This window comes from Melospiza georgiana, chromosome 22, assembly GCF_028018845.1.
Source record: "Melospiza georgiana isolate bMelGeo1 chromosome 22, bMelGeo1.pri, whole genome shotgun sequence".
Classification (NCBI taxonomy): Eukaryota; Metazoa; Chordata; class Aves; order Passeriformes; family Passerellidae; genus Melospiza; species Melospiza georgiana.
The window spans coordinates 6,127,504-6,258,566 of record NC_080451.1 but is presented as its reverse complement, the minus strand read 5'-3'; the positions used below and the strand labels follow the sequence as shown (position 1 = coordinate 6,258,566).

At 47.7% G+C, this 131,063-nt stretch overlaps 4 protein-coding genes across 4 annotated transcripts; 1 reads left to right on the top strand and 3 right to left on the bottom strand.

Moving 5' to 3' along the window:
- Nucleotides 1-9,840: 9,840 nt before the first annotated feature.
- CCDC30 (coiled-coil domain containing 30) lies at nt 9,841-47,704 on the bottom strand. The gene is made up of 24 exons (XM_058039153.1): nt 47,681-47,704; nt 47,358-47,525; nt 46,481-46,601; nt 40,219-40,394; nt 37,288-37,429; nt 34,045-34,160; nt 31,562-31,654; nt 30,817-30,923; nt 29,838-30,015; nt 26,994-27,092; nt 26,271-26,408; nt 24,643-24,780; nt 23,708-23,865; nt 22,212-22,443; nt 20,470-20,643; nt 19,579-19,788; nt 18,874-19,031; nt 17,232-17,379; nt 16,939-17,060; nt 16,180-16,321; nt 14,661-14,797; nt 14,295-14,406; nt 13,198-13,259; nt 9,841-11,726 (listed from the first exon to the last, which is right to left on the bottom strand). Exons 1-24 carry the CDS (start codon nt 47,702-47,704, stop codon nt 11,504-11,506), a joined length of 3,378 nt encoding a protein of 1,125 aa, XP_057895136.1. The 3' UTR covers nt 9,841-11,503.
- A 1,106-nt stretch (nt 47,705-48,810) lies between these two features.
- Nucleotides 48,811-52,743, bottom strand: PPCS (phosphopantothenoylcysteine synthetase). The gene is made up of 3 exons (XM_058039381.1): nt 52,208-52,743; nt 51,148-51,251; nt 48,811-49,393 (listed from the first exon to the last, which is right to left on the bottom strand). The coding sequence occupies exons 1-3, from the start codon at nt 52,731-52,733 to the stop codon at nt 49,070-49,072; spliced, it is 954 nt and encodes a 317-aa protein (XP_057895364.1). The 5' UTR covers nt 52,734-52,743; the 3' UTR covers nt 48,811-49,069.
- Nucleotides 52,744-52,882: 139 nt separating this feature from the next.
- Nucleotides 52,883-71,585, top strand: ZMYND12 (zinc finger MYND-type containing 12). Its single transcript, XM_058039421.1, has 8 exons — nt 52,883-52,965; nt 55,291-55,432; nt 62,997-63,168; nt 64,424-64,593; nt 66,657-66,779; nt 68,053-68,173; nt 69,913-70,058; nt 71,360-71,585. Exons 1-8 carry the CDS (start codon nt 52,883-52,885, stop codon nt 71,477-71,479), a joined length of 1,077 nt encoding a protein of 358 aa, XP_057895404.1. The 3' UTR covers nt 71,480-71,585.
- A 3,518-nt stretch (nt 71,586-75,103) lies between these two features.
- SLC2A1 (solute carrier family 2 member 1) lies at nt 75,104-91,072 on the bottom strand. The gene is made up of 10 exons (XM_058039445.1): nt 90,988-91,072; nt 84,019-84,111; nt 78,902-79,062; nt 78,338-78,578; nt 77,880-78,042; nt 77,612-77,799; nt 77,416-77,520; nt 77,215-77,316; nt 76,784-76,987; nt 75,104-75,740 (listed from the first exon to the last, which is right to left on the bottom strand). The coding sequence occupies exons 1-10, from the start codon at nt 91,003-91,005 to the stop codon at nt 75,543-75,545; spliced, it is 1,473 nt and encodes a 490-aa protein (XP_057895428.1). The 5' UTR covers nt 91,006-91,072; the 3' UTR covers nt 75,104-75,542.
- Between the last annotated feature and the right edge of the window lie 39,991 nt (nt 91,073-131,063).

Below are 131,063 nucleotides of genomic sequence, written 5' to 3'. Positions count from 1 at the left end.
GACGGTGGGGAGGGACAGAGACCAGAGATCTCTGCAGCCAGGTCAGGAATTTGGGGTTTATTGCAAAGGGCCTGGGTGCAGGGCCCTGCTGGGAGCTGCCAAACACAGCTCAGAGCAGCAAAGAGAGAAGTAAAGAGAGTGGGAAATAGAGAGAAGGCAAGGGCCTGGTAAAGAGGATGAGAGAGCAAGGAAGAGTAAAAAGAGCAAGGTTCCCATTCCAATACCACAAATCTTCTTCTGTGTTGAATATTCTGATTCTCACTAACCAATCTAGTACAACATACAAATCCTATAGCATTTACATACAGCCTATAAGAATCATTACATGGCCACACTGTGTTACATTTTAAACCCTAAAAACTCCTCTTTGGGCCCCTTCTGCCAAGCTGTAGGGTCTGCTCTGACCCTTGGGCCTGTCTGCAAGCAGAGGGAATTGTTTCATCAAAAGGGGATCACCTTCAGCTGTCCATGCCATTGTTTCCCACTTGTTCAGTATCTAAGGGATCTCAAGGCTTGCTTTCATTTCAATCTCATAGTTTCCATATTCTCAAAATCTTTTTTCAGGCAATCAAATTTATAAGACTTTTCTTTTTCATCTTCCCCAACAAGCTGGGAAAACCTGCAGTCTCAATTCAGGCTGGGAATGAGGGGCTTGGTAGCAAGGCTTGGGGTAGAAGAAAGGCAAGAGTGGTCTTTCTAGGTCTTTATTCCTTTTTCCTTTTTCCATGTGGCTGTCCCCATCTCACAGCTCTTCTGCTGTCTCTTCATCGACACTCAGCTTCTTCGCCAAGCTCAGGTTAGATCCAGAAACTGTTCAGGATTCAGGGGGTACAGGGAGGAGGACAACAGTGACCTTCTGCTCACCAGGGCTGCTTCTGGAGGTTCTGTAGCCTCCCAGACAGCCCTGCCCTGCAGACCCAGCCCCACCAGCCCAAGAGTAGAAGAGCCCCACCGTGTCCCCATGTGCCTCAGGCTGTCACCTGGGGCTGGGACAGCTCCAGGACCCCACACCCAGCTGGTAGCACTGCCAGGGGCTGCTGGCAGGCAGGGGAGGGATGCGGTGCACAGGAAGATCCCCCCATTGCCTGGGGAGGGGATGCTCCCCCTGCTCACCCAGGGATTCGTCCTGGGACCATTTCCGCAGCTGGTTCATCTGAAAGGCCTTCATGCACTGCTCCCTGGACACTTTGTAGGGCTGCAGATTGAGCAGGACCTGCTTGGCTCGTGGGGTCCTGCAAGACAGGGACAGATTCCCCTCTCAGTCCCTGCCTGGAGTCCTGCCTGGCCCAGCCCCAGCTGCTCCTGTGTGCCTTGGACCCCACCACCCCCTTCAGCATGGACACAGGACCAGGGGCCACCCCAGGGCTTGCCCAGGACCATGTCCAGCCCAGAGCTCAGGGCTCCACTTCCTTGATGCTAAAGGGGTCCTTGTCACAGACATCTTTTATGAACAATCCTTTCCTTACAATTTTTTCTCCTGAGAAGCTGGGAGGCCTCAGGAACAAAACGTAAACAATTATTATCTGCTGCTGTGGAATGCAACAGGTGCATCTGTGATTGGTCTCATGTGGTTGTTTGTAATTAATGGCCAATCACAGTCAGCTGGCTCAGAGAGCCCAAGCCAGAAGCCTTTGTTATCATTGCTTTCTATTCTTAGCTTAGCCAGCCTTCTGATGAAACTTTTTCTTCTATTCTTTTAGTATAGTTTTAATGTAATATCTATCAAAAAATAATAAATCAAGCCTTCTGAAACAAGGAGTCAGATCCTCATCTCTTCCTCAACCTGAGACCCCTGTGAACACAGTCCCAGGTCCCTCCTTGTGGATGCCATGGGACAGAGAGAGAGAAACGGCAAGCGTTTCTCACAGCGGCTTGTGAGAAATTTTAGGGAGCTGGAAAGATGTGGTAACTTGTTGGCTATAAACAATTTGCAGGTAGTGTTTTTCTACTTTATATTTCTGTTCCTCTCAAGTGAGTGAGAAAGATGTTTCTGTTAGTTAGCCAACAGAATAGAATCTATTGCACCACTCTGTAAAAACCGCACGGTTCTTTTGAATAAAGCCTTCTCTGCCTTTTCTACAATCCTGCCTCTCACCTGTTCCTCCCCAACCTTGGCACCAGAGTGACACCTCCCACCTGCCCAGTGCCCCCTGCCACACTCCCACCTTAGCTGTGGTGCTCTCCTGAGAGGGGACGGTGCCTTCTCCTGCTTGGTCCCTTCTGGGCACAGAGCAGCAGCCACTCCTGCCACAGCAGCCACTCTCTCCCTCCTCAGCCTCTCAAATCCCCCAGGAGAGAATGCAGCACTCTTCTTCAGACTCCTCTGCTCTCCCAGGGCTGGAAGCTGTGACATGGAGCAAAGGGAAGGCAGCTCAGGCATTCTGGCAATATTAATAGTCCCGTCCTGCAGCCCACGGCCCAAGGGACAGTTTGGATCCCTCCTCTTTCCCACAGAGCTCTTGGCAGTGAAGAAATCTGGACACCACAGAGGTTCTGTTCAGAGAAAGATTCCCTGAAGGATGAAGTTGTTCCCAGGGCTGAATGGAGGACACAAAAGACATCCCAGGATGGGCAGATCCAGAGGGATCCTCTCAGCAGCGTCCCTGCAGTGAGGCAGGGCACGATCCTACATCCATGTAACATACCTGGGTAAATTTTCTCTGCATGAGGGGAGCTGCCAGCCCAGCTTTGGGCTCTTCCAACTCCCTGGTGGCTCTGCCCTTCGTCACAGAGTTGTCAATTGGAGGCAGCAAACTGTAAAGACACCACACAAGTGTTTTGTCTCCAAAACCTCTCCAAAACACTGCTGCCCACTCCCCATGCCATGGGAAGGGCCAAGTGCCCAGATCTGCTCTCCATAAGGACAGGCAGCATGGCCAAAGGTGACACTCCTCACACCAGTCCAGGAGTGTGGAAGCCCAGGGCACTGGGAATATTTCTGTGTCTGCTCTGGGGTGCCCTGACCCTCAGGGCAGCACTGACTCTGACCCTCATTCATGGAGAAAGTTTCCTAAACTCCAGAACAGACTACAATCCACTAGGGTGTGAAATAGATTATAGAGAGCAGTGTAGGTGTATCACTGGCTGAGAAATTGAGGTTTTGGGATTTTTAGTGTGTTGTGGATGGCAGCAAGGTGGAGGGCACAGGGTGTCATCCTGGGTTTCTTCTTCATGCTTCTTCTTCCTCCTTCTCCATGGGTTTGGGTGGCATTTTGTAATTGGGCAGAGAAGTCTGCACTGGGGACTCTTTGGGATCAATTATTGGGTTAAAAGGGAAAATAATCCAGGTGTCAGCTCTTAATTGGACAGTTTAGTCTGAAAAGACCTTGTACCAAGAGATTGTTGGCCATTTTTGTGCTTTTCCATTGTGCTGAGTCTGGTGTGGACAGCGTGCAAAACTTAAGATAACAATAAACAAGAACCTGAAGACCCAAAGAATCCAGTGGGCCTCTCTTTCCTGACACAAAACCACTCCAGGAGGGTCTCCCCTGACAGGGGAGACCCCTGGGAGGCCCCAGCCTGAGGCCCAGCAGTTGGGGAATCAGCAACAGGAGCATGGAATCACCCAAACCAACTCTTCCAGGTCTCACCTCCCTCTCTGCACTCCTCCATCAGCCCTCTTCTTTTCTCTTCCTGTCCCTTTCACATCATTTATCCGATTTGGAGGAAGGTGAGGACGAAGAAGGAGGGTGTTGGGAAGGTTCCCTGAAGAAGAAAAAGAGGAAACTCCTCTCAACAGCATCTCCAGAGTGCTTTGGGCATGAGGGATCTCCCAGCCCATCCCCTTCCCTGAGGGCTCCATGGCCCTGTCCCACTGCTTCCTTGGGTCCCCATTCAGAAGGAGAGGGACCTGCTGGGACAATTTTCTGGCAGGAGGGAGGATTCCCTTGGGCATGGAGGATGTCAGGTCCTAGGAGGGAACGTACCTGGTCTTGTTTGGTGCTTGGTCTTGGTTTTGGTTGCTGTGACAGCGTCTTGTAGCAAAGCACTTAGAGGATGTGGCTCGGACTTCCCATCTGCCTGCACAAAGCTGCAAAGGAGGAGGTCACACCAGTTGAAATAAGGCAGCAGAGTCCATAACAGCCTCTGGGAAGGAGCTGTTCCAGGTTACCAGCTTTCCAAAGGAAACACAACACTGGAGCATGGGTAGGAGAGTCTCCCTCCACAGGGCTCCTCTCGGCCGTGAGATCCCTCTTGTCAGAGAGGTTTTCCAGAGAAAACCAACCCCTGAGAACATCCCACCATCTGGGGCCTGCTGGCTCTCAGTGTTTCTCAAAGGAAAAGGAAGGAGCTGGTGGAGCTCCATGGTCCCCAGCTGTGCCTCCAAGGTCTTTCCTACTGAGGAGGGAAGGTAAAGCAGGCCCTCTACCCAGGGAACCCACCTGAAGAAGCCAGATTGGCCATGGAGAATTTCAATTCACCATGGAATTCAATTCACCATGGAATTCAATTCACCATTGGAATCCACCCAAAGAAGCCAGAATGGCCATGGACCTTGCACAATTTCAATTCCACCTCCGAAATTAAATACATCCAAGGATTCCTCCCACATGGGAGAAGCCAGGACAAAAAGGTGTTACTGTTTATCACCCCACTACGTACAGAAAGCATTGCACTCACTGTGGCAGCACAAAGACACCTCCAGCAGGGATCTGGGACATGTCCTTTTCCAGCTGGGCTATGGACAACAGCTTCAGATCTAGTGACTGCAACAGGGACAGAGACATGGCAGCATCCACAGGGGATTTACCTGCTGTTCACAAGGCACAAAACCCCTCTTCTTCCACTGCCAGCCCCCAGCCCCAGCTCTCTCTCCACCACCCTGTGCCCCTACATTGTCCCAAATCCATGAGTATCTCCATCACCTCAGCATTTTGGCACAACAAGGCCATGCCAGCAGCACCTCCAGGAGCCAAACCCAGGGCTGGATGGCAGGCTCAGCTACCAGGACCACGTAAATCCCCTACATTGTCCCAAGTCCATGAGCATCTCCACCACCTCAGGGTTCTGGGACAAGGCCGCACCAGCAGCGTCTCCACAGGAGCCAAGTCCAGGGGTAATTCATTGGGAGCAGGATGGTAAGTTCAGCTCCCAGGACCATGGAAATCCCCTACATTGTCCCAAATCCATGAGTATCTCCACCACCTCAGTGTTTTGGGACCAGGCCACGCCAGCAGCCCAGAGGAGCCAAGCCCAGGGCTAATTCCTGACATCAGGCTCAGCTCCCAGGAGCATGGAAAGCTGTCCAAGGCCACAGCTGTGTCCCCAGGAGTGTGAAGGCACACAAAACACAAGCCAGACTCACCTGGAGCAGCCCTTCTGCCAGGCCCTGTAACTGAGCCACCTCTTGGACAAGGCCTTCAAAGAACCTCATGACCACGTGTTTCCCGCGGCAGAGCAGGACCCCGATGTCCTTGAACACAAAGTCAAAGTTCTTCCCACTGGACAGGGCCCACTCACAGATCTGCAGAGTGGCCTTGATGCATGTCATGATGGTGGCCTTGGGCTTGTGCAGGTGCTGGGCCACCTCAGCACAGATCAACTCATCATCTCTGGAGATCCCTGTGGAGAAAGCACAAAGTCACTCCCTCAGCCCTTCTGTGGTGCAGGAGCAAGGGGGGTAGGATGGTCAGGATGGATGGAGATGAGAGATCTCTGCAGCCAGATCCTGGAATTTGGGGTTTATTGCAAAGGGCCTGGGTGCAGGGCCTTGCTTGGGGCTGCCAGGCACAGCTCAGAGCAGGCCCAAGAGAAGTAAAGAGAGAGGTAAAGGGAGAGAAGGCAAGAGTGTGGTAAAGAGAGAATGAGAGAGTAAAAGACGATCAGAGGGCGAGGTTCCTGTTACAATACAAAAAATTTTCTTCTGGTCTTGGAACTTGTGTATTATTGCAAAGGTCCTGGGTGCAGGGCCTTGCCAGCCACAGCTCAGAGCAGGCCCAAGAGAAGAGAGGAGTAGAGAGGATGGGAGGGTAAGAGAGTAAAGGGGGTAAGAGGGGCAAGAGCTAAGCAAGGCAAGAGTGCAAGGTTCCCATTACAATACAATAAATCTTTTTCTGTGTCGAATATTCTGATTCTCACTAACCAATCTAGTCCAATATACAAATCCTATAGCATTTCCATACAGCCGGAGGGCTTGGAGACCCTGGCATGCTGCCCAGAACACCTGGGGATTTGATTTTAACCCCTGGAGCAAGTTGCCAGCTTTGTATGAGGACCTGAAAGTCACAGAGCTTTGAATAGTATAATAATAAAATGATCACATGGTGAAAATGAAGATTTTAGGATTTTTGGTACGGGGGTTATGGGGACAAGACGGAGGAACTTGGGCCTGTCCAGCCTTTCTTCTTCTTGCTCTCCATTTTCTGCAGTGATGTTGGCACTTTGGGATTGGTTTAGAGTAGAGGTGCACTGTCTAACATAGGTGATATGTATTGGGAATGAAGTGTAAATATGTTATATGTAGTTTGTAGTATAAAAGGACAACACAAAGAGTGCCTGTGGCTGCCCTGCTGAGCAGAAAGAAAACTTTATAGATGAGAATTAATAAACAACTTCAAGACCGAAAAGTGAAGAGTCCAGACTCGTTCTTCAGAGACATCCTGCACATCTTGGGGCAGCAATTACCAACCAAAACCCGAGACCAGGAGATTCTCAGAAACACCTCCAGGAGCTCTCCAGCACAGTGTGGGCACCCAGAGAGCCCTGGAGGCACCCGTCCATGTCCCAGGGGAGCACAGGGCTGGTCCCACCATCCCATCACATCTTACCAGGCACAGGGCTTTGCCCATGACGGAGATTCTTCCCCACCAGGGGAAGGGGCTTGCTCAGCTCAAACTCCGGCGTGTCTGCCATGAAACCTTCCCCTTCTCCATGCCAGATGGGTTTCTTCATAATGTGGATGGTACCCAGGCCCATCAGCCCAACTCTCTGGAAGCAAAAGCAAGCAATCAGAGGGCAAAGGGTGATCTGTGGCCTTTCCATCCCTCCAGCTCCAAGGGCTGAGATGGAGGCCCCAGGAAAGCTTTGGAGGAGAACCTTTCACTCCAAATGGTTCCTCACTCCCTCCTCTCCAGAGAGCAATACATGTGGGAGAAACTCCCAGAGCCCAAGGAGTACAGGAAGGCCCAGGAGGGCTGGAAAAGAGGGTGTCCCTCCTTCCCAGCCATCCCGGGGAAGACTCCAAAGTGGAAATCCAATGTTCTTCTACTCAAGCACCCCTTGGCTTCTTGCCTGTGCTCACAATGGGTCTGTGACTAAAATGCAGGGTCTGCCTGGGACATTCCTTCTGCCCCCTAGGCTGGTGAGGGCCCCAGAGGATGGGGAAGGAGCAGGAAATGAGGGAGGACCCCGTGGTCTGAGTGAGGACTATGAGGAAGCCAGCCCCACCTTCTTCAGCAGCAGGTCCTGGCGACAGCACTCAGACACACAATCCCAAATTTTAATGATTTCTGTCAGAAGAGAGAAAGAGCCCAGCTGAAGTTATGAAGTTCATCACCCTCCCTTCACTTTCCCAATGTAAGATCCCCTCCTCCAAAGGGACCCTCTCCCTGGGCAGAGCCACCAGCACATTCCCAGCCCCAGGGGCAGGAGGATGCCAGGCCTTACCATCCTTGTGGAAGTACACCAGATCTGGAGACAGAGCGAGGAAGAAGCCGGAGAAAAGCTGCGTCGTGGCTGTGGTTCCTCCTGCCTGGCCTTTTTCTTTCTTCCTCTCCATCCCACCATGGCCTTAGGGTGGGAGGCCTGGTGGGAGAGTGGGGCACCCCAGCTGGGCTGGCCTCTGACCCTCAGGGTGTTCTGGTTCCACGGAGGCAGAATGTCCCATTGTGACCTCACGTGTGTCACCAAGAGCCCTTCCAAGGAGTCTCCCACCAGCCACTGCTGAGGTGGCTGGAACATCTGATGGAAATTGGTTTAGAATGATTTACACAGATCCTGTTACACAGACAACTGCTGTGTGAGTTAGGAATTTGGCAGAAAACAAAGAGAATCACAGAATCCCAGAATAATGAGGTTGGAAGACACCTCTAAGATCACCAAGTCCAACCCATGCCCTAACACCTCAACCAGACTGTAGCACCAAGTGCCATGTTCAGGCTTTGTTTAAACACATCCAGAGATGGTGATTCTACCCCTCCCTGGGAAGAGCATTCCAGTGCTTTATTATTTCTTTTGGTGAAAAATAATAGCTACAGGGGAAGGAGGCTGCACCCCTCATTCTGAGGGGTTGCCCCCACCCAGGCCTTGTTGGAATTCAGGACATCCCTCTGTCTGTCCAGGATGGCCAGGACCCCTGCCAGGGGGCTCAGAGACCTTGGCACAGAGCCCAAGACCCCTGTGGGTTTGATTATGATCCATGGAGCAAATTACCAACCTTAGATGAAGATCTGCAAGTCGCAACAGTTTAGGTAGAATGATAGTGAATTTATCATGGGGTGAAAAAATAGATTTTTGGGGTTTTTAGAATCTGGGTCTCACATTCTCTGAACCTCAGAGAAAGAGAAAACAATTCTTACCTCAGAGAAAGAGAAAACAATTCTTACCTCATTTACTGCTCCTGTGTTGTTCACAAGTGGAATGCATGGTGGAAGATTGTTTACCTGAAGGGAATTGGAATTGATAATTGGATTCTGGTGTGAGTGTTGATTCACTGACCAATTGAATCCAGATGTGTGTGTTGGGACTGTCAGCTGATGGTCATGAGATGCTGTGCAGTGCTTGGCAGATTCAGTTTAGATGTAATGTAATATAGTGTAATATAATATAGAATAATATAGTATAATAAAGTAATTAATTAGCCTTCTGATAAGATGGAGTCCTCCTCATCATTTCTCCCACATGTTGGGCAAAAATATCACCAATACCTTATTAACCATGAGAGGAATAGTGGATTTGTCTTTACAAACCAGCTGTTGTCTCCTGGTAGATAAAACCAGCACTGGGGGATAAAAGAAATAATGGGAAGGATTCCACTGATTGATGAATGGAAAAAGATATTTGCTTTTACAAATAAACTTTAGGTTTGCTGATAAATGAAATTTGACATTGAGAGATGAAAGAAACAATGGGGAAGAAAAACACCTAAATTCAATTAAAAATGAAAAGGGAGGATCATACATTAGAGGGAAATCTTTGGGATCAAGTGTTTTGGGAGGTCTGTACCTCTCAAGTACCTCAAAAATGGGGAAAGAGAGAAGGGAAATGTGGCTGGAAATTGGGATAAAAAGGAGGCTGGGTGCTCCAAAAATTGGAGACCCCAGGTGAATGCCCCATGGCCTCTCCCTTTAATGGAATAAAGTAAAAGGACTCCTCTGTCTCCTTTTTGGACATAAACCTCTGGTGTTTCTGGGTTAATTTTCCTAACAACCACAACTGTGGGCAGGATCATGGTCAAACCTCCTGTTCCCTGTGCTCCCAGCGTCCAGAATATTCCTTGGTGGGAGCTGTTGGTCATCAGGCAGAAGAACAATGCCCTGCTGCATGTTCCTCTCAATTCCCCATCAACAAAAACCTCAGGATTTCCCCCTGGTTCTGTACCTGCACCATGGCCTCTGCCACAGTTGGAATTTTGCATTTTCTCCCCCGTTTTATGCCTCCAGCACTGGGGAGGTCCCACCTCGAGTCCTGTGGCTGTTTTGGGCCCCTGGAGGGTTGTGGAAAATTGCCCACCTTGTTGCTGTGGGGTGAGGGAGAACTGAGGGAGCTCCAAGGCATCTCTGAGGTGGGATAACCCAGGCTCTTGTGTTAATCCATCCCTTGGAGTGGATTAAAGGACATGGAATGATTGGTGTTTGCACACATACACACACACACATATATATTTTTTTTATATATATCACATTTATTTTAACACTTTGTTTGCAATGGAAATCGTCTACGTAGTCATTTTGCTTATTTCCTTTAGAAATACACCAATATAAAAGTATAAAAATAACACTTTAGAAAATACACGAGGGAAAGAAAGAGGAAAAAAAAGAAAGGATCAGGGAAATAAAGAAAAAAAAGAAAGGATCAGAGCAGAGAGTGGAGAGGAGAGGTCTCACCACCCATGGATGCAGTGACAAGACTTGGTTATTGCAATTTCAGTGTCCACAGTCAAAGTGATGGTCACAGTCTGGATCCATCAGGGGTGGAAGCTCCAAAAACTCAAAGTTCAGTGGGATAATACAAGCTCGGGGAACAGCCAGGTACCTTCCCTGGGGTCAGGAGTTTGTAACACTGGGGTCATCCCAGTCCTCAGCAATGAGTCTGTGATCCCTCCAGGCTCTCTGATGGTTTGTGCCCCTTCTAAGACCTGACTCTGCCTCTCCTGAGTGTGGCTGAGCCAGTTCTGCCCCCTCACAGGGGATGAACCCCCCCAGCCCCTCCATGGGAGTGCTCCTGATGCTCCCCTGCGGCCCAGGGCACAGCCAGGGGGATGAGGATGCACAGCTGCCCCAGGCACTGCTCAGGGACACCCCAAATCCCATGGAAAGGTTCTGCGCACCCCAAAAGGCTCTGGGGAGCCCAAACAGGCACAGCCAGGGGTTGGGGGGCACCCAAAGGCAGCACTGGGGTCTGGGAATGGCACAAAACAAACCAAGGGGTGGGGATACCCCCAAAATGGAGACCAGGGCTGGGGATATCCTCTGAGGGACAGCCAGGGTGCAGAGGGGCACACTGAGGGCTCCCTGGAACACACGGGGAGAGCCCAGGGAGCACAGAAAGGCCCATGGAGATGCCCAGCCACGCTCTGCTCCCACCTGGCCTGCACTTCTGACCCTGCTGATCCCTCTTGGCACCCTCAGACGCTCTGCACTCCCTGTTTGGCATGGCCTGGTCCCTCTCACTCTCACCCAAGCATCCTCAGAGACCATCTATTCCAAAAGTATCCCTTTTCCCTTTCCTTTCCTTGAAATTTCCTTTCCTTTCCTTGAAATTTCCTTTCCTTGAAATTCCCTTCCCTTATTCCATTTCCCTTTGTCCTTCCACTCCCTCTCTGTCATTTCTGACCCCTCTGCCCATCACATCCTGCCCCCAGAGCTTCTCCTTCCTCCCATCTTCCTTCCCCACACATTCCCATCCCCTCCCCAGTGCTCAGAGATCCTGCTCACCTCTGCACAGAGCAAAGGGAAAAGGGGAATGACAGTGTGGGGGCAATAGGGTAAAAGGGAAATTCTGCAAGTTTTATTTATAAAATTTATAGATTTGGACTGGATTAGGGGATTAGGGTGGAGGGAAGACACCCTTCACCCCACCCCTCTAGCACTGTACAGAGTTTATTTACAAATTCCAGCCTCCGGTGGATCTGGGATCACACACACACATTTACAGGTGGGCAAGTAAAAAAAAAAAAAAAAAAAAAAAAACAAAAAACTATGGAATCATTTAGTTGGAACACATCCCAGCAATCATGGCACAGTCCATTTGTCCATTTGGCAATTCTCTTTGCAGGCTCTGCTGTCCCATGGCTCCAGGAGCCCAGATCCTGCGGGTGAGGTCAGGCTGCACCAGCATCCCCAGCTCAGAAGCTCTGGGAGCCCAGGCTGTGGCTCTGCTCCTGCAGAGGGGAGGCTGAGGGGGCCGTGCTGTCCCCAGGAGAGGCCACGTTCAGGTACCCAATCTCTGAGGGCTGTGAGGGGGACAGGCAGAAGGAGGAATCCTGGCTCTCAGCCTCTCCCTCAGGCTTTGTGCTCTGCGGGGCCTTCAGGGCGCCCAGGGGCTCTGGGAGATCTCGGGGTGGGAAGCTGGAAACAAATTTACATTTTCTGTCATTCTGTGCAGTCTGAGTGACCCCTACCCAACAGCTCTGAGCAGCACGGAACAATGTGGGTGCTCTGTTCTTGGAGCAATTTTCCTAACAGGTCCAGAACCTGCCTGGACCGTCCTCCACCTCAACAGTGCCTGGGGCTGTCACCAAACCCCCAGAGCTGCATCTCCAGAGCTGAATTGTCCCTCTGCCTTCCCCCCATCTGGTCTGGCAAGGATTGGAATGGAGGAACATCCCACATTTGGCAAGGACTGGAATGGAGGAACACACCCCAGAGCGATGTGGGACACAGCTCTGGCCACACGAGGACTCCCAAGTGTCACCACCTCTTGTATCAAGAGTCCTCCAAAGCCCCTGAGCACCACGATTCCTAAATCCCACAGCGCTCCCCAAAATATTCTGAAAATTGGACTTCTCCATCCCATCATATGACTGGTTTCAATACCATTTTAATACTATTTTCCCTAAAATTGGACTTCTCCATCCCTTCAGCTGATTGGTTTCAATACCATTCTAATGCCATTTTAATACCATTTCAATACCATTCAAATACTATTCAAAATGGCATTCTAATGCCATTTTATTTTTCTTAAAATTTGACTTCTCCATCCATTCAGCTGACTGGTTTCAATACCATTCTAATGCCATTTTAATACCATATCAATACCATTCTAATGCCATTTTATTTTTCCTAAAATTTGCCTTCTCCATCCCATCACCTGACTGGCTTCAATACCATTTTAAATGCCATTTTAATACTATTTTCCCTAAAAGTTGACTTTTCCATCCCATCAGCTGACTGCTTTCAATCCCATTTTAATATTATTTTCCTTAAAATTGGACTTCTCCATCCCATCACCTGACTGGTTTCAATCCCATTCTAATGCCATTTTAATACTATTTCAATACCATTCTAATACCATTTTATTTTCTCTAAATTTTGATTTCTCTATCCCATCACCTGACTGGTTTAAATATCATTCTAATGCTATTTTAGTACTATTTTAAATGGCATTTTAATACTATTTTCCCTAAAATTGGACTTTTCCATCCCATCAGCTGACTGGTTTCAATACCATTTTAAATTCCATTTTAGTACTATTTTTCCTAAAATTTGACTTCTTCATCCCATCAACTCGCTGGTTTCAATACCATTTTAAATGCCATTTTAATGCTGTTTTCCCTAAAATTGGACTTTTCCAACCCATGGTATTGACTGGTTTCAACACCATTCTAATACCATTTTATTTTTCCTAAACTTTGCCTTCTCCATCCCATCACCTGACTGGCTTCAATACCATTTTAAATGCCATTTTAATACTATTTTCCCTAAAATTTGCCCAAAAACTACCAAAAAAAAAGCCCCTGGGAGGTGAAAGCTCAGGGTGGACCAGCCAAAATGCTGCAGTGGCTCCTCCCTGGCTGCCCCTCTGTCCCCCCCACGGTACCTGGCACGAGGAGGTGGCAGCACCTTGCTCTGAGGGTGGCTTCCAGGAGCAAGCTTCAGGTCCTGGAAGGAAGAACAGAGGCTTTGAAAGGAGGAGACACAGGTCAGACCCTCAATTCCAACAATTCCTGGTCTCCCCCAGCTTCACTGAGAGTCCTCTGCACCAAGTGCAGCCCCATGAGGTGCTAATCAGGGGTTTGCTTGTCCTTTGGGTGTAAATTTATTCTAAAAAATACAAACCAAGCCTCACCAAGTGAGCCCCAAACAGCCCTTTCCCCGTCAACAGCTCATTTCCAACCTGCCTGGGTTCTCCCCAAATTAAAAGTCCCAAGAAACTCCTGAATCCACCTGGTTGATCTGAAAACTTTGATTCTCTGGATTTTCTCCGGCCAAAGTTCTTCATTAACAACTTTCCCTCAGCTCAACAATTACTGCTCAGCTTGGCCTGAGGAGGGACCACTCCTCCTGGCAGGAGGAACATCCCCAACCTTCTCCTTTCCTAGAGCAGCTTTGCAACTGAGCTTTGACCAGCTCTGAATGTGCCAGGTGAGATTCCTGTCCCTGAGGAAGGGGATCCAGGGGCAGCAGCTCAGGGAGGAGCACGGGCTGAGGTGAGGGCCTTCAGCTCCTCACAGAGCCTCTCCTCACTACATCTGTATGGAGATTCAGCTCCTCCCCACATTTGTATGGAAATTCAGCTCCTCACCACATCTGTATGAGATTCAGCTCCTCACAGAGCCCCTCCTCACCTGCATGGAGCCCTCAGCTCCTCACAAAGTCCCTCCTCACTACATCTGTATGGAGTCTTCAGCTCCTCACCACATCTGTATGGAGTCTTCAGCTCCTCACATCTGTATGGAGCCTTCAGTTCCCCCCAAAGCCTCTCCTCACCACATCTCTATAGAGATTCAGCTCCTCACCAACCCTCTCCTCACCACATCTGTATGGAGCCCTCAGCTCCTCACAAATCCCCTCCTCACCACATCTGTCACCACCAACTACCCCGGGAGCCCTTTCCATCTCAAGGGATGGACCCAGCTCCCCCTCAGCCCCTTCAGTTCTGTGACTCCTGCTGCTCCCAGCCCTGCTGGGCCTCACCTCAGTGCTGGGAGCAGGGCTGCTCCTGGCCAGGCGCTGCGAGGAGCCCACAAGGCTGGAGAGCTGGAGCTTGTCCTGCAGCCGCGCGTTCTCCTCCTCCAGGGTCTTCCCTCTGAGCATGGCACAAAGCACGGGTTATTCTCCTTCCAGCCATGCCCCATTTCCCAACAGGACTTTTCTTTTCCAGCCTCAGAGCTGTTGCTCTCCACAGCCTCCAGCTCAGTGGTGAGGTTGGATGGGGAAATGGGGTAATTAAATCCCTAATTACAGCCATGATTACAGACAGTGCACCCACAGCCCTGACTTTCTTCTGGAATTCTTAAGAGAAAGAGGCACAAAACCAGGAAAAGGGAGGATGGACATCACCTGCTCTGCAGGGAGGGAATCCCAGAGCGGAGGCTCCACGGGGACTCCTCCTGGTCTGAGATTTTTTGGAGGAGCCGTCGCCTCTCCTGCAGTAATTTCTCGTTCTCAGCAGTGATCTGGGCAATCAGCACCTTCCCCTGAGGGTGGTGGAGAAGGAAAGAACAACCACCAGTTACTCTTGACTCTTCTCTGTCCTCTGCACACCTCAGGGCTTTCCCAAGGGTGCCAGCTCCTACACTTTGGAATCACCACCCCTGGAAGCGCTCAAGAACCACATGGATGTGGCACTTGGGGACATGGTTTAGTGTTGGTTGCACTTGAAGATCCTCACCTTAAAGGTCTTCTCCAACCTCAGTGACTCTGCAATACCCTGTTTGATGTAAAATACCCCAAAAAGAGGCCCTGGGGTCACTTCCCAGCAGGAATTGCTGAGGCAAAGGAACATGGAGCCCAGCCAGTGTCAGACTGGGATTTGAGGATGTGGATTCCCCCAAGGGCAATCCTGAGCCAGGAATTTCCTTTTGGCTTTTTGTTACTATAGGTTGGTGTCCCTGGTGCCTTCCTGCAAGGAGGGAGTTTGGACAAGGCCTGGAGTGCCAGGACAAGGGGAATGGCTCCCATTGCCAGGGGGCAGGGTCAGATGGGGTATGGAGAAGGAATTGTTCCCTGTGAGGGTGGGCAGGCCCTGGCACAGGGTGCCCAGAGCAGCTGTGGCTGCTCCATCCCTGGAAGTGTCCAAGACCAGACTGGACAGGGCTTGGAGCAGCCTGGGATGGTGGAAGGTGTCCCTGCCATGGCAAGGGGTGGAATGGGATGAGCTTTAATGTCCCTTCCAACTCACACCATTCCCTGAGTCCATGATCACTTTCACAGAATCACCAAATCACAGAATGACCAGGTTGGAAGAGACCTTAAAATCATCGAGTCCAACCCAGCCCCAACCCCTCAACTAAACCCTGGCACCCAGTGCCACATCCAGGCTTTGTTAAACACACCCAGGGATGGTGACTCCTCCACCTCCCCAGGCAGCCATTCCAGAACTTTGTCACTCTTTCTGTAAAAAAACTTTTCCTAATATCCAACCTAAATTTCCCTTGGTGCAGCTTGAGGCTGTGTGCTCTGGTTCTGTCTCTGTCTGGAGACAGAGCCCAGCCCCAGCTGAGCACAGGCACCTTTCAGGAGCTGTGCAGAGTGACAAGGTCACCCCTGAGTCTCCTTTTCTCCAGGCTGAGCACCCCCAGCTCCCTCAGTGGTTCCTCACAGGGTTTGTGCTCCCAGCCCCTCTCCAGCCTCGTTGTCTCCTCTGGATGTGCTCAAGCTCTCAATGTCCTTCCCAAACTGAGGGGCCAGACTGGACACAGCACTCAAGGTGCCAAGGGCAGAATGACCTCCCTGCTCCTGCTCCACACCATTCCTGACCCAGCCAGGAGCCATTCTTGGCCACCAGGGAATGCTTTTGGAAGCAGCAATGCCCCTGCAGCCTCCCCTTGCTGGAGAAGCCCTGGATGTGCCCTCTCACCTTTTCCACTTGGAGTTTGGACTCGCTGAGCTCGTTTTCCAGCTGTTTGATCCTGCTGTCCCTCTGTTTCACCTCGTGGATGAAAGTCTCCTTGGCCCTGCGGATCTTGTCCTTGTGTCTGAGCTGCATCTCGTTGTATTTCCTGGGCAAACAGGGACAATCAGGCTGGGAAAGGCACTTTGGCTCGGGGTCACTGTTATGGGAGCTTCTTTGAGCCAGGTCTAACAAGTTCTGAGGTTTATAACACACCTAAGGAGAGCAGAAAGGCTGGGAGAGCTGGGAGTGCTCACCTGGAGGAGAGAAGGCTCCAGGGAGAGTTCAGAGCCTCTTCCAGGGCCTAAAGAGGCTCCAAGAGAGCTGCAAAGGGATTTTGGACAAGGACCTAGAGTGCCAGGACAAGGGGGAATGGTTTCCCACTGCCAGAGAGCAGGGATGGATGGGATATTGGAAGGAAATCCTTCCCTGGCACAGGGTGCCCAGAGCAGCTGTGGCTGCCCCTGGATCCCTGGAAGTGTCCAAGGCCAGGTTGGAAGGGCTTGGAGCACTGTGGGATAGTGGAAGGTGTCCCTGGTGGAACAGGATGGGCTTTAAGGTCCCTTCCCAGCCAAACCTGTGTGGAATTCCCTGACAGCAGACATGGGGGATGAGCTCACTGCACACAGGGCCAGTGGATTTAGTGCTAAAAGCTGAATATTGGACAGGAAAGTCCACAGCAGAGCCAAACGCAAGAGCAGGCCCAGGCAGGTTCGTGGGCATTACCTGACATAGAGATCCTTCTGGTTCAGGAGTCTGACACCCTCTTCATACAGGGCTTTGTTCTCCTCCTTCAGCAGCACCAGCTGCTCCGAGAGCTTCTGGTTCTCCTTCTGGCACTGCACATGCTGGAAAAGGGCTGGGTTTAATATATCTGCCCTCTGAGAACTTGGAGGCAAATTCTCATCTCTCACCTCGTCCTGGGGACCCAACAACACCACAACACCCAGGAGCAGATTGCAGCTCCTGATGGTCCTGTTGGCCCTTGTATGATGAGAAACCCCCTCCCTGTCACTCACCTCACCAGCATCCAGCTTCTTCTCATCCTCCAGGACGTGCAGGGTCTTGGCCTGGAGCTCCACGTGCATCTTGGCCAGCGACGCCTCCGTCTCCCGGGAATGCCGGAGCTGCTGCCTCAGCTCCTCCACCTGCTGCTCCAGGAGCCTCCTGGGAACACCACGGGGACAGTGAGAGCTGCAGGGGTGTCCCAGACTGCAGGGCAAGGTGTGTTCTATTGCCATCTGTATGGCAGCTGTCCTTTGTCAAGTGGGCAGTTTTCCTTTTCTCTCTCTCTGAGTGATCACAATCACTCCTCCCTCTGGGGAGACATCTGCTGATAACAGCCATTGAATGTCACTGCATGGCTGATAAGAGCTGCAGCATCCCATTGGGAGATGTGAGCCCAGAGGGAGGAGCCAAGCATTCCTACCTGGATATAATCTGGAGATTCTGGAACACCAGCACGGCTTCTGCACTGGATTTCCCAGAGGAACAGCAGCTGCCTCTGCCCCTGGATCTTCAGAGGAAGAGACTGCACCTTTCTCCAGGATCCCTGCTCCAGCAGAGCCACCCCTGACACTGCAGGAGGGCTGAGCCACAATTCCAATGGGACTGCTGCCAACAGCCTGACCCACAGGGTGTCAGGTTGGGTTCTGACTCTGCCAGTGTTGTTCTAGTGTACTGCATTGTTTATTTTATCCTTTTATTTCCTTCTCTAGTAAAGAACTGTTATTCCATGCTCCCATAATTTTTGTTGTCTGAGAGCCCCTTAATTTAAAATTTATAGCAATTCAGAGGGGGAGGGAGTTCATTTTCTCCATTTCAGGGGAGGCTCCTGCCTTCCTTAGCAGACACCTGGCTTTCCAAACCAAGACAAGGGGGATGTGCCCCCTGCCCCCACGGTGTCTGTCTGCCACCCAAAACACCCCCCTGCTCCTCTTGCCCCAGCTGACATGGAGGGGAAAAGGAATCAGCACATCCCAGTTTTATCAGTGACACAGAAAGGAGGGATGATACACTGGGATCATTCCCAGCTGCACAGGGAAGAGGGCTTGTCACAGACATCTTTTATGAAAAATCCTTTCCTTAGGATTTTTCCTCCTGAGAAGCTGAGAGGGCTCAAGAACAAAATGTAAACATTGATTATCTGCTGCTGTGGAATGCAACAAGTAGATCTTTGATTGGCCCATGTTGGTTGTTTCTAATTAATGGCCACTCACAGCCCAGCTGGCTCAGACAGAGAGCTGAGCCACAAACCTTTGCTATCATTCTTTGCTATTCTATTCTTAGCCAGCCTTCTGATGAAATCCTGTCTTCTATTCTTTTAGTATAGTTTTAATGTAATATATATCATAAAATAATAAATCAAACCCTCTAAAACATAGAGTCAGATCCTCATCTCTTCCCTCATCCTCAGACTCCTGTGAACACAGTCACAGGGGCTGTTGGCATCCCTGCACTGACAGGAGAGGCCATGGCCCTTCCAAGGCAGATGAAGCCTCCAATAATCTTTTAAATCTCAGGAAGGGGGAATCCCTGGAGAACTCCAGGGATCAGGCAGGTCCAAAGGGAAGACAGGAGGTCAAATCAGTGGTTTGGGTCTCCCTGAACCCTCCCAGGAGCTGCTGGAGGGCTGGCACAGCCCCTGCACAGCACAGAGACCTTTTCAGCTGCTCCTCGTGAAGTTCCTGCTGCACTCGAGCTTCATTCTCCCGAGCTTCCTTCAGCTCCTCTTCCAGAAGCTTCTTGTCAGAAGCACGAGCCTCTGCCAGCAGCAGCTGGTGCTGGGAATCCTTCAGCTTCTGCTGCAGTTTGGAGACCTTGGATTAAAATGGACACAGATTAAACTTTCTGAATGAACAGCCCAATGTCTGAATCAAATCCCCCAGTGGCTGAGGCATGGGAAGGAAAGATTTCCTTGTTTTCACTCCAAGTCCATTAAAAGCAAAAGATTTGCACTGGCTACCTGATTTTGGACCAAACACTATGGCATGAATTCCCAACAATCCTTTTTTCAACCCAATCTGATCCTGCTCACACCAAAAGAGAATCCAATGACTTCTGCAGGAGCATGGCAGAATCAGTGCCATGGAAAACACAAGGTTTGGAATTTCCAGCCAGTGAACAGTAGGAAATTATCTCAGCAAGAACAAGATTAAGGTTTCCTGTGCCTGTCAGCCCCACTATCAGTATTTCAGAGATACTGGGTTATCAGACATGGCTTCTATTGCCTTGATTATGCTCCCACTAATTACAGGCGTTTTTTCCTACAACATTAAGCTGATGGATCACAAAAAGGAATTTGGGGAAGCAAACCTGCTTGCTTTCTGCACTAGAGCTGCACAGAACTGTCAAACTCACACTCACCTTCTTTTGTGCCTCTCCTGCTCTGGATTTCTCCTGGGCCAGCCTCTCCTGGAGGCTGCTCCTGAGCTTATCAGCCTGGGAGCACTTGGAGAGCTCCAGTTCCAGCTCCTTGACCTTCTGCTGGCTCCTGTCCCACTGTGCTGAGAGGGAGGAACATGTTTCTGTGGTCTCTGAGAGTTTGGCCCGGGCCTGCTTCAGCTCAGCTTTGACCTGAGATCCCAGAGAAGAAATCAGATTTATACTTCAGCATAAATCAGCTGGAATGGCTTGGCTAGGGAAGGGGAACAGGATTCCAGAAAGAGGAATCACAGAGGAAGTAAAGCATGTTTTATTTGGATGCAGAGAAATTTGTCACAGAATCCCAGAGCACTTTTGGTAGGAAGGGCCCTTAAGGATCACCTGGTTCCTGTGGGAATCTATAAAATTAGAGGGTTTTGGCAAAGTTGCAAAAAGGCAGGCTTTAGGGACAGTTCCAACCCCCCATCATGGGCAGGGACACCTTCCACTATCCCACAGTGCTCCAAGCCCCATCCAACCTGGCCAGGAACATTTCTGAGGATGAGGCAGGCACAGAAATGTCTCTGGGCACCCTGTGCCAGGGCCTCACCAATCTCATAGGGAATTCTTTCCTCTCAGTAGCCTGTGTAATGCTGCCCTCTGGCAGTGGGAGCCATTCCCTGTGTCCAGTCCCTCCATCCCTTGTCCCCAGTCCCTCTCCAGCTCTCCTGGAGCCCTTTTAGGCTCTGGAAGGGCTCTGATCTCTCCCTGGAGCTTCTCTTCTCCAGGTGAACAACCCCAGCTCTCCCAGCCTGGGGGAAGATGGGCTCCAGCCCTCATGGCCATCATTCCCACGGAGCTGAGGCACTCAGGGGAGCCTGGCTGTGTCCCTACCTTGGTGCATTCCTGCTGGAGCAGCAGATTCTGCCTCTGGAGGTCAGCATTCTTCTCCCTCTCATACCTGAGCTCCCTCTCAGCAGAGCTGCACAGGTTCTGCACGCGCCGCAGGTCCTGGCGCAGCTGCTGCAGCTTCTCCTCCTGCTGCTGGAACCTCTCCTCAGACACACCCTGCAGCAACAGCAAAGTCACACAGAAATTAACTTTAAGGCAGGATAAAGGTGATTCAGGAAGGCAGAAGCAGGATTTCAGGGCATTTGGGCAGGAAGATGTGCAAAACCTGGCATTTCTCTGTCCTGTTTCCTCCCCTGTCCCTGCAGGGCTTTAGGAGCTTTGTGGATGTGGCACTTGGGGACATGGTTTGTGATGAAAATGCATTGCTGGGTTAATAGTTGGACTTGATCTCAGAGGCCTTTTCCACCTTAATGATTCTCTCCATCACCTCAGAGAAGCCAATACAGCTCCTGAGGCTGAGGAGGAAGAGGTGATAACCTGGATGAGGGAACAAGTCCCTGTTGAAACAAATCCATTCTATCAAAGCAAAGCCACCAGGACACTTTGGATTCTTGTACCAGTCTCACTCAGGCATCCAAGCAGGAGTGACACAGCCAGCCCAGCTCCCAGAGGGACAGGAACACAACAGGACAAAGCCTGGGCACTGGGAGGTGTCACCTTGGGAGGTAACTGATCCCCTTAGCTCACTCACCTTTCTATCACAAACACAAAAGCCTGGCGTGGACCAAAGCCTTTCTGTCCTGCATCACTTTCAGCATCCCCATTTTGCATCCTCACCTTCTGCTCTTGGAAGCAGACAGAATTCACTGAAGACCAAATCTGCTTTCTCAGATAATCCCCAGGTAACTTTCCCAAGCTGGAAAAAGTCTGTATCCAGCACTGTGGGATCTGGCAATGTCAGTCATCCTGGAGGTCCATTGGTTCCATTGGTTTTGTGGGGTTTTCCCTAAATTCTTCTATCAGGATCCCTTCCCACATCCACTGCACTCCTTGTGTCCTGCTCTGCTCCTCCCAGATGATTTTCTGCTTCTTGATATAATTAGAATTCCAATCCTCTCCTTCTCATTCCCACCCTGGCCATCCACACCACCCTGTCCTCTTTTCTCTCCCAAATCTTTGCACAGAAGCTGAGCTCCTCCTCAGTCTCCCCATCCTGAGTTCTTCCAGCATTTTCTCCCTTTCTCTTTCAGCTCACAAAGTGAGAAAACTGAACAAATTCCATTTAAATATCTTATTTCTGCCATGTGCAATCAGTTCAGTTTATCCAAATCCCCATCACATCCAAAAGCACAACACAATGAAATCAGCACATCCTTAATTTCCAACCATCACTCACACCACAGGGCTGATGTCACTTTGTTTTTTTAAGATTTTCTAAGCTTTCTGATGTTGACATTCTTGTAACAAACTTTTTTACACGGTTTCTGTAAATAACTCATTGTTTTGCATTCTTTTATAGAGGAAGAAAAAGCTGATAGATGTTAGTCTGTCCAGTGTCATTGGAGAGGTGGCACTGTCACCCTCCAATCCGCTGTCATTCTTAGAAAACTATAAATGTTAGAGTCAGAAAATAAACTTCCCTTTTTCTTCACCTTGAGAACAGCGGTGTGAGCTTGTGTTCTTCCGTGTCCTACAGCAACAGGCTGACTTCCAGCCCACTTTAATTACATTTGCCTGTTAATTAATGACAAAAAGCAGGATTCGGATGGCAAAGCTGCCCATACCTGTTTCAGGCTCCCCTCTAAGCTGCCTGCAGAGCTCTGCCATGGGAGGAACCTGCTCTCCCTCTGCTCCAAGCCTGGGGTGATCCTCCTCATGTCTCCCTGCTCCCAGGCACTGCGGATGTCACATCTGAGCTGGGCAATTTCTTCCAGCAGCAGCCTCTTCTCTTCACTGCTCTCCTTGAGCTGCTTTTCCAGCTCCTCCTTCTTCTTGTTGCTCTCTAGTAACTCAGAACTTGAAGGAGAAATAGTAAAGGAGAGAGGTAACTACACAAATCCACGGAAAACAGCCTTAAAGGGGAAAAACTTGTGCAGTGAAACACTCCAGTGCTTTGGGAGGCTCCAAAGGGGATTCAATCCTGTGTGCAGCAGCTCTGGGCAAGGGTCAGTCTGCCTGGGACACTTCCCACAACACCACGTGTGTCCAAAGGCTCAGCTCTGCCCTGGAAGAGGTCACAGGCTGGCCAAGGAATGCTCACAAAGGCACAGGAGCTGCTCTGGACTCAAAGTCACAGGGAAGCACTGGCTGGTGTCCCAGCCCAGCTGCCTGACTCATCTCCACCCAAACTCCAGCTCCATTTTCTCCATCCAAGATCAAAGCTGTGGCTCCTCCACCCCTGGCAGTGTCCAAGGCCAGGGTGGACAGGGCTTGGAGCAACCTGGGATAGTGGAAGCTGTCCCTGCCCATGGCAGGGGGTGGAATGGGATGAGCTTGAAGATCTCCTCCTCCCCAGAACAGTCTGGAATTCTGTGATTCTATGTCCTGGATGTCCAGGCTGGAATCACCATCCCTGGAAGTGTTCAAACACCTGTGGATGTGGCCCTTGGGCACACGTGTTAAGAGTGAACATGGCAGTGTTGGGATTCAGTTGGACTCAGAGATCTTGGAGGGCTTTTCCAGCCTGAATGATTCCATGGTTCCCCAGCAGCTCCCTCTTGCCTTCTCCTGGCTGTGCTTCATCCCAGTACCAGTAATGGACACTGTAACCACGCTGGATTTAATCCCAGTTTTTATTTACTAAGGACAGATGAGCACCTGAGCCCTGATGCTCCAGCTCCAAATTTTTTCCTGCTCTACTCAAAAAGGGGAGTGGGACCAACAACTGCTGCCCCCTCCCCTCCAAAAACACCCAAATTCCAAGGATTACCCATATCTCCAGTGGGACCAGGACTACCAGCTGGAAACCCTGAGGAGCCCAAACCCACAACAGGAGATTTTTTTGAGATCCTCTTTAGTCCAACTTCAAGGGAAGAATCCTCCTCCCTAAGGACAGCTCCCATTTAGGCTGCTCAGAATCTGGGAGAGCTGCAGAAAAAAATCTTTAATCCTGGCTGATCCTGACTAAGGAAAGTCATCAAGAGATGCTGACCCAAGGAGAACATGAAGATGCCAAGCCCATTTTTGCCAGAAGCAGCCCCATGGGGAGTTGGGAAAGGCTCAAAACTTAATTTAGCAAAGACAAGGAGCAAAAAATACCACAGGTTTTGTTCAGGTTTACCAGAGCACTTCTTGTTCTTCCCTCAGGTTTTTGATCTGTTCTTCCAAAAACACCACTTTAGCCATCTGCTCCTCATAGGTCTTTGCATCTGCACTGGGATCCTCCTGCTTCTGCTCCACTTTGGGGCTCTGTCCTCTGTCTTGCAGGACTTCAGAGGCCTGGAAGGTCAGAAAACACCAGGACTTGGATTTCCTTTGCTCTGATGAAATCTTTGGAGCCATCCAGGGCAATCTGGGGACTCCAGCAAGATATGGCTGGTGATTCTGTGGCTAAATCATTGCAGTTCTTCCCCCTCAAAGACACATGTGAGTCCTTTTTCCTGCATGGAAAGCAGCTGTGTCTCAACTAGCACCAAGCCATGGTTCTTTATTTGATTTCACCCCACTGTGGCACAACTCAGGGATTTACAGCATATGGCAAAGCCCTTTCCAAAAGCAAACCAGGAGGGGAACAAAGTGTGGGTTGAGGTGGCTCTCACAGAGGTGCTCCAACTCTACCCCAAACACCTCCCTAGGGATGGCATCTCCTCTCCCAATGTCACCCAAGCCTGTAACACCAGGTAACAGCACACCCTCAACAGGAGACTGGAGGAGAAGATGCCAAGAAAATTAAATGAGCAGGAAAGAAGGAATTGATCAGGACAGAAGAACTCAGAGCTGAACCACAGCTGGAGTCTGCCCAGTGTCAGATCTGCTGCCCATCTGTGATGGACTCAAATCCTTCAGACACAAACACCATCATCCTCACTAAACACCAACTTTGATTGCTAAAGCTTTTCCATCAACAGCTCCTCCTGAGCTTTCAATCCCAGCTATTTCAATCCCAAGGCATCTTATCTACACCAAGACAAATTTGCTCCTATTTGAGCAACACACCCCAGCAGCTCCTGCCTGCATCAGGAACCACAAGAACTGGGAATTCTTTCCATGTCTCACCTCTGGAATTAGCAAAGCACTGTCTTTGTGTAGCTTCTCATGGGATACATCCACCAGATCCCTGCTGGCTGATGCTCTCTGGACACTTGGGAAGGTGTTTTTGTGGCCTGGGAGCTCTGAGTGGGAGTCAGGCAAACCCTGCAGAGGTAACAACAGAGTCAGTGCATGGAACACACCCCAAATGACAAGCTCAGGAAAAGATTTCTCCTCTTAATTGTCCAAAAATCTCTTAAAAACAAGGAGAGATTTCCAGGTGACAGAACCCAATGATTTCATGCAAATCTTGTTTCCAGCACCATTGGGAAATGATTCATTGCAGAGCAGCAGCTCCATCCAAAGGGAATGAGCCCATGTGGGAGGCCAGGAATTCACCAAAGGTGAATTCATCCAAAGGAATTCATCCACAGGAATTCACCAAAGGTGAATACATCCAAAGCTCTCTACGCTAAAGGCTGCTCCAGTCTAACACAGGGCTCTGGATTCCACCTTCTCCTGAACCCTTTGATAGGAAAACAATCCCTCCTTCAGGAGGAATTCCTTCAGACCTTCAGGGATGGATGATTTGGATTCAAAGATCTCTGGATCACGAGCAGGCTGAACTACCGTGTCCAAAAGGGTTCCAAAAGGACTCTTCCCATTTTGCCCACCATTCCCCAGATCAGACAATTCCTTTCCACGTGTGCATTGACAGACTGACCCAGCCTCTTCCTCCCAAGCTTTGATCCCGAGTTCCAGTGTGGATTTGCTGCAGCAGGACCAAGCCCTGGCCTCTAGATGCCACTGTTCCTCCAGCAGTGCCCGAGTCTGTGCAGCTCTGCCAACAGCTCAGCACTTCCATGGATTTGCACTTGGATTCAAGGAAGCAACAGGACTCAAAAACTTTTTATCACTCTCATAGCGATAAAAAATGGGATTTGTCACGGCTGTGTCCCCCCATTGTCCAGGCTCCTGAATTTTCACCCCAATTTTCAGTGCTTGCCCTGGCAGCCCTTGGACAATTTTGCTGGCACCACTCACTGTCTCTCCTCTGTGGCCCAGCTGGAATACAAGAGTTCCAGCAACATTCCCAGCAGGGAAACCTCCAGGAGCTGATTTAGCACCTAAATTGGTTCAAGCCAAGTGTGCCAAGGCCCTTGGGGAAATCCCAGCAGGATGTTCATTTTTCAATTCATGAAATTATTGCCTGAGTCTAAAAATTCCCACTCTGCCCTCCAGACAATCAGGGTTTGGCTACAAAGTTGGAATTCCTGATTTGTTATCAGATTCACTGAAAGGAAAGTGAGTTCTAGAGTTAGAGATGATGCCATGAGAGCAGCTGGATTGAAAACTCTCCACCACAGGTTTGAAAGTGGCTGGGTTGGAGAAATGCATCAGGAGATGGCAGGCAATGAGTTTGGGGAGCAGCTGGGGATGTTTCATGGAGAAATGCATCAGGGGATGGCAGGCAATGAGTTTGGGGAGCAGCTGGGGATGTTTCATGGAGAAATGCATCAGGGGATGGCAGGCAATGAGTTTGGGGAGCAGCTGGGGATGTTTCATGGAGAAATGCATCAATAGGTGCCAGGCAATGAGTCTGGGGAGCAGCTGGGGATGTTTCATGGAGCTCCCACCACAGGGGCTGCACACACCTGGCTGCCCAGAACCTTCTCAGCCTTCAAATCTTCCCTCAGCAGCTCCAGCTCAGATGCCAGCTGCTTTCTCCTTTCTCTCCTCTCTCCCAGCTGACTTCCCAGCTTGTCTATTGTTTCCTGACAGCTTTCCAACATCTGGAACAAGAAAAGTTCAGGGTCACTGCCACAATATCAGAGAGAAGCAGAGTGCAGGATTTGTGTCTTCTAGGAAACAAGGAGAGGAGAGGAGAGGAACAGTTCTCAAATGTTTCCATTGGAATTCCTACACTCTTATCCAGGGCTCACAGAGCCTCCACTGACCCAAAACACCTTGGGAAGCTCCTCTGCCATCTCTGTCTGGCAGATGCAATTTTTGGGCTGGCAAGGAACAAATGGACAGGAAAGTTAACCCAGAACGTGATGGGGATCAGCTTTAAATGCACCCACACATCCCCTGGTTTCACTAAACCCTCAACAAGAATTGAGCACCTTCACACGGGTGAAAACTTCACACTCATGGGGAGACAACAAACTGCTCAGCTGGCAGAGCTGAGGGCAAGAACTTCCTAAGGGGAGAGTCTTCATGGAGATCACGTTGGCTGCTTTCCTCCAGTGATCCATGAGGGGCTACAGATCCTCAGGAGAGGGTGACAAAGAGCATCCACAGCAAAGAGACACTTCAGATGCTCATGTAAAACATTTCTAAACAGAACAGTTCATTTCCCAAGGGAAAGCTCTCACCTCCTGCATCTCCTGAGCTCCAGACGTCACCTGCTCACTCCCATCCATCTCACTTTTGTTCTTCTGCACCTCAAACAACTCTGTCTCCAAACTGGTGATCTGAACATGGACAAATGCCAAGTTAAAACCACACCAGGACTCACAATTAAATGCACAGCTACTCCTGAAGTGCTCCTTGTGCTGCTGTTATGGGATCAGGCCCATGCTGGAAGCAAGGAACAGGAGGGGATGTGCATGGCCAGCTCCAGCTCATCCCTCATCCTGCTGCTTCCAAGGAGGAAGGAGCCACCTGGTCTCAAGCCAGAAAAAGATGGAATTCTGCTCCACAAAAGCAGTGGAACAACCCAGGCACATGGTGAAAACTCCAAGCTTCCACACATTGTGGTGCTCCCCCAGCATGGAGGAGCCCAAGACACCCCAGTTTAGGTGCTGGGTCATCCCTGTTCCCTGTGCTCAGAGTGCTGATCTCACCCAAGCAGATGTTCAGCCTGGACTTACCCTGGTCCCTTCACTGCTCATAGGAAGTTTTCAGTCACTCCTGAAGGGCTCTAAGGACTTGGGATTTGGGAGAGCAATGCACTGATCTCTGTAAGCACTGACCTCTGTAAGCACTGACTTTTGTTCCTCCTGGCACCTCTGGGCAGGCAGAGTTTGGCCAAGGTCTCACACTGCATTTGGATCATCAAAGTTTTTGGTCCTGAAGTTATAAAGGGCTCAAAGGACTCTGAGCAGCCCAGGTAAGGATCATCCCAGAGGAGCAGCTCAGCTTCTCTTCCCCATTAGGGATCCCAAGATCCCTTTCCACAATCCAATCCTGGCACTGGCAGCCTCCCTGCTCCTCTGCCAGATTCCCTTTCCTTAGGCCTGAGATCCAGTTTGGGCTTATTTCTAAAACCCCTGGCTGGACTGCCTGAGCTTGGCTCTACTGACATGAGCTGGGACACTACAGGGGATGAAATCCAGCCCCACAGAACCCCAGACTGGTTGTGGAGATCCCAGAATCCCAGGATGGGTCAGGTTGGAAGGACCTTAAAGCTCATCCTGTTCCATGGGCAGGGACACCTTCCTCTATCCCAGGTTGCTCTGGACACTTCCAGGGGTGGGGCAGCCACAGATTCTCTGGACAACCTGTGCAGGGCCTCCCCACCCTCACAGACAAGAAATTCTCCCTCATATGTAATCCCAAAGCCAAAGAAGTACCAAATCCCTGCCAATCCCAGTCCATTCCCACAGCAGCACCTCAAAGCCCCTGAGCTTTGCTCTCCCTGAGGAGTTCCTGGCACCAACTGGGTCTGCTGGAGCTCCCAGAAGGGAATGGCCTCTTCCCAAACACACAGGAAAGCTGCTGCAACACTGCTTTTTAAATCAAAGATATGAGCCCATCAATGTGTGAACAGGTATTAAAAGTGGGGTGAAACACCCAGACCTCCCACAGAAGACCTAAAGGACAACAAACCTCTCTCCTGCTGCATGACTGGATGATAATTTGGGGTTCAGCAACACTTTGGAGCTCCAAAAGGGATCTCAAATGCAAAACACACCTCCCCTCCTCACCCCAGTCAGCCTTTGGTCAGAAGTTGATATCCAGCAATGCATTTCTTTGGTCTCCATCCAAGCCATTAACTTTTAAGCACTTCATTTGTGCTCCCAAATCCTGTGCCAGCAGCAGAACAATCCTCACTCTGTGTCCCACTGTCCTGCTCCTGAGTCACAGCCTGACCAGCCAAGGCTTCTGCAGCTGGGCCAGCACCAAAAACCCTCCCAAGCCCTTCCCAGCAGGGCAGGACTGGAAAACACCCAGCAGTTCTGCCCTGCCCAGGGCTCTTTAAGCCCCCTGAGAATGCAGGACACAGCAGATGGATCTATCCATGGGTTAAACCCCACCTCCTCATCCATCCTGACTCTGCTCTGCATCCCCCAAAATGGTTCTTTGTTGTGGTGGTCTCAGTTGTGGGTTTCTCTGGGTCTGGATTGAAGGCACTGAGACAGTAGTTCATGTTCACACTCAGGTGTTTATTATTTCTTATCAGTGAAACAGTCTCACTGCTGTGAGTTCTGCAGCTTTTCATTAGAAGGCACAAAATGCCTAACAATCTCTTGGTACAAGGGCTTTTAAGAATAAACTGTCCAATTAACAACTGACACCTGGATTATTTACCCTTTTAACCCAATAACTGATCCCAATGTGGACTTTGCTGCTCAATTACAAAATGCCACCCAAACCCATGAGGAAGGAGAAGCATGAAGGAGAAACCCAGGACAACACCCTGTGCCCTCCATCCTGCTGCCATCCACAACATACTAAAAATCCCAAAATCTAAACTAGGAAAATGAGGCTGGGGAAGTATCAGTTTCTTTTGGTCTGAATTTAAGGCACTTGAAACAGTAGTTTTATGTTCACACTCAGGTATTTATTATTTCTTATCAGTGAAACAGAATCACTGCTGTGAGTTGGGCAGCTTTTCATAAGAAGGCACAAAATGGCCAACAATCTTGTTATAAGGTCTTTCATCAATTAACAGCAGACAATTTTATCATTTTATCTTTTATCAATTAAGAGCTGACACCTGGATTATTTCCCCTTTTAACCCAATAACTGATCCCACAGAGCTGCAATGGGACTTTTCTGCCCAATTACAAAATGCCAACCCAACCCATGAAGAAGGAGGAAGAAGAAGCACGAAGAAGAAACCCAGGATAAGAGTAGAAATTCTGGCTGGTTTTCCTGTCAAACCAAACACAGCAGAGGGCAGGGCCAGCTCAAACATTCTGTTTTTCCAATCAGAGGGAAAAGTAGATGGAATGAAAGAAACCCAAACCTTGTCTCTCCCATTCCTTACTCACCTTCTGGTGCAGTCCCTCCACTTTGCTTTCCTGCTTGCTTTGGCTCTGTGTCTCTCCCAGGACTGATTCCAGCTTCTCATTGTGCTCAACCAAACCCTCTTGTTCCTGCTCCAGTTTCTGCAGCTTGTGAAGGAGCTGGGAATTCCTGCCCTCAGTGCTCTCCATGGCTTCCCTGCACCTGCAAGCAAAACTCAGCATCACCAGGCTGGAACTGCATCCCAGCTAATCCAGGGAGGAAAAACCAAGGTTTTTCTCACATTCTCTGCTGGTTTGCAGTCTCACATCCAGCATGGCCTTATTTAGATGGGAATTAGGGGTGATGGGGTCTACACAAGGGATGATGGGCAAGAAACAGGTCAGGCATGAGGCTGCCAACAGCAAATTCAGCTGCTTGAGGTGGAGAACAGGCTTGGGAAGCTGAAGGGAAAGGGTCAGAGGGCTTTTGGAAGAGAATCAGCTTCCCTGTCCTCCCTGAACCTGCCAGATGAGATGCAGCATCTCCTGAGCAGGTAACTGGGAGAATAAAGCTTTGAATTCCATTAGAAATCCCTGTTTCCATATTTCTGGTTGAAATATGGAACCATATTTCTGGTTGAAAGGCAGGTGTTTTGGGGCACTCCTGGAGAGCAACCAAATCCAAAGAAAACTTCCCAGCACTAAAACAGGTTTAAAAACAAGGATTTTAAACAACATGATTTTTAAACAATAGGGGTTTTTTTTGTCTGTGGAAAGCCCCAAAAGCCCAACTCTCTTCTTTTAGGAAAGCAACAAACTCCAGGAAGTATCAGCATTAAACTGGAAGAGGTGATTGCTCAGGACTGCATCTCCTCCAAATTTTCCCATTTGGGAGCAGAAGGACAAAGTCCTAAAGAGTATTTAAAATAATTCAATAATCAAATAATCCTGCAAGAGAGAGCAGCAGAGACAGCACCAGGAACCAGTGGAAGTACAAGGGGTGAAGGATTTCTGCACCTCTCACCTTTTGTGCAGAGTTTCCACACCCTGATCTCCATGTTCCTGATATGGGGCAGCTCTGCTGGCACCAGGGTCTCCATCAGCTCCTGCTTCCTCCTGTGTGCCCTGTGCCTGAGAGAAAATCAACATCAGCACAGAACAAGGACTGAGATCCCAGAATCACAGCCTGGATTGTTTTGGAGGGACCTTCAAGCTCATCCTGTTCCACGGGCAGGGACACCTTCCTCTATCCCAGGCTGCTCCAAGCCCCATCCAATCTGGCCTTGGACACTTCCAGGGATGAGGCAGCCACAGCTGCTCTGGGCAAACTGTGCCTCACCACCTCCAGAGCCAGGAATTCCTTCCCAATATCCCATCCAGCCCTGCCCTCTGGCAGTGGGAGCCATTCCCTGTGTCCTGTCCCTCCATCCCTTGTCCCAAGTGCTTCTCCAGCTCTCCTGGAGCCCCTTTAGGCCCTGCAATGGGCTCTGAGCTCTCCCTGCTGCCTTATCCAGGTGAAACCCCCAGCTTTCCCAGCCTGGCTCCAGAGCAGAGGGGCTCCACCCTCAGAGCATCTCCTTGGCCTCCTCATCCAGCTCCAAGAGCTCCACATCTTTCCCCTGCGAGCACAGAGTGACTCCAAAGCCACAGAAATAAAACACACGAGCCACACCAGCTCCATCTCTGGGCCCTAGGAGCCCCCCAGAACATGCAGGTTCTTACAGACAGCTAGGGGACCGTGTTTTTGTGGAATGACAGAGAGGGAACACCTGCAGTGAGGCCACTCCAAGTCCCTCTGGTGCTGGTGGCTCTGGCCTCTCGCTCCGCTGGTACTCACAGATCTCCTCCTTCAGCTGCTCCACCTGCAACACACAACGCCCCTCTGAGCTCTGCTGAACATTCCATTCTCATATTTGTTATTCATGGATTACTATTTCCTACCCTGAGGGATTGGCTGAGATGCTGTGGATGCTCCAGCTGCTGAGTGGCCTCTGTCACAGACATCTTTTTATCAAAATCCTGTCCTTGGGGTTTTTTCCTCCTGAGAAGCTGAGAGGCCTCAGGAACAAAATGTAAACAATTATTATCTGCTGCTGTAAAATGCAACAGGTGCATCTGGGATTGGTCTCATGTGGTTGTTTCTAATTAATGGCCAATCACAGTCAGCTGGCTCGGACAGACAGCCTTTGTTATCATTCCTTTCTATTCTATTCTTAGCCAGCCTTCTGAGATGAAACCTTTTCTTCTATTCTTTTAGTATAGTTTTAATGTAATGTATATCATAAAATAATAAATCAGCCTTCTGAAACATGGAGTCAGATCCTCATCTCTTCCCTCATCCAAGAACCCCTGTGAACACGGTCACAAGGCTCAGGTAAGGAGCAGCAAAAGTGGGAATGCTGCTGCTCCAATCCATTCAAGAATGATTTTCCTGAATTTATTTCACTTCCTGATCTGTCAGATTCCAACTGCTGTTTCTGAGGACACTTTTCAGTGTCTTCCATCCATGGGATCAATGGAATTCCATTTCCTGCAGCAGCTCTTCACAGTCACAGCTCATCCCAGGCCAACTGCCCAGCCTGTTCCTCCCCTACCCTTCATAACCCACAGGCAAGAAAACATGTTTCAGGACACCAAGCTGCTGTAGTTGGCAATAAAGCACATTTTCTACTTCTGTAAATTAAAAATTGGGGGGTTCCCAACTTCTGTGCCAACAGTTAAACCACAATCCTAAGAATAAAGGGAATTTGCTTTTAGCTTAACAAGTGGCTGGAACTGATCTCAATCTGGCCACATTTTTTCCTGTTCAGCGATCAAAATATATTATGTATATTATATGATCAAAATATAATATGTATCTGTATGGTTTTTGTCTATATAGACATATATATATTTATATATGATATAAAATATAATATATATCATCATATATAATATATAATTATATAAAATATATAATTATATTCATTTTATATATAATATATAATATATAATATATAATATATAATATATAATATATAATATATAATATATAATATATAATATATAATATATAATATATATATATTAATATTTTATTTCTACTTCTTTATAAGATATAAATACACTTGTGTATCCAGAATGACTAAGAGGAGCAATGTCCTACAACGAGGAAAATATTTGGAACAAAAATACAAGTAAACAGAGGGATTTGAACTAAGTTATGATTTTCTGCAGCTCCAGAAAGAGACTGCTGTAAATACAAGGCTTGAGGTGACAGACATGGAAAAATCAACAATTTTTTCAAATGCAAGGAATAAAACTATAAAAAAAAAATCTGTGCTATAAAAAATACTGTAAAATTCTGAACACCTCAAATGGGAATAAATCCCATTCAAGATATTATCTGATAAACATTATTTGAAAAGTATCTTCTCAGAGATGCTTGTATTAATTTAGCAACACTCATGTGACATGAGAGAAGTGCAAGGCAGCCAAGAGTTCTCGTGCTGGGATGGCAGAGGCTCTCAAAGGCTGATATAAGGAAATCAGGAGATAAGAACAGCAGTAGATTTTGTGCCCAATTATACATTTTAATAGGAAGCAGACTCTTCTATCCCTTCCCTGTTGGCAACCTCATTAAGGAATTATCTGGTTGACAGTTCCTTAATTGCTCCTTAATTCTAGGTGGCATTTAGAGAATCCTGGCTGTATAACACTAAGCATTTAACTAACAGCAATGTAAGAAGTCATTCCATTAAGAGAACCCACAGAAAATAAACAAATCAATCAATGTGGCTGAGTTAAAAAGCAAAGGGGCTGAGAGGAATCAAAAATGAGCATAAAATTAAAATAGATTTTGAAATTTATGGGGGTTTTAGGCTAGACTTAGGTAAAGTGAACTCTTTAATCCAGTCCAGGGAAAGGCTCATGTGTTCCTTACTCTATTTACACACTTGAGTTGGATTAACCCTGATCAGCACAGAGCTGATCCCTCTCCATCAGCACAGGAAGATGTGTCCCAAAGTCTCCAAGCCACCACCCAGTTAGAATCCCTCAGATTCCTCCTGCATTGAAGGAAGTTGCCAGACCTGCGTTCTGCCTAATTCCCGAATTTTACTGCTCTGTGAACCCTGCCACAGCCAAACTGCAGCTCTGGAAACACTGGGCATGGAACAGCGAGGGGAAAGGGGAAGGCAGGGCAGGTTTGGGAGCAGGGAGGACTTTCAGGGATGACTTTCAGGATTGTTGGCTTGGCTCGGTGGATGCTCACCAGCTCCAGGAATGCTTTCCTCTCCAGGTCGAGGGTCTGCACGCGCGCCCGCAGTGCCAGGATCTCCTTGTCCAGCCGGCTGTTGTGCTCCATGGCCCTCTGGAGCTCAGCCCTGTCTGGAGACAGCAGCACCAGGGAATGAGCTGGGCACTGCCAGGACCTGCCTGCCCCAATCCAAGCACGGATTCCAGGCTGATCCCACACGTGGAAGAGGTGGGAGGCAGCATGGACATGTCCCACATCCACTGGGAGCACATTCTGCATCCACGGAAAATACATCCTGCATCCACTGGGAATACATGGGAATACAGCCTACATCCACTGGGAATCCATCCTGCATCCACTGGGACCACATCCCAAATCCACTGGGAGCACATCCCAAATCCACTGGGAACACATCCCACATCCACTGGGAATATGTAGCCACATTTCTCCTCACAGAGAAAAGCAAGGCACAATTCTTCCCAAGAATATTTCTGGGTTTCACATTCTCTGAACCTCAGAGAAAGAAAACACAATTTTTATCATTTGCTGTGCCTGTGTTTGTGCAAAAGTAGAATGCAAAATGGAGATTGTTTACCCACAGTGATGGTGTTTTGTTTCCTTGGCCTATCAGGGTGTGTGTGTGTGTCAGGACAGTCATGAGATTGAGTGCAGTTAAGTGCTTGGTAGATTCAGTTTAGATGCAATGTAATGTAGTGTAATATAATATAGAATAATATAGTATGATAAAGTAATTAATTAGCCTTCTGATATCAATGGAGTCCTCCTTGTCATTCCTCCCTGCCATAGGGGTTGTCCTGTTTCAATAGGAATACACGGGAACACATCCTGCATCCACTGGGAGCACACCCCACATCCACTGGGAGCACATCCCACATCCACTGGGAGCACATCTTCATGGAACACAGGCACATGGGACACATCCATGTGGGAACACATCCACCCCACATCCACGTGGGAACACACCCCACACCCATGTGGGAACACATCCACCCCACATCCATGTGGGAACACATCCACCCCACAGCCATGTGGGAACACATCCACCCCACACCCATGTGGGAACACATCCACCCCACAGCCATGTGGGAACACATCCACCCCACAGCCATATGGGAACACATCCACCCCACAGCCATGTGGAAATACACCCCAAATCCATGTGGGAACATATCCCACACTCATGTGGGAACACACCTCACATGCATGTGGGAACACATCCACCCCACACCCATGTGGGAACACATCCATCCCACACCCATGTGGGAACACACCCCATATCCATGTGGGAACACATCCACTCCACATCCATGTAGGAACACATCCACCCCACATCCACGTGGGAACACATCCACCCCACATCCATGTGGGAACACATCCACCCCACATCCATGTGGGAACACATCCATCCCACATCCACGTGGGAACACATCCACCCCACATCCATGTGGGAACACATCCACCCCACATCCATGTGGGAACACATCCATCCCACATCCATGTGGGAACACATCCACCCCACATCCATGCTCTCTCCCTCCCACAGCAAAGGTTGATGTCCCTGGAGATCCAGGTTCCACAGCAGCCCCTCCATCATTATTCCAGAGATTCAGTTTACCTCTGGATCACAGAGGTAAACCTCATTTAAATCACTCACTTCATCTAATATGGTTTTTCCGCTTTCTCTTTAGAAAACCTCAACATTTTCACCATAAATCCATCACTGCCACAAGCAGGAATGCAATCCCAGCCAATGTATCCCTGTTGTCTGCACATTGAAATTTAATGGAATGGCCACAACTGGAAAAACCGCCCACCAGTTTTTCTATGGATCAATGGATAAATTAATCCCAACACTAATTAATGCATATTCCCAATACTTGCAGGGCAGAAATAGGAAGATGTGTTTGCATTAGGAGCACGTGTTGAGGACACACTGGTATCCCCCTGTCTTGGGGAGACAATTTTCTTTAGAGAAAAGGGAAGAAACATTATTCCCTTTTCAGCTTAACACTGAGCACAGGAAATTTAAGTTTAAATTTGACTTCTATTCAGGCAAAACAAAATAATCTACTTTTTTGGTTCCACCATAGGAATACATAAAAAAAAAAAAAATCACAAATTGGAAAAAGCAACAAATTCCTTTTTCAAATAAGGATTTTCAGCTGTGTCATTTAAAATAAAAAGCAAAGAACATCTCCAGAGAATGGGTTGGGTTGGAAGGGGACCTTGCAGATTATCTCATTCCAACACCCATATTCCACCAGAATGGAAATTTTACTCAAAAGCCTGTTGACCACTACACAAATTTATTATAAAATTATAATAAAATGATGATTAGAAAGTTGATGGAAGGACAATAAAATTCCAGCTCTGTTCCTCTTGCAAAAATCCCGACCTTCCCAAATCTTCCCATTCCCTCTCCTGTTTTTCCCCCTTCACGGCTGACCACAGGGGTGATTCCACAAGGACAACAGTGTTTGGATGTGGCAGCCAAGTTCTGCTTTGGACAAACCCCACAACATTCCTCAGGCACTTTGTTAAATGCCATTTAAATCCTTTCCTCACCAAAATCCCACTAACTGGGCTCAAACTGGTCAGGAATTCTTCCCTCCAATGCACACACAAGTTATCACTGAACCAAAAAATGCTGTTTAAGGGGGGTTTTACTAAAGATGAATGACCCCAGTCCAGGTTTTTAGGAGCAAATTAATTAATTCCCAGAGTAGAGATGCAGAGATACAGAACCAGGGAAGCCACAGAGACATTGTCACCCTCATTCTGCACACACAGACACAAACCCCAGAGACAAAACAAGCACGAAACCTTTACTCACATTTTGCAAAGCCTTGTGCTCATCCAGCACCTCACCAAGCACAGATTTCCCTGCTGCAATCCATGGGAGCCCCAGGCTGGAGCCTGCCCTGCTCCAGAGTGGAGCTGCCACAGCACTGATCCCATCCCTGGGGGCTGGCATTGATCCCACCCAGCACGGGCAGGGAAGGGCTGGGAATGGAGAGGGGCTGGTGGGGCTGGAGAGGAGCTGCAGCTAAACAGGGAGAAGATGAAGCTTCCCAGCTTCCCTGGAGAGGAAATCCTGGCCAAGGGATTTTTCAGAAAATATCATGGTGACTCTTAATGACTGCATTCCCATCTCCTAGGGAGCAGGCTGGCTCCTGGCACTGATTTTTTCCATGTTCCAAGCAGAGAGGACAGAGCGGCCACCAGAGCAGCACTTACCTGCTCCACTCTGCTCTTTGCTTTGTGCATCCAGGCCTGGGATCTCCTCCTGGGACTCCATCAGCCTCTGTGGGGCCTCATCCAGATCTCCCACATCTCCTGCAGGCAATGCTTGCTGGCCCTCCAGCTCTTCCCTGCAGAACTGAAGCACAAGGGTTAATGTGCCAGTGGAAATGAGGAACCCTCATTTGGTGGTGATGTGACCAAGGCAGAGATGTTCTTCACCCCCTCCACACTGGTCCCACTGGAAAATCTGTATTTCCTCATCTCCAAAATGTGCATTTCCTCATCTCCAGTGCCAGTCCTGGCACAAACCAAGGGCAGGAGATGCCCACCAGGCAGCCCTGCCCCAAAATGTGAAGTGTTCCCCTTATGAAGGGATGATTTCCCACCCAGGCTGGCACAGTGTGACGGTGGGGCTGTGACACTGTTTGAGCTTTGAGTTTTTTACTTTAAACCTGGTAAAAACCCTCCCAATGTGCTTAAGGACAAACCTGAAATTTGGGATGAGAGAGAGCAGAGTAACACTGGGAGATTCACAATCATGGAGTCATAGAAAAGGCTTGGAATGGAAGGGACCTTAAAGCCCACCCTGTCCCACCATGGCAGGGACACTTTCCACTGTCCCAGGCTGCTCCAGCCCTGTCCAGCCTGGCCTTGGGCACTGCCAGGGGTCCAGGGGCAGCCACAGCTGCTCTGGGCACCTGTGCCAGGGCCTGCCCACCCTCACAGCCAATTCCCCTTTGCCCTGGCACTCCAGATCCTTGTCCAAAGTCCCTCTCCAGCTCTCCTGGAGCCCTTTCAGGCACTGGAAGGGGCTTTAGGGTCTCTGCAGAGCCTTCTCCAGGTGGACACCTCCAGTTCTCCTATCTTGGCTCCCAAGGGGCTCAGAGCATCCTTCCCATGCTGGGGATCCTGGGGCTGGAGCAGCAGAGCTGGGGGAGCCTTTTCAGAGAGGAGCAGATGCTGTTTGGCTTTGTGGTGCAAACACACACACTCCTGGCTCATGTGCAGCTTCCAATCCACAAGAACTCCCAAATCCATCCTGCAGAGCTGCCCTCCATGAATTCCTCCCCACCCTGTGCTCATTCTCACACTGCCCTGACCCAGGCACAGGGATTTGAACCCCAGGAGCTTCCCTGGACATCTCCACATCCCTTTTTTAATGGAGTTACACATTCCTGCTCCACTGCATCTGCTCTGAAGGGGTCCCAAGGCTCAGCACGTTGGTTGGTTTGATATTTGGCACTTCAGAGGGTGGGTGAGCAGCACATGCCATGAATCCAGAAGGTATTTCCATATGGATTTCTCAGAGCTGGCCACACAGAGAGGCAGGTTTGTATCCCGCCTTTCTGCTTTCCTGGGGATGCAATAAAACAATCAATTCTGCTTGAGCAGGCTGGTTAAAAGCTGAATTCATCCCTGAAGCAGGCAGGAACGTGTCCAGCCCTTGATTCCAAGAGTGGGACAGGCCAGCTGGGAACAAGCAAGGCCACACATTCCAGTAAACAGAGCAAGAGGAGCAATTAACACCTTAACCTGTAACACTAATGGCTCTGCAAAACAAGCGGGATGCTCCCGGGAACAAAGGAGTGTTTAATCAACAGTTTGTGCTCCGAAGGCACAGACAGCAATGACATCACTGGGGACAGTAATCAGCCCTGTCAGGGAGACTCAGTTTTCCGGGAAAACACATCTCCAATGTGTCCTTCACCTGATTAAACAGAGAGGAACAAGAGAAGGGGCCCTGACCCCTGTTTAAGGTCTTGCTCCCTCCTCATGGTTTGGGACCTCGGGGACAAACAGCACCTCCTGGAATCCCAGAGCATTCCTGGACTCCAGTTCCACAGAGTCATGAGTAGGTGGAAAGTGATGGCCTTGGAACCAAAATCAGAATATCCTGAGCTGAAAGAGACCCACAAGGATCATCCAGTCCAACCCCTGGCCCTGCACAGACACCCCAACAATCCCAGCCTGTACAAACCCTCTGGAGCTCTGGCAGTGCTGGGGACATTCCCTGGGGAGCCTGGGCAGTGCCAGCACCCTCTGGGGGAAAAACCTGATATCCAACCTAAACCTCTCTGGTACAGCTCCAGCTGCTCCCCCAGATGCTGGCCCCGCTCACAAAGAGCAGAGATCAGGAGAAGCTGCAGACCCAGTGAGATCTGCCCTCAGCCTCCTCTGCTCCAGGGCAGAGAACTCATTCTTACCCAGTGAAGATCCTTACACCAAACACATCACAAAAACCTGAGCACAGGACTGCAAATAACTCATTTCACTGTCCCTGTGCAGATGTGGGAGTAAATCAAGTGCAAAGGGTGAGAATGAAGAAAGGCACTGACTTAAAATCCTGGAATCCCAGACTGGTTTGGGGCTGGAAGTGATCTCAAAGCTCATCCCATTCCAAAACCCTACCATGGGCAGGGACACCTTCCTCTATCTCAGGCTGCTCCAAGCCCAACCTGGCCTTGGATGCTTCCAGAGAAGGGGCAGCCACAGCTTCTCTGGGCACCCTGTGCCAGGGCCTCACCACCCTCACAGCCAGGAATTCCTTCCCAATATCCAATCTAGACATATTCTGCCAGTTTGAAACCATTCTGCCAGTTTGAAACCATTCCATTCCATCCTTCTTGTAATCCTTTCAAGCATTGCACACCCAACACTCCACAATGGCCTCAGAGAAAGGAGAAACCATTTTCATTAGAGAAATATCCCCAAAATATTCCTTTCCCACAGCTCCCTCTTGTCCTGGCATTCCAGACTCTCACAAGTACTCTCACTCCTTCTTTCTTGTAATCCTTTCAAGTATTTCAGACCAAACGCTCCGCGGTGGCCTCAGAGAAAGGAGAAACCATTTCCATTACAGAAATATCCCAGAAATATTCCTTTCCCACAGCTCAGAGGCAGGCAGAGCCAGGGAGCAGGAGGTACCTGGAGCCCATCCATGCTGCTGTGGGGTCCCAGCTGCTGGGCTGCCACCTCCAGCCTTGCCAGCAGCGCCGCCCGCTCCACCAGGAGATAGGCAACCTGTTCACTGGCAGCACTGCACGAGATGTGGGACAAACCTTCCTGCTCCAGCATCTCCTCCACCTCCTTCAGCTGGCTTTCTGCAAGGCAAGGCAACACAAGGCTGGTGTAAGTCTCTTGTTGTTGTTGTAAGTTTCTCTCATGTTGTTCTCTTGAACAAAACCTTCTCTGCTCTTTCTACAACACTGCCTCTCACCTGTTCCTGTGTCATCATAAAAACTGTGTGGTTCTCTTGAATAAAACTTTCCTTACTCTTTCTACAATCCTGCCTCTCACCTGTTCCTCTGCCACTATAAAAACTGTGTGGTTCTCTTGTATAAAACCTTCCTTACTCTTTGTACAATCCTGTCTCCTGCCTGTTCCTGTGCCATTATAAAAACTGTGTGGTTCTCTTGAATAAAACCTTCTTTACTCTTTCTACAATCCTGCCTCTCACCTGTTCCTCTGTCACTATAAAAACTGTGTGGTTCTCTTGAATAAACCCTTCTCTGCTCTTTCTACAACACTGCCTGTTCCTGCATCATTATAAGAACTGTGTGGCTCTCTTGTAGAAAACCTTCTACAATCCTGCCTGTTCCTGTGTCATAAAAACTGTGAGTTTCTCTTGAATAAAACCTTCTTTTCTCCTTTTACAATCCTGCCTCTTGCCTGTTCCTGTGTCATGAAAACTGTGCAGCTCTCTTGAATAAAGCCCTCTCTGCTCTTTCTACAATCCTGCCTCTCACCTGTTCCTGTGTCACTATAAAAACTGTGCAGTTCTCTTGTATAAAGCCTTCTTTACTCCTACAATCCTGCCTTTTGGCCTGCTCCCCGTGTCACTATAAAAACCGTGTGGTTCTCTTGAATAAAACCTTCCTTACTCTTTCTACAACCCTGCCTCCCACCTGTTCCCGTGTCACTATAAAAACCGTGCAGTTCCCTTGAATAAAACCTTCTTTTACTCCTTCTATAATGCTGCCTGTTCCTGTGTCATAAAAACCGTGTTGTTCTCTTGTATAAAGCCTTCCTCACTCTTTCTACAATCCTGCCCTCTCAGCTGTTCCTCTGTCACTATAAAAACCGTGTTGTTCTCTTGTATAAAACCTTCTCTGCTCTTTCTACAACACTGCCTCTCACCTGTTCCTGTGTCATCATAAAAACTGTGTGGTTCTCTTGAATAAAACCTTCCTTACTCTTTCTACAACACTGCCTCTCCCCCATTCCTCTGTCACTATAAAAACTGTGCGGTTCTCTTGTATAAAACTTTCCTTACTCTTTGTACAATCCTGTCTCCTGCCTGTTCCTGTGCCATTATAAAAACTGTGTGGTTCTCTTGAATAAAACCTTCTTTACTCTTTCTACAATCCCGCCTCTCGCCTGTTCCTCTGTCACTATAAAAACCATGTTGTTCTCTTGTATAAAACCTTCTTTACTCTTTCTACAATCCTGCCTCTCACCTGTTCCTCTGTCACTATAAAACCCGTGCAGTTCTCTTGAATAAACCCTTCTCTGCTCTTTCTACAGTCCAGCCTGTTCCTGTGCCATTCTCAGTGTCACTCAGGCACTGGTTTAGCCCAGGCCCAGCACAAGCACATCCCCAGGCTCCGATCGATCCCATGTTTCCACTCCGCGCTCGCAGCCGGCTCCATCCAGCCCTGGATGGAAAAACCCCCTGAGGTTCCCCAGGCTCTCCCCCAGGGAGACAGAGCCCAGCCTGCTCAATGCAGGGTCAAACAGGGCTCCCCAGCAGCTTCCTGCTGCAGCAGAGCAAAGCAGGCAGCATGCAGGATCCAAACTGCTCCCCGTGCCTCAGGAAGAGCCCATGCATCACACCGAAATCAACCTGGCAGCTTCCTCCTATGGTTTTGTCAAATCCCAGCTAAAATGAACAGAAATGCTCTGGTTTATGCCCAGGATGGGGCTCCCTGTGCCCTGAACCACCTTCACCTGCCAGTATCCCCCTTGTCCCCAGCCTGCTCAGCTAAACTAAACCCCTGTAGGAGTGATGGGGGTAGGATGGTCAGGGTGGATGGAGATGAGAGATCTCTGCAGCCAGGGCTTGGAACCTGCAGCTTATGGCAAAGGGCCCTGCTGGGAGCTGCCAAACACAGCTCAGAGCTGCCCAAAACAGAGAGAGAGGTAAAGAGAGGGGTAAAGAGAAAGAAGGAAAGGTGTGGTAAAGAGGATGAGAGAGAGTAAAAGAGAGAAGAATAAAAGCAAGAGGGAAGGAGAGCAAAGTTCCCGTCACAATACCATAAATCTTCTTCTGTGCTGAATATTCTGATTCTCACTAACCAATCTAGTACAAGACACAAATCCTATAGCATTTCCATACAGCCTATAAGAATCATTACATGACCACACTGTGTTACATTTTAAACCCTAAAAACTCCTCTTTGGGCCCCTTCTGCCAAGCTGTAGGGTCTGCTCTGACCCTTGGGCCTGTCTGCAAGCAGAGGGAATTGTTTAATTAAATTCAGCCAGCCACACCATTGTTTTCCAGTTGTTCATTAACTAAGGGATCTCAAAGCTTGCTTTCATTTCAAGCTCACTTATAGTTTCCATACTCTCAAAATCTTTTGCCAGGCAATCATATTTATAAGGCCTTCCTCTTTCATCTTTCCCAACAAACCCCAAGCTGCCTGGCAGCTTGGTTTTGCCAAATCCTGGCTAAAATGAACAGAAATTGCCCAGGATGGGACCCCCTGTGCCCTGAACCACCTTCACCTGCCAGTGCCTGTTATAGTAACTTTTTTGAGCTAGGACTAATAAGATTTTGGAGGCCTGTAACACATCCAAGATAGCTCAGCTACCTTTGGAGGCATAAAAATGAGCAAGACGGCTTTTGTTGCAGTGCTGGAAACAAAAAGGCTTCATAAAAGGCAAAATAACAAACAGAGAAAACTAAGCTAAGTGCTAGACATTGTTGCTCTTAGTAAAACACCTTACAGAAGCAGTTTGGTTTTTTGTTCATTCCTTTTTCTAGTTAATTGCTTAAACAAAACTTATTAACATCTAATTGCTTAAACAAAATTTTTAAACTTTCAATTAGCTATCCTTATGTTTAAAGTGGAATCTTCTAAGTCTGTGAAGCAGCTTTTTTTACCTAAATAAAAAAAAAAAAAACCAAAAAGCTTCTAAGCTTCTTTCCTATTTAAGGAGAGAAAAAATAGTTTTGTCAGTCCATCAACAAAAGACACACTCCTGTAAGTGCCCCCCTTGTCCCCAGCCTGCAATGCAGGATGAAGTGGCATCATTTTAGATCCCAGACATATTCCAGAGGCTGGAGAGGAAGAAGGATTTGGACAGGTTACCTATGAGTAAACCCCATGACTCCTTACAAACCCCTTCCTTCCCCATTCAGTGTTTGGGGAAAGGCAACCCCTGCCCCAGGCACTGTCACACAACAGCTCCACTGGCATCTCCCACCTCTGTCCATGCTTGTTTGGAAGCAAATTTTATATAAATATTTGTATTTTCCTACCCTAGGAATACTCAGAGAAACAGCAGCCACCTCACCCCACCACTCCAGCCCTGCTGGGTGTGTTTAACCAGCCCTGCTGTTACCACAAACAAGCTCAGCCCGTGACTGTGCCTCCTTTTTATTCCACTTTTTAAATGAACCCAGGCAGCTCCCCCAGCACTGTTTCAGCGTGTTTCAGTGCTCTGCAGTTGTTTTTCAGGAAGGCTTTTGGGAGCACCATCGATCTGCCCCTCCAACAACACCCGGGCGCGTTCAGCGAGAGCATCACAAAGGGATCAGGAACTGCCTGGAGGGAAGGAAAAATGTCACTCTGGGCAGGGGTATCACATGAGGTGACAGCTCAGCTCAGCTCAGCTCGATGGCCCAGCATCAACCAGCCTTGGCTGCTCCCTGCAGGAACTGTGAGCTCGGGATGGGCAGGAGGCAAATGTGCGAGTGAATATTTGCTTTTTGTCTTCAAAAGCTGCTCAGAGTCAGGCAGCAGCACTGAGCTGTCCTCAGGAGGGCTGGAGAGAGACACAGGGATGCAGCACAGAACCCAGAGAGAGCTGGAGCAGCCCAGCAGAGCCCTTTGGGGCTGTGCAGCATCTCCAGCACAAGAACACCCAGCCACTCCACACTAGAGATGGGCAGGGGAATTGTTTTATGAAAAGGCTGAGCTAGAACCATGGAACCACAGAATATCCTGAGCTCAAAGAGACCCACAGGGATCAAATCCAACCCCTGGCACAGACACCCCAGCAATCCCAGCCTGTACAAATCCTCCTGGAGCTTTGGGGCTGTGCCCATTCCCTGGGGAGCCAGGGCAGTGCCAGCACCCTCTGGGGAAGAATCTTTTCCTGACACCCAACTTAACCCTCTCCTGGCACAGCTCCAGCCCTTCCCTCATGTCCTTTCCCTGGTCCCAGAGGGCAGAAATAAAATCCTCCTCCAGAGGAGCTGCAGCCTGGGATGACCTGTGCCCTCAGCTCACCCTCAGCCTCCTCTGCTCCAGCTGAACAAACCTGGATAAAGGGACTCAATAAAGTGCTCCTCAAGGAACCCAAAACATCTCAGTGCTGGCACCTCTCCCTGCAGGTGACAGCCCAGAGGGGAGCAGGACTTCCAGATTCTTAAATTATCCACACACATTTTTTTAAAACAATGGGAGGGGGGACGGGAATTGTTTGTCCTGATGGTTCAAAACTTGGGTGCCCATTGTCATGGAATTCCAGGGTGGTTTTGGTTGGAAGAGACCTTGAAGCTCATCCAATTTCACCCCCAGCCAAACCCATCCCAGGATAGCAGCCAGCGCCAGCAGCGAGCCAACAACAAATCCTGAACCTCAAAATCTGAGTGATATCCCAAAAAAAAAAAAAAAAAAATCCCTCCAGAAACACCAAAACCACACAACCCCCTCAGGGACAGCAGCCAGCAATGCCTCCTGGATACATGGCAAGGACAGACACATGGACAGGGAACTCACTGCTCCGCAGCCTCAGGAACCCCTGAGGGATGGAGAAGCCCAGAGGAGCAGAGCCAGCAGGAGGAAATGACCACGCTCAGCTCTGGGCACATTCTGTGTCTCTCCTGACACCTCGTGGAAAGGGAGAGGACCAGGAATGGAGTTTTCTGCTACAGCCAAGCTCCCAAGAGCTCATTATTGATTTCACCACAAACCACGGCTTTAAGTGCCCACAAACATCACATTTTTAAGTAAATCCGTCTTTGGAAAGTCACACCACCACATGTGCTCCCTGAAAACCCAACTGATGCTCAAAATTTCCTCCAAACTCCTCTATTTGCTGCCCCAAAGCCTGAATCATGAAGAAACTCTTAAAGTTGTGCCATCACCCCAAATTTTATCTTAGCACCAGGACAATAAAGCTCACAGAAATTGAGTGACATGGGCAATGAGCACCGCTGAAAGTGCAACAGAAGACTGAAGAAAATCGAGAATTAAATCCAGCAAAAGTGACCCTAGAGTTTGAAAGTAAATTATTTCGAGTGAAATAAGTGAGATAATTTGTTTAAACAAAATTACCGAAGCTCTGAGGGGCCTCGAGCAACTTGGTCTAATGGAAGGTCTCCCTGCCCATCCATGGCTGGGGGTGAAATTGGATGAGCTTCAAGGTCTCTTCCAACCAAATTCCATGACAATGAACACCCAAGTTTTGAATAATCACAACAAACAATTCCTGTCCCCATCATTGTTTTAAAAAATGTGGGGTTTGTGTTAACCAAAGCCAAGAGCAAATTCACTGACTTGGTGGGAAAAACAGATAATTTAGAGCACCATCAATTCTGGTCCTCAAAAAGCCTCTGGACCACAGAGCTACATGGAGAACCTGCCAAACTCCCTGAATAAAGGCAGTAAAAGCAGGCAAGAACCTCTAAATTAATTATAAATCTGTTTGAACAGCTCATTAACACTTTAGGAACTTCTCAAGCAACCACTGAGAGCTCCCCAAAAACGCTGCTGGGCTCTCCAAGAAGCTTTCCAGAGCCAAACAGCTGGGAAGGGAAGGGAAGGGAAGGGAAGGGAAGGGAAGGGAAGGGAAGGGAAGGGAAGGGAAGGGAAGGGAAGGGAAGGGAAGGGAAGGGAAGGGAAGGGAAGGGAAGGGAAGGGAAGGGAAGGGAAGGGAAGGGAAGGGAAGGGAAGGGAAGGGAAGGGAAGGGAAGGGAAGGGAAGGGAAGGGAAGGGAAGGGAAGGGAAGGGATTACCCTGCTGCAGCTGTAGCTGGGCCAGCTCCAATCTGAGCTGCTCATTCTCCTTCTCAAACTCAGAGGCAATGGCATCCCTCTCTTCTGTCAGGGCACGGACGTGGCCCACGTAGCTCTCCACCTGGAACAAAGAAAACCCTGTTGTTCCCAGCTCTGCTGGCACTTCCAGTGAGCCAGTAGCACAAAATGTTCCCCACTGTGGCATTCACACCCTCTGGAAAAATCCCTCTGCCCAGGATTTTTCTCCTGGTGTGAAAAATGCGTGTTTTATGATTGGCTCTTCACAAATATTAAAATGAATGTCATATGTGTTGTGTTAGAAAGTTATGCTGTGTTAATTTTCTTAAGTAGTGTGCTGGAGGGGTTTTTGTGGGGATGAGGAATGGGAATTTAAATTCCAAATTCTCAAGGGCAGCAGCGTGGTAATGACTGCACAGAGGGGGGATCAGGGGATACAGGACTGGCTGGGTTAACCTGGGGGTATTCCAGAAGCACTGAGGTTGGAAAAGGCTCCCAAGTGTCCAACGCGTGACAAAACTCTGTCTTGGCACCAGAGCAGAGCTCTTTGGACACCTCCAGGGATGGGCACACCTACCAATGCCTGACAACTTTTTCAGGGAATAAATTCCTCCTGGTGTCCACCCTGAGCCTGCCCTGGCCCAGCCTGAGGCCGCTCCCTCTCTCCTGTCTTTGTTCATTGGAGCAGACCCTGACCCTCCAGGCTGTCCCCTCCGGTCAGGAGCTGTGCAGAGCCACAAGGACCCCCCTGAACCTCCTTTCCTCCAGGCTCAGCCCCTTCCCAGCTCCCTCAGCCCCTCCTGGTTCCCCAGCCCCGTTCCCTGCCCTGCCCCAGCCGGGCCCGCTCTCCGCCCCTTACGTCTCTCATGTCCTGGCTCCGCCGCCGCTCCAGCTCTCCCAGCCGGGTCTCCGCTCGCTGCAGGAGCCGCCAGGCCAGACCCAGCTGCTCCTCTGCCGGGGCGGCGGGATCGGCGCCCTCGGCGCGCAGCCAGCGCCGGATGCTGTCCGCCGGCACCGGGGGCTCCGCCTGCGGGGCAGCCAGAGGGGCCGTGAGACACGGGAGGCCGCGGGTACCCGATCCCCTTGGGGGTACCACCCGAACCCCCTCCCCGGGCCGGCACTGCCAACACCCCGAGCCCCCCTGGGCCGGTCCCGGGGGCACACCCGGTGCGGGGCACCCACCGGGGCCGCGGCGGCCGCGTCCATGCGGCGGGACGGGCCCCCGGCGCCATGGCAACAGGCCACGCCCCCAGCGGCAGTGTAGTGAATGGGCCGCGAGGCCACGCCCCCAGCGCGTCACGTGTGGTGGGGAGGCCACGCCCCCTTCCAGCTCAGTGCCGCCCCCTGGCGGCCGAGAGTGGGCACAGCGCCACAGGGGTCACATCTAGGGAAAAAGGGAAAAAAAGGGAAAAAGGGAGAGGAAATCTTTAGGGAGACCTTAGAAAGGTCTCCAAATTCTTTAGGGAGACCTCAGAGACAATGCCAGTTCCTACAAGTGACTCCAAGAGAGCTGGAGGTGGACATGGCGTGCCAGGACAAGATGGGACGGTTTCCACTGCCAGAGGTAGGGTTAGATGGGATATTGGGAATAAATTCTTCCCTGTGAGGGGGGAAGCCCTGGCATGGGCTGCCCAGAGAAACTGTGGATGCCCCATCCCTGGAAGTGTTCCAGAACAGGTTGGACAGGGCTGGAACAACCTCAGCCAGTGGAAGGTGGAATGAGATGAGCTGTAAAGCCCCTTGAAACCCAAAGGTGACTCCATGAGATGGAGGAACTGAAGAGCTATGTAGGTCCACCTTGCAGAAGCACTCACTGGCTGAAGACACCTCACAAGCGCATGGCAGAGAAAGGAGAAGACCAGGACATGGCAGAGTGCAGGGAGGGCCTTCCCCTGAGCCCTCTGAGATCCTCAGAAAGCAATGGGCAGATCCTGGACTTGCAGGAGCCACTTCTACTTGGGTACCACAGCCAGCAATCCCAAAGTGCTGGTGCCCAAACAGTGCCAGGGTGGAAGCATCCACAGGAACAGGGGCATCCCTGATCCTGTGGGATGGGGCTGGCTGTGTCTGTTTGAGCCCAGGTGGGGCTGGCTGTGCCCCAGTTTGAGCCTGGGGAATGTCCCCACCCAGCACTTCACACAGAGGAGCAGACACAGTGCTGGAAGCCCACACTGTGTTCTCAAATCCAATGAAACCCCAATATTCCCACCTGCCCCAGTGTGCTCCTCACAAAGCTCAGATTATTTCCAGCCACAAAACCAGCAGACCCCCATTCCTTCCTCCTGCCATTCTAAAAGAAAATTCAAAGAGGGAGATTCAAGAAATTCTTTATATACAGAGACCTCGACCATTTCTCGTCCTCCCAGCTCTCCCAGCCCACGGGACAGAAACAAGCTCCTTTCCTCCTCTGGAATGGTTTCACTTCCTTGTATTTCTCTTTTCCAAAGCCACAACAGCTGTGGCCAAGCTGTTTGAAAGTGACAGAGTGTTGGACGGCCCTCCTTGTGCTCCGTGGGGATTGTTTATTCACCTGCACAGGCTCCATCCAGCCTCACTCCCACATTTTCCTCCTCAGCCTTTCCTCTCTATAAAGGCAGTGTGCTGGCCCTGCAGGTAACTCACAATCTTCTCCTCTATTTCCATGCCTTGTGCCAGCTCCTCGTCAGACAGGGATAAGGGAGTCTGTGAGTCCCTGGTGACAATGATGACAGAGGTTCTGCGCGACTCCAGGACGTTGGCCACCACCACCTGGTGCCTGTATTTCTCCAGAGCCTGCTGAGATTTATCCAGCAGGATCTGGGCATCTGTCTCCAGTTTGAAGGAAATCACAAAAGCCTCAGGGGCCCAGTCTCTGACCAGGGGTGAGAGCATTTTTGGCACCATCTTCATTGTGATCTGCAGTGGGGAAAGATAAAGAGAAAAAAATCAGTCAAAACATTGCAGGGATGTCACAGACATGTTTTATGAAAAATCCTTTCCTTAGGATTTTTTTCTCCTGAGAAGCTGAGAGGCCTGAGGAACAAAATGTAAACATTGATTATCTGCTGCTGTGGAATGCAACAGGTAGATCTGTGATTAGTGTTATAGAGTTATTTCTAATTAATAACCAGTCACAGTCAGCTGGCTCAGACTCTGTCTGAGACACAATCTTCTGCTATCATTCTTTCCCTTTCTATTCTGAGCCAGCCTTCTGATGAAATCCTTTCTTCTGTTCTTTTAGTATAGTTTTAATATAATATATATCATGAAACAATAAATCAAGCCTTCTGAAACATGGAGTCAGATCCTCATCTCTTCCCTCATCCTCAGACCCCTGTGAACACCGTCACAGGGGAGTTGTAACAAGAAATGGGATGGGAAAGAGGGAAATTCCAGCTTTGTTTCATATTCCATTTGCACCAAGAAGTTTTTCAAGGCAGCTCTCACCAAACAAGGTTCAAATGACACCAAATTTAAATTAAATGATCCACGTGGTGCTCCCAGTCAGGGGGTTCTGAGGCCAGGCCACAGGAACCCTGCATTCCCAGAGCCAACCACACTGGGGGAATATAAACATGAGGAGATAAGATTTAAAAAAGCATTATAACTGCACAAATCTGGGTTTTCACCTCTCCAGAATTCAGGTAGTTTATCCCATCTCCACCTCATGAAAGTACTAAAGCATGGAGAAAAACAGTGGGAGACTGTTCTCTAGCTTCCCAACCTCTGGATCCATCACTGGCAATCAGGCCAGGTCTCATCTTTCCAATGCTAAGGGTAAAGAATGAAGCCCGGCACCTTCTTAGAATGAAATAAATGTGGTATTTGTTATATAAGGAATTCCAGAGACACCTGCTCTGAGAGGAACCTCAGCAGTGCAGTGCTGTTCTGTCATTCGTACAGGCAAGATGGATCCCAGAGTCATGGAAAGGTTTGGGGTTGGGAGGGACCTTAAATCCCATCCCATTCCACCCCTGCCATGGCAGGGACACCTTCCACTGTCCCAGGCTGCTCCAAGCCCTGCCCAGCCTGGCCTTGGGCACTGCCAGGGATCCTGGGGCAGCCCCAGCTGTGCCAGGGCCTGCCCACCCTCCCAGGGAGGAATTCCTGCCCAATTCCCCATCTAAATCCATTCTGTCAGTTTGAAACCATTCCCCCCAAGCCCCAGCACGCCAGACCCTTCTCCAAAGCCTCTCCAGACAAAAGGCAGCAACTCAAGCACTCCAGGAGCTATTCCTGGAGCACTTCAGCTCCCTGAGACCCACCCTCTCCTCATCTCCATGGAAGCAGGGACAGCTTTAGAGGACAAAGCCACAAAGGCAGGAGGCACCTCAGGGGGCTCTCCTCATGTGCCACACCACAAGTGCAGACGTGTTGAAGCTGCTCCATATCAGACAGAGCAGCACTGACCTCGCTGCAGATAACCCATGGGACCCCTCAGCCCTTCATCCCAGCCTAAAAATAAACCTGGATCAAAGGAGAGCAGGGCTGACCCTGCCCTGCCCTCTTATCTGGGCCCCTCAGTGCAAGATAAAACAATGCAACTCCAGGATTTCCAGAGGGTTCTGTCCCTGTGGGATCTCACCCTCTGACAACACAGCTGTTATCCACAGCCAGCTCTCAGGAGAAGGACCCTGGCAGCAAGGAGGGCATGGCTGAGGGGGTCTCACCTGCAGGGGTCCCTCCGAGGACTGGATCTTGTGCTCTGGCATCTCAGAGACCGGGATGTAGAAATCCGACACGGCGGCTGCCAGGTAGAACATGGCACTGGAACCTGTGGGAGGGACACACAGCTGCTGTCTGTCCCCTGCTGCCACCAGGGGACACCAGGGGGACCCCCCAGCACAACCCCGAGCAGGGCAGCACTGCTGTCCCCACGCTGGGCTCTGTGCTGTGCCCTCCTCCCAAGCCCCAGCAGCCTCCAGGGACAGCCCAGACCCTCATGGAGGGGTGCAGGAGAGCCCAGACCCTCACAGTGGGGTGCAGAAGAGCTCAGACCCTCATGGAGGGGTGCAGGAGAGCCCAGACCCTCATGGAGGGGTGCAGGAGAGCCCAGACCCTCACAGTGGGGTGCAGAAGAGCTCAGACCCTCATGGAGGGGTGCAGGAGCTCTCCAAGCAAGGGGGCCTCCTTGTCACCTCACAGCAGAGCCCCACAGGTCCTGGGATCACCTCATACCTGTGCCCACCGTGAGGGAGTTCTGTCATCTACCCCATGCTGGGGACCCCACAACATCCCCTCGTTCCTGCTCTGCCAGTCCCCTCACACCGAGACACCCACAGGTGTCTCATCCTGACCCTTCACACAGGACCACCCCGTCCCCTCAAACTAAGACATGCTGAGGGGCTCAATCCCCTCTCACCCCAAATTCTTTATGAAGAATTTCTTTATGTACAGAGACCTTCTTCACCCAGGACCACCCTGACCCCTCACACTGAGACACCTCAGGGGGCTCCATCCCCTCTCACCCCGATCCTTCACACAGGACCACCCTGTCCCCTCACACCGAGACACCCACAAGACCCTCATCCTTCCTCATCCCGAACCTTCGCCCAGGACCACCGTGTCCCCTCACACTGAGACACCCCGGGGGACTCCATCCTCTCTCATCCCAAACCCTTCACACAGGACCACCCTGTCCCCTCACCCTCCGGGTTGCTCCATCCTCTCCTGCCGTGTGCCCCACACGCCGGTGCCCGCCCCGTCCCTCACTCCCGTTTCCCCCCGTACCGAGCGGCGCCAGCGCTCTGGCGGCGGCGCGCAGCAGCGCCAGGTACTCCACGAGCCCGGTGAACTCGATGGCGAGCAGCGCTCCCTCCTCGGTGGCGCGCTGGTACTCGCGGAGCGCGGGCAGCAGCGCGGGCAGCGCGGCGGGAGCGGCGGCCACGCCGGGCGGCGGCCCCGGGGTGAGGCGGAGCGCGTCGAGCAGCGCGGGCCCGTGCGGCGGCAGGGCGCGGGCCCAGGGGAAGGCGGAGCGGGCGCGGTGCAGGAAGCAGACGCCGTAGCCGGCCCGCACCAGGCGCTCGGCCGAGGCCGCCCCGCGCCGCCCGCTGCTGAAGTTCTCCAGGAAGCGCACGGCGCGCGCCTCCAGCGGCACCTGCGTCCCGCCCGACGTCACCAGCGCCACGCGCCGCCCGCGCGCCGCCTGCGCCGCCGCCCAAGCGCGCACCCGCTCCTCGGTCTCCGCCGTATCCACGGCGTTGTCCTCCTCATCGTCCTTGTCCTTCTCCTCCTCCTTCACCGCCGCCGCCGCCATGACCGGGACCGGCCCGCCGGAAATCACGTGTGGCGCCTTTCCGCACCGGAAGTGTTGCCTTGACAACAGAACGGCCATTGGTGATGGGTCCCGCCTCACCGGAAGTGTCGCCCCGGCAACCGGGGACGCTCTGAGGGTTCAGGGCCGGCATGGCGGGGCTGCCGCGCTGCGAACTGTGCGGGGCCCGAGGGGCGCCGCTGCGCTGCCCCGGCTGCCGCCTCACCTACTACTGGTGAGACTGCCCGGGGGACAGCGACAGGGCAGGAGGAGGCAGGGATTGGCTCCGGGGAGAGCCTGGAAAGGTTGGGATGAGGATTCAGCGTGAGGGCCAGGAAGGAGGAGGCAGGGATTGGCTCCAGGGTGGGGCTAAGGCACAGGCAGCAAGGTTGGGATGAAGATTCAGCATGAGGCCCAGGAAGGAAGAGGCAGGGATTCCTCCAGGGAGAGCCCGAGGCATAGGCAGAACGCTTGGGATGAGGATTGGCATTCAGGATAATGCAGGGACAGACTCAGGACAGGACGAGAGGCACAAAAAGCTCAGGACACAAAGCACAGGGCATGGGAAGAAGGGCCAGGGTGAGGCATCAACTCTAAGGAATTTAGAGATTTTACAGGAGCTGAGGTTTTGGTTAGAGATAAGCTTTAACGGAGTTAATCAAAATAAATGGGTAGGCCTTGATGAAATTAAGAGTTAGTAATTAACTAATAATTGATTGCTTGTCAACATAATGTTTGGTTAGCTGTGTGTATAATGATTCTTCATTATAGAAACTGATAAATAGCTTTTAGGAACAATTGTTTTTAGGAACATCAGACAATTGTGGCCTCCTCTGCTCTGAAACCAATTGAAGACAGGAATGGGAGTTCTACCACGGGTTCATTTGTCATATTTGCATTGAAAAGGTAGAAAGGTCAGAACGAGGATGACTTCATTTACTTCCTCATTTTGGGACCATTCCCCATGAAAGGGACCACTGACCCATTTCAAGGAACAAACTACTCATGCATAATTAGCTTTTGAACTAATTACCATGCTTAATAGCTTTGGAACTAATTACCTAACGAAGTGAGGAATGGGATGTACCAAAGTTATGAATATGCATTTGTATTTTGGGTATTCAGTATTTGTACAGATGAAAGAACTTTGTAATCACCTTTAAATGAATACTTGTATGGATAAAAGGGCTCTGTAATCACCTGTAAATTGCAGTGTGTATTTGGGAATTATCCTGCAATAAAGATTCCCTTTCTAACTTTAAACTGTTAGAGAATTTTTGGATATCGGTTCTAGATCAATATCCATGTTGGGAATGGGATGTAAAAGTCATGAATATGTATTTTGGGTGTTCAATACTTGTATGGATAAAAGGGCTCTGTAATCACCTGTAAATTGCAGTGTGTATTTGGGAATTATCCTGCAATAAACAAACACTTTTTAACTTTAAACTCTTAGAGAGTTTTTGTCTGTCATAGTTGGATATTGGTACCAGATCAATATCCATATGGGGAATGGGATGTGCCAAAGTCATGAATATGTATTTTGGGTATTCAATACCTGTATAGATAAAAGGACTCTGTAATCACCTGTAAATTGGGGTGTGTGTTTGGGAGCCATCCCACAATAAACACGCACCTTCTAACTTTAAACTGTTAGAGAATTTTTGTCCCTCTCAGTTGGATATCAGTACTAGATCAATATCCACATTTTTAATAAATCAAGGGTGAGGCCCAGGAAGCAGGAACAGCCACAGGAGGAGGCTTGGGACACGTGGACAAGGCCCAGGATGAAATGTAGGAGGCAGGAACAGGACAGAGAAGCAGGGACAAAGCCTGGAGTGTGGTGTGGGACGCAAGGAAGAGGCAGGGATTGTCCCTGGGACACACAGACTCAGGAGGCAGGGATGGGCTCAGCATCCTCCACAGAGCCAGGATGGAGCCTGGAGAGAGCCTGAGGCTCAGGCAGTTCCCACAAGGGTGGCTTGGTTTGATTTTCCAGTGTTGGATTTGTTCAAACTGAGCTGGATCAGGAGTTCAGGGAGTGATTTAAATAAGGATTTTAGCACAGAAAACTGTGGGGATGGGGCAGGAGGGAGCTGTGAAATGGAGAAATTTGGGAATATCATCATTGGGATTTTAGCACAGGGGACTGTGGGGATGGGGCAGGAGGGAGCTGTGAAATGGAGAAATTTGGGAACATCATTATTGGGATTTTAGCACAGGGGACTGTGGGGATGGGGCAGGAGGGAGCTGTGAAATTGAGAAATTTGGGAATATCATAATTGGGATTTTAGCAGAGAGAGCTGTGGGGATGGGGCAGGAGGAAGCTGTGAAATTGAGAAATTTGGGAATATCATAATTGGGATTTTAGCACAGAGAGCTGTGGGGATGGGGCAGGAGGGAGCTGTGAAATTGAGAAATTTGGGAATATCATGTTTTGGGTACCCTGCAGGCAGCTCAGGGTCTCTGAGTGGAGAAATCCTGGAAGACAGCAGGGAATAATCTCACTTTAGATAAAATCCCAGCAAATACCAGTGTCTTTCTCCCCTCCTTTTGCCAGTGATGTCTCCCACCAGAAAACTGACTGGAACAGTGTCCACAGCAAAATCTGCCACCTGCTCAGCCCAGTGCTCAAGCCCCAGCGCTGTTTCCATTCTGCAAAGGACAGAAAAGAAGGCAAGGAGGAACTGCTGAGGAAGCAGGTGGGTGCAGGAGGAACCAGCCCAGCTCCAAAGTGCTCCCAGGGATGGAATCCCAGCTCCTCTCCCCACCCTGGCTGTCCACAGTGGGACACACCATGGAATTTTCATGGGCTCACCTGGAATTTTCAGGCACCCTGGAGTGTCCAAAGCAGCCTTGGGCTGTCACTGCCCAATCCCTGTAAAACAGAAAAGAGTTTCTTGCCTAAAACCAAGCAAGACTTTTGCCCAGAAAGGAATTTCTTGCCTAAAACCAAGCAAGACTTTTGCCTTCACAGGATCTTTTAGAATTCCTCCCTCTGGATGAGGATGGCACCTCCTTGGTTGATTTGGGACTTGGTTGCAGAGGTTTGGGGGTTGTTTTTTTAAACAAAACCTCGAAAATAAGGGGAGTGGGAGCATCCTCTCTGTCATTCCCCGTGGCATTCACATTCTCTGGAAAAATCCCTTCACCCAGGGTTTTTCTCCTGGGAAGCCTCAGAGAAAAATGAAAACAATTCTTATCTCATTTGCTTCTCCTGTGTTTTGCTGCTTTGGAATGTGTTTGGAGATTGTTCACCCACAGGTGATTGTTCCATTGCATTCTGCTGTGAGTTGTTTTCACTCTTTGGTCAATCAGGTCCAAGCTGTGTTGGGACTCTGGAAAGAATCACGAGTTTTCATTATTATCTTTTTAACCTTCTGTCTGTATCCTTTCTGTATTCTTTAGTATAGTTAGTATATCATTCTATAATATAATGTAATATAATATAATATGCCTTCTGAGAACATGGAGTCAGATCCATCATTCCTCCCTGCCACAAAGGAGGAATCCCTACAAACACAACAATTCCTGAGCCTCCAGCCTTTTCCACAGTGTTTATTTCATGTCCTGATCTTCCTGGGGCAGCAGCAATCCTGGATTTCCCACCTTGCCAGGGGTTGCTCCATCACCCCTTATTCTGAGATCCAGCTGAGATTTCTTCCTCCAGGCTGTTTGATGGGAGGGTCTCCCCTTTTCTAGAGTAAAGAAGCCAAATCCCCTCCCTTTGTTTTCCTAACCAGCTTAGAACACCGTTTCCCACTAAATGCAGCCTTTTTTCTCCTCCAGGCCTCAGGGAGCTGCAGATGTGCAGCTCCTTTCCAGCCCCAGTGGTTTTCATCTCCTTCTGTTTGTGTTTATGGAGTGCAGGAGCTGCTGTTCCACACTGTTGTTAAATAACCCACCCAGGAGCATCTGCTGCTGAAAATCCTCCCTGTGGAAATAAATTTTCCCTCTATAAGAAAACTCCCAAACACAGGATAATAGGGCAGCACAAAGTGGATTTGGGACAATCCAGTGGTGCCACTGAGGAGAACATCCCTAATCTTTTGAATTTTATATGAATTATTATTTCATGATTTTTTTTGCATGAATGATTATTTCACAAATTTTACATGAATGATTATTTCATGAATTTTACATGAATTATTATTTCACGAATTTTTACATTAATTATTTCACAAATTTTGCATGAATTATTTCACGAATTTTACATGAATTATTATTTCATGAATTTTTCATGAATTATGATTTCACGAATTTTACATGAATTATTATTTCATTAATATTTTACATGAATTATTATTTCACAAATTTTACATGAATTATTATTTCATTAATATTTTTCATGAATTATTATTTCATGAATTTTACATGAATTATTATTTAATGAAATTTTTACTTGAATTATTATTTCATGAATCTTACATGAATTATTATTTCATTAATATTTTACATGAATTATTATTTCACGAATTTTACATGAATTATTATTTCATGAATTTTTTACTTGAATTATTATTTCATGAATCTTACATGAATTATTATTTCACGAATTTTACATGAATTATTATTTCAGGATTTTTTTTTCATGAGTTATTATTTCTAAGGTGTTTTTGGCCCAGCTCTGCGGGCCAGCTCATTGCTGTCACCTTTCCTGGGAGCTTCCAGAAAGGTGAAGTCCAAAGGCAAAAGTCCTGTTTGGTGAGAGCTTGTGACAGGCTTCAGGCATCAGATTCCTTTTGGTTTTACAGGAACTGGGCAATGACATCATGGGCTGGTTTGGAAACTCCTGTCTGGCTGAAAATTCCAGGTGAGACTGTTGAGCAAAGTCCACAGAAGGTGTGTCAGGCCAGCGTGTCCCAAAGGGAAAAAGCAAAACTTCCTGAACTCCAGGTTCTGTTGAAGTTTGTTCTTTATAAAACCTGCAAGGAAGGTTAAAATGGGTGTCATGGGGGTGTGGCAGGATCCTGCATCCAGCAGAGCTTGAAGCTGTTCCAAGAAACTCTCCTGCTATTGAACACTGGTGTTGACACTGATTACATCACTGACTTTATTGCAACTAAAATTATCCCCATACATTCCAGCAGGCCACGTGGCTGCCAGCTGAGGGAAGTGCTCCTTCATTAGCTGGAAGTTAATCTGCTGGTTTAATTAGGTGAGGGGAAAGACAGCAGGAAGGCTGGTGGAGAGAAAGTCACTCTTGATTGGGGTTCACACTGGGTGAGCAAACAGCAATGTGGGGCTGGGAATGGGCAAGGCAGGGAGAGAAGACTCTGGGGTTATTTTGAAGTGGAGATATTTATAAGCTCCTTAACAACCCTTAACATCATCTGTTCTTTGACCTTTGTCTCCAGCCTGTTTAAATGGAGTCGATTTTGAGACTGGTCTGTGCTGGAACACTTTGCTTTCCTTCTCTCCAAATAGAGAAGACAGTGGAAATCCCTCAGGGAAAAGTTCCTTTTTGTCCAGCAGGATTTGGAGATGGTGGAAATCCCTCAGTTACCTGCAAGAGGGAGAAGTTCCTTTGTGTCCAGCAGGATTTGGAGATGGTGGAAATCCCTCAGTTACCTGCAAGAGGGAGAAGTTCCTTTGTGTCCAGCAGGATTTGGAGCAGCCAAGTTGGGTCTGGGCTGGCTCAGAGGTGTTGGGGATGTGATTTAGTGCATCACATTCCTATTCCAGATCCAACAAAAGTGCTTAAAAACTTTTTCCCTGTGAGGGTGGGGAGGCCCCGGAATGGTTGCACAGAGAATTTGTGGCTTCTCCTGGGTCCCTGGAAGTGTCCCAGGCCAGCTTGGACAGGGCTTGGAGCACCCTGGGATAATGGAAAATGTCCCTGCCATTGCAAGATGAGCCTTAGGCTTCCTTCAACCCAAACCAGTCTGGAATTTTATGCAAAAAAGTCCTTTGGAGTCGAAGGAGAAGCTCTGCAGACTCATGATAACCAGAGAAAAAACCTTCTGCCCAAAGCCTGCCTTGGTTTTGCTGCTTTTTGAACATTTCTGCTGCACTTCACCCACTCCTGCCCCGTGTTTGTTTAGCAAACACAGAGCTGCAGCCTCAGTCAGGACCCAGGGAAAGCTGGGCACATCCAAATGCCCTGTGGTCCAAGGAGCAGGGAGCCAGGAGCTTTTATGAGTTTCATTCCTTGTCTGTGCTCCAAAGCTTTGTTGATAGAAATCTGCTTCTGTCAACATAGCCAGGGGGGTGCCTGCAGACAGCACCTCCAAACCAGCAGAGCTCCAGGTTTCTGTTTGGAGATGAGCCTCACCTGCCTGTGTGATGTCAGCTCCCCACAGCTCCTGGGCATGGGAAAAGATCCAGCCCTGCTCTCCTCCAGCTCACTGGAGCCTTCCCTCTCCCTGAAATCCTCATTTCTTCAGGCACACCGTAGATTTTGGTGCCATTTCTCCAGACACGCCGTAGATTTTGGTGCCTGGGAGTGAATAAAGGGTGTGGCACTGAGCCCTGAGTGTGTTCCCACCCCCTGCTCCCACCTGGAGCAGAGCTGGGGTCCTCAGCCCCCTCAAACCCCAAAAACTGTGTGGGGGCATCTTCAGAGAAACCTCAAATTGCATCACCCATGGAGAGAGCCCAGGTGGGGGGAAACCAGGGCAGGGCCAAAGGGAACCATCCCCCCAGGGCTCTTCAGGGCCAAAGGGAGCCTTGCTCCAAGGCTTGGAGCTGTGGGTGGAAATATTCACTGCTCCAGGGCTCCTCCTGCTCCTCCTTCTCCTCCTGGAAACCGTGCCAGGGTCCAACCCCCAGCTTTGCCCTCGCTGCAGATGTTTCAGGCCATGGGAAGCAGCAAAGATAGCATTGACAAGGAGTAAAAAAAGAAAGATCCCAATCTCCAGCACCTCCCAGATGCCAATCTGGGCCGTGCCCACGCACTGGGGTTTGCACTGCTTGCACCAGACTGGCACAGACAGAAAAAGCAGCCTGAGAAATAACCAGCTTTTCCTGCTGCTGCTGCCCCAAGCTTGTGCTGGCTTTCTCCTGGGCACCACCTGCTCCCTGGACACACTCAGAATCCCAAACTGGTTTGGCATGGGAGAGACCTTAAAGTCCATTTTATTCCACCCCTTGCCAAGGGCAGGGACACTTCCACTATCCCAGGGTGCTCCAAGCCCTGTTCAACCCACCCTTGGACACTTGCAGGGATGCCAGAACATCTCTGGAAAACCTCTCTTTGCCCTTTCCATGTTCTGGTAGCTCAGGAATGGGTGCTGGGTTTTCTGGCTCTTGGCTCTCCTCACTGCACCAGGGGCTGTTGCTCTGGGCTGTGCCCTTTGGTGATCTCATTCATCCCAAAGGTGTCTCTTGACCTCAGCCAGGATCTCCAGGAAACTCTCCCAGGCTATCCTGGAGTTCCTCCTTCACCCATGGCACAACTCTGCCTCTCTGCAGGCAGTTCAAGCTCAGCAGAATGCCCAAGCCTGGCCTCCAGGAGCTCTGAGACTGCCCAGCTCAGCCCCAGCTGGAGGCAGAGGGTGATGAAGGGGTGAACTTGTGTTTCCTCAGGGTCTCACTGAGAAAACCAGGCTAGAACCAGCAGTTCTGTGCTCTCCAGCAGCACCACTGATTCCCAGACAGCTTTCCTGCTGCAGCACTGCTGGGAAAAGCTGATGGAGAAGTGTCAATAGTGCCTGGATGGGCTCTGAGCAACCTGGTCTATGCAATTGTCCCTTCCCATGATAGGGGGTGGAAAAGATGAGCTTTAAGGCCTCTCCCAACCCAAACCTTTCTGGAATTCTATCATCCTACAAGGATCCTTGTGCTTTTTCCTTGGCACCCCTGTAAGGGCACAGAATGCACAGCTCCTGGCAGGGAGGAGGAATTGGGATGGAGATCTGTTTGTGGAGCTGGGGATTGCATCAGCTGCTGCTAACCTTGGAGAGGAAAATGGTGTGGAGTGGTAGGAGCAGCAGAAGGCAGGGAGCAGCTAGGTATGGATAATACAGAATAAGTTATGGATTCTGACAAACCCAAACACTGCAGGAGCTGCTGCACCACCAACCCTGGCTGGGGATGGATTTGTTGAGTGTAATACATTCTGATTTTGACCACTTTTCAGACTCTGCACACCAAATCCTAGTGCAGGAGAGCCAGGAAGGGCAATATATTCTGATTCTGACCAGTTTTCAGACTCTGCACACCAAATCCCAGTCTGGGAGCAGCCAGGAGAGGGTGGGATGAAGCTGCAGTTCCCTGTGAGGAGCTCTCTCCAGCAGCTGGAGCTGTGCCAGGCTGGCAGCACGGGGCTTGGCTGGCTCTGAGTCACACCAGAGCCCCTGGCTCTAATCTCCTTTCTGGTCTTGTGATGATCATTTTCTGTGCTTCACAGCTTTTATTGCTGCAGCCTTATGAGACCTTGTCAGGAGGCGTAAAGGATTCTTCATCCAGGAAGACACCACATGACCAAAGCTGTTCCTGCTCAGAGCAGGAATGGAGCCAGACTCTAATACCTTCTAATATGACAGCTTTAATGTCTGTCTATTAATTACAGCCACAAACTACATTACAATTGCTGCTTTTTAATTTGAAAACCCAATTTTAAAAAGAGCCTGTGCATCTGTAACCACGATGTGGGGGTGTTTGCAGGGGTCCCAGCACAAGGGAAGAGATGAGAATCTTGACTCCATGTTTCAGAAGGCTGATTTATTATTTTAAGATATATATTATATTAAAAGAAAATGGTATATTAAAGCTCTGCTAAAAGAATGGAAGAAAATATTTAATCAGAAGGCTTAGAAAGGAATGATGATAAAATCTTGTGCAGCCATGACACAGGTGGCTGTCATTGGTCATCAAGTAAAACCAATTTCACATGCTGGGTAAACAATTCTCCAAATCACATTCCATAGCAGCAAAATATGGAGAAGCTGAAGCTTTTCATCTTCTCAGGAGAAAAGATGCTGGCAAAAGGATTTTTCAGAAAATATGTCTGTGACACACCTGGTCTAGTGAAAAGTGTCCCATGGCAGGGGATGTGATGAGATGGGCTTTAGGGTCTCTCCAACCCAAACCATTGTGGGGTTGTGTTGGGAAGGATGAAAATTTGACAAGAAAGTCTCACAGATATGTGTCCTTAGCAGAAGGAATTTTCAATGTAGAGTCTGATGAAGGAATAGAGATGGAAGCAAGTTTTGATATAGAAAAAAGAATTGCTGAGCCAGTCTTACTGGATAACCAAGGAGGCAAAGAGTGTGTTAGTTAGAAGGGGTTTTTATGGCTTAGAGCAAAGGATAAACCCACCTCAAACAAAAAGATGTTTTTACCAAGCAGGAAGATAGCACAGGCAAACAAGTCAGCAAAGTTGCAAGTAGAAAAAAGGTCTCAGAATTTTCCACTGCAAGAAAACGGAATAACAACTTCTGGCTTAAACTGCAATGTACTAACTTTTAGTGATTGGAGAACAGTAACATGAATATGGTAATTATAGTAGTTATGATGGGCTATAGATAAAAGTTAAGGTACAGATTGGTTCTACTCTATTAAGATGCTCAGCAAAGAAAAGTGTATAATGCAATGTAACCACAAGAAAAGTATATAATGCATTGTAACCAAAACCAAGGGGTCTCCAGGCCTGTCTGCAGCTGGAGCTGACAGCTGTGGGCACAGCTGTCATCCATGACCCTGGGCTGCTGTAACTCTTGGATATACAATGAACTGCATTTTGGAGAGCTGCCTGGAGTCCCATATCTCTCATTTAGGCTCTTACAGTGGCGCCCAACGTGGGGTGCCAATAGTAAGAGAGATTAATAAGAACCTGGATGAGGGACGTGGGTCTCCAGACCTGCCTGCAGCTGGAGCTGACAGCTGTAGGCACAGCCTCTGTCACCCAGAACCCTGGACTGCTGTAACTGCATTTTGGAGAGCTGCCTGGAGTCTCACATCTCTCATTTAGGCTCTTTCAGTGGTGCTCAACGTGGGGCACCATCAGTAAGAGCCTAAATGGGGGATGCGGGTCTCCAGGCCGGCAGCTGGAGCTGACAGCTGTAGGCACAGGCTCTGTCACCCACAACCCTGGACTGCTGTAACTGCATTTTGGAGAGCCACCTGGAGTCCTGCACCTCTCATTTCAGCTCTTACGGGGTTCTGTGATTTCTTTTCCCTGTTTTTTCTCACCGTGGCCCTGCTGTGTTTCCCTGCAGGAGTCCCTGATTGTGGTGGCGCTGAACACAACCCCTGGAGTCCCTCACCCCTCATTTCAGCTCTTAGAGGGTTCTGTGATTTCTTTCTCCCCGTTTTTCCCCTCAGGAGTCCCTGGTTGCCGTGGCCATGAGCAGGGCACAGTGCTTTGTGTGGGCAGGACAGCCCCTGGAAGCCATCCCTGCGGCCCTGCAGGCCCTGCGCTCCAGCTCCCGCCTGCTGGGCCCGGCCTCCCTGCGCCTCCTGCCCATCTATCTGCTCCTGGCCGAGGCCTGCACGGGTGAGCATTGTCAACACGGGAATGCTGGCAAGGACAAGGCCTCCCTGCTCAGGTTTCTGCATTTCCTTTTGCCATTTATCTGGGCAGGAGCACTTGTGGGCCCTGCTGTGCCTCAAGGGCATTGCAGAGACGTGAGCTGTCACACACACACACACCCCCCTCACACCCCTTTTCCGCACTCAGCGCTCAGGAGATCAATGAAATCAAATGAAATGTTTTCTCCCTCTCCACCAATTCCCACAGGAGAAGCTGTATGAAATTCTATTATTTACCTCCACGGCCTCAGATGACTCCCCAAAGCGTTAAATTCCACAGGGTGCTTAGTTGTGCTCTTATCTCAGCAAACATTTCAGAGGCCATTGCACCCAAAGAACTCCCGGTTCATTCTCAAATCTTGCTCTGCCTGAGCAGGGCTTTTTCTCATTGTTTGCTTTGGAAAACGTGGCAAATAAGGGCATGGGAGCTGCTCTGCCTGTAAATCACTGCCATTCCAGGAGCTCACACAATGCTCTGCTGGCACAGCGGGGCTGACTCAGGGCTGTGGTGAGAGCAGGGAGAAAAAACCCAGTGAGTAATTCCAGTGTGATAGAGTGAGAGACAGCAGTGCCTGCCTGCAGTGAACCTGTTCAGGACACGTGTTCCAGAGGGACTGTGAGCAGTGTAGCCTCTGACATGGAGCCAGGCTCGGAGAGCTGGGAGTGCACACCTGGAGAAGGCTCCAGGGAAACCTCAGAGCCCCTTCCAGCACCTAAAGGGGCTCCAAGAGAGTTGGAGAGGGAATTGAGACAAGGGATTGAGTGCCAGGACAAGAGGGCAGACATTGGGATGGAATATTGGGAAGAAATCCTTCCCTGTGAGAGTGCAGAGGCCCTGGCACAGTTTCTCCAGAGAAGCTGTGGCTGCCTCATCCCTGGAAGTGTCCAAGGCCAGGTTGGATGGGGCTTGGAGCAACCTGGGATAGAGGAAGGTGTCTCTGCCCATGGTAGGGGGTGGTACTAGATGACCCTGAAGGTCCCCTTCAATCCAAATCAGTCTGAAATTCTGTGTTTTCTGGCTCCTTTTGGAGCTCTCTACACATTCACCTGTCTGTAAATGAGTTACCAGGGTAACTCAGAAGCACTTGGGAAAGAAGTGGGGAATCCCCAAAATGCATCTCCATATCAAGCTACCCCAGGACAGTCAGTAGCATTCTCCAGATTAAAAAATGCTCCTTTACCTTCCTCATTCCCCTGATTATCCCTCCATGTCATTCCAGGTGCTGGCCGTCCCCGACAGGCAGCCAAATACCTCTCCCAAGCCCAGTGGATCGTGCTCCAAAGCCCAGACTGCAGTGCTGCTCTCCAGTCTAAGCTCCACCAAGGGCTGGGGCTTTTCTCTATTGCTGAAGGAAACATGGACCAGGCTCTGTATCACCTGGCCAATGATGTAAGTCCCTTGGAACACAGGAGCAAGCATTATTCCATTTTAATTCCTTCCATTTTAATTCCCTCTCTCCTCCCAGATCAGTGTGGAAATGGCAACAGGCAGATTTGGGATTGTGAGAGGGTTCACACCACAGACACCTACACTGGGTAGATCTGAGACACCTGTGGAGCTGAAGATGTGTTTTGCCAGTTTGCTGTGAAGTGACAGAGAATCATGGAATCACCAGGGCTGGAAAAGCCCTCCATGATCATCAAGTTCTGATCATTTCCCAGCAGTGCCAGCTCCACCACAAACCCATGTCTCATTTTTTGAGCACCTCCAGGGGTGGTGATTCCACCACTGCCCTGTGCAGCCTGTTCCAATCCTTGAACACCCTTCCCATGAAGGATTTTTCCCAATATCCAATCTGAATCTCCCCTGGCTCATTCTGATCTCGTTCCCTCTCCTCCTGTCCCTGTTCCCTGGGAGCAGAGCCTGACCCCTCAGCTGTCCCCTCCTGTCAGGAGCTGTGCAGAGCCACAAGGGCCCCCCTGAGCCTCCTGAGCCCCCTCAGACACTCCTCATATGTTCCTCACATTCCTTGTCTCTATGGCTTCTCCCTATAAATTTCTCCATCAGCTTCATTTCAGTGCAGAGATGCCCAGACATTCCTGCCCCAAGCTGATGGAGCTGCCTTTATTCCACAGATATTTTAAATTTTGGCTGTTATTTCCCTCAATAATTTCCCAGCTCTGTCACCCATTATTTAATTAATGCCTTATTTCTCTATTTCAGTATTGATTCAATGACATTTTCTCAAATTCCACCAAAACTGTTTGGAATTGGTCATTGCCACCTGTGTTCCTGTGGATGCTTTGCCTGTCATTTGATCCTCCAAAGCCAGATGAACTTCTCCACCTCCTATTTCTGTCCCATGTGGACTAAATTTATCCAGTGATCCAGTGCTGAGTGATGTATCCCCACTCCTGTGGAATTTGATAGTGGCTTTGTGTGGGTGTAAATGATGACATAAAGGGAGAAGAGTCAGACCCTTTCTATTATAACACACAACCATGTCTCTGCTTGGTCTAAAAACCCTTTGGGCATTTGAGAATCCCACAAAGGAATCTCCTAAAACTCTTTGGAGACTTCCAAAATCCTCCTCCCCTCCCTTTTTTTTTTTTTTTTTTCTTTCTTTTTTTAATTCCCTAAATGTGGTGCCTGCAAGGGCACCAGGTAAGAAGTTTTTAGCTCTCAGCAAGTTCAGGACCTGCCTGGACCTTGGCTGCATGTCTGGGATCTGCTGAGAGTCACACAGGAGCTCAGAATAGCTGGAATGCTGCTCTGCCTCCCCACTGCTCCCCTGGGGGAGAGCAGGACTGCCTGGGGGCTGGGAGAGGGGGGACAGATGGACAGGGGGCACAGGGACAGGGGGACAGGTGGGAAACCTGCCCTGGACTTCAGAGAATGAACCAAGAGGCGCCTCTGCCCCAGCCAGGGAGGGTTTAGGGTGTTGCATTCCCATGGATCAAGCCCCAAAATACAGATTTTGAGTAGGTTCCTATGGATAAACTCTGTGAACTGGATGTATTCCTATGGATAACCCCCAAAATGCAATTCTTTGGTACCTCATATTCCCATGAATTACGACAAAATAGAGGTTTATACCTTATTCCTTTACATAACCCCAAAATACAGCTTTTTGTATGTTCCTATGGATAAATTCTGTGAACTGGATGTATTCCTATGGATAATCCCCAAAATGCAATTCTTTGGTACCTCATATTCCCATGAATTACCACAAAATAGAGGTTTATACCTTATTCCTTTACAAAACCCCCAAAATACAGCTTAATACCTCATTTCTATGGATAACCCCCAAACAGAGATTTTGGCACCTCATTCCTGTACATAACCCCCAAAAAACAGCTTTTAAATGTCACATTTTCCAATCACTGTCAGGTATAATTTACACATTAAAAACCTCCCAGCATTTGTAATATTAATCCACAATGAAAAACTTTCCAGGTTTGACATGAACATGAACCTTCTGGGGCTTATTTTTTATTTAATATTTATTTCAGGTTTACCTGGCAACTGCTGAATTTGGACTGAATTCTATTGAGGTCTCTGGAGGATATTTCCACATGGCCAATATTTTCTTCCACCAGAATAAAATGGATGCAGCAGACTCACTCTATACTGAGGTTGGTAGAACCAAAAATCATCCTCTGGGTTTTTCTAGGCTTTTTTTGATGCTCTTTCCAAAGTTTTTTTCCATTTCCTTTCAATGGGATGATGACCATATCAAGTGTCAGTGTTGCCTTTTAGAATCAGTCCCAGAAACTAAATAATTATCTGAGTTAATGAAAAATAAAAATAAAAATAAAAATAAAAACCAATAATAATAATTGATATAATATAATATCATATAATATTAATATTAATATGTATGTGTATATGTATATGTATATACTATTATCATATAGATAATAATATTCATAATATTAATATAAATAATAATATATATTATATAATGATATATAAATAATATATAAATAACAATAAAATAAATAATTATCTGAGTTAAAACCATGAGATATTATTCATATAATCAGTTCAAAATTCTTCAGTTTGGGCAGCCAAACCTTGTTAAAAAACAGCTTTGCTACCAAATTTCCTGTAAAATTCCTGTCAATTCCACGCCGATAAAAGATTTTCAGAATGGATTGATCAAGCAAGGAAAGTAATAATTATCTAATTGATTTAATAACTGAAAAAAATGAACTTTTATTTGTTTAAGTCAATTTTTATGGAAATAAGGTGCTGGGAGCTGCAAATTCCTGTCCTAAATTTCAACTCCATGAGCTTTTGGTGAAGATTTTGTTTAGATTTGTTGAGGTTGGGTGAAAATCAGCTGGAGAAGGGAGGGATCCTGTGATGGTGCTCACAGAGGCCTGAGGATGGGGGAAGAGATGAGGATCTGACTCCATGTTTCAGAAGGCTTGATTTATTACTTTATGATATACATTATATTAAAACTATGCTAAAAGAATAGAAGAAAGGATTTCATCAGAAGGCTGGCTAAGAATAGAAAAAGAAAGAATGATAACAAAGGCTTGTGGCTGGGACTCTCTGTCTGAGCCAGCTGACTGTGATTGACCATTAATTAAAAACAATTAACATGAGCTAATCACAGATTCCCCTGTTGCATTCCACAGCAGCAGATAACCATTGTTTACATTTTGTTCCTGAGGCCTCTCAGCTTCTCAGGAGGACAAATCCCAAGGCAAGGATTTTCCACGAGAGATGTGTGTGACAGGATCCCAGCTGGGCTGTGTGGGCGCGGAGCAGGACGATCCCTCTGGGGACATCCAGCTCAGTGACCCGCAGGGCACGGGCCGTGCAGGGGCATTGTTTGGAGAACAGGGGAATGCCAGGGATCCACAGGAGTGCAATAATTGCCGTGTTTGCTGCCAGGTGAGCAGCCTGTGGCATGCCTGGCTGCTGAGCTCCCTGCACGGGCACCAGCGAGCGCTGCAGGCGCAGGCAGAGGCGTCGCCCTTCTCCGAGGAGGAGGAAGGCCCCGAGGAAGGCACCAGTAAGAGCTGATATTGCTCCTAAACCTTTGGGAAATGGGGGTTAAAGAGTCCCTGCACCCTACAGATCATGGTATTCCAGAGGCTGGGTTGAATGGCAGTGCCAGTTCTTGAGGAATAAGTGTGTTCCATGGAATCCAAGCTTTGCATTCTCTGTTTCACGGCTCCCTTGGCACTGACTGGAGCAAAGCAAAATTTGATTTGTGGACTCGTGGAATCATCACTTTAAAATCATCAAGTCCAGTCAATCCTCCAGCACTGTCCTGTTCCCCACTAACCTACATCCCAAATGCCATGTCCATGTGCTTCCTGAACACTTCCAGGCATGGGGACTCCACCATCTCCCTAGGCATGGTTCCAGTGCTGTACCTGCCTTTCCATGAAAAAAATTTCTTCCTAATATTGCAAGTAAACCTCCCCGGGTGGAATTTGATACTCAAACATTCTCATTTCTCTGCAGCTCCTCAGTCTCCCTTTAATAATGGATGTGACATCTCAGCTCACTTAGGTGTGGGAGCAGCAGTTCATGATGGAATAGCCTGTACAGATAATTGGGTGTATTAATCAGGAGAGCACTCTTGGGAGAAAGGCTGGGGAGTCTCTCACTGGCACATGAAGGTGCAGAAAGCATCAGTGTGCCCCTGGGACAACCTCAGGCTTCCCTGAAACCAGACCAGACTCTGGTTCTTGGCTCCTTTCTACCATCTGTGCTGATTCAGGAAAGGCAATAAAAATTTCTCTCCCTGAAATGTTCAAGGTCAGGTTGGACAGGGTTTGGAGCAACCTGGTCTAGTGGAAGGTGTCCTGCCCATGGCCACGGATTGGAATGAGATGTCTTTAAGATCCCTTCCAAACCAAAGCAGTCTGGGGTTCTGTGATTTTAAGAGAAACATTTCTGAAAATCCCATTATCCTGGCACCTCCTCCATCAGGAGTTCCCAGAGTAGGAAGAGCACTAAGGCAGAGCTACAGGAGACCATCTTTGGTGTGACAGGAGTAGAAAAACAGTTCTTTTCCTCAGCTGTTGTGACTCCACATCCTGCCTGAAGGCACAACACAAGCACTTGTCACTTGTGTGCCAAGGTTGGGGCAGGAACAGGTGAGAGGCAGGATGGTAGCAAAGGCAAAGAAGGATTTATTCAAAAGAACCACAAGGTTTTTATAGAGTGGGACAATAGATTCTATTCTATTGGCTAACTAACAGAAAGATCTTTCTCACACACTGTCCTTGAGAGGGACAGAAAAATAAAGTAGAAAAACAGTACCTGCAAATTGTTAATAGTCAACAAGTTATTACATCTTTCTAACCCCTAAAACTCCTCCAAGCTGCTGTGAGAAATGCTTGATGTTCCTCTCTCTCTGTCCCATGGCACCCACAAGCACTGACTGCATGAGGGGAGTCCTGTTCATGGACATGGAATGGCATGAAGCTGGGATCACAGACACCCACACTGGTTTGGATGGGAAGGACCTTGAAGTTCCACCTAATGCCACCCCTGCCATGGCAGGGACACCTTCCCCTATCCCAGGTTTCTCCAAGCCCTGCCCAGCCTGGCCTTGGACACCTCCAGGGATGGAGCAGCCACAGCTGCTCTGGGCACCTCTGCCAGGCCCTGCCCACCCTCAGACCACGCTGATATTTGTAACAGAAATGCTTTGCTGTCCAGAAGAGCCCCTTGGGGGCAGCTTTGGAGCTATTCCCTTGCACAAACGCACCCTCAGGACCGTTTCTGTCCCTGCAGCCGAGGCGCAGCGCGAGAGGGGAGCGCGGATGCTGAGCGCGCTGCTGGAGCTGCGGGAGCAGGGACCCCTGCAGCACCTGGGGGAAACAACCCAAATCCTGCACTCCCTGGCCATCATCCACTACCTGGGCCAGCACTATGCCAAGGTAGGTTGGGTCTGAAAGGGTTCAGGAGAATTGGCCAGCTGCTCCGGGGCCGTCCTGGTCCTCTTGTTCCTTGGTGCTTCTCCTGAGCCCACAGCGCTGGTGAGCAAGAGCAAAGTGCCTCAAGTGCTCAAACCAAGGGCTGGGGTGGGATATTGGGATAAATCCTTCCCTGTGAGGGTGGGCAGGCCCTGGCACAGGGTGCCCAGAGCAGCTGGGGCTGCCCCTGGATCCCTGGCAGTGCCCAAGGCCAGGCTGGATGGGGCTTGTAGATGTCCCTGCCGTGGGGTCTGAGATCAGCTTTAAAGTCCTTTACTAGTCAAACTATTCCATGACTCTGTGACCTGCACCCTGTAAAGGCTGACAATCCTGGGGGATGAGGTTTGGTCTCTGCCAGGCCAGTGGATCCTGCAGTTATCCACATTTTCTGGGTTCTTCCTTTATCTGGACTATCTTGGCAGTAGCTGCCTTTAGATCTGAGCTCAAGGGTTACACAGAGCAAGACCTGGGGTTCACAGACCTGTCCTTGAGCCAGACTCTTCTGAGTTCAAGGTTCAGTCTATTGGGGTCTGTAATTGCAGTTTGGAATCTGCATTCCTGTGTCTTTATGGCTTAAAAATTCACATGATCAGTAATTTCTAATTTACCAAGAATTGATTTTGAGGATGTGCTGAGCAGATACCATCTGGAAATCAAGTCCTTGTGTTTGGGATCAGAGCTCAAAACCCTGAATTTCTTCAGCCTGAGTATTGAGGAGTGAAAATACAGGTGTTGAACAATACTGTAATGAAATATTAATGGTCTCTTCATTGTATTATAGAAGCCACAACTTGGCTTTATATAATACAATGAAACTTGTGTTTGGGACACACAAGCAAATTTGAATTTATTTGAAAAATGAAAAAGACAAAGCTTTATAATTGTGAGAGTTTCTAACCCCTCGAAGAGCTAGCAAGGGAAATTATTTGTTCCTTATCAAGAGAAATGAAGGATTTAGTTCAGAGTCAGTACAGCTGGGGTTTTTTTTCCCTGAAATGGCTTCGGGATTGTTCAGAGGAGCTGTGTTAGACAGGAGGTGATGCCCAGCACGGGGGGCTGGGGTCAGTAATCTTCTGTCTGCACCACTGGATCCTAAATATGGGATCTGCTGGCAGCTTTAGGCTCTCCTGTAAAGCAGCTTGTGCAGGTCACCTCGGAAAGAGAGCCTGGATCTGCTCCAGGCTGAGCCTCAGCAGGTATTTAACTCTCCCATGAGAAAATCCAGGTTCCTGACCATGCCTGGGCGTTTCTCTGTCCCATTCCAGGCCCAGGAGCTGGGGATGAAAGCCTTTGACCTGGCCAAGCAGCTGCCCCAGCAAGACTCTCTAGAAACCATTGGTCACCTGCTGGAGCTGATTAATGCCCACTTTTCCCAGACCACATGAAAACTGGCTCTGCCAGACACAGTTTGTTTGGCCAGCTTCTCTCTGATCCAGGTTCCTGGACACCACCTTGGTCCTTCTTGCTGCTGCCTCTTTCCAGCTGCATCTGTGGCTGTCCTAACCTGTTTGGAAAATAAACATTTTGGTCTGAGTTGTTCTTCATGTGCTGCTCCGCTTCTGTAACCTCTCAGGGAGTAACAGCAGCAGGGTGAGAAACAAAAGCACCACAAACATACTGAATAAATCATTTATTGGCCAGGTTGGGAGTGAGCAAACAGCCTCTCACAGCCTCATGGTGGCTGTCCAGGAGCCAAGACCTGCTCAGGTGTGTTTCTTACTGGATTCCTGCCTTTGCTGGCCAGTTTGGTGAGGGAGAGCCCATGGAGGGATAGAGAGGGACTCAGGGAAGGGCTGGGGTGGTGGAGTTGGTTGGGTTTGACAAAGTGTTGCAGCTCCCTGCATCTCCAAACCAATGTCCAGAAAATCCCAGCCTGGTTTGGAGAACCAGCCTGGTTTAGAGCTTATCCCACTTCACCCTTCCACCAGGGCAGGTGCTCAGAATTTTCTCTTTCTACAGAGCTTCTCATAGCTCTGGGCACTGAGAGACTCATTTGTTCCACTTCCAGGAGTCATGGGAAGAACTTCCATCCAGGAGGAACCACGGGAGGCATCAGGGACTCTAAGCAGCCTTGAGGGAAGGAAAGAAAAGGCTCCAAGTTGGGATTCTAAGCTGAAGGAGATGCCGTTCCCTCCTGGCATCCCCTTGGATCTGCCACCAGCCCCATTCCCAGCTGGCTCCTGCCCCAGGGGACACAGTGACCCTGCTGTGGGAGGGACAGGGACACCAGAGCAGGGCCAGGAGGCTGCAGAGCCCGTGGGGAGTGTGGGAAGCTCGGGGCAGTGCCGTGGCCGTGATCCCTCCCGGCTGGGAAAGGGGAGAAGGGAATGTGGGGCTGAGCCCTGAGCTCCCATCAAGGCTCATTTACCGCAGGAGGATTTATGAGGGTGTTTAATTGCCTCGCCGAGTTGGGCTGGAGTCAAGTGAGCTTTGTAAACGCTTCATCAAGCTGGGGCCTGAGCAATTAGCAGGGATTGCTGCTGCTGGGGAAGGGAAAACCGCGGGCTCAGCCACGTTTCCATTGCACGGGGTGGGAGAAGGCTGCTCAGGGTGCCCTGGGGAAGGGCCAGGAGAGCTCCCAACACTCCTGGGGGAGATGCTTTGCTCCTTCCACCCCATCAGGTGTGGAATAATTCCATGGGAGGTGCTGGAAAGGCCTGGAATGATCATCTCCGAGGGGCTGGAATGGTCACTGCCGTGGGGTGGGGGATGCTGGGGAGCTGTGCCTGCTGGCACAGTGCCCCAGGGCACAAGGATTTGGGTCAGCAGGGATTTGGAGCTTGGTGGTGGCTGTAATCCTTCCAGGGCCGTGGGGCTGCTCGGAGCGTTCAACAGAACAAAGCCAGCCTGGAAATGAGGGTTGTGCAGGGCTGAGCATCTTCTGGAGCCAGGAATGAACAGCAGAGTGAGGAGAGAGCCCTGGGCACAGAAAGAATTCTGGGGAGATCTTAAAGACACTTCAGGAGTGATTCCTACAACAGCCATGCCCTGCAGGGCAAAGAGCAGCTTCAATAAATAGCAAAAAGCCTGAAGTGACCAAGATCAGCATTTCTTTGCCTGGAAGTGTTCAGGCTTGCAGACCTATCCTTGAGCCACTCTTCTGAGTTCAAGGTTCAGTCTACTGGGGTCTGTAATTCCAGTTTGGAACCTGCATTCCTGTGTATTTATGGCTTAAAAATTCAGTTATTTCTGTGCTTCACCAGGAATTGATTTTGAGGAAGTGCTGAGCAGATAGCATCTGGAAATCAGGCCCTTGTGTTTGGGATCAGAGCTCAAAACCCTGAGTTTCTTCAGCCTGAGTTTTGAAGGTTGTGCAGGGCTGAGCATTTCCTGGAGCCAGGAATGAAACAGCAGAGTGAGGAGAGAGCCCTGGGCACAGAAAGAATTCTGGGGAGATCTTAAAGACACTTCAGGAGTGATTCCTACAACAGCCATGCCCTGCAGGGCAAAGAGCAGCTTCAATAAATAGCAAAAAGCCTGAAGTGACCAAGATCAGCATTTCTTTACCTGAAAATGTTCAGGCTTGCAGCATTTGGCACCATCTCAGCTGGAGGGGAAAAAAACCAAATGCACAGAGCAGCAGCAACCTCCTCCCTCCCTCTCCCTTCCCTTGCTCAGGTGCTGGTGGCATGACCAAGGCTCTGTGCTGGGCAAGGGGAGCAGGTTTGGGATGCAGGGGCAGGAGAGCTCCAGCCAGGAGCCCCCGTGATCCCAGCCCAGAGCTGGTTGTGCACCCAGAGCAGGTATTTTGCAACCAGGTGAGTCGTGCCCGTGGTGGAAAAGCTTTGCAGGGACACGCACTGCCAGACACCCCCCCAGCCCTGCCAGGGCAGGGAAAGTTTGGCTGCGAGAAATAAAAGGCACAGGACACCAGGGCTGGGTGGCTGCTCACATTCTCCTTTATTGTTCACACCACACACCTTCCCCTTGGCACTTCACTGCAGGGATTTGCTTAAAAAACCACACACATACCCCCACAGCTTGGTGAGGCTGTGCCACAACCAGCTGAGAACAGGCATTTTTTTAAAGAGATTTATTTTATTCCACCCCCCTCCCCTTTATTTTCTTTCACGTGTGGTCAAGTGTCATCACTTCCAAACCAAACAAATACATTTTAAAAAAGATACTATTAATAAAAAACAACAAAAAAAAACAACACAAACCCCAAAAAAAAAACAACCCTCCCTGTGGCTTTGGGAATGTGCCAGGAGCTCCCACACCAGCTGCACTCAGGGAAATGCTTTTTTTTTTTGTGTGTGTTTTCAGTTTTGTTTGAAAAGGACAGTATTTCTCATGTGTATTTTCTTTTAATATACTACAGCCTGAAATTCAGTGCAATAGATACAACTACAGTGCAGAACTATACAAAAAGTCATCCTAACCATGTACAAGCTTTTTTTTTTTTTCTTAGTTGCTATAGAAACTATAACCTTTTTCTGTACCTTTTTGTATGCAATTATACAGTGTGAATATACTCCAAGAATATTTACAGTACTTGGCTTGTCAAATCAGAAACGCTATAACTTAAATGTCTACTATTAACAACCATTGAACAAAAATATATATAATATAAATATCTTCCAGTCTATACACAGAGCAGGAAACAGCTGTATCCATGCAGTGCTGGATTTTGGTGAGTCCTGGGATGGGGGTGGTGATGGAGGGGGATGTTGTCGTGTGCGGCTGCCGCTGGCGCTTCACTGTCGGGCAAATATTGCCAAGATTAATCCCAAAAATTCAACAAGAACACATCTCCCCCCCCACCTTTCTCCCATTTTTTTCCCCCTCCCAGTTGGAATTTTCAGGCGAAAGGAGAGGAGCCTGTGACAATGGATTGACCTTTCCAACCGATCCATCCGGGACGGCTCCGTCCTCCGCGCTGCCCCGGGCGGGAGGTCCCCGTCCACGAACCCACCGCAGGGCTTGAAATCAAGGAGACTTTAAAAAAATTGACTCATTTCCTTGGTAGGTTTTTTTAAAAAAATATTAGATTTAGTCAATTTATGTGATTTTTGTGGTTTTTTTTTTTCTCTATGATTAGAATGTTAAAAAATAAGTTTCCAGCTTTTTTTTTTTAAAAACTTCCTCTACGTGATTTTCCGTTAAATAACTATCGCGTCGTCAATAAAAAAAAAAAAAAAAACAGGGAATTGCCCTCCTGTGCTGGGGGCTGCATGGCTGGGTTTCAAAACACCTATTGGCTTTGAAATCTTGGACGCGAAACCAACTAAAAAAAATTAAATAAAATTCGTTCCTAGCAGAAAAAATTAAAATAAAATAAAATAAAATAGCTCAGTCTGTCCCCAGTAAAGCACTGGGAGAGGCTGGAGAGGGGGCATCAGAGCCAGATCCCCCCTCCACACTCCACTCCCTCCTGCCTGGGGTCTGTACAAAGTGTTTTAAAAAGTCCCCCCGGGTCGGGGGGCGGCGGCAGAGCCGGGGTCCGGGTTACACCTGCGAGTCAGCGCCCAGGCTGTGGAACTCGTCCGGGGTCTTGTCGCTCTGGCCGCCCCCGCTCTGCCGGAAGCCCGAGGCGATCTCGTCGAAGGTCCGGCCTTTGGTCTCCGGCACCTTGAAGTAGGTGAAGATGAAGAAGAGCACGAGCAGCACCGTGAAGATGATGAAGACGTAGGAGCCGCAGAGTTGCTGGATTGAAGGGAAAAGGGGAGGTGAGCGCGTGGATGGAGGTCGTGGAATGGTGGAGTTGTTGAGGTTGGAGAAGCACACCAAGATTGAGTCTGACCACAGACCCGGCACTGCCAGGTCCACTCCTAACCGTGCCCCAAGTGCCACATCCACGTGGTTTTGAGCACTTCTAGGGATGGTGATTTCACCACCTCCCTGACCACCCTTTCCATGAAGAAATTTTCTCAATATCCAATCTAAACCTCCCCTGACACAGCTTGGGGTGGGTCCTCTCATCCTGTCCCTGTTCCCTGGGAGCAGAGCCTGACTCCCCCAACTGTCCCCTCCTGTCAGAGTTGTGCAGAGCCAGAGGTCCCCCCTGAGCCTCCTCTTCTCCAGGCTGAGCCCTCCCCAGCAGCTCTTGGTGCCTCCCTTCCCCAGCTCCATTCCCATCTCTGGCCATAGTTGAAGGACCAGCTGATACCACCCTGCCCACACCTTGCCATGGCTATCCAAAACCCAGGTCCTCCTTTCAAGGAACACCTCAAGTTCCACAAAACACACTGAACCAAGCTCCTGCTCCAGCCCCAGCTCCTTCTTCCCAAGGGACCTTAACCCAACCAAACCACCTCTGCCTAGGTTTTAGGGCTGAAGAATGTGGCCCTGGAATTCAACACTGGATCCAGCAGCAGGATTTGGCACCAAGATCTGACACCAGGATTCCACACCAAAATCTGGCAAATGGGATCCAGCACCAGGAACCAGCAACGAGAGCTGGGATTTGGATTTGGCAGGAGGATCCAGCAGTGGGATCCAGCACCAAGAACCAGCAACCAGATCTGGGATTTGGCAGGAGGATCCAGCAGTGGGATCCTGCACTGGAGTCTGGCACAGAGATCCAGTTGGACAGTTTCCATCCCTGATCCAGAACTGGGATCTGGACCAATGCAGTCTGACAGGCTGGGACAGAGACTCCCCTGGATTTCTGGGATCCTCTGGGACCCCCAGCTCCCTGTGTCCCCAGTGCCATGCCCCACTCCCCCAGCGCTCCCAGCCATCATTACCGCAATGTACTGGAAGCCCATGCCCACGATGAAGTTGGAGGTCCAGTTGGAGAGCCCGGCCACGGCGAAAGCAGCGGGACGGGGCCCTTGGCTGAACAGCTCGGCCACGATGAACCACGGGATGGGGCCTGGGCCGATCTCAAAGAAGGCCACAAACCCAAAGATGGCCACGATGCTGAGGTAGGACATCCAGGGCATTTGGTCCTAGAACAAGGGAGAGGGAGAAGGTTGGTGCTGTGAAGGGGATATGGCACCTGGGCACCTCAGCTGGTGCTGGCACAGGAGCCATGAGCTGGAAGATGGAATTCTAGGAGCTCAGGAGAGATGTGACAATGGGGACTGAGTGTGCTCAGCCATCACTTCAAGGAGGAATAAGTCCTTCCTCCTCCCCAGCCATCCCTCCTCCTCCTCCCAGCCTCCCCAGCACTCACCAGCAGCGTGAGGGCGATGGTCATGAGAATGGCACACCCAGCCATCCCTGCCAGCCCAATGAGGTGCAGGGTCCTGCGTCCGGCTCGCTCCACCACGAAGAGCTGTGGGATGGACAAGATCCATCAGCACCTCCCAGCCTGCAGGAAAGGCCCCTGAACCTCCCACCTTCTCCAGAGAGACCCTGGTGGGGCCAAACTCACCGAGACCACCGTGAAGGCTGTGTTCACCACGCCAGAGCCAATGGTGGCATAGACAGGCTGCTCCACCCCTGACTTCTCAAAGATGCTGGTGGAGTAGTAAAAGACCTACAAAGGGCAGAGAGGAACCACAAATCAGGTCCTGGAGCTCTGGGTGAAGCAAGCTGACCCCCGGCATCGAGACCCCAGCCAGGCTCACCGCGTTGATCCCCGAGAGCTGCTGGGAGAGCTGCAGGACGATGGCGATGAGGATGGGCTGGCGGTACATGGGCGAGCGGAACAGCTCCATGATGGTCACCTTCTTCTCCCTCATCATCTGCCGGCTCTCCTCCTTCATCTCCTGCAGGTCGCTGCTCACATCCGTCGTGCCTCGCAGCTTCTTGAGGACTGAGAGGAAGAGATGGGGGTCAGGAGATGTCAGGGACCCTGCAGAGTGCCGGGATGGGCCCTGCACAGGGGTCACTCACCGCTCTTGGCTTTGTTCTCCTCATTGCGGTTGATGAGCAGGAAGCGGGGGCTCTCGGGGGCGAAGGGCAGGATGATGCACTGCAGCAGCGCAGGGACGAAGATAAAGCCCAGCAGCAGCGGCCACAGAGACTCGTTTCCCATGATCAAGTCCAAACCAAACACCTGAGGAGGAGGAGAAGGGTTGAGCCACCCATCCCAGCTGGAAAAGTCCTGGTTGGACACAACTGTGCAGCTCATGGTGTGCTCCAAGCTGGAGCAGCCATTGGAGGGACTCCTGTGCTGCTTCCAGGTGGCCAGGAGATGTTGATATCCTGATGCCACCCGTCCCAAACCTTCAGATTCCACAGCAATCCTGCTCCTGCTGAGCTCCAGCTTCACCCCTCACCCCAGCTCAGATCCACAGCACCTCATCCTTGCAGGATCAAAAAAAGGACCAAAACCATTCTGCAGTGCTCACCTGTGCAATGAGGATGCCCAGGACGATGCCAAGCTGGTGGAAGGTGCCCAGGGCCCCTCGCAGGGCAGTAGGGGACACCTCACCCACGTACATGGGCACGAAACCCGTGGTGAGGCCGGAGTAGAGGCCGATGATGAAGCGGCCCAGGATGAGCATCTCAAAGGAGAAAGCCATCTTGGAGAAGCCCATGAGCACAGCTGACACGAAGGCAAGGATGTTGGACATCAGCATGGAATTGCGCCTGGAGAGGGATGGAGGAGAGAGGTGAGGAACATTGGGAGAGGAACACCAGGAGAACCAGGTGAGGAACACGAGGAGAACCAGGTGAGGAACACCGGGAGAGAACCCGGTGAGGAAAACCAGGGGAGAAACACCAGGAGAACCAGGTGAGGAACACTGGGAGAGAACCAGGTGAGGAACGCCGGGAGAGGAACATCAGGAGAACCAAGTGAGGAACACCAGGAGGAGCAGGTGAGGAACACTGCAAGAACCCCAAGGTCAGCCTGTAGAACACCAGGGTGGGTGAGGCAGCAGAGCCTCCCCACTGCAGGACCCAGAGCTCACCTTCCAAAGCGATTGACAAAGAGCCCCACGGAGAAGGAGCCGATCATGCCCCCGACAGAGAAGATGGCAACCGAGAGGGACCAGAGCGTGGTGAGGGTGGCAGGGCTGATGGGCTCCCCGTATCGGTTCAGCCACGTGAGGTTGTAGAAGTCCTCAATCACCTGGAGAACAAGGAGGGAAAGCAAACCGCGCGTCAAGGCCGCGCCACCGGAGGGACGAGTCTCTCACAAGACAATGCGTCACCGGAGCCGCTGGCCAAGGGAGGAACTGCTGGGATCCACCGGGAAATGCAGCCTGACGGGTTCTGGGCTCGCCCTGCCCGGAGAGAGGGAGGGAGGGAGGGAGGGAGGGAGCCAAACTGGCCGGGCAGGCACGGGGAGGTCACGCTGCTCCCCAGGGCAGGGCAGGAGCCGCAGATGCGCCGGCCCCGCGGAGCAAGGGGAGGAACACGGGGCAGCTCCCATCCCCTTGGATACTCCTGGAGTTGGATTTCCAGGTTTTTCTCCCCCCCGCAAGAATTCTGTAGCACACAATCTTGGATACTCCTGAACTTGGATTTCCAGGTTTTCTCCCCCCCCAAGAATTCCACAACACACAATCTCTGCCATGGTTCTGCAGGACCGTGATGCCAACACAGGCCTTGGTTTGAAGCACCAAGAACAGCCTGGTTTGTGAATTTCAGGTGGTTTTATATTCATTTTGCATCTTTTTATACACAAAATTTTTGTATACAAAAAATTTGTATAGTGTCCTGGTTTGAAAAGGAAATTTTGAAAATTTTGCATTTTTTGGGATGCTGTGCTCCCTGGGGGCACTGGCACTGCACCAGCATCAAACCATGACATATATATATATACATATATAAAATATATACATTTTGTATACTTTTGATGGATTTTTAAAGCTAGCCCATCACTAGCCCCCTTGGATACTCCTGGAGTTGGATTTCCAGGTTTTTCACCCCCAAGAATTCCACAACACACAATCTCTGCCGTGGTTCTGCAGGACCGTGATGCCAACACAGGCCTTGGTTTGAAGCACCAAGAACAGCCTGGTTTGTGAATTTCAGGTGGTTTTATATTCATTTTGCATCTTTTTATACACAAAATTTGTGTATACAAAAATTTTAGTATATAAAAATTTTGTATAGTGTCCTGGTTTGAAAAGGAAGTGAGATTTTTGGGATGCTGTGCTGGTACTGCCATTGCACCAGTGTCAAACCATTACATATATATCCACGTACAAAATATATACATTTTATATACTTCTGCTGTATTTTTAAAGCTAGCCCATCACTAGCCCCCTTGGATACTCCTGGAGTTGGATTTCCAGGTTTTTCACCCACAAGAATTCCACAACACACAATCTCTGCCATGGTTCTGCAGGACCGTGATGCCAACACAGGCCTTGGTTTGAAGCATCAAGAACAGCCTGGTTTGTGAATTTCAGGTGATGTTATATTAATTTTGCATCTTTTTATACACAAAACTGTTGTATACAAAAATTTTTATTTCATGTAGTGTCCTGGTTTGAAAAGGAAGGGAGTTTTTTGGGATACTGTGCTGGTACTGCCATTGCACCAGTGTCAAACCACGACATATATATATATATATATATATATATATATATATATATATATATATATATATATATATACACACACACACATTTTGTGTGCTTTTGATGTATTTTTAAAGCTAGCCCATCACTGGGAGCTTCACCAAGCTCATGTCCCTGCCCATGGCTGGGAAAATGCCCTAAATGACCATCTAAAGGTTCCTCCCAATCCAAAATTCCTTTATAGCACCATGATTTAAGGGTCACCCATCCCCAAACCACCACAACAAAGGGTTCCTTAACACCCCACCAAACCCAGCTGGAAGGAGCAGAAATTCCAGAGATTCCCTGCTTTGCTCCAAGGTGGCTCCAAGATTTTGCTGCTCTGAATGGCTCCACTCCCAATTCAAAATTCACACCATTGTGCTTAATTTCCCACTTTTCCCATCAATCCAAGCCCAAACAGGAGCCCTGGCAGAGACAGCACAAGAAATTTTCACCGGGCTGGGTACAAGTCCCAACAGTATCATTATTTTGCCAAGTTGTTCCTCTTCCAAAGCACAGAAATTGTTACAATTTCCATATTGAAGTGATTTTGTTCCCTCCTGTTTCACCCAAGGGTTTGGATGCTTTTTCCCCTTTTACCACTATACCCAAAATAAATAATTGATTGGATTATTGGAGAATAATTGGGCTGGCTCAGGCTCTCAGTAGACCCAGGGAGTATCTGAAAATAACAGCCCCTCCTGGAAAAAAAGGGAAGATGCTTTGAAGGACTCAAGAGTTTTTTCAGAGAGGAAAAGAGGTGAAAAATGGGTTTAAAGGCAGAAGAGTGAAGGAAAAAAATTTGTTTCTCCCAAACTGGGGATTTCAGCTCAGTGTTGTGATTCACCCCCACCCTGCAGCTCCATGAATCCCAAACCTGTGCCCTGATGGATCTGAGTGCATCCCTAACCCAACTCTGCATCCTCATCCCAATCCTTCACTCCAGTTTATCCCACTGCATCCCCACCCTCAATGCACCCCAAGGCATTCCTGTCCCAATCCTGCACTCCATGCATCCCCAGTGTGCCCCAGTTTATCCCAGTCCTGCACAGCGTCCCTATCCCAATTCCACATTGTGTCCCCATCCTTAAGGCTGGGATGACCCCCCGTGCCCAGCAAACCCCATCCCACCTCCCCCTGAGCACCCCAAATCCTTCCCCTCAGCACTGGGGACTTGTCCTGCCCCTTGTCCCTCCCTCTGCCCAAAGGATTCACAGCAATGTTGCCTCTTCAAGAGATAGCTCAGCTGTCTTTGGAGATAAATAAAATCCCCAGCATGGCTTCTGTTGCAGCATTGGAAACAAAAAGTTTTAATAAAAGACAAAGTAACAAAACTCTTTGCAGAGAAAAACCCAGTCATGTGCAAGAGGTTCTTGCTCCTGCTAAAACACCTCACTAAAAAAGTTTTGTTTCTTTGTTCTCTCCTTTTTCTAGTAAATTGTTCAGGTGGGACTTTTTGGCTTCTGTCCAATTGGTTATCCTTAGTCCCTCAAGCTTATCAGATGCCTTTTTCACCTAATCAAGAAGAGAAACTTCTGGGCTTATTTTCTTTGTAAGGGGACAAAAGAGAATTTTGTCACTCCATCCACAGAAGGCACATTCCTATAATTGATCCCCAAAAACTGTGGCAACACCCCTCAGGAGTGTCTGAATTTGCAGGGAGAGCCCCTCCAGGCCAGGGAGCAAAGCAGCTCCTGGGATGTGGCTCTGAGCAGGGTGGTGATCACAGCATTCCCTCCTCCCTCAATGCCGGGGCTGGGGAAAGTGAGGGCAGAGCTGGGGAGCAGCTCCTCAGAGCCATGGCAGGCATTCCCAGCTCCAGGGCTGCTCCATGGCCATCCCCAACCTCAGACCAGTGCACGTGGAGCGAGGAGAATTTGGGATATTTCAGGTCTCCAGCAGGTTCTGGGGGCGAGCTGCAGCTTCAAGCCCAGGAACTGAAGCTGGGATTCAATAATGCAACACCTTGAACAAATCCCTGCCTTTTTTCCTCTTCCCACATTGACTTTTTCCACAGGGTCTTCTATCCCACAAGGAGTTTTCCCAATGCCTGTGGTGACATTCCAGAAGCACTCACTGGGATGGGATTAAACCCTGGCAGCTGGATTGGGGTGATGACATTTGGGGACAGAGCTCAAGCTGTCCCTCCACACCTCATCCCAACACAAGGGCTGTGCCCAGGGAACACTGCAAGCACCACGTTGCAATCCTGAGCTTCTTTTCCATGTGTTCAACACCTCAAACAGCCACCAAATCTGGGAAAAGTAATGTTTTCCATGGACCTCTGGCATCTACCAGTAGCAGGAGGGTCCTGGCTGTAAAAGCCACCAAATCAGAGAAAAGTTTTCCATGGACCACCAATATCTACCAGCAGCAGGAGAGTCTTGGCTGTAAAATCCACCAAATGTGGGAAAAAAAAGTTTTCCATGGACCTCTGATATTTACCAGCAGTAGGAGGGTCCTGGCTGTAAAAGCCACCAAATCTGGGAAAAGTAATGTTTTCCATGGACCACCAATATCTACCAGCAGCAGGAGGGTCCTGGCTGTAAAAGCCACCAAATCAGAGAAAAGCTTTCCATGGACCTCTGGTATTTACCAGCAGCAGGAAGGATCCTGGCTGTAAAAGCCACCAAACCAGAGAAAAGTTTTCCATGGACCACTGGCATCTACCAGCAGCAGGAAGGTCCTGGCTGTAAAAGCCACCAAACCAGAGAAAAGTTTTCCATGGACCTCTGGTATCTACCAGCAGCAGGAGGGTCCTGGCTGTAAAAGCCACCAAATCTGGGAAAAGTAATGTTTTCCATGGACCACCATTATCTACCAGCAGCAGGAGGGTCCTGGCTGTAAAAGCCACCAAATCTGGGAAAAGTTTTCCATGGACCACCAATATCTACCAGCAGCAGGAGGGTCCTGGTTATAAAAGCCACCAAATGTGGGAAAAGTTCTGTTTTCCATGGACCACCATTATCTACCAGCAGCAGGAGGGTCCTGGCTGTAAAAGCCACCAAATCTGGGAAAAGCCATGTTTTCCATGTTTTCCATGTACATGAGGGGAGGAACCAACACTCCTGCACTCCATCCTGCACTTCCCAGCTGGGATGCAAAACCCCCAGCTCTGGTCAGAGCAGCCGCCTGGGGATGACTCAAACCTCAATTAACTCCCAGACCTTCACTAAGAGAGCCATGAGGTGAAAAGTTCCACTGGCCACACCCAGACACAGCATCCTGCAGGCGCTGCTGGGATTTATTTCCCCCAACAAAAAAAAAAAAAAAAACCAAAAAAAAACAAAAAAACAAAAAAAAAAAACAAAAAAAAAAAAAAAACAAACACACTGAGCAAGGAGGAGGAAACAACTTCTCCAGGGAAGGCTGGAGCTAAATAACTCCCTCTGAAATCCCATTAGAGCCCTAAGCTGCCTAGTGGGATGTACTATTTTAGCCAGGCTGGCACAGAGGCTGGTTTGTTGTCAGACACGAGCTGGGGGAGGCTGGAATTTCCCTCTGGGAGCACTCACCTTCTGCGGGGCGTTGATGACGCCGGTGTTGTACCCGAACTGGAGAGAGCCCAGCACTGCTCCTCCCACTGCCAGCATCAGGCGAGCCGTCATCTGCCAGGAAACGGGGAAAAAAGGGTTAAATCTGGGGTCCCTGCAGCTCAGGGCACAAAACCGGGAAAAAGGGATAAGTCTGGGATCCCTGCAGATCTGTATCCCCAGCAGAGTGTACCAGGGCATTGCATGGGATAAAAACAGGGGAAAAGCATTAAATCTGGGATCCTGAAGCTCTGTATCCCCAGCAGAGTGTACCAGGGCACTGCACAGCACAAAAACAGGGAAAAAAGGGTTAAATTTGGGATCCCTGCAGCTCAGGGCACAAAACCGGGAAAAAGGGATAAGTCTGGGATCCCTGCAGATCTGTATCCCCAGCAGAGTGTACCAGGGCACTGCACAGCATAAAAATGGGGAAAAAAGGGTTAAATTTGGGATCCTGCAGACCTGTATCCCCAGCAGAATGATACCAGGGCACTGCATGGGATAAAAACAGGGAAAAAGGGATAAATCTGGGATCCTGAAGCTCTGTATCCCCAGCAGAGTGTACCAGGGCACTGAACAGAACAAAAACAGGGGAAAAAAGGGTTAAATTTGGAATCCTGCAGACCTGTATCACCAGCAGATCGATACCAGGGCACTGCACAGCACAAAAACGGGGAAAAATGGCTAAATTTGGGATCCCTGCTGCCCAGGGCACTGCACGGGACAAAAACAGGGAAAAGGGATAAATCTGGGATCCTGAAGCTCTGTATCCCCAGCAGAGTGATACCAGGGCACTCCATGGGATAAAAAAACAGGGAAAAAGGGGTTAAATCTGGGATCCTCACATCCCAGGGCACAGCACAGCACAAAAATGGGAAAAAAGGGTTAAATTTGGGATCCCTGCAGCCCAGGGCACGGCACAGCACAAAAATGGGGGAAAAAAAGGTTAAATCTGGGATGTCTGCAGCTCGGGGCACTGCATGGGATAAAAACAAGGAAAAGGGTTAAATCTGGAATCCTGCAGCCCTGTCTCCCCACCAGAATGATACCAGGGCACTGCATGGGATAAAAACAGGGAAAAGGGTTAAATCTGGGATCCTGCAGACCTGTATCCCCAGCAGAGTGGTACCAGGGCATTGCATGGGATAAAAACAGGGAAAAGGGTTAAATCTGGGATCCCTGCAGCCCTGACTCCCCAGCAGAGCAATACAGGACAAAAACAGGGGAAAAGGGGTTAAATCTCGGACTCTCACAGCCTTGTCTCCCCCAGCAGAGAAATACAAGACTAAACCTGGGAAAGAGAGGTTAAATCTGGGATTCCCACAGCCCTGGCTCCTCCAGCACAGCAATACCAGGGCACTGCATGGGACAAAGGGTTAAATCTGGGATCCTGCAGACCTGTATCCCCAGCAGAGTAATATCAGGGCACTGCATGGGATAAAAACAGGGAAAAGGGTTAAATCAGGGATCCCTGCAGCCCTGACTCCCCACCAGAGTAACACCAGGGCACTGCATGGGACAAAAACAGGGAAAAAGGGCAAAATCTGGGATCCCTGTCTCCTCCAACAGAGCAACACAGGACAAAAACAAGAAAAAGGGATTAAATCTGGGAACTCCCCAGCAGAGCAATACCAGGGCACTGCATGGGACAAAAGCAGGGAAAAGGGGTTAAATTTGGGATCCCCACAGCCCTGTATTCCCAGCACAGCAATACAGGACCAAAACAGGGAAAAAGGGTTAAATCTGGGATCCCCACAGCTCTGTCTCCCCTGTAGAGCAATACAGAACCAAAACAGGGGAAAAAGGTTAAATCCACAGTTCTGTTTCCCCAGCACAGCAATACCAGGGCACTACATGGGGCAAAGGGTTAAATCTGGGATCCCTGTCTCCTCCAACAGAGGAATATAGGACAAAAACAGGAAAAAGGGGTTAAATCTGGGATCCCTGCAGCCCTATGTCCCCGGCACAGCAATATCAGGGCACTGCACAGGACAAAAACAAGGAAAAAGGGGTTAAATCCACAGTTCTCTTTCCCTAGCACAGCGATACCAGGGCACTGCACAGCACACTGCAAAGGCGGCGAGTACAAATATTCAGAACCAAAGAGAAAACTCACTGTTTTTGGTGCTAAGAGGGGGGAAAAAATAATTACAAAAAATGTCATTTTGTGGGGGTTAAAAACCCCAGTTTGGGGGATTCCAGGAGTTTGAGCCCTGGAGGTGACCATAGGGCCAGCAGGATGCTCCGGGGAGCTGCACCAACAGCAGCTTCCCATGGCTGTCTAATTAAGAGTCACTGAGCAAAACCCTGGTTTAGCTGGCAAAGCCTTCCTTCCCCAGCCTCCTCTTCCTCCCGCCTGAGCCACGGCAACAATCAGAGCCTTGTTTGGGAGCGGGGTCAGGGCAGGCCAGCGCTCGGGCCACCTTCGTTAGCGGCCCAATTATCCCGGGCAGGAGATTTTCCCGGCGCTCGGACCAGGATCCGACATTCCCGCCTAATCAGCTTTGGGACGGGCCACGTGAAATTGATAAACCCCTTTAATTTGAGGGGGGGTGCTGAGGGGGGTTCTCCCTAAACACCAACGTGTCACCCCAAGGATGCTCCCAGGATCGATATTCCCAAAGGATCAACGCCTCAGATCCCAGCTAAATGAGGGGAGGTGACTCAAACCCCCTCCTCAAAAAGGATATTTTAAATATTTAAGAACAAATATCTTTTTTTTAAAAATAAATACAGGATTTAGTGCTGCTCCCTGACCTTGCCACTGAGGGGGGGTTCTCCATAAACACCAACGTGTCACCCCAAGGGTGCTCCCAGGATTGATATTCCCAAAGGATCAACCCCTCATTTAGATGGGATCTGAGGCGAGGTGACTCAAACTCCCTCCTCAAAAAGGATATTTTTAATATTTAAGAACAAATCTCCTATTTCTTTTAATAAATAAAGGATTTAATGACCTTGCCACTGAGGGGGGGTTCTCCCTAAACACCAACGTGTCACCCCAAGGGTGCTCCCAGGATTGATATTCCCAAAGGATCGACGCCTCAGATCCCGGCTAAATGAGGGGAGGTGACTCCAGCTCCCTCCTCAAAAAGGATATTTTTAATATTTAAGAACAAATCTCCTCTTATTTTAAATAAATACAGGATTTAGAGCTGCTCCCTGAACTTGCCACTGAGGGGGATTCTCCATAAACACCAACGTGTCACCCCAAGGGTGCTCCCAGGATTGATATTCCCAAAGGATCAACGCCTCAGATCCCGTCTAAATGAGGGGAGGTGACTCAAACTCCCTCCCCAAAAAGGATATTTTTAATATTTAAGAACAAATCTCCTCTTTTTTTTTTTTTTTTTTTTTAAATAAACACAGGGTTTAGTGCTGCTCCCTGACCTCGCCACTCTCCTCCCTCCGCGTGAAAGTTCCCAGGGGAAAAGCAGAGGGAATGAAGCCAGGCCCGTTAATGAAGCTCATTAATTAGGCTTGGCCCCAACACAACTAATCAGGGAGGTTTTGGCACTTGGATTTGCTTTGGAGTAGAGGAGAAAACACCTCCCTGCTTGGGAGGGCATGACCAGGCTGGGGATTTGGTGATGTCCCCCAAAAAGCACAAAAAAAGCCCTAAAAATTCCAACAAATCCCCAAAAAAACAGGATGTTAAAAGCACCTGTTGCTTGGGGAAACCTTATTAAAAAAAATGAGTGGGTTTGTGGGGGATTGGGAGATTTCCCGTTGTTTTTGGGGGGTCAGCCTGGTGTGTTTGGGTGCTGAATTTGATTTTTTTCCTGGCTAAAGGGCACCCCAGGAGCTGGCAGGGTAGGGCAGGCCCAGGTGAGTCACGGCTCCGGGGATGGGGATGCGGCAGCCAGGTGAACTTTGCTCCAGGAAGGTGAGAGGTAACAACAGCTTGATGCAAAAAAAAAAAAAAAAATTTAAAACTCTAAAATAAAAATTAATTTTTTTTTCATTTTAACATTTAGAAAAAAGGCTAAAAAAAAAAAATCCCAAAAAAATAGATTAAATTCCATTAAAAAAAAAAAATTGTATTTTCATTGCATTCCAGCAGTTTGGGCATAGGAAAAGGAAGAGCTGGCAGGGAAAAATCACATTTTGGAGGCTCGTCCCCAGCAGGGTCAGGGTGAGTCAGCTCCTTCCCCCTCCCTCCCCAGCCCAAACTCGCTGCCCTGCTCGGATCCCGGATCCTTTCAGCCTCAACTTCGCCATTAAAGGCAACTTTAGGTGGGGGGGGAAATAATTAAATAAAGGGAAAAGTCGATTTTTAAGGGCAGCTTTGCCCAGGCAGCTCCTGCCAAACCTCACGTGGGGCTGTGGGGAGATTTGGTTTTTTTTAACTCCTTGCAGGAAAAAGCATCTTTATCAGGAATTTTGGGACAAATTCTCTCGTATTTCCATAAAATAAATTTATTTAAGTGTGGCTAGACCCCAAACTCCTGGTTTTATGCCTAAGAATTGCTCTACGTCATAGGAAAGAGAGGTTTTTAATAAATTTATACTATTTGTTTTCTTTTTGGCTGCTTCCTGCTTCCTCTCCAGCTCCCAACACGGAAGCCAGGACGCTCTGAGGAGGATCTGGGGGGGCACCAGGGGCCCCCCAAACCCGCTGCCTTTGGCTTTACAACTCTATTTTTAACCTTTTTATTTTACCCTCCAGCCTGGAAGGACTTTGAGATCCACCTCATGGATCAAAGGAATGAATAATCCCTTTAAAAGCAAAATAACAATACCAAAATATTGATATAAGGGTATTTAAATTAGCGGCCCAGCAGGGAATTTCAACTTTTTTCACTCCAGCATGGAGGATTTCGGCATGCTGCTGCCTCATGAAAAAACAAGGAATTCATAATTCATAATAATACTAAAAAAAAGCATCCCAGAAGGGAATTCCAAGTTATTTTACCCCAGTGCAGGAGGACTTGGGGAATTTTGGCACGCTGACTGTTTCATGCATCAAGCGAACTAATGAATTCTCTAAAATCAAATCAGCAACAACAGGGAAAAAAAAAGGTCCCAGGAGGATATCCTGGGATATTCTGTTGGTTTTTTTTCACTCCAGCGTGGAAGATTTTGCGATGCTATGGAACAAGAACAATTAGTAATCCCTGAAAAATCCAAATAATGGTTAAAAAGGGGGGGATTTTGGGCAAAACCCACATGAAAAAAATACACAATTGAAACGATCCAGGGGGATTTTTAAGGAGCAGCCACTGCTCCCAAGGGGACACGGAGGGGATGTGGGCACTCAGTGCAGCCCCTTGCACACTCATTTGCACACTCATGGGAGCCAGGGCACACTGATAACGCCCGGGAAAACCTCACAGACCCACTAAAAACCAGGAAAAATCCGCTCCAAACCCACAGGAGGGGATCTAAACCCAGAGAATTTTGGGGTCACACCGGCCCCGGGGGGAAAGAGAACCGGGGGGGATGGGAAGGAGCGGCGGAATTTGGGGCTTTTTATTTGTTTTGCTTCCCTACTTAAAGGTCATCCAGGGACGGCGACACAATCGCGGCGAGTTTTGCAACCGCGAGCAGCACGGGAGAGGATTTTGCATGGAACGAGCTGGAAAAAAAACACACGGAATGTGCGATGTCCCCCCCACACAGACACACATCCCGGGTTAATCGTGTTAATAATATTAATTATTAAATAAAAAGCTGGTTCGGGAGGGGAGTTTTACCACTTGATGGTAAAAGCACAAGCTGCTTCCATGAAAAATATCTTTCATTTTTTTTCCACGCAAAACACGCTGGGGATGGAAATGTCACCCATCAGCGCTCGGCAAATCATCCTTGAGATTAATTACCTTTTACGAAAATTAATCATTTCTAACCCAAATCCATGCAAGGCGAAGGGGGGGTGGTTTGCGGAGCTGGGAGAGCAGCGGGAACGCGGCTCGGGCTCCGTTCGGGATGCCGGGAGTTAAATGCGTCGGATTTCTTGGGTATGAGAGCAAATTTGCGTTTAATTCCTGCCCCCATCACCGCGCTGCCGGCCCGCACGTTCCCGGCTCCCACCCCAGCCCCACCGCCAAACAGCCCGGAACCCCCAAAAATACACTATAAATACATATATATACAGATGTAGCGCCTTAAATTTAAGAGAATTGTGTGTTTCATGCGGAGGAGGGAGGGGGGGAGAGGGAGTTGTTTTGAAAGGGGGAAATAAATACCGAGAGGGATCGCTCCCGTCGCATCTTTAATTAGGATAAAAATCGCGATTTTTGGGGATTAATTACACTTCGTGCCGCCACGCAGCCGATTTCCTAACACATCCTGCCCCCCGCAAAAAAAAAAAAAAAAAATCCCAAACAATTTGGAATTTTTCCAGCTGTTCCCAGGCCGGAGCACTGGGGACGGAAATACTTTGGTGGTTGGAATGAAGCAAGTGGGGCTGAGTTCAGTGACCTGTTACAATCAACCACCGGCATCGTTCCGGGCTTTTACCCCCCTCCAAATTAAATCTAAATTAATTAATTTAGCATGAGGAGGGTGTTGGTGGATCCCTGAGCGGCCGGGACAGCTCAGAGTATTTAATAACTCCACAGCCTGGGATAAATTAATAGGAATTGGGTCAGAAGCTGCGGGCGGGATGTGCCCAGCCCGGCGGGGATCGCGGGGTCCCGGCGGGCTCCCCCCAACCCCGCAGCCCCCCAAAGCCAGCCCGGCCCTCGCTGGCCTCTGGGGCCTCCCCTCGTCCCGAAACGGGGTCAAAAGGGACAGGATTGGGTCTGTCCGCCGCGTTTCCGCCTTTCGGGGACAGCCCGGGAGCGGCGGCCGGGCGCGCTGCGAGGCGCGGAGCCGGCACCGGCCGCTCAGTGGGGAGCGCCGCGCTGGGGCTGAGGGGACAAAATAAAGCGAAACGCGGCGGCCGCGCGTGTGCGGAGGCGGGCGGGGGTTGCGTAACGCAGAGCAATCCTGGCGGCGCGGGCTCACCTTGCTGCCGGTGTCCATGGCGGGGCCGGAGCCGTGAGGGCGGGCGGGCGATCGGCGGGGCCGGGGCGCTGAGGCGCGGGGCGCGCGGTGCGCTGAGCAGCGGGGCGGAGGCGCGGCCGCCGCCCGGGCATTGGAGCCGCTTAAAGCGCGGGCGGGGGCGGCGCGAGGCCGCGGCGCTCATTGGGCGGCGTGAGGCGGGGGGCGGGGTCAGGGTGGGGGCGGTGCGTGGCCGAGGCGCTCATTGGGCGGTGTGAGTTAGGGGGGCGTGGCCAGCGCGGAGGGGGGGCGGGGCCGAGGGGCGCGCGGATGGGGGGGCGTGGGAGGGGGCGCGCGGGGGCCGGCGGCGCGTGCGGGGCTGCACGTGGGCGGCGGGGGAGGGGACGGGAGCGGGAGGGTCCGAGACAGAGAGAGCGTCCGTGTGTCCGTCTGTGTGTCCGTGTGTCTGTGTGTGTGTCTGTGTGTGTGTCTGTGTCTGTGTCTGTGTGTGTGACACAGTGTGAGAGCGTCCGTGTGTCTGTGTGTGTCTGTGTGTGTGTGTCTGTGTGTCCCTGTGTGTGTGTGTGACACAGTGTGAGAGCGTCCGTGTGTCCGTCTGTCTGTGTGTGTCCGTGTGTCTGTGTCTGTCTGTCTGTGTGTGTGTCTGTGTCTGTGTCTGTGTGCGTGTGTGACACAGTGTGAGAGCGTCCGTGTGTCTGTCTGTGTGTCTGTGTCTGTCTGTCTGTCTGTCTGTGTGACAGTGTGAGAGCGTCCGTGTGTCCGTCCGTGTGTCCGTCTGTGTGTCTGTCTGTCTGTGTGTGTGTGTGTCTGTGTGTGTGTGTGACACAGTGTGAGAGCGTCCGTGTGTCCGTCTGTCTGTGTGTGTCCGTGTGTCTGTGTCTGTCTGTCTGTCTGTCTGTGTGTGTGACACAGTGTGAGAGCGTCCGTGTGTCCGTCTGTGTGTCCATGTGTCTGTGTCTGTCTGTCTGTCTGTCTGTGTGTGTGACACAGTGTGAGAGCGTCCGTGTGTCCGTCTGTGTGTCTGTGTCTGTCTGTCTGTGTGTGTGTCTGTGTCTGTGTCTGTGTGCGTGTGTGACACAGTGTGAGAGAGTCCGTGTGTCCGTCTGTCTGTGTGTGTCTGTCTGTCTGTCCGTGTGTCTGTCCATGTGTCCGTGTGTCTGTGTGTGTGTGTCTGTGTGTCTGTCTGTGTCTCTCTGTGAGTGTGTGTGACACAGTGTGAGAGCATCCGTGTGTCTGTGTGTCTGTGTGTGTGTCTGTCTGTGTGTCCGTGTCCGTCTGTGTGTCTGTCTGTGTGTGTGTGTGTCCGTGTGTCCGTCTGTGTGTGTCTCTGTGTCTGTCTGTCTGTGTCTCTCTGTGAGTGTGTGTGACACAGTGTGAGAGCGTCCGTGTGTCTGTGTGTGTCTGTGTGTCTGTGTGTCTCTTTGTGAGTGTGTGTGACACAGTGTGACACAGTGTGAGAGTATCCGCGTGTCTGTCTGTCCGTGTGTCCGTGTGACGGTGTGAGAGGGTGAGAGTGTCCGTGTGCGTGTGTGTGTGAAACTGTGTGTGTGTGTCCGTGTGAGTGTCCGTCTGTCCGTTTGTCTCTGTGTGCGTGAGTTCGAGAGTGTCCGTCTGTCTACGTGACTGTGTGAAAGCGTGGGAGTGTCTGTGCATCTGCACGTCCGTGTGTCTGTCCGTGTGTCTGAGCGAGCGTGAGAGTGCGTGTGTGACACAGTGTGAGAGTGTCCGTGTGTCTGAGAGACCGAGAGTGTCCGTGTGTCTGTGTATGTCTGTCTGTGTGTGTACATGTGTTTTTGTGTCTGTATTTGTCTGTCTGTCCGTCCTTGTGTTTCTGTGTGTCTGTATGTGCCTGAGTCTCTGTGTGTCCTTGTGCAAGTGTGTGTGTGTCTGTGTCACCCACATGTGCCCACCCAAAACCCCCATTTCCCCCCCCAAATTCATATTTAAAAAATCCTTTAAAACCACTAAAATCCTAAAAAGCGCACGGAAAATGCAATCCCTCTTGTTGTTCCTGTGAAAAAATAAAAGTGTTGTGAAAATGTGGGGGAAAGGGACCAAAAAATGAAAAAAAAAGTCCTCAATATGAAAAAATGCACAAAAAGTACAAAAAATGAAGAAAATGGGAAAAAAATAAAATTAAAAAATAAAAAGTGAGGAAAAATAAAGCACAGAAATGTACAAAAAATGTTAAAAGTCACCAAAAGAGCAAATCCCAAAAGCGCCCGAAAGGCAAAACCAGAAATCACACTTAAAAAAACCAAAAAAATCAACATAAATATTAATTTTTTTCCTAAATCTGTTGGATTTTGCCCCAAATTTTGCCATTTCGGGCAATCCCTCACCTGTGAATTCCCCTAAATACCCACGGCATCCCCCCCATCCCCTTTTCCCCCTATTTTTTTTGCCCACCCCACGGAGCCGGGGGGGTTTTGCCGACTCGGCGGGACCCTCCCGGCGCCGCGGGAATGCTGATGGAGGGAATCGGGATAATCCCGGCGGGGCCGAGGGGCCGCAGCGGATTTAGGGGGATTTGCTGCCGGCAAAAGGGTTAAAAAAACACCGGGGGAGGGCGGGGGGGGACGGCCGGGATGGGCTGAGACATTTGGGGGTCCGGATGGGCTGGGGATGGAGGGGACAGGGGGCACCTGTGCCCAGGACAAGGTGTCCAGGTGGGATCAGCCTCTCCATGGGCTGGAGATCCACAGAAATGGGCTCAGGGTCTCCACCTGTGCCCAGGACAAGGCGTTCAGGTGGGATCAGCCTCTCCAGGGGCTGCTGTTCTGGTGGAAACCACAGGAATGGGCTCGGGAGATCCACCTGAGGATCTGGTGGGATCAGCCTCTCCGTGGGCTGGAGATCCACAGGGTCGCACCTCTCCACCAGCTTCTTCTGGTGGAGAGCCACAAGGATGGGCTCAGGGTCTCCACCTGTGCCCAGGACAAGGTGTCCAGGTGGGATCAGCCTCTTCATGGGCTGGAAACCACCAGAGATGGGCTCAGGGTCTCCACCTGTGCCCAGGACAAGGTGCCCAGGTGGGATCAGGCTCTCCATGGGCTTCAGTTCTCGTGGAGACCCACAGGGATGGGCTCAGGGGGTCTCCACCTGTGCCCAGGACAAGGTACAGGTGTGGGATCAGCTTCTTCATGGGCTGGAGATCCACAGAAATGGGCTCAGGGTCTTCACCTTTGCCCAGGACAAGGTACAGGGGTGGGATCAGCCTCTCCATGGGCTGGAGATCCACAGAAATGGGCTCAGGGTCTCCACCTGTGCCCAGGACAAGGCGTTCAGGTGGGATCAGCCTCTCCAGGGGGTGCAGTTCTGGTGGAAACCACAGGAATGGGCTCGGGAGATCCACCTGAGGATCTGGTGGGATCAGCCTCTCCGTGGGCTGGAGATCCACAGGGTCTCATCTCTCCACCAGCTTCTTCTGGCGGAGACCCACAAGGATGGATGGGCTTGGAGGGTCTCCTGTGGCACCAGGACAGGTGCCCAGGTGGGATCAGCTTCTTCATGAGCTGGAGACACACAGGGATGGTCTCAGGGGTCTCCACCTGTGCCCAGGTGGGATCAGCCTCTCCATGGGCTGCAGTTCTGGTGGAGACCCACAGGCATGGGCACAAAGGGGTCTCCACCTGTACTCAGGTGGGATCAGCTGCTCCAGGGGTTGCAGTTCTTGTGGAAACCTGGAAACCTCCAGGGATGGGTTCAGGGGGTCTCCACCTGTGCCCAGGACAGGCACAGGGGTGGGATCAGCTTCTTCATGGGCAGCAGTTCTGGTGCAGACCCACGGGGATGAGCTCAGGGTCTCCACCTGTGCCCAGGTGGGATCAGCCTCTCCATGGGCTGGAGATCCACAGGGTCGCACCTCTCCACCAGCTTCTTCTGGTGGAGACCCACAAGGATGGGCTTAGAGGGTCTCCACCTGTGCCCAGGTGGGATCAGCCTCTCCATGGGCTGCAGTTCTGGTGGAAAACCACAGGAATTGTCTCAGGGGGTCTCCACCTGTGCCCAGGACAGGTGATGGGGTGGGATCAGCTTCTTCATGAGCTGGAGACCCACAGGGATGAGCTCAGGGTCTCCACCTTTGCCCAGGAGAGGTATCCAGGTGGGATCAGCCTCTCCATGGGCTGGAGACCCACAGGGATGGGCACAAAGGGGTCTCCACCTGTGCCCAGGTGGGATCAGCCTCTCCATCAGCTGCTCCAGGAGTTGCAGTTCTTGTGGAGACCTGGAGACCCACAGGGACGGGCTCAGGGGGTCTCCACCCGTGTCCAGGTGGGCTCAACTGTTCCATGGGCTGCAGTTCTGGTGGAAAACCACAGGAATTGTCTCAGGGGGTCTCCACGTATGCCCAGGACAGGTGATGGGGTGGGATCAGCATCTTCATGGGCTGGAGACCCACAGAGATGAGCTCAGGGGGTCACCTGTGCTCAGGAGAGGTGATGGGATGAGATCAACCTCTCAATGGGTCTCTTCTCTCCACCAGCCTTTTCTGCTGGAGACCCCCGGGATGGGCTCAGGGGGTGCCCACCTGTGCCCAGGTGGGATCAGCCTCTCCATGGGCTGGAGATCCACAGGGATGGGCTCAGGGGGTGCCCACCTGTGCCCAGGTGGGATCAGCCTCTCCATGGGATGGGCTCAGCCCCTCTGAGGCACCAGGGTTCTGCTGGAGGCAAGGGATCACAGAGCATGGGATCAGCTTTTCCGTGGGATCCAGGCTGTGTGGAGAGCAGGGATGGGCTCAGCTCTCCATCCTTGCCCCTTCCCCAGCAGAGATTTGGGCTCTGACACCCCCTGCCCACCCCAGGCCGTGTCCATGAGCTCCCGCTGCCAGCCCAGGAGGAAATCCGGGCTCCCCATCCCTTCCTCACACCCCATCCCCTCTCACACCCCCTTATCACCCATGACGAGCTCTTATCTGGCGGCCTCTCCCATCCCGGCCCGGTGCCACCACCCTCGGGAGCATCGGGGACACGCAATCCTGGTGACACACAGGGTTTGGGGAGGGGACACCACTCCCGTTTTTCAGGCTGGAATCGCCTTTCCAGGGATGTTTTTCAGGGAAATGAAGCTGATCCTCGCAGGGATCACGAGAGAAAATTTGGCTTTGCTGGCACTTGATGGTAAAAGCCAAAATCCTGGATTATCCCTTGGAATATGGGAAAACAAAATAATTTGTCCCCCAGCACTGAGCATCCTTGGGATGGAGTTAATCTGCTCCAGGGGGGAATTATTTCAATATTCCCTTTATTTATTTCAGTTTATATTCCCAAATACAATTTATATTCCCAATCAAAAATTATATTCCCAATCAAATATTCCCCATTTATATCAATGTTCAGTGTCCTCCAACGTGTTTGAGACTCGAGGAGTCCCAAAAAAATGGGGATTTCAAGACCTCCACCATCCCAATTCCTCCAAATAAAAACAAGAAAAAATTATAGAAAAAAATAAATAATTCTGGTCCAACTGCCCCAGCTGCCAACGTCTGCCCAGTGATCCCACCATGAATTCCATTGGGATTGGGAGTTTTTCCCAATATGGGGAATATGGGATGTGGGATGGAATGGGGGGAAACAAAAGAATTTGTTCCCAAACAACGAGGAGTTAAACTCCTCCTTAGGATGGAGTTAATCCACTCCAGGGGGGAGTTTATTTCAATATTCCCCTTATTTTTTTCAATTTATAATCCCAAATACAATTAATATTCCCAATTTATTTCAATATTCCCAGTGTTCTCCAACATGTTTATCCCTTTAAAGCCCAGCTAAAAATCCCTCCCCAAAAAATGGGGATTTCTGGATTTCCACCATCCCAATTCCTCCAAATCCCAAAAAAATTATGGAGGAGTAATTCTGGTCCAACATCTGCCCAGTGATCCCAGCATGAATTCCATGGATTGGGAGCTTTTCCCAATATGGGGAATATGAGATGGAATATGGGGAAACAAAAGAATTTGTCCCTGAACACTGAGCATCCCTAGGATGGAGTTAATCCACTTCAGGGTGGGAATTATTTTAATATTCCCTTTATTTATTTCAATTTATATTCCCAAATACAATTTATATTCCCAGTCAAGTACTCCCAATTTACTTCAATGTTTAGTGTCCTCCAACATGTTTGACCCTCTAGAAGCTTTAAAACATTTCCTTGAGCCAAAATTTGGAGTTCATCCTTTTAAAGCCCAGCTAAAAATCCATCCCCAAAAAATGGGGATTTCTGGATTTCCACCATCCCAATTCCTCCAAACCCCCCCAAAAAATTACAGAAAATAAATATGGAGGAGTGAGTAACTCTGGTCCAACATCTGCCCAGTGATCCCAGCATGAATTCCATGGATTGGGAGTTTTTCCCAATATGGGGAATATGGGATGGAATGTGAGGAAACAAAAGAATTTGTCCCTGAACACTGAGCATCCCTAGGATGGAGTTAATCCACTTCAGGGGGGGCATTTATTTCAATATTCCCTTTATTTATTTCAATTTATATTCCCAAATACAATTAATATTCCCAATTTATTTCAATATTCCCAGTGTCCTCCAACATGTTTATCCCTTTAAAGCCCAGCTAAAAATCCCTCCCCAAAAAATGGGGATTTCTGGATTTCCACCATCCCAATTCCTCCAAACCCCCAAAAAAATTACAGAAAATCAATATGGAGGAGTGAGTAACTCTGGTCCAACATCTGCCCAGTGATCCCAGCATGAATTCCATGGATTGGGAGTTTTTCCTGGCTCTTTGGAAGGGGAGGGTTGAGCTGGGGTTGGCTCACCTGGGAAGCCTCAGCCCAGGTGATCACTCTGGGGATAAAGTCCATCCGGAAATGGGATTTGTCATAAAATTGGGTTGGGTAACGTGGCCACAACTCCCACAGCGATTTCAGCCTCAGAACGCCCTGGTTTGGCTTTTCCTGAAGGAAATTTTGGCTGCTCCCAAAAGATTTCTGGCTCCTTATGTGGGATGTTCCCTGTTCCAGCTCTAGGGATGCCACAGGGCTCCTGAATATCTTTAATATTTGGATTTAACCGCTGGATTTGACTTTTTATCCTTAAACCTGCATTAGTTGAACCCCAGGTTTGGTAAAACTGGGATTAAAGCGTGTTAAACCCTGCAGTCCTTGGGTCGGAGTGGAATGGGGAAAAGTCCCGTGTGTGAAAAAGCAGGAATAAAACAAAACCAATTATTATAATTTAATGTATCACAATCAATAAATAAAAAGTTTTCCAGCCCCAGCAGCGACTTCCTTGTCCTGAACTGACCCGGTTTTGTTGGCTTGTGACTCAACAAACACAATAAAGATGGGAAAATGAAGATAAATCCTCAATTATCCCCAAAAAGGGGGAAAGTTACGCCCCAGCTCTGACTCTTACAAAAGTGGGTTTTCCATTTTATTGCTTATTTTGCATTTTTAGGGCACCAAACGTGGATGAAAACACGGGGAGAAAAGAGGTCAGGGCTAAAAATAACCCTGTGAGTCACGGCCAGCACCAGAGAGTTGTGCCAGAGCCCAAACCCATGAGAGGAGCAAAGGGAAAAATCCATTTTCCCTTCAGCTTCACATGCCCGTGCATGAGGATCCCAGTCCTTCCCCAAGAATAAAGAAAAAGGGGTTATTTTTTTATTTATATGGTTATTTTTAGAAATAATTAAATTTTATATACTAAATATATAACATATATAGTATATATACTAAATATATAAACGTATAAAATGATATAATTTTATTTATATGTTTATTTATATGTATATATATTATATATGTTTATATAGAAACATATATGTTATAATATAATATATAATATAATATGTTGTATTATATATATAAAGAGAGTCCAAATATAATATATATTTATGATATTTTATAACTATAATATAAATATAATATAAATATATTTAAAAGGGGTTATTTTTATTTATATGGTTATGTTTATAAATAATTAAATTATATATATAACATATAAAACTATTTTTATTTAGTTGATTATTTATATTTTATATATGTTTATATAGAAACATATATAATATGTAATATAATATATATTATATTATATTATATTATATTATATTATATTATATTATATTATATTATATTATATTATATTATATTATATTATATTATATTATATTATATATGTTGTATTGTATATAAAAATATATATTTATAATGCTGTATAATTATAATGTCAATATTATATAAATATAATATATTTTAAAGGAGGATATTTTGTATTTATATGGTTATTTTTATAAATAATTAATTTATATATACTAAATATATAAAATTAATTTTATTTAGTCTATTATTTATATTTATATATTTATTATATATGTTTATATAGAAACATATGTTATAATGTAACATATAATATGTTATATTATATATAAATATATATTTCTATATTTATGTTTATATTTATTTAATTATGTGTATATATTAAATTATAAATTAAATTATATATATTTAATCCCACTTTTCCCATTCCATAAAACTGCCATGGATTTCCCAAAGAACCCCTAAAACAGCAGAAAAATTAGATTTTCCCCCCTTCTTCCATGATATTATGATGAATTAATTCTGATTTGCCCATGGTTTTCCCCTTGGGGAGCTATTTCTGAAGTCTTTAATGACAATAATTAATCATTAATGTTAATAAGAAAATAATGGCCACTCCCGTGGCTTCATTTACAGGGATGTTTCCTTTTTTAATTTTAATTTTGGATTAATTATTTGATTAATTATTTGATTTTTTTTTCATCCCAATGCTGTGATGTACAGGATGCCATGAGGGAAATTTTTGGGGAGATTTGTTGAGGTTTTGGGATTCAATCACTGGGATTTTCTCCATCTGGGGAGGAAAAAGTGGAAAAGGGGAGAATAAAATAAATGGATTACAAAAAAAAAAAAAAAAAAGGTGGAATAGGGAGAAATGGGTGGAAAAGTGAGAAAACACAGAAGAATAGGGAGAAAAAAAGGTGGAAAAGTGAGGGGGGAAAAAGTGGGACAGGCACAAAAAAAGGTGGAATAGGGAGAAGAGGTGAAACACAAACTTTGAAAAAGGTGGAAGGAAAATAAGAGTGGAATGAAGAAAATAAGTGGATTAGCGAGAAAAAAAAGTGGAGTAGGGAGAAACCGGGTGGAACAGAGTGAAAAAAAGGGTGGAATGGGGAGAAAATTGGGAGGATTAGAGACAAAAAAGGGTGGAACAGAGAGTAAAGAAAAGGGCGGGACTGAGAAAAAACGTTGGATCAGAGAGAATAAAGGCGGGGTAAGGAGAAATAAAAAGGTGTAATGGGGAGAAAATGGGTGAAAATGGGTGGGAAGAGAAAGAAGATAGGTAGGACAGGCAGATTTTGGTCTTCTCATCTCGTATTCCCTGCCAGGCTTGGAAAAACCCTAAATCCTGATTTTGTTTTTTTTTATTTTTAACCAAAAGAGCCCAAATTTAAGGCATTGAGAACCCAGTGAAAAACCCCCAAATCCTGATTTTTCACTCAAAAGAGCGCAAGTTGCCCAATTTAAAGCATTCTGACAACCCAGTGAAGAAACCCCTAAATCCTGGTTATTTTTTTCGCTCAAAAGAGCCCAATTTGCCAAATGTAAGGCATTATAACAGTGAAAAACCCTAAATCCTGATTTTTTTTTCACTCAAAAGAGCATAATTTCCCAAATTTAAGGCATTCAGACAATCCAATGTTTGCTCCCAGAGCTATGAATTTATTTACAGGAAGATTTTGCTCTTCCCATCCCATATTCCCTGCCAGGCTTGAAAAAAACCCTAAATGCTGATTTTTTTTTCCTCACTCAAAATAGCCCAATTTGCCAAATGTAAGGCATTCTGAGAACCCAGTGAAAAATCCCAAAATCCTGATTTTTCACTGAAAAGAGCCCAATTTGCCAAATATGAGGCATTCTGAGAACCCAGTGGAAAAAAACCTAAATTCTGATTTTTCACTGAAAAGAGCCCAATTTGCCAAATGTAAGGCATTCTGAGAACCCAGTGAAAAACCCCTAAATTCTGATTTTTCACTCAAAACGTCAGAGTCATTCTAAGAACCCCGGAGTTGCTTCCACCCCTTTGGCATCCCTGGAATGCCTGATCATTGCTGAGGAGCCTGGAAAAGGGGTGGAGGCGAATTTTGGGGCGAATTTTGAGGAATTTGGGTCATAGAGGGTCCATAAATGTTGGGTTAAACGATGGGAATGTTGTGAGCTGTGAGCTTGAGGTGTTCCACATTTTGGGACCATCCATTTTCAAATAATTCATTTATAACATTTTCATTTAATTCATTAAATAAGCTGAAATCTTATTCAATCTTAAATAAGGTTTTCCATTTGCTGCACCAGGCCCAATTCACCCCCAGGGCCCACCAGTAGCGGGTGGGATTTTGGGGTGAATTTTGGGGGATTTGGAGTCAGAGGTTCCATAAATGTTGGGTTAGATGATGGGAATGTTGTGAGCTGTGAGCTTGAGGTGTTCCACATTTTGGGATGCTCCATTTTCAATTAATTAATTAATTAATTTAATAGTTAATTTTCCTTTTGCTGCACAAGGCACAGTTCGCCCCCTGGGCCCACCAATAGCGGGTGGGATTTTGGGATTAATTTTGGGAGATTTGGAGTCAGAGGGTCCATAAATGTTGGGTTAGAGGATGGGAATGTTGTGAGCTTGAGGTGTTCCACATTTTGGGACTCTCCATTTTCAATTAATTAATTAATTAATTTAATAGTTAATTTTCCTTTTGCTGCACAAGGCACAGTTCGCCCCCTGGGCCCACCAGTAGCGGGTGGGATTTTGGGATGAAATTTGGAGGATTTGGAGTCAGAGGGTCCAAAAATGTTGGGTTAGAGGATGGGAACTTGGTGAGCTTGAGTTGTTCCACATTTTGGGACGCTCCATTTCCAAATAACTCATTTATAACATTTTCATTTAATTCATTAAATAAGCTGAAATCTTATTTAATCTTCAATAAGGTTTTCCTTTTGCTGCACCAGGCCCAATTCACCCCCAGGGCCCACCAATAACGTGTGGGCGCAGGTGCCTTTGGAAAACATTAGAAACCGAAAAAAAAAAACAAAAACAAAAAAAGGCCCAAAATCCCATTTTCTTCCATTGAAAGTCCCTGGGGCTGCAGACAGGGATGAGAAATGCCGGGCTGGAGATGGGAATGGGTCGGTGCAGGCTCCATGGGCAATTCCCGCCCCGCAGGAAGGAGGATTAATGCCCATTACCTAATTAACCGCCTGAATAATAATGAGTCAGGATCGGTGTGTCATCGGCCCCGGCTGCAGGGACATGTCAGCAAATCCAGGAGGTGAAAATCCCTCGGATCCCCATTTTCCCCTAGAGGGGGCAGGGGGTTCCATCCTCCCAGAGCGCTGCAAATCGAAATTTTTTTGGTAATTTTCCTTCCAGGATGGCGCGGTTTTATTTGGGGGGTATCATATTTCAAAAAAAAAAAAAAAATTAAATTCAAAATTTTCAGGACCATTGTTCTGCCAGAATGACACAATTTGATTTTTGGGGGATTTCACATTTCCAGGAAAATGAAATTCAATTTTTTTTAGGATGGTTGTTCTCCCAGGATAACACAATTTGATTTTTGGGGATATCATATTTCCAAAAAAAAGGAATTTAAATTTTTTAGGACCATTGTTCTGCCAGAATGGCACTATTTGATTTTTGGGGGATATCATACTTCCAAAAAATAAATTCAGATTTTTTAGGATGGTTGTTCTCCCAGAATAACATAATTTGATATTTGGGGGATATCACTGACCCAGGATGAGTAGATTTGATTTTTGGGGGATTTCACATTTCCAGGAAAATGAAATTCAATTTTTTTTAGGATGGTTGTTCTCCCAGGATGGCACAATTTGATTTTTGGGGGATATCACCTTTTCAGAAAAATGAAATTCACAGTTTTTAGGACCATTGTTCTGTCAGAATGGCACTATTTGATTTTTGGGGGATATCATACTTCCAAAAAATAAATTCAGATTTTTTTAGGATGGTTGTTCTCCCAGAATAACATAATTTGATTTTTGGATGATATCACTGACCCAGGATAAGTAGATTTCATTTTTGGGGGGTATCACATTTCCAAGAAAATGAAATTCAAATTTTTAGGATGGTTGTTCTCCCAGGGTGACGCAATTTGATTTTTGGTGATATCACTCATCCAGGATGAGATTTGATTTTTGTGGGGGCTCCCATCCTCCCAAAATGATACATTTTGGGTTTTTTGAGGGATATTGCCCTGCTGATGTGCTGTAATTTAAATTTATGTGGGCAATATGAATTTCTGGGGAGAGCACCAGACAATTTGAATTCTGAGTGAGTCACAACCCACCCAGAACAATCAGATTTGATAATTTGGAGGGACAACACCCAGCCAGGCTCATAGAATTTGATTTTGGGGGGGTTCATTATCCTCCCAGCATAATGCAATTCCGTTTTGGGGGGCATCACCCATCCAGGATAATGGAATTTTAATTTTGGGGGATTGTCCTCATTCCAGGACAATGCAAATTGATTTGGGTGTGGGCAGCATTGACCTCCCAATGGGATGAAGGGATCAATTTCAATTTTGGCAGGGATAGAACCCAACCAGAACAATCCAGTGGGATTTTTGGGGGTGTTATCACCCTTCCACAATGGTGAAAATTGAGTTTTGGGGGGGGGGGTCTGGTGGATTTGCAGGACAGTGGGATTTACTTTTTGTGGGGATCATTGTCCTCCCAGGATGACAGAAATGGATTTTTTGGAGGGTTCCATCCTCCCAGGATGACCGAAATGGATTTTCTGGAGGGTTCCATCCTCCCAGGACGATGCAATTGGACATTTTGGGGATCACCACCCTCCCGGGACAGCACAATTTGATTCTGTGAGGATGTTTATCAGCATTCCATGGATTTTTTTTTGGGAATGCAACTCGATTTTTGTGAGGTTCTCCCAACACCCTCCGCCTTCCCCAGCCTCACCTGCCCTCTCCACAACCCCATTGCCCAAACTCATGATTCAGCAATCCCAAAAAGCCCAGGGGGCAAATGACAAACTCCTTTTTGAGTGGGAGAAGAAGAAAAGCCACGCCGACGGCTCGCTTCCAAAAAATCTTCAAACCTCCCCAAAAAAAATCTCCGAACCTCCCTAAAAAATCTCCAAACTTCTCAAAAATATTTTTATTATAAATTTTGAAAAATCTCAAAACCTCCTCTTATTATAAATTAAAAAAAAATCTCCAAACCTCCCCAAAAATATTTTTATTATAAATTAAAAAAAATCTCCAAACCTTATTTTATTATAAATTTTAAAAAATCTCCAAACCTCCCCAAAAAATCTCTAAACCTCCTTTTATTATAAATAAAAAAATCTCCAAACCTCCCCAAAAAAATCTCCAAACCTCCCCCAAAAATATTTTTATTATAAATTTTTTAAAAAATCTCCAAACCTCCAAACCTCCTTTAATTAAAAATAAGTTTAAAAATCTCCAAACCTCCCTAAAAATATTTTCATTATAAATTTTTTAAAAATCTCCAAACCTCCCCAAAAAATCTCCAAACCTCCCCCAAAATATTTTTGATTATAAATAAATTTTTTAAAAATCTCCAAACTTTCAAACCTTCTTTTATTAAAAATAAATTAAAAAATCTCCAAACCTCCCCCCAAAAATTTTTGTTATAAATAACCTGCAATAAAAGGTTAGAGCATTATTATTATTATTAATAATAATAATAATAATAATAATTTCTTTATTTTTATTTTTATTGCTGCTGCTGTTATCAGCATCAATGGGAGTGTCAACAGAGCTCTTGCAACCCTTTCCTCGTGGATTTGGGGATATTCTCCCTATTTTTGGGGGCGATACGGAGATTTTAGATGGAAAACCTTCCCAAACCCTCTGCCCTGGGTGGATTTTCTGTCGGTGCTGGGTCACCATCCCCCTGCTCCTCCCAATTAAAAGAATTAAGGGGAGGAAATTGGAAATGCAGCTCCTGCTGCCCCTGGTCGGGAGCAATTAAATCCCGTGGGTTAATGAGCAGGATTTAATGAGGAGAAGGGAAAGGCTCCACTCATTATGTGGAAATGGAGACAGCAGAGTGGGAGGCTCAGACCCCCCAGAAATTTGGGTGATGGGAGGGTCTGGCTGTGGAAAAGGGGGATCAATGCTGGTTTTGCCATGAAATTCCCATTTTTGGGGTTTTTCCAAGGTATTTTCGTGCCATATCCCGGTATTCTGCAGGTTTAAGGGTTTGAAATCCGAATTTGAGGCTCAGAGGGGTCCGGAATCCACTGATGGCCAACCTGGCTCCGGTATCTCTGCAGGTGGATTTTCCTTCCCCATTCCCAGGGATGCAGATGGGATCAGGGGCAGGTGAAAGCCCTGGGGATGTGCCAAAGGGTGGCCAGCCCCATCCCAAACATCCCTGCTGGAATCTGAAATGCAAAGAGCTCTCAGAGCTTTAAACCCCTAAACCAAACCTTAGGGGTAAACAAAGGATTTAACCTGAAACCTGAGAAAACTGCTTCCAAACTTAAGGGCCAAAAGGGAAAATGTAGGTTTGAACTTTAAAGTAGAGAACATGTTAAGCTAAATAAAAGAAAGGTTAAAGTTTTAGAATTTAAACTATAGAAAAAAATAAAGTAGGCACAAAAGTAAAATAAGATATTAAAATCAGTACTGTAAGTTTATATGTCATAATTAACTAAGAAAACTTACAGTATAAGTCCATAAAACAAAATATATAAAGATTAAGTCAAAAATGTAATTTTCCTCATTAACTGTGCTTTATTAATCGATAACTCCTTAGAAAGTCTTGTAACTTAAGGTCTTGTAACTTTCTAAACCATGTAGTAACAACGTAAACCAAACTCACCCTTCCCACCTCTGTAAAAAATGAGAAAATAAACCACGTCATCAAAACCAGCTCAAAGTTCCACCTCTAACTCATTCAAAATTCCTTCAAAATTCCTCACGATCCCCCCGCACCTGATCCCACATCCTCCCACCCACCACCCACCCGTGTGAGCCTCTCCTGCCCTGCTCCTGCTCCCAGGCTTCCCTTCCCACGCAGTCCTGTGCAATCCCATGGAATTCTGTGCAATCCCAGTGGCATCCAGTGCAATCCCAGTGCAATCCCATGCAATCCCATGCAGTCCTGTGGATTCACCTGATGAAATGCTGTGCAATCCTATCAATAATCCCATCCAGTCATCCCAAGGAATCCCATTCAATCAGCCCATGGAACCCCATGCAATTCCCATGCAATCCCATCCAACCACCATAAGGAATCCCATGCAATCCCATTCAATCCCACACAGCCATCCCATGCAATCCCATGTTGCTCCTGTGCAATTCCCATGCAATCCCATCCAATTACCCCATGGAATCCCATGCCATTCCATGCAATCCCATACAACCACCACAAGGAATCCCATTAAATAACTTTCGAGCATCCCATGTAACCATCCCATGCAATTCCCATGTCATCCACGCAACCCCACGCCATCCCCCCCTGGAGTCCCATTAAAGAACCTGCAACCATCCCATGCAATTCCCATGTTATCCACGCCGTCCCATGCAAGATGATGAAATTGCATCCAGCCATCCCATGCAATCCTGTGTTGCTCCTGTGCAATTCCCATGCACTTCCCATGCAATTCCCATCCAATCACCCCATGGAATCCCATTCAATCCCATCCAATCACCCCATGCAATCCCATTAAATAACTTGCAGCCATTCCATGAAACAATCCCATGCAATTCCCATGTCATCCATGCAATCCCACACAAGATGATGAAATTGCATCCAGCCATCCCGTGCAGTCCTGTGTTGCTCCTGTGCAATTCCCATGCAATCCCATCCAATCACCACAAGGAATCCCCTTAAATAATTTATAACCATCCCATGCAATCATCCCATGCAATTCCCATGTCCTCCACGCAATCCCATACAAGATGATGAAATTGCATCCAGTCATCCCATGCAATCCCGTGTTGCTCCTGTGCAATTCCCATGCAATCCCATGCAATCCCATCCAATAACCCCATAGAATCCCATACAATCCCATCCAATAACCACAAGGAATCCCATTAAATAACCTGCAACCATCCCATGCAATTATCCCATGCAATTCCCAGGTCATCGGCGCAATCCCAAGCAAAATGATGAAATTGCATCCAGTCATGCCATGCAATCCCGTGTTGCTCCTGTGCAATTCCTATGGAATCCCATGCAATCCCATACAACCACCACAAGGAATCCCATTAAATAACTTGCAACTATCCCATGCAATTCCCATGTCATCCACACAATCCATGCAAAATTATGAAATTGCATGCAATCCCATGCAATCCTGTGTCGTTCCTGTGCAGTTCCCATGCAATCCCATCCAATCACCACAAGGAATCCCATTAAATAACTTATAACTATCCCATGCAATTATCCCATGCAATTCCCGTGTCATCCACTCAATCCCAAGCAAAATGTTGAAATTGCATCCAGACATGCCATGCAATCCCATGTTGCTCCTGTGCAATTCCCATGCAATCCCATCCAATGACCCCATGGAATCCCATCCAATGACCCCATGGAATCCCCTGCAATCCCATACAACCACCCCATGGGTTGGAATGGAATCCCATTAAATAACTTGCAACCATCCCATAAAACCATCCCATGCAATTATCCCATGCATTTCCCATGTTATCCACGCAATCGCACGCAGGATGATGAAATCGCACGCAATCCCATGTTGCTCCCGTGCAATTCCCATGCAATTCCCATGCAATCCCAAAATCCAGCCCCCACGGGCAGCAGCTCTGCGGCACCCTGGGACAGAGCCCCCAGCACTTCTCAGCTGCATTTTAGCACCGAATTCCTTGCATAAGGAGGAGATAGGAAAACGCAGGAAAAGTGCTTCCCAGCACGTCCCGGCACGCCGGGGAACCGGCCCGGCTGCCGGCATCCCAGCGGGATTGGGGGATGCTCAGAACATCCCAAAAGGTCTGAAACATCCCCCATCGGGGCTCCCTGGGGGCCTCAAGCCTCAGTTTTGGGAGTATTTTGAGCAGGGACAGCAGGATGGATCCACATTTTTGGGAATGTCAAAGGCAGGTCACCCCGGATCTTGTCGGGGCTCGCCCATTCCCACGCAGCCTCTTTGATCCCTTCCGCCCTTTTCAGGCTCTGAAATTCCTGTGGTTTCTGAATTTCACTCCGTGCTCCCCAACCTGGGATTTCAGATGGATTTTTTCCCCCTCTTTTCCACGTTTCCCGGTGCATTGAGTGGGATCAGCATTTTAGGGCTTCACCCCCCGATTCCCACGGACCTCCCAAAAAACGTGGGTCAGCCAAAAAAACTCTCCCTTCCCACATCCAAGGTCAAATCCTGGCAACACCCTCCCAAAACTGCTCCAGAGCTGCTGGGACCTGCCCTGCTTGGCCACCAGAGCCCCAGAGCTGCTGGGACCTGCCCTGCTTGGCCACCAGAGCCCCAAAATTTGTGGGGTGGGGTGGGGTCAGGTCAGGGCTTGTTGGCGCCTGCTGCAGGAGTCGAGGCTGGCTCGGGAAGCGTCAAAGTGAGGGCTGAGTCCAGGGAAGATCATGACATGGATATGGAATATCATGACGTGGATATGGAATATCATGACGTGGATATGGAATGTCATGACATGGATATGGAATATCATGACGTGGATATAGAAGATCGTGGCATTTCCCAGTGGGAATGGGGCAGGGGCCATGGGGGATAAAGGAGATTGCAGGGTGAGAGACATCCATGGGGTGAAGGACACACATGGAATGAAGGACGTCTCTGGGGTGGAGAACATCCATGGGGGAATGAAGGACATCCATGGGGTGAAGGACATCCATGGGGGGATGAAGGACGTCCATGGGGTGAAGGACACACATGGAATGAAGGACACACACGGAATGAAGGACACACATGGAATGAAGGACACACACATGGAATGAAGGACACACACGGAATGAAGGACACACATGGAATGAAGGACACACACATGGAATGAAGGACGCACACATGGAATGAAGGACACACATGGAATGAAGGACATCTCTGGGGTGGAGAACCTTCATGGGGGAGATAAAGGACATCCATGGGGTGAAGGACGCATATGGGGTTAAGGACACACTTGGAATGAAGGACATGTCTGGGGTGAAGGACATCCATGGGGTGAAAGACACCCATGGGGTGAAGGGCATCCATGGAATGAAGGACACATATGGAATGAAGGACATCTCTGGGGTGGAAAACATCCATAGGGGAATGAAGGACATCCACGGGGTGAAGGACATCCATGGGGTGAAGGACATCCATGGGGTGAAGGACATCCATGGGGGGATAAAGGGCATCCATGGGATGAAGGACACATGTAATGAAGGACGTCTCTGGGGTGAAGGACATCCATGGGGGGATAAAGGGCATCCATGGGATGAAGGACACATGTAATGAAGGACGTCTGTGGGGTGAAGGACATCCATGGGGGGTTGAAAGACATCCATGGGATGAAGGACATAGGGTAAAGGACACACACATGGAATGAAGGACACACATGGAATGAAGGACATCCATGGGGGGATAAAGGGCATCCATGGGGGGATAAAGGGCATCCATGGGATGAAGGACACATGTAATGAAGGACATCTGTGGGGTGAAGGACACCCATGGGGTGAAGGATATCTGTGGGATCAAGGACATCTGCAGAGTGAGGGGCATCCATGGTGCCAAGGACATCCACTGGGTGAACAACACCTGTGGAGTGAAGGAAGTTCAGAGAATGGAGAAGATCTGTAGGGTGAAGGACCCCCATGGGGTGAAGGGCGTGTGTGGGGAATGGAGGACATTCCATGGAGCAATGAAAGATGTTCCAGGGAGTGACAGTGGAGCAGGGTCCCACGCAGGGGTCCTGCACTGGGGACACCTGGGGACAGGTCACTGTGGGGTGGGGTTGGATTTTGGGTGAGGATTTTGGGTGAGGGCCCGGCCAGGGTCCAGCAGTGCTTCCAGGCTGTGGGAGCAGCAGGAGCAGGAGCAGGAGAAGCAGCAGGAGCAGCTTGGACTTCATTGATCACCTGGATGAGGGGACTGAGTCCATCATTAACAAATCTGCAGATGACACCAAGCTGGGCGTGAGTGTGCATCTGCTGAAGGGTTGAGGGCTCTGCAGAGGGCCCTGGACAGGCTGGACCCGAGGATGAATCCATGGATGTGAGGTTGAACAAGTCCAAATCCCAGGTTCTGCACTTTGGCCACAACAACCCTGCAGTGCTACAGACTGAGGGGACAGCAGCCAGGCAGAAAGGGACCTGGGGACACTGGTGGACAGCAGGCTGGACATGAGGCAGCAGTGTGCCCAGGTGGCCAAGAAGGCCAACGGCTCCTGGCCTGGATCAGGAATGGTGTGGCCAGCAGGAGCAGCAGCAGGAGCAGCAGGAGAAGGGGGAGAAGCAACAGGAGAAGGAGCAGAAGCAGGAGCAGCAGGAGCCAGAGCAGGAACAGGAGAAGAAGGAGCAGCAGGAGAAGCAGCAGCAGCAGGAACAAGAGCTGCAGGAGAAGCAGCAGAAGGAAAAACAGAAGGAGCAGCAGGAAAAGCAGGAGAAGCAGGAGCAGGAACAGGAGCACCAGGAGCAGAAGGAGCAGAAGGAGCAGAAGCAGGAGCAGCAGGAGCCAGAGCAGGAGAAGCAGCAGCAGCAGCAGGAACAAGAGCAGGAACAGGAGAAGCAACAGGAGCAGCAGCAGAAGGAGCAGCAGGAGCCAGAGCAGGAACAGGAGCAGAAGGAGCAGCAGGAGAAGCAGCAGCAGCAGGAGCAGGAACGGGAGCACCAAGAACAGAAGGAGCAGCAGGATCAGGAGCAGCAGGAGCCAGAGCAGTTCCTTCCTCATTCCAAGCCCTTGCCCGGGGCGGGGTGGGCGTGTGCCGGCCTGACACAGCGCTGGGCACTGTCTTGCCCGGGAGCTGCCTCCTCCCTGCCTCCTCATCCTCTCTTTGCCCATTTCTTGGGATGCTCCGGAGCTGGATCATAGAAAAATATCCCCCAGTACTGGGCAGCAGCACGTCCCAGACCTTTCCCCAGGGTCACAACCACGGCTGAGGCTTCTCCCAACTCCTGCATCCCCCACATCCCACCTGCTTGCTCAGGAGCCAGATTTTAGGGAATTTGCTCCCAAAAAACCTCCCAAATGTTGTTGCCAGCCCCTAAGGCGTGGGTGGCAGTGCTGGGAGCTCACCCAGCCCCAGGCCCTTTTTGGGATGGACGGATTTGGAAGTTTCTTTCCCCACATCCCAGAACTGGGGTCCCTTTGGGGCCCCTCTGTTTTACAGGATGACCAAAGGAGAGTGGGAAATGCTGGGGGCTCCGGTGGGGGCCGGCACTGCATGGCCTGGCTGCCCACACTCCCTTTGCACACTCCCTTTGCACACTCACCCCTTTGTACACTCACCTCAGTCTGCTCTCACTCCCCTGGCACACTCACTGCCGTTCCACACCTCTCCCCCTTGCACACTCATTCCCTTTTTCCACTCACTCTCCCTTCGTCCCTCTCTCTCCTTGCACACTCGTTCCCCTTCCACCCTCACTCCCTTGCTCACGCACACTCCCCTTGCACACTCAGGCCTTCTGCAGCTCGGTGCCCTTCCAGGATTGCTCCCCTTGCACACTCACTCCCTTCCACACTTGCTCCTTGTGCACACTCACTTCCCTTGCTCGGTTCTTTCCTTCACACGTGGTCTCCCCTTGCACAGTCCCCATTCCCTTGCACACTCCCATTCCCTTGCACACTCCCTGCCTTGCACACCCCCATTCCCTTCTCTCCCCATTCCCTTGCACACCCCCATTCCCTTCTCTCCCCATTCCCTTCTACATTCCCATTCCCTTGCACACCCCCATTCCCTTGCACACTCCCTGCCTTGCACACCTGCCCTTCACAAGGAGCCACAAGGCCAAACAAACCCAGGGCAAGGTTCATTCCCTTTGCCCCCAGAATTCCCAACCCTCCCCGCCCCAAAGGCAGAACTGGGCGGTGCCCCCTGACCCCCTGGGACCAGAGCTGGGTTTTGGAATTCCCAATTTGGGGTTCCTCTGACAAACCCCTGGTTTAGGATCCCTTTGACAAATCCCCGATTTAGGGTGCCTCTGCCAAACCCCAAATTTGGGGTCCCTTTGGGGGTCCCTCCAACAAACCCCACATTTGTGGTCCCTCTGCATAACCCCGGGTTTGGGGACCCTTTGGGGTCCCTCTGTCCCACCCCACATTTGGGGTCCCAGGTTTGGGGTCACCTCTGACAAACCCCAGATTTAGGATCCCTCTGAAAAACCCCAGATTTGGGGTCTCTTTGGGTTTCCTCTTACAAATCCCACATTTGGGGGTCCCCTCTGCCAAACCCCAGATTTGGGGTCCCTCTGACAAATCTCCAATTTAGGATCCCTCTGACAAACCCCACATTTGGGGTCCCTTTGGGGTTCCTCTTACAAACCCCAATTTAGGATCTCTGTGACAAATTCCAGGTTTGGGGTCTCTGACAAATCCCAGATTTGGGGTCCCTCTTACAAACCCCAGATTTGGGGTCCTTCTGACAAATCTCCAATTTAGGATCCCTCTGACAAATTCCAGATTTGGGGTCCCTCTTACAAATCCCACATTTGGGGTCCCTCTGGGGTCCCTCTGACAAACCCCAATTTAGGATCCCTCTGACAAACCCCAGATTTGGGGTCCCCTCTGTCACACCCCACATTTGGGGTCCCTGTTCCACTCCCCACATTTGGGGTCCCTTTGGAGTTCCTCTGACAAACCCCAATTTAGGATCCCTCTGACAAACCCCACATTTGGGGTCTTCTCTGACAAATCTCCAATTTAGGATCCCTCTGACAAACCCCAGATTTGGGGTACCCTCTGTCACTCCCCACATTTGGGGGTCCCTGTTCCACTCCCCACATTCGGGGTCCCCCTCCCCAGCCCCTTTCCCACGCTGCCCCCCAGGGTTATTTTCGCTGCCCCCCGCAGTGGGAGCTTTTCTCTCTCTTCCCCTTCCCCTGCCCAAGGTTTCCTCCCGGCTTCCTGGCCCGCCTGTTTATTCCCAAATCCCAGATTTCTTTGTTTGCCCGGCAGTAATTTTCCACCGAGGCTCCAAACCTCTCCATTCCCACATTGCCCACCTGAAAAAATCCCCGTCCTGCTGAACAAAACTATAATTTTTGCGGGGGTTTTCGTTTATTTTTTTCCCTCTGAGTCCTGAAAATTCAGTTCCCCCGGGTGGGAAAATAAATTTGGGAGAAAAGAACAAAAATATCGAGGTATAAAACATACATTTCTGCACAGAGGATCTTGCCCAAACAATCAAATTTTCCAAAAAAAATTGGGAGAAATTATCATTTTGCGTCCATCAAAAAATTGATTATTATCAGGATTTGGGGCAGCAGGGAACAGTGGAAGGGTAAAAGTAAAACAGTGGAAGGGTAAAAGGGTTAAAGTATTTTATAAGTAAAATATTTATTGTGGATGAATGTATAGAAAGATTTGGGCAGGTTTGGCATTAAGCTGCAAAATTTGATATAAATATATCTACTCTCATGTTAATTGGGATTTTTTCACAAGAAAACCACAATAAAACGCAATAAAAACAGGTTTTGGGGTCTTTTTTCACAATAAAAGGCTGAAAAAACATAAATATATATTTAAAAGTAAATGTAAGGTATAATACATACATTTCTGCTTGGAGGATCTTGCCCAAACAATCAAATTTTCCAAAAAAATTGGGAGAAATTATCATTTTACATTAACCAAAAATTGCTTGATATCAGGATTTTAAAATACATATGAGGTATAATACATACATTTCTGCATGGAGGATCTCGCCCAAACAATCAAATTTTCCAAAAAAAATTGGGAGAAATTATCATTTTCCGTCCATCAAAAATTGATTATTATCAGGATTTGGGGCAGCAGGGAACAGTGGAAGGGTTTTAAAGTAAAATATTAATTATAGATGAATATATAGGAGGATTTGGGGAAGTTTGGCATTAAGAAGCTGCAAAATTGGATATAAATATATCAATTCTCTGGTTAATTGGGGTTTTTTCACAAGAAAGCCACAATAAAACACATAAATCACAATAAGATGGAGGGGTTTGGGGTCTTTTTGCAATAAAAAGCTGAAAATATGTAAATATATTTAAAAATTCATATAAGGTGAGTTGAGGTTGTTTTTCTGCTATGGCATTGCAAGATTAGATAAAATCCACATTTTGAGGGTATTTGTGTATTACAAAGCCGTGAAAGTCAATATAAAAAAATATATAAGAGAGATATGAGGGTCCTTTTTGCACTAGAAAATTGTAAAATTAAATACAAATATAGAGAGGGTTTCTGGTGGACATGCAGCAGAAAGCCAAAAAATCACACATAAATTTAAATATATGGAGGGTTTGAGGTCTTTCTTTTGTGTTAGGAAGACACAAAAATTATTCGAAAATAACGATTTATAGGGGATTAGGGGCCTTTTTCACAAGAAAGTTGGAAATTTATGTCTGTATTTAATATATGAGATAAAAATAGCATTAATATGTCATATAAATATAGTATTAATCTGATAATACTATAAATAATACTATATAGTATAAATATAACATAATATAAGGTAATATAATATAATATAATATAATATAATATAATATAATATAATATAATATAATATAATACAATATAATATAATACAATATAATATAATACAATATAATATAATATAATATAATATAATATAATATAATATAATATAATATAATATAATATAATATAATATAATATATATAATATAATATAATATAATATATATAATATAATATAATAATGTTCTATGTTATATTACAATATTCTATATTATATTATATGACAATATTCAGGTTATATTACAATAAAATTCTGTGCAGTTGTGTGGAGTTGGCAGATTATATTATATATATTATATGTAATATAATATACAATTATATTACAGTATTCTATATTGTATTATATTACAATATTCTATATTATATTGCAATATTCTATATTCTATATTATATTATATTACATTATTCAGATTTTATTACAATGGTCTATATTGTAGAATATTGTAATATAAAAATAATATAAAATTGTAATATAAAACATCTGCCAAGTGCTTGGCAGATTCAGATATAATATAATATAATATAATATAATATAATATAATATAATATAATATAATATAATATAATATAATATAATATAATATAATATAATATAATATAATATAATATAATATGTAGTGTGATAAAATAATATAATATAGGATAATAAAGATTAGAAAGATATAATAAATGTATAATAAGATATAATACAGAAGAATAGAATAGAATAGAATAGAATAGAATAGAATAGAATAGAATAGAATAGAATAGAATAGAATAGAATAGAATTATTATCCATATTTCAATATTAATATAATACTGCCTAAAGATGACTAAAACAAACAGAATTAACAACATTTTCTCCATAAATACTCCCAAAACTCTACATTTTAATCTTTCAAATCCCATGGAAAAACCTCTTCATCCTTTGGTCGCTTTTCCCAAGGAAAAGTGGAACAAAACTCCCTGCTGGGAGAGGGGTGAGCCCATAACCCCAACAGCACCAGCTGCCACTGCAGGAGGTGATTTTTGGGGTGGATTTTCCATCATTTTTCCAAAATTTCCCCTCTAAGTCCCTGTGATAGGGGGAAAATCTGATTTTTTTTGGTGTATTTTCCATCATTTTTCCAAATTTTAACTCTCTGAATTCCACCAGTGTGGGGGTGTGGAAACCCAGGGCCCTGGGAATGTTTCCCTGTCTGCTCCCCCAGGGCAGCACTGACTGTGACCCTCATTCATGGAGAAAGTTTCCTAAACTCCAGAATAGACTGGAACCCACAAATGTGTGAAATAGATTCTAGAGAGCAGTGTAGGTGCATCACTTGGTGAGAAATTGAGGTTTTGGGGGTTTTAGTGTGTTGTGGATGGCAGCAAGATGGAGGGCACAGGGTGTTGTCCTGGGTTTCTTCTCCATGCTTCTTCTTCCTCCTTCTTCATGGGTTGGGTTGGCATTTTGTAATTGGGCAGAAAAGTCATTGCAGCTCTGTGGGATCAGTTATTGGGTTAAAAGGGAAAATAATCCAGGTGTCAGCTCTTAATTGATAAAAGATGAAATGATAAAATTGTCAGCTCTTAATTAATAAAAGCCCTTGTACCAAGAGATTGTTGGCCATTTTGTGCCTTCTAATGAAAACCTGCAGAACTGATAAGGAATAATAAACACCTGAGTGTGAACATGAGTTATTGTTTCAAGAGCTTTCAATCCAGACCCAGAGATGCTGATAGTTCCCCAGCCTGACTCATTCTCCCAGTTTAGGTTTTGGGATTTTTAGTGTGTTGTGGATGGCAGCAAGATGGAGGGCACGGGGTGTTGCCCTGGGTTTCTTCTTCATGGGTTTGGGTGGCATTTTGTAATTGGGCAGAAAAGTCCTCATTGTGAGCTTTTGAAAATCAGTAATTGGGTTAAAAGGGGAAATAATCCAGGTGTCAGCTCTTAATTGATAAAAGATAAAATGATAAAATTGTCTGCTGTTAATTAATGAAAGACCTTATAGCAAGAGATTGTTGGGCATTTTGTGCCTTCTTATGAAAAGCTGCCCAACTCACAGCAGTGAGACTGTTTCACTGATAAGAAATAATAAACACCTGAGTGTGAACATAAAACTACTGTTTCAAGTGCCTTAAATTCAGACCCAAAGAAACTGATACTTCCCCAGCCTCATTTTCCCAGTTTAGATTTTGGGATTTTTAGTATGTTGTGGATGGCAGCAAGATGGAGGGCACAGGGTGTTGTCCTGGGTTTCTCCTTCATGCTTCTCCTTCCTCATGGGTTTGGGTGGCATTTTGTAATTGGGCAGAAAAGTCTGCATTTAGATCAGTTATTGGGTTAAAAGGGAAAATAATCCAGGTGTCAGCTGTTAATTGGACAGTTTATTCTGAAAAGCCCTTGTACCAAGAGATTGTTGGCCACTTTGTGCCTTCTAATGAAAAGCTGCCCAACTCACAGCAGTGAGACTGTTTCACTGATAAGAAATAATAAACATTATTTTGTGAACATGAACTGCTGTCTCAGTGCCTTCAATCCCAGAGAAACCCACAACGGGGGGAATTTGACTTTTTAATTTTGATTTTCCATGCCTTGGGGAAGTTTGATCCATGGGTTGCCCAGCCTGGAGAAGGGCTGGGACCTCGTGGCACTCATGGAACCTGCCCTGAGCGCTCAAATCCCACTGGAATTGAGATGTTTTTGGGAAAACTTTCCACATCTTTTCCACAATTTCCTCTTTAAATAGCACTGAGGAGGAAACTGGGAGTTTGAAGGTGAAGATTGTCCAAATTTTTTCTGAAACTTCCCCCTCAGATCCCACTGAGGAGGGCAATCGTGACCTTTTGAGTGGATTTCCCATCATTTTTTCCAAAACTTCCCCTTAAATACCACAAAGAAGGGAAATTTTGGGGTCAGATTTTCAAACTTTCACCCAAATTTCCCTTTTAAGCCCCAACAAGAGGAGGAATTTGATTTCTGCAGGAGCATTTTCCACTATCTGGGAGAAATTTTTTGGGGGATGTTCCTGCAGCATCCCACCAGCTGTGGGTACCACAGATGACGTGGGCAGGGACACAGGAACCTCAGCATCCTCTCAAATCCCAAATTCTGCCTTTTTTTTTTAGGGAAAAGCCTTTTCTAAGAGGTTGAATCCACGATGGAATTTTTTTCCCAGGTATTTTTGGGCTCTGATTCCCCGCCCAGGGCGACGACGCTCAGGGCCTGCGTTGTTTTTCCTCTTCCCGGAACAGCCGCAGAACAAACTTCATTAAAAAAAAAAATAATTAATAAAAAAAAAAAATAATCAAATCAAACCCGTCAGGGGCCATTCCCGGGGCAGGAAAATTCCAGAAACCTTGAGGCGGGGAAGTGAAAAAAAAAAAAATGTTTATTTAATTTAGGAAACTGCAAAAAATAAACCCCTCCCGGTGCTATTGAGGGCGGGATGTGGGGGGAACAAAGGGCCGGGAACCCCTGCGGGGAGGAGGAAGAGGAGGAGGAGGAGGAGAAGGAGGAAAAGAGGAGGAAGAAGAGGAGGAAGAAGAGCAGGAGGAGGTGTGGGAGCTCCTGGTCCCAGTCCTGCCCTCCCAGGAATTCCCTTGGCAGCAAAGGGAAAAGTGCAGAGGGGGGACGGGGAAACAAAAAAAATTGAATTAATGGAATTCTCGTGCTGGGTTCTGGTCTGCAGCCTTGGAGTTTAATGGGCTCGGGGTTGGGGTTGTTTTATTTCGGTTTTTATGGTTATTTATTTTCTATATTTTTATTTAAATACAGAAATTTTCCATAGTTTTATTTAAATATAATTTTTTCTATATTTTTATTTAAATATATTTCTATATTTTTTAAATATTCTGTGTGCTTGGGTTTTTTTAGCTTTATATTTTTTAATTTCAGTCTTTTGCTTTTAATAATTTTTAATATTATTTTCATTTTTATTTGATTTCTTGATATTAGTTTATAATTCATTTTATCCTTTTTGTGGATTTTTACTCTTCCATAATTTTTCTATTAGCATTTTATTCATTTTAATATTCCTTTATATTGTATAATGAGTCTTTACATTCTTTTGGGTTTAATTAATATTTTGTATTCTTTTATATTTCTATTCTTTTTTTTATATTTTATTCCTATATCTTCTCATTTTTATATTTTTCTCATTTTTATATTCTTTTTCACTTCCATTCTTTTCCCTTTTAATCAATTTTACTACCTTATTTGTCCATTTTTATTTGTAATTCATTTATTATCCATTTACTCTGCATTATTTTGGAGTTTTGTTATTTTATACTTTTTTTTATTATTTTATATTATTTTTATTTTTCCTTTAATTTTTTTTTTTGCATTCACATGATTTTATCCGTCTTTTCCTGGCTTTATTTTCCCATTATTTTAATTTTCTACTCTTTATCTCCTTATTCCCATTTTTACCCTCCTGCATTTTCCCTACATTTTCTTCCATTATTTTAATTTCTCTTTATTCTCTTTTACACTCTTCGACTCCCATATAATTTTCCTTCTCTAGTCCTTTATTCAGATTATTTCTTATCTTTTCCCCTTTATTCTGCCACTAAAACATTAAATTTCGCCTTTTCCCAAACACTTTTCAGGATATCCAGATTTAAAGGAGCATTTTCCATCTGCCGCTTCCAATCCTTAGAGTGTCCAAGTTTAATAAAATATGGGGGGAAATCCAGTTAAAAACCCATTTAAACCAGTAAAATAAACAGTTCCCAAATAATTAAAATTATCATTAATTGTAGTTGTTATTGTTGTTGTTGGTGGTGGTGGTGGTATTATTATTGTTATTATTATTATTATTATTATTATTATTATTATTATTACTCCTGCAGAGATGGAACTCAGTGGGGACCCTCCTAGGGGGGACAGGAAAAAAAAATTATTTATTGGGGGGCACAGTGCTGTAAAAATATGATTATTGGGGAAAATTGGGCTGGGAAAGTGAATTTTTGGACCACTCCAATGGTGCTGAATACACAAATCTGGTGGGGGGATCTGAGATGGAAAATGGGGGCTCCTGGGGGAGAAATTGGTTGCTAAAATGAGTATTTTGGGGGTCCCAAGTCTCCAAATTAGGGTGATTTGATATTTCAGAGCTGCAAAATGGGAATTCTGGGGAGCCCCACAAAGCCAAAAACATTGGGGTGTGTGGGGAACCTCAGGAGGGCAAAATTGGCTCCCTGTGGAGATGCAGAAATCAGGAAAATGCTGCAAAATTTGCACCTTTTTGGGAGGATCCCAACGCCACAAAAAAAGGGTCTTTTGGGGCACCCAAACTGGGATTCCTGGGGGGCTCTGTGCTGCAAAAATTGGATTTTTCAGGGGAGATCCCAATGCTGTAAAATCAGATCTGGTTGGGGACCCTGTGCTGGAAAAATGGGAACTTTTGGGGAGATCCAGAAGTGAAAAAAAGGGGAACCCCGGAGTCCAAAAATCTTCTTGGCAGGGATCTGTGAGGGTAAAAAGGGATTTTCTGGGGGTCCCAGGAGTGCAAAATTGGTGTTTTGGGGGAATCCAATCCTACAGGGGACACCCAATTGGGGATTCTGAGCTGCAAAAATTTGGGGGGAATCTCAATGCCATAAAAACGGGTCTTTTTGGGGACCCCAATAGTGAAAACTGTAATTCTTGGGGGACTCTGTGCTGCAAAAATGAATTTAGGAAAACGCCCTCCAAATTTGCCTGTCAGGGAAATCAGTAAAATGCCGCAAATCAGGAAAACGCTGCAAAAATTTGCACCTCTTTGGGGGGATCCCAACACCACAAAAAAAGGGTCTTTTGGGGGACCCAAACTGGGATTCTTGGGGGATTCTGAGCTGCAAAAATTTTGGGGGGAATCCCAAAACTCATTTTCCTGTAAGACCCCACACAAAAAAAAATGAGTTAATTGAGGGATCCTGCCCTACAATTTCCCCCCCTTCCCCATTGCAATTTAATGTGGTTAACTCTTGGGAGGGAACCCCTAAATTCCAATTTCGGGGATCATCAAGCAGATTTTGGGGCATAACCCACCCTGACAAAACCTTTTTTGCTCCAAATGGGGATTTTTGCTGCTTCTTTTGGCTGTGATCGGAGCTGGGGCTGAAGGGATCACGGGAATTGCAGGAATTACAGGATTATCCACCGAAATCTCAGCCCTGAGCCCCATGGGGGGGGGTTTTGCCAGCTCCATAATTTCCCAAAACTCAGATTTGGAAAGGGCAATGTCCATTTGGGGCAATTCCCACGTGTGACAGGGCGGGAATTCCTCCCAGGATCTGGGACCCTTCGGCCCCAAAAGGGAAATTTGGAGGGCGTTTTCCTAAATCCATTTTTGCAGCACAGAATCCCAGTTTTCACTCATGGGGTCCCCCAGAAAATCCTTTTTAGTGGCATTGGGATCTTCCCAAAAAGGTGAAATTTTTGCAGCATTTTACTCATTTTTGGAACCTGAGGTGCCTTTTCTTAAATTGGGGTGGAGTTTCACAAGTCTGGGACCTCAATTTGCAAACCTGAGACCTCCTTTTCCAAATTTACCACTCCATTTTGCAAAATTGGGGTGCTTTTCCCCAAACATGGAGCCTCCTGCATCCAAACATGAAGCAGGGTCCCTGGTTATGAAAGAAATGGGATTTGGGGGCATCTTAACAGATGAAACAGGGATAAATTTATGTTTAATACTTTGGTTAAACTCAAAGGGCTGAGACTTCTCGTTATTTCTCTCTATTTACCTTGGAAAATTAAAATTTGGATGGATTTTTAGCTCCAATTTACCTTGGAAACTTAAAATTTGGATGGATTTTTAGCATTCACCCCCATTCAGGGACACACTTTCTCATTTCCAGGCAGGAGCAAACCCTGATTTCCCCTCAAGCCCCTTAAAACCAAGCCTAAAAGCTGCAGGGGGCTGATTGAGGGCAGCGCTGGGGATTGAGATTCCCATCAACCTGGCTGTGGGATTTGGGGGCACGTGCCCCAGCAGGAAATATTTTCAGGCATCTATAGCTGAATTTCACTCTTTAATTCATAATGGGGCCATTCTTTGTCAGGAGCTGCTGGGGGATTATGCAGGAGGCAGCTGAGCTTGGGGGCTGGATTCTTCTTTTCCGATCAGCTCCTTTGCTGGGAAAAGGGCTTGCAAATTTATATATTTGTATTTATAAATATTATATCTTTTATATAAATATATATACTTAATTATATATTTAATTATATATATTTAATTATATATATATTTATTATATATTTAATTATATATTTAATTATATATTTAATAAATATATATTTGTATTTCATAGAAATATGTATGTAACACTCCCCCTCAATCTCTTTGTATATCTACTAATTATTAGTAGTACTATTAATAGTAATATTAAAATACTACTATTAATAGATTGCTATTATTAGTAGTAATATTAAAATATTATTAAAATAGTATATTATTAGTTATATATAATTATTATATTATTAGCTATATATAATTATTATATTATTAGTTATATATTATATAATATAAAATATTATATTATTAGTGATATTAAAATATCACCATTAATATATTACTATTACTAGTGGTAATAGTAAAATATTATTAAAATACAATATTATTAGTTATATAAAAATTACTATATTATTAGTTATATATTATATAATATCCAATATTATATTATTAGTAATAATAAAAGATTACTATTAATATATTACTATTATCAGTAGTAATATTAAAATGTTATCAAAATATTATATTATTAGGTATATATAATTATTCTATTATTAGTTATATATTATATAGTATTAAATATTATTAGTAATATTAAAATATTACTATTAAAATATTACTATTATTATTAGTAATATTAAAATATTATTTTAAATATTATATTGTTAGTTATATATAATTATTATATTAGCTATATGTTATATAATATGATTTTCTTAATTATTATTAAAATATTACTATTAAAAATTATTATTATTACTAGTAATAAAATATAAATATAATATATAAATATATTTTTATATAAATATATAAATATATATTATTTATATATTTATATAATTTATATATAAATATATAAATATGTAAATATATAAAATATAAATGGTCCCTTAATATCTTTATATATAAAATATGAATTATACATTATGTATTATTTCTGTTTCTATAATTTTATTCATAGAAAATTAATTTTTATTCATATAAAAATTAATATATAGAAAGAAAAAAATCTATTTTTTCACACAGAGATTATACGCATCATTTGCAATCACTGGGGGAATTTAAACCTCCCCTCCCCAGGACTGCAAAAATCATAAATACCAAAAAAAATCTCCCTTTTTTTTATAATTTCAAACACCAAAGTGAACCCAGTTCTTTGGGCACCTTCCCCCTGCACGCCCTCCCAGGCTGGGCTGTTAATCCGTGCTGAATTCCCTCTGCTGGGAAGGCTTTAGCAGCAGAACCCTCAGTGCCCACGTTGGTGTGGATTTTCATGCCAAGCCGGATTGGGAGGCGGGCGCCGGGTGCTGCCCTGACCCTCGCAGAGCCTGGACGTGCCATGGGATGGGAGGGGGGTTTATTTACATTAAATTTCTCCTGCTGGTGCAAGGGGCTGGAAAATCCAAGGCGACAGCTCCTCCGGCGCCTTGGCCCCGTTCCGACCTGTTGAGCCGAAATAATTCCCAGGGTTTTTGTCCGAGTGAAAGGCAAAGGAGGGAAGGAGGCTGGAAAAGGGGGGAATTTGGGGATCTCCAGGCAGTGTGTGGCTCGTGTTGTGGTGTTTTGGAGCGTGGAATTGAGGTAAATTTGGGTTTTCCTAGAATGGAATCCCAGTCTGGTTTGGGTTGGGAGGGACCTCAAAGTTCCACTCCCTGCCATGGGCAGGGACACCCTGCGCTGTCCCAGGCTGCTCCAGCCTGGCCCTGGGCACTGCCAGGAATTTATCCCTGTGTTCCATGCCCAGCTGTAAATCTGGGAATGAAGGGAGGATTTGCCCCTGTGTTTCTGTACCAAGTGTAAATCTGGGAATGAAGGGAGGACTTGCCCCTGCGTTCCCATGCTCAACTAAATTTGGAAATGGAAGGAGGATTTGCACCCATGCCCAGCTGTAAAATCTGGGAATGAAGGGAGGATTTGCCCCTGTGTTCCTGTACCAGGTGTAAATCTGGGAATGAAAGGAGGATTTGCTCCCACGTTCCTGTACCAGTGTAAAATCTGGGAATGAAGAGAGAATTAGCCCCTGGGTTCCCATGCCCAGCTGTAAAATCTGGTAATGAAGGGAGGATTTGGCCCCATGTTCCTGTACCAGGTGTAAATCTGGGAATGAAGGAAGGATTTGCCCCTGGGTTCCCATGCTCAACTAAAATTTGGGAATGGAAGGAGGATTTGCACCCATGCCCAGCTGTAAAATCTGGGAATGAAGGGAGGATTTGCCCCTGTGTTCCCATGCCCAGCTGTAAATCTGGGAATGGGGCACTTCCAGGTAGGATTGTGTTTCACAGACATCTTTTATGGAAAATCCTTTCCTCAGGATTTTTCCTCCTGAGAAGCTGTGAGGCCTAAGGAACAAAATGTAAACATTGATTATCTGCTGCTGTGGAATGCAACAGGTGCAGCTGGGATTGGTCTCATGTGCTTGTTTCTAATTAATGGCCAATCACAGTCGGCTGGCTCGGACTCTCTCAGTCACAAGCCTTTGTTATCATTCTTTCTTTTTCTATTCTTAGCCAGCCTTCTGATGAAATCCTTTCTTCTATTCTTTTAGTATAGTTTTAATGTAATATATATCATAAAATAATAAATCAGCCTTCTGAAACAAGGAGTCAGATCCTCGTCTCTTCCCTCATCCTCAGACCCCTGTGAACACCATCACACAATTGGTTCTGTCCAGTTGGAACACCCTCCTCTTCCTCACCACATCCCAGCCCAGCTCCCCCACATCTCCCAACCTGTGTTGCCCGGGGTGTCTTGGTGTCCCTGCCCTGCTCCTTCTCCCATTTCACCTGGCCTGGGAGGGTCCCTGCTTCCCACACTGTCCCGAGAATGTGACACCAACCCAAGGCCTGGAAGTCTTGATTGGCCACTCTGTTAACATCTCACTGCTCGAGGAGATCTGGAACCTTCCACGGTCATGGTGCTTCTCCTGATCAGAGGAAACAGCCTGGTTGTTATCCCAACTTCTCCTCTCCCATCCCTCTCCCCGGACCAGCGCGGTCCATCCAACCCTACATTACTCACCTCTTCCAGTGGAGAGAGCAGGAACTCCAGGATGACTCAAAAGGAAGCTAAAACCCTCTTTCAAAGGGTGGGAAAAGGAAGAAGCCAAGGGATAGATAAATAATCACAGGCCAGGAAAGAAAAGAGGGAGGATGTGACCCCATGGGATGCGTGGTGGGAATGGGATCTCACCTGGCATCGCATGGCCAACCTGGGCAGCTCCTGGTGGGAGCTGGAGGGGAAGGGCTGGGCTGTGACCGTGTTCACAGAGGTCTGAGGATGAGGGAGGAGATGAGGATCTCACTCCATGTTTCAGAAGGCTGATTTATTATTTTATTATATATATTATATTAAAACTATACTAAAAGAATAGAAGAAAGGATTTCATCAGAAGGCTGGCTAAGGATAGAAAAGGAAGAATGATAACAGCTTCTGTCTCAGAGTCTGATCCAGCTGAGTGTGATTGGCCATTAATTAGAAACAACCAACATGAGACCAATCCCAGATGCACCTGTTGCATTCCACAGCAGCAGATAATCAATGTTTACATTTTGTTCCTGAGCCCTCTCAGCTTCTCAGGAGGAAAAAATCTAAGGAAAGGATTTTCCATAAAAGATGTCAGTGACACTGGGTAGGGCAGGGGATGAAGGTCCTGCAAAAGAAGCGGCGAGGCTGGGCTGGAGAACCAGAGCTGTGAAAAGGAGCAAATGCTGAGGATGAGGCCAAGCTGGAGATGCCCATTCCTTTGGAACTTTGCACATTCCTGGCTCTTTCCTGCGCCCAACGTGAAGAGGGTGAGGAGGCTCTGTGGCCCATGTGGGCTTAACATTGTCCAGAAAGCAAAGCTGGAGGAGAAACTCCAGCAGGACCAGGCCAGCTGTGGGCAAAGCAAAGGAGAAGAGTTGATGGCAGAGGAATCAAGGCAGATGATCATGTCCAAATCATGGACGGATGAATCCCAGAGACTTTGGAGGTGATCATGCCCAAATCATGGATGGATGAATCCCAGAGACTTTGGAGGTGATCATGCCCAAATCATGGATGGATGAATCCCAGAGACTTTGGAGGTGATCATGCCCAAATCATGGATGGATAAACATGGGGATGGGGGTCTCCAGCATATCCCAAAAGCAAGATGGCCAAGCAAATTCCTGAGGTGCTTCAAGTGGTCCCAATTAATTGTTAATCATTGGCAGCGCTTCATCTCCACTAAAGGAAATCGGATTTTTGCCAATTTTGGTGGTTTATTGAGGAAAACACCTCAATAAACATTGAACTTTATTGAGGAAAGCACATCCTGAGATTCCCAGGATCTTGTTAAGGGCCTGGGAAGCATCTCCAGCAGCACCAAAGCACCATCACATGTCCCAAGCCATGGTGAGGAGGGTGGAGAAGGCACCAGATCACTCCTTGCTGCTGGTGTGGACAGATAAACACCCTGGCTCTACAGGAAAAAAACCCACAGATCCGTCTGCTTCCCAAAGAAATGCTGATCCACCAAAGATTTTGGGATTTCAGCTTTATATCCTCATTATAACATGAACACAAGGAGGACTTTGCTGTCAGAGAGGTTTCCCTGCACTTTCTCCTCCTGGGATTGGTTTGGAGGACGTTCCTGGCTGGAAGGGAGCTGCCCAGATGAGTTGCCCAGGATTTACCAATAACAACACCTTTCCTGCTCCTGGGAGAGCCCCAAACACCAGGAGCAGGTTTCTCCAGGAGGTTTCTCCAGCAGGTTTCTCCAGGAGGTTTCTCCAGGAGGTTTCTCCAGGAGGTTTCTCCAAGGGCACAAACCCACGGCCAGATGTTCCCACACACCCACGGGTGACTGGGCTGGTTGTGGGCTTGGGTGAATCATCAGCGTGGGTGAAAATCCCCTGACCCAGCTCCTCTCCCCCTTATTTTGGATCACAGGGGTGAAACCGAAAGGTTGGGAAGATTCTCAGACCAGTTTTTGTGCAGTTTTCCCAAACCCATCCCAGGGTTTTTATCTCAGCGTCTTGCTCCAAGATTTGGGATTGCAAATATTTCCAGTAAAATGCATTTCCACATCCCTGATCCATTGTGATTTGGGCCTTGATATATGTAATTTTTCAGGGGGTGGTACTGAACATCTTCATTAGTGCAAAATGGGATCCAAAACCACCCTCAGGTCCCGCTGTAAATAGCAAAAAGCTCCAAAGGAAAGTGATATTCCAGCAGGAGTAGCCCCAGTAAGAGAAAGGAACACCAGAAATATGGAATATTTGCAGCTCTCCAACTCAAATCCATGTAAATTCGTTGGGTTGCTTGTCCAACAAGGTGCAGGGTGGGTTTGTGTTGACATTTTCATGGAATAAACGTTGGGAATGGGATGATCTGGGCAGGTGTAAGGGCTGCTTTCCTCTCTCTGTGTTACAAACCTGTGACAGAGGCTGAAAGAAGCATCAAATTCACCCAAAACAGTAAAGAGGCAAATAATTCCCTCCATTTATGTTCATATTTATTAATTCTTTAATTTCTGTCCCACCCCAATGCCAAGCCTGTTGTAAACCCATTGTTGGGCTATCACAAACCTGTTGTAAACCACTTGCTAACCCATTGCAAGCCCACTGTAAATCCATCACAAGCCCATTGTAAATCCCTTGCAAGCCCACTTGTTGTAACCTCATTGCAAGGCTGTTGCAAGCTTATTGTAAACCTACTACAAGCCCCTTGCAAGCCTGTTGCAAGCCCCTTGTAAATGCATTGCAAGCCCATTGTACACCCATTGTAGGTGCTTGTGTGGTATTTACAGGCAACCCTGACAAAGGAGATGAAAATTATGCATCTAACTCCATCTTATCAGGATAATTAATTATTATATTACATTACATTACATTACATTACATTACATTACATTACATTACATTATATTATATTATATTATATTATATTATATTATATTATATTATATTATATTATATTTAAACTGAATCTGCCAAGCACTTGGCAGATTTTTTATATTACAATTTTATATTATTTTTTATATTACAATATTCTACAATATAGACCATTGTAATATAATCTGAATAATGTAATATAATATAGAATATTGCAATATAACATAGAATATTGTAATATAATACAATATAGAATATTGTAATATAATCATATATAATATTACATATAATATATGTAATAGAATCTGCCAACTCCACACAACTGCACAGAATTTTATTGTAATATAACCTGAATATTGTCATATAATATAATATAGAATATTGTAATGTAATATAGAACATTGTAATGTAATCTGAATAATATAATATAATATAATATAATATAATATAATATAATATAATATAATATAATATAATATAATATAATATAATATATTGTGATAGAATACATTGTGATAGAATACATTGTAATAGAATACATTTTAATAGAATACATTGTAATATAATACATTTTAATATAATACATTGTAATATAATCTGAACATTGTAATGCAATAATATATTATACATAAAATATGTAATATAATCTGCCAACTCCACACAACTGCACAGAATTTTGTGACTGTCACACACACACACACTTGTCCCTGACAGGCCAAGGAAACAAAACCCCATCACTTTGGATAAACAATTCCATATTGCATTCTACTTTTGCACAAACACAGCCACAGTGAATAATACGAGAATATTCTTGGGAAGAATTGCGCCTTGCTTTTCTCTCTGGAGTAACACCCTTGCGAGCCCATTCCCAGCACACTCGATCCCGTTCGCTGTGAGCAACCCCAGCAGCGGGGGAAGGAGCAGGGCTGGGATCAAAGGCTCCCCGCTGCTCCGGGCTCATTTCCCAGCCTGGGCTCCCCTCCCTGCTGGCTCCACTCACAGGAGGCTCCAGCGCTTCCGTCAGGCTCCGTCCCGCATCACCAGCACAGCCCCAGAGCCCCCCGGAGCCCCCCGGGGATTTTCCACCCTCCCAGCGGGCTCTTTGATCCCCCACCAGGGCAGCTGCTCCTCCATCAACCGTGGAGAGGGAAGGCTGGGGTGGGAAAAGGAGATAAACCCTTCCTCTTCTCCTTGAACCATGGAGAGGGAAGGCATGGATGGGTCAGGGGGATAAACCCTTTCCCTTCCCCTTAAACCATGCCAGGGTGAGACAGGGGGACAAACCCTTTCCCTTCCCCTTAAACCATGGAGAGGGAAGGCATGGATGGGACAGGAGGATAAACCCTTCCTCTTCTCCTTGAACCATGGAGAGGGAAGGCTGGGGTGGGACAGGGGGACAAATAAACTCTTTCCCTTCTCCTTGAACCATGGAGAGGGAAGGCATGGATGGGACAGGGGGACAAACCCTTTCCCTTCCCCTTAAACCATGGAGAAGGAAGCCTGGGGTGGGACAAAGGGATAAACCCTTTCCCTTCTCCTTAAACCATGGAGAGGGAAGGCTGGGGTAGGACAAGGAGATAAACCTTTCCCATCTCTTTAAATCATGGAGAAGGAAGATCAGGGTGGGATAAATAAACCCTTTCCCTTCTCCTTAAACCATGGAGAGGGAAGCCTGAGGTGGTACAGGGGATAAATAAATTCTTTCCCTTCTCCTTGAACCATGGAGAGGGAAGGCATGGATGGGACAGAGGGATAAACCCTTTCTCTTCTCCTTAAACCATGGAGAGGGAAGGCCGAGGTAGGACAAGGAGATAAACCCTTTCCCTTCTCCTGAAATAGTGGAGAGGGAAGCCCAGGATGGGACAGGGGGATGAATAAATCCTTTCCCTCCCCATTAAACCATGGAATGGGAAGGCTGGGGTGGGACAGAGGGATAAATAAACCCTTTCCCTTCTCTTTAAACCATGGAGAAGGAAGCCTGAGGTGGGAGAGGGGGATGAATAAACCCTTTCTTGGGATGGGCTGAGCCCAGAGGCAGCCTTGGGAGAGCAGGAGCAGCCTGGAGGCTCCCAGGATGAGGGACAAACATCAGGACCAGGGTTTGGGTTCCTGGGATGGGCCCATGTGGAGAGAAGGCATTGCAAGCCCATTGCAAGCCCATTGCAAATCCTGTAGTAAGCTCCCTTTAAGCCCATCGTGGACCCATTGCAAACCCTTTGCAAGCTCTTTGCTATTTCACTGGGTACCTTTGAAACCCTTTCCAAACCACTTGCAAATCCATTGCAAACCTGTTTCAGTCCCATTGCAACCCCCTTGCGTAAATCCATTGCAAACCTGTTGCAAGCCTGTTGCAGGTGCATTGCAAGCTCACAGCAAGCCAAGCTCTCCTCTCTCTTTTTTTCTCATCTCCCATTTGCAAGAAGCCCACCAAGCCCCCACTCCCCAGTCTGAATCTCCCACTAAATTCTCTTTAATGATTTTTTCCCCCGCTGGAAGAACAACGGATGGAGGAAGATGTTGGGAAGGATGAAAGTTTGACAAGGAAGTCTCACAGATATGTGTGCTTGGCAGAAAGATTTTTAAATATAGAATCTGAAGAAGGAATAGAAATGAAAGATAGAAGAAAAGGATTGCTGAGCCAGTCTTACTGGATAACCAAGGAGGCAAAGGGTGTGTTAGTTAGAAGGGGTTTTTATGGCTTAGAGCAAAGGATAAACCCACCTCAAACAAGAAGATGTTTTTACCAAGCAGAAAGAGAGCACAGGCAAACAAGTCAGCAAAGCTGCAAACAGGAAAAAAGTCTCAGAATTTTCCACTGAAAGAAAACTGAAAAACAACTTCTAGCTCAAACTGTAATGTACTGACTTTTATATGCAGGGGTTGACAGCTGGCTTGCAAGCAAAGCTGAGTTAATAGAAGAAATAACTATTGATGATTTTTAAGTGTATTTGTAGCAAAGAAGAAAATGCTGTTAGCATATCTATGTACACTTGCCTCAAGTTTCCATTAAGCCACAAAAGCTACAATTACTAAACTCATTGCAAATAGATACTCATGTATCTATGGTTTTATTCTTAGTTACATAAAAACACACATGAAAGAAGTTACATAAAAATGTACATGAAAACACATAGAACAAAACCTTTTTCTTCTTAGACCCTGATCACATGTGTAGGTTACGTCCAGCCTAACATTAACACTTTTAGTGACTGGAGAACAGTAACATGAATATGGTAATTATGGTAGTTATTATAGGCTATAGATAACAGTTAAGGTATAGATTGGTTCTACTGTATTAAGATGCTCAGCAAAGAAAAGTATATAATGCATTGTAACCAAAAGAAAAAAGGTCT

Bases quoted from the DNA above. Each gene is read 5' to 3' on its own strand.
- CCDC30 (XM_058039153.1), bottom strand. From the start codon at position 47,704: ATGGACGCGGCCGCCGCGGCCCCG. The intron at 30,924-31,561 runs GTGTTCCCTCTC...ATTTTCTCTCAG, and splicing joins TTGGAGTGGCCTCACTGCAG to GCACAGGGCACACAGGAGGA. The intron at 19,032-19,578 runs GTGAGTGTGAGT...TTTTAATCCAAG, and splicing joins CAGGAGAGGCACAAAAGAAG to GTCTCCAAACTGCAGCAGAA.
- PPCS (XM_058039381.1), bottom strand. From the start codon at position 52,733: ATGGCGGCGGCGGCGGTGAAGGAGGAGGAGAAGGACAAGGACGATGAG. The intron at 51,252-52,207 runs GTACGGGGGGAA...TCCCTCCCACAG, and splicing joins CAGAGCGCTGGCGCCGCTCG to GTTCCAGTGCCATGTTCTAC. The intron at 49,394-51,147 runs GTGAGACCCCCT...TCCCCACTGCAG, and splicing joins CCTCGGAGGGACCCCTGCAG to ATCACAATGAAGATGGTGCC.
- ZMYND12 (XM_058039421.1), top strand. From the start codon at position 52,883: ATGGCGGGGCTGCCGCGCTGCGAACTGTGCGGGGCCCGAGGGGCGCCG. The intron at 55,433-62,996 runs GTGGGTGCAGGA...TTTTCCCCTCAG, and splicing joins AGGAACTGCTGAGGAAGCAG to GAGTCCCTGGTTGCCGTGGC. The intron at 66,780-68,052 runs GTTGGTAGAACC...GTTTGCTGCCAG, and splicing joins CAGACTCACTCTATACTGAG to GTGAGCAGCCTGTGGCATGC.
- SLC2A1 (XM_058039445.1), bottom strand. The intron at 78,579-78,901 runs GTGAGCTCTGGG...ATCCCTCTCCAG, and splicing joins TTTGTCAATCGCTTTGGAAG to GCGCAATTCCATGCTGATGT. The intron at 77,800-77,879 runs GTGAGTGACCCC...TCTTCCTCTCAG, and splicing joins GGAGAACAAAGCCAAGAGCG to TCCTCAAGAAGCTGCGAGGC.